The 144179-nt window shown below is 43.9% G+C and overlaps 2 protein-coding genes across 3 annotated transcripts; one reads left to right on the top strand and one right to left on the bottom strand.

The window, feature by feature from the left end:
• Positions 1-51691: 51691 nt before the first annotated feature.
• rpap1 (RNA polymerase II associated protein 1) lies at positions 51692-97969 on the bottom strand. Of its 2 annotated transcripts, none has more exons than XM_036542002.1 (26): positions 97887-97969; positions 97266-97459; positions 97001-97161; positions 96799-96891; positions 96043-96238; positions 95271-95435; positions 94449-94664; positions 92948-93063; positions 92671-92769; positions 92452-92553; positions 91441-91608; positions 85557-85736; positions 85010-85144; positions 83079-83249; positions 81705-81862; positions 81118-81288; positions 80601-80796; positions 78545-78654; positions 78218-78413; positions 76648-76794; positions 75692-75834; positions 58564-59335; positions 57391-57567; positions 57144-57200; positions 52709-52909; positions 51692-52390 (listed from the first exon to the last, which is right to left on the bottom strand). In XM_036542002.1, exons 2-25 carry the CDS (start codon positions 97453-97455, stop codon positions 52760-52762), a joined length of 4269 nt encoding a protein of 1422 aa, XP_036397895.1. In that variant the 5' UTR covers positions 97456-97459; positions 97887-97969; the 3' UTR covers positions 51692-52390; positions 52709-52759. The 2 variants fall into 2 exon arrangements, with proteins under 2 accessions (XP_036397895.1, XP_036397896.1); XM_036542003.1 differs by having other exon boundaries at positions 97001-97146.
• A 2045-nt stretch (positions 97970-100014) lies between these two features.
• Positions 100015-129348, top strand: LOC118787240 (transmembrane protein 151B). The gene is made up of 2 exons (XM_036542730.1): positions 100015-100481; positions 127710-129348. Exons 1-2 carry the CDS (start codon positions 100377-100379, stop codon positions 129270-129272), a joined length of 1668 nt encoding a protein of 555 aa, XP_036398623.1. The 5' UTR covers positions 100015-100376; the 3' UTR covers positions 129273-129348.
• The last annotated feature ends 14831 nt before the right edge of the window (positions 129349-144179 follow it).

Genomic DNA, 144179 nt, shown 5'->3' with positions numbered 1-144179 from the left:
AATTATCAACACCTTAAAGAACTTACTGTCAAAGATGCATATTCCCTTCCGAGGATAGAAGACACTTTAGATGCTCTGGGATCTGCCAAATGGTTTCCTACACTGGATTTAGCCAGCGGATATTGGCAGGTTGAGATAGACCCCCACCACCATGAGAAAACTGCTTTTGTTACTAAGTAGGGTTTCTGGGAATGCTTCCCTATGGGCTTACAAATGCTCCTAGTACATTTCAGTGACTTATGGAGCTGGTTCTTGCTGACTTGCAGTGGATAACATGTCTTGTCTACCTCGACAATATTATAGTGTTTGGGAGAACTTTTGAGGAGCACATTTTGCGTTTAGGTGAGGTATTGGGGCGTTTGAGATCTGCCCAGTTAAAGATCAACCCTGCCAAGTGCAATCTGTTCTCACGAAAAGTGATGTATCTCGGCCATGTAATTTCTGCGGCGGGCATTCCTATCCTGCTTTTTAGGACTGGCTTCCTATTATAGGCATTTCGTGGCCAATTTTGTATCTATAGCGCAACCTCTCCATAAATTGACTTAGAAAAAGGTCCCCTTTAATTGGACTAGCGAGTGTCAGCAGGCTTTTGAGATTCTGAAACAGAAACTGACCACGGCCCCAGTTTTAGTATATATATATCCAACTAAGTCATTTATTTTGGATACAGATGCCTGTGATCGTGGCATCGGGGCCATGTTGTCTCAAATACACAATGGCCAGGAAAGAGTCGTTGCCTATGGCAGCCGGGTTTTGTCTAAAACTGAGCAGCAGGTTATTTCTCCCAAAGAAAAGGAGGGTGCGGGCGTGGCAGATGAATGGCTGGATTGTCCCCGGTTAAGGCCTTATGTAACAGTTTGGGATAGGCTGCATTTACATGAGGGCATTCTAGTGTTCCAGGAGGAGGGGAACAGTGGGGGAGGCCGCGTAGTTATACCTGAGTCTATGGTCCCCTTACTCCTGTGTAGTTTGCACAACAGCAAAACAGGTGGTCACTTGGGTCCCCTTCCACCACTGGCCTTGTTCCGGCCAACAAGGGGCCCGTGTTCAGCTATGGATATGCTGGACATCCAACCAGCAGAGCAGGGACTGCTGACGGAACAATTTCGTGTAACTGGAGTACCCTCTGCAATGGAGGATCACCAGTTGCGGTCACAGTCAGCTGTTGGAGTGGGGGTGGACCCCCCCACCGATGAAGTTGCCGGATGTCAACAGCAGACTGAGCCGGTACAAGGGACCGGAGAATCTGAGGCGCCAACAGAGGGTCCAATTTTGTTGGCCCCTGAACTATCCCAACCTCAGTGACAATGGAAATGTCCGCGGTGGCTTCAGGATTTTGACGTGGATGTCAATAACATCGGATGCGGGGACACTATCCTCTCCAGAGGAGGGGGTAGTGTAGTGAACGCTGTTTACTGGCCACATCAACCATGCCCCCCGGTGACCTAAGATTGTTCCAAGCCGCAGGTTGGTGGCACACCTGTGCAGTGGCAGCAGGTAAGCTGGAAACAGGGGAAGCCAGAACACTGCATTTAAATCTGTCATTACTTTCAACCTGTTCCTTCGTATCCTCCTTGATTAACAATAAAACTAATAATTCACAGAATATTAGAATATTCATAGAATGATTATGCTTGCGAAACACCTCAGATTGTCTGTAGTTTGTGTGCCATTACAAAAGCTACAGCATGAGATTGTTTAATTAACAAGGATGGCAATTTGAATAATTAGGTGGCAAGTAATCCCAAAGCTTTCTCTTAAATGTTTCACATTATAGCTTTCTTGTGTTACAATATTCAAATTAGAAAACAGAGCTAAATTTAGTTAAATGGATTTAAAATGCTGAACTTTTAGGTTAGATTGAGTGCAACGTTTAGAACACAGACCTCACAAAAGCTGTGATGTGTCATGAGCATTTAACGTAATTTAAATTGATGAATGCCATCCTTGTTAATTAAACTCACGTTGTAGCTTTCGCAAGCACACAAACTACAGACAATCCGAGGTGTTTCGCGAGCATAATCATTTATTCTAAATAAGCCATTGGTGTCAGTTATTCTGTGAATTGTTTTATTGTTAATCAAGGAGGATAAGGGGGAACAGGTTGAAAGTAATGATAGATTTAAAGGTAGTGTTCTGGCTTCCCCTGTTTCCAGCTCACCCACTGCCACTGTACCTGTGGCTTATTGAAATTGGTTACATGTTTAATTGCTGGTGGGGTGAGAAGGATGGTATTAAAAGGGCAGAGATTTGGAAATGAACGAAAGCCTTGGAACTGTGGATTAATCACTGTCGGACTCTGTTCTGTTCTGTTCTGTTCTGTTCTGTTCTGTTCTGTTCTGTTCTGTTCCGTTCTGTTCCGTTCCGTTCCTTTCCGTCCTGTCCTGTTCTGTTTCAGAGGAAAATTTAGAGATGCTGACGGACTGAACCAGTACTCCCTTTTTGAGCCGATGTTAGTGAGTAAGGGTGTAGTATGCCATTTTGGCCTGGACATTTAAGGGATTAGCCACACTGAGTAGACTAGGGTGAGTTAGCCCCTGGCTGGGGTCAATGGCCAGTCCCTTCCCCTAGAATAAAGCAGCCATAGAGAGGAATAGATTAGGCTGGGTTTAGCATGGGTGTGGGCGTTTTGCATGCGGGTTGGTGATACTGTGGCTATTAGGTTTGTGTTGAATCTGTATGTATTTTTTTTAGGTTATGTGAATAAACTCTTGTGTGCGTACATGGAGAGCTATTATGAGAAATTGAATGAAAGAATTGTCACCAATCACACAACCAGGTGCGAGTACATATTTAAATACATCACTAGCCTACTCCACGATGTTCACTTCCATACTGATTAGGACTCCAAGGCTGACATATAACCAGAATACAACATTTTTCATTTTAAACAAAACTCCCATTTTTCAGTTCAATAGTATGAGTGGAGCATTAAACTCCAGGCTCTAAGAAAGTCATATCCAAAGCACCAGAAGACAGCATACCCCAGTTACCACATATTATTCAATTTCCTAAAATTTTAATTAACACTTATCAATGGCCTCATTCACCTTTTTATTTTATACATACGAATTTCATGTTGCTGTATGGCATGTTTCCTTGCAGTTATGACCTGCACATCCAATAGCACATTCAAATTCACATTTTGTCACTGGACAGACACTCTTATCCATAGCCACATACAAAAGATATAACTGAATTTAACAGTACATAGGGCGCTATGTGTAATATGGAACTACTTCTGAGCCTTGTATGGATGCAGGGCTTCACAGCCACAATCTCTGTAAAGCATAATCTGCACAATAAGACACCACACTGTATCCATTGAGAGCCTGAAATTTGAGGCACTGTGCTCCCCCACAGGAAGCTTGACTTGACAAGGGCAAGGCAAAAATGATCAATAACCCCTCAATACTGCCTTGAAGGGGTACTTTAAATGAACAGCATGCATTGCTGGATTGATTAAACATTCAATAGAATTCTCTCCTATTCAGTCATTGAATACTGCAAGTATGTTACTAAAACCCACTAAACTGTGAAAAAGAAAAAAGATGCTCAGACTTGTTGTGGTCCAAATTATGCAGGGATTAATACAGAGCCAGCACTCATGCACCACGTCAGAAAACTGAGTCATTTTATTTTTGGGGCTTATCCAGATTTAAAAGATCTGTTGAACTCAATCCATCTTTATTACCTTACTCTGTTATATATTCACTCCCAGCAAAAACAGAACCTATATATGGAGGACTATGTTGTGGTTGTAGAACTGTAGACAGCAGATGAATTGGTTCAGCCAGGACAACAATTTGTTGAACTGGGGTTTCTGGTAGAACAAAACTGCTTTGACTGGATTGATTTCAATTTTGCCAGCTCTAGAAAGAGCTGTGCTTGTTTGGAACAATATGTGTAACAACCAGCTTGGACATGGCCATAGTTTCTACTGGGACTTAGATACCTTTACTCCTGACTCAAGTATGTATATAAAGGTGCTTGCGGTGGGTGGGAGGCCTTAGATTAAATTGATAAATTTTCAATCCTGGCAAAAAACTTGCAAGATTTAGTTTCACCCAAGCAGGACAGCACCCATCTTTGTTTAAGTATTACCTGAAGCAAATGCACAGGAATGTTGTACTGTATTCCAGACAGCTATCTCTCAGCTGATGTCTAGCTCAGAGCTGAATCTCATAAGAAAGCAAAATGATCTTGGGAGGATGAAGTCCCACTGATATTACTAATGGCCATGGGATGAAATTGAAGCCTCCACACAAATTCCATTGATTGTTGGCTGACCTGGTCTGTGAACACTTTGCTCTTTTTTACACTCAGTGGCCTTATTGGCTTGCATGTGGAAAGGAACTGGAGATGGTGGCGTGAGCAAGAGCTTGAAAGTAGTTGGGACACTCACTGAAGTATAAGGGGGTACACAAAGGGAGCATGTTATTTGCGCATTTGGGACACAGTCCACCTTCATCATTCCACCACTGTGGCTTGTAACTGAGTGACTCAAAAAATTTGAAATCTACATGAAACCATAGAAATGACAGAAGCAGTGACATCTGAAACAATATTGATAAACATTAAATACTACTCTGAACATGGGTTTTAACATTACACAATTATGTAAAATCCTGTACTCTCCCTCACAGATCTTTCCCATTATTTGCAAGCACAAACTGAGGGATACTTTGCACATAGGCAGATGTGTTAGAAAGTATGGTGCAAAATAGCAATATAGGCAAATGTGCAAAACATTATTTTACTGTGAGAGTCTTACTCTAACCTCCAAATGTTACATTGTATCCAATCTAAATTGTATTGGAGGGCAGGCACTTATAAATACAGTTTTATTGAAAAAAAGGCTAGCAATTGGTACAAAACTTTTTGTGTTTCTACACTATTGACACTTGCTGCTTAACAACCAGACACGTATCATGTTGATTCAGATTAGTCAGAAACTTTTCATACATCAGCCTTGTTGCAAAGTTGTTTATCACAGTTTCTGTTAACTTCTAATCACTGGAATTATTTGGTTCAATGTTACCATGGTTTCCTGTGTGTCAGAAAGAAATCTGAAATAATATATTCAGAATATATAAGTTCATGTTACTTTCTCACATTCTCTCATGTGTCATTCAGTTTGAGGCTTGAGTCAACACACAACTCTCCAATGACAGCGCATATGGTGCAGCTCCATGCACTTAGTAGATCACCCCAACATCTTTAGGGCAACCAAGACAGCTAGGGTACGTGAGCCCAACAGATTTACAGATGAAGAAAATCACTTCAGCACCTGGCACCAAAGCACTTCGGTATTCTTTCTGCTGAAATTCAAGGGTGCATTAGTGCAGATGACATTAGTGCACCAATTAAAATAGCAGTGCTACTCACACTTCAGATCAACACCTCAGATAAGGCAGGTCTCAGAAACTTCTTACCTTTAAGTGATTGTCCTGATCTGATTTATTGGGGTCAGAAAGAAGTGTGCTCTTCAATCAATGATCCTCCAAAGGCAACAGCCACCAGCAGGGTCAGGAGGGGCTTCAGATCACCTGTACCACGCACTGTGCTGTTGAGATCATCACATTCAACATTCTGTTATTGTAAAAGCCATGCACAAGCCTCAACTACCCCCTCAGCCACTCCCCTGGCAAAACTCCAAAATGAACACATTCATAAGCACACAAACACATGATCCAGGAACAGTCTGTCACTATAAATTTGTACCAGGGATAAAAAAAAAACTTTCACACAGAAGCCCTGCAACCCAACCTCAATACAACAGGACCCAATGAAACACATTGTGCTTGTGCTAGTTCAGGTCTAAAAAGGTGTTATAGCATATACTATATCTGTTCAAGGTTGGCTCAACATCTCTGCATGCCTAAAATCTTTACTCAAATCACATTTTGAAAGAATGGCATACACATTAACATTTTAAGGCTACTGAACATATCAATTGCTAATAAAGGATTAATATACACTGGGGAACTAAGGGAACACTCAATCATCACAGTATAATAATTAAATATCGACCTGTCCAGTTAGGAAGAGTAACTGATTGTGAATCAAATTCACCTGCAAATGAAAGCGACAACAGGTGGAGAGGAGAGACAACAGCAACACAACCCCCCAAAAGGGAATAGTTTTTCAGGTGGTGGCCACAGACCTTTTCTCTCTCCTGATCCTTCCTGACTGATTTTTCTCAAGTTTTGCATTTTGCTAGTGCTCTTGTCACTCCTGGTAGCATGAGGCGGTACCTGCAGCCCATTCAGGTTGCACAAGTAGTCCAGCTCTTCCAGGATGGCACATCCATACGTTCCGTCACAAGATGGTTTGCTGTATCTCCCAGCACAGTCCCCAGAGTGTGGAGGAGATACCAGGAGATGGGCCATTACACGAGGAGAGCTGGACAGGGCCGTAGAAGGGCAACAACCCAGCAACAGGACCGGTATCTGCTCCTTTGTGCGAGAAGGAACAGGAGGACCACTGCCAGAGCCCTACAAAATGACCTCCAGCGGGCTACTCATGTGCATGTTTCTGACCAAACTGTCAGAAACAGACTCCATGAGGGCCCGATGTCCTGTAGTGGGACCTGTGCTCACAGCCCAGCACCCAGCATTTGCCAGAGAACACCAGAACTGGCAGCTTCATCATTGGCACCCTGTTCTCTTCACAGATGAGAGCAGGTTCACACTGAGCACATGTGACAGATGTGAAAGAGCCTGGAGACGCCGTGGCGAACGTTATGCTGCCTGCAACATCATCCAGCATGACCGGTTTGGTGGTGGGTCAGTTATGGTCTGGGGAGGCATATCCTTGGAGGGTCGAAGACACCTCCATGTGCTATTCAACGGTACCCTGACTGCTGTTAGGTACCAGGATGAAATTCTCAGACCCATTGTCAGACCTTATGCTGGTGCAGTGGGCCCTGGGTTCCTCCTGGTGCAGGACAATGCCCGGCCTCATGTGGCCAGAGTGTGTAGGCAGTTCCTGGATGATGAAGGCATTGATTACATTGACTTGCCCTCACATTCCGCAGACCTGAATCCAATTGAGAACCTCTGGGACGTTATGTATCAGCGCATCTGACGGATCAGCCTGTGATTTTGATTTTTCACTTTGATTTTCGGTGTGATTTCGAATCCAGCCCTCAATGGGTTGATGAGTTTGGTTTCCATTGACCATTCTTACGTCATTTTGTTCTCAATGAATTACACAATGTATATCAATGATTTTCCACTTGAATATTTCGTTCATCGAGATCCACTGTGTGATTTAAGTGTTCCCTTCATTTTTTTGAGCAGTGTAGTTACTTACTTAAAAGCTTAATGCCTAATACCTATATGCTCTCCATTTGCCCAAAAGGAGTTCTGGTTTTGATAAATTGTTGAGCTTAATCTTCTCATTTTTATTAGTTTATTTGCATAGACTTTATTCACTGTATAATTTGTAGTTTTCCTGAAAAGGACAGACTATATTGTGTTTGTTTGTTAAGCTGCTAAACATACTGAAGGACTTATTTATTTTTGTATGGACCATTATTCACTAAGTGAAATGTTTTACCTAACAGGAGAGGTTTTGGTAAGATACTTTTGATATGTGTGAGCTTATTTGGATTTGGATTTTCATTCAATGGCCAGTTTGGAAAATATTAACATTTCTGCACAAATGAAACCCCCAGGTATCATCTTTGGGAGGGGTTCAATTGGGGTATTAAAGTGTGCAGGTGGGATGTGGTCAAGCCCAGCTTTCAGTTACAGGTGCAAATTTTTATTCAACTTTGCAGCAATGAAAAAGGGGGGTATGAGTAAAGTCATTTGGCTAATTAAAAAAAATGCTCAGACTGTCAGACTGTATCAATGTGATTGAAGGGTACAGAAAGCACTTGCCATTAACTGCTTTTGGGAGGTAGCTATGGTTCCCCTGGTAGACCAGAATCAGATATTTCGAGGTCACAGGGAGGAGGAGCTATAAACAGGTCGTGACATGCCAGACACATTCCTGGAGCATCTAACTCTCTGAATAAACATGAGGAAAATGCAATGCTTTAGAATCAAAACAAAAGTAGAACCAAGACCACAAGTCAGAAATAATATAATGGTGTGCACACTGTGCCATAACATGTCCATTTCAAATGCGGTGAAATGAACATGATAGACCACTTTGTTCTGTTCATGGCTGTTGTATCAGGTGTCAGTTAGATATGACCCCAGATGAACCGTCATTCAATCTGAAAGGAGAGCAGCCATGTAAAAAAACAAGCCATGCCAAGTCAACAGATTGTGTTTTTGTGCATGTGGAGAGCTCAGCCTCCCTTGTCCCATCTTCCACTGATAGGTGGATATTGAAACAAGGGAGGAGCTGTGGTGTCTGTCATGAAGGACCAGATCCTGGTCACACCTACAATCCATTAATGCCATTACTTTCACATGAACTTGCTAGTTTAATCACACAATATACAACAATCCAATATGGCACAAGCATGGGCACAAACCACATTCCTTCACCCAAATATGGCCATGAATGCCATAGGCAGTAATGAAGTACATTTTTAAGTAAACATACTCTACTCTAGAAAAATGAAATGTTCATGTCTGATTGATTTCTCATTAGATGTTTCCAGATACAGGGGCCAATTCAGACATAAGGACGATGAGTGTTTTTGGGCGCAATTCTTTTCAATTTTTGGGACGTAATTTACACATATCTCTGGAAATGGGTGGTTCAAAATTGCTTGTGGTGAATAAATTTCCCACACTGCCCTGCCCAGAGTCTCATAGCCAATACATTCCCTCACAGAGGTACTTGTTACTGAAAGCTGAGGGGACACTTCACATAGATTTTTTAGACTTGTGTTGTACTCCTTTCAACATAGCACACCCACGACAAATACAGCACTCCACACTAGCTTTCAAACCCATAAAATAAAGCTCTTCTACTTCACACCAGCCCCAAGGGAAGCCCCCTTCACTATAGCCCCCAGTTACAAAAAGCAGAGCCTCAGACAGCACAGACTAAGACACAACGCATAAAAAAGGGATGGTGTCTCACCCTGGGCAGCCACTGGCCTTGACAAGAACACCAACAAAAAATAAAAAAAAACGCAGGCCAGTCACAGGGTGGCTGTCACACCCTGCATTTCCACTGTCACTCCCTCCTCACTCCCCCTCTCTGTCTCACTTTCAGAGGATGATCTGCCTGTACTGTAGGCCTGCAGACAGATAAGTACACTGAGCTGCTGCACTGACACCTCGCTCCTCACATGCACACAAAATAGGCACAGGTTTAAAGTCTTTCCTTATCTGGATGGATAGCTAGCCTGTAAATGCGCAGCTTCACCATCCTACTTGTTCAAATCTGCTGGTCTTGGTGGTAAAGAGCCAGGATTTTTTTTGTTTTTGTTTTGCCTGTCCATGTGCTTTTGTTTTTCCCTGTGTTCCTGCCCTGCCTTGCTCTCCGCCCTGTCTCCGCCCACCTGGTCACCTGACTGGCTCCACCCGCCTACCTGCACACCTGAACCCCATCTTGTCATCTGCCTTGCCCTATATATTCCCCGTTTGTTTCATGTCTCATTGCTAGTTCGTCTGTGTTGCTACAAGCCATTTGCCCTGCCCTGCCCTGCCCTGCCCTGCCCTGCCCTGCCCTGCCCTGCCCTGCCCTGCCCTGCCCTGGCCTGGCCTGGCCTGCCCTGGCCTGCTTGCCTGATCTTTTGCCTGTTTTCTGGACCACGTTTTTGGATCCAATTTTTTGGTATTGTTTGCTGTGCTTTCCTGGTTTTCTGACATCGCCTGTTTTTTGGATTCCCGATTTGGCTTATTAAACAACACGCTTTGTGCACCGTGTCTCGCTGTCTGCGCCTGAGTCCCTGCCTGAGCCCTGACAGAGAACTGCTCTGCAGATGTTGCAAGCCTCTCACCATGGTACTTTTTTTTCCCCTGTCATTTTGCCAGTAGGTCCAGTCTTCTTAAATATAAGGATTCTGTCATCTCAATCCCTATTCACACAGGTGTAGCATGTAATTTCCTCCAGCTCCACCTACCTGCACTTCCTCCCCACTGTCCTGCACCACAGTTGCTGCCATTTATGCTTCTTGCAGTCAGTGCAGCAATAACTGTCTCATAAGCAAAATGACATAATTGCAACCATAAAAGCTTTTCACATAGGGAGTGGAACTGCCCGTCATGCACCTCCTAGAACTTGAACAAAAATGTGAGGGGCCACATGCAAATTTGAAGCATAAATCAGCACTAACACCATACCACCTAAACGGGGCTGGGAATTCATTCCTCCCTCACTCTCATATTCTGTGAACCACACCTTGAATGTTTCCACTGCCTTTGCCATTGCCAGAGACAAGCAAGTTGTACCTTTGTTCTCTTGAGCTCTAGCTAGCTATGTCAAAGCAGCAGTCAAAGTTGTTGGATAGGGCAAGCCATTTTAACATTTAATTGCCATTGTCATTTGTTAGACTAACTTAGTTAACAAGGTACAATTTTGCTGCCATCTCAGTAGCAATACAGATCCATTTCAACCTTGCTGTAGTGAAGGTGCCATAAAAAGGGGAGTCCACCTCAAACTATATGCCTTCTTACATTAATCCAGAGACTCTTGTGCAGTAAGTTAGTTCTCCCTGCGTGTTACAAATCCACCACTTTGGTGAGGTTGCCATTCAGCTCATGAGGATTAACGTAGCATCTCTCGTGCATTTTTTCTTAAGGTTGAATACAAATTCCAATTTAAAAGTCAATATATCTGTCATCTAGTGCATTGCTTCTGTCCTTAGCTAGCTGTTGTGTAAACTAGTTGTGTAATGTATGACGTTAAGGGTCATGTCTAGGTCAAGGGAGTGACGTAGGAGAGATACGTGAGATCCATGTAAAGAACATGAGAGTTCAGTAAACATACCAGCATAATGTGGTGTCGGAGTTGTGTGCAACACCACGCAAGTGAGTGCAGCCATCGGGAGTGTTTCTTGCTGGAGAGAGTGAACGTGAGACGGGCAGTTTTCAAAGTGTGACCTGCTAACACACAGCTAGCCAGCTAGTCCCAAGCGCTAAAATGAGCACAGCAGGGAGAGAAACTGAGCAAGGCAATGAGCGGGCACCTGCAGCACCACAGCCTCAACCCAACATACCACCAACCGCTGCTTTCGCTATCCAACCACCTGAACCGTTTAACATGGTGGCTAATGCCTTTTGTTGTATTTGTCCACTTGTTCCCTGATTTTTCTTTTGACAGACACACCCCCTTTTTTTGGACTGTCCAGTATGTTGCTTTTTGTTCAAGTTTTCATTCTTGCCAAAAAGGTTAAATGTTATTTCTGAGAAATTCTCCATTTTAAGTGGCAAATGTCACGCTGTGTTGGCGATGTCACTTTGTTGATGCTCTAGCTATGTTGTTGCTGTTAACTGTAACGTTATCTAATGTTATTACAATGGTGCTGTTATGTTCGTTGTAAATGGAATCTTCAGTAAAGTTGAGTGAGCTTGCGTATAAATGTCGAACGGTAATAAGGCCACTTTCACTGGAACTACTTCATAGCCGTGCATTATTACCATGCATTTACTGGGAAATAGTGCACACCCCTCCAGCCTATCAGAAACGAGTCTTTAACCAAGCCGTGGTATAAGTCACAGTAATAACGACCAATTTGACCCAATGTTCTCAGAACATTCAGCAATTTTATTTGCTAACGTTTCAACTTACTTGTGTTTTGTACTTGTGTGTGGACATTCAATCTGTTTAAATAAAGCCATTTGAACCTGTAATTGTTTGTCCCGTCTCTAACAGACAAGTTCGCAAAATCTAACATTAGAGGGCTAAAAATGATTTCAGAAAATAATAATAATATTAATTAACTAATTAATTAGCACCCCTAAAAAGAGTCTAAAATCGCCAATGCCTTGCAGAACTCAGAGAACAGCTCAAAGCCAACAGCACCTGCTCACAAGTCATGACTATGTGCCAAACTGGATGGCCTGATTACAGCACTTTGAGTGGAGTTCTCAGACATTACTGGTGAGAGAGAGCAGTACTTCCAGTGCAGGATGGACTCCTACTCAAAGGCTCCAGACTGGTCATACCCTCAGCAATGCGAAACAGTGTCTTGAAAAAAGTGCACAAGTGACAAATGGGAGTAGCGAAATGTAGACAGCATGCCAGAGAAATGGTTTGGTGGCCAGGGTTGAGTGGACAGTTGAATGAGCTTGTTCTGCACTGCAGAACCTGTATCAAAGAACGAACCAATCCTGCACAGCCACTCATGCCTTGTGAGTTGCCATTAGACCATGGAAAAAACTTGGTGCTGACATTTCCACATTAGACCATACTAACTATCTGCTAGTTGTAGACCACTACTCTCGGTTTGTGGACAAAACTCAACCCCACATGATCTGAAGATGTAGCGGTGCACCTCAAATCAATTTTCGCCAGATATGGCATCCCAGAAATCCTTGTTTTGGATAACAGACCTCAGTTTTCATCAAGTAGCTTTGCTCAGTTTGCAGAGGACTACGGGTCTGAGCATGTCACCAGTAGCCCTAAATATCCTCAAAATAATGGTGAGGCTGAGCATCAGGTCCAAACGGTGAAAAATATGCTGAAGAAAGCAAAAGATCCTTACCTGTCACTGCTTGCCTATAGAGCAACACCACTAGCTAATGGCTACAGCCCTGCACAGCTACTGATGGGATGTAGACTCAGGACAACAGTCCCTCAGCTTCCTTCAATACTGCTTCCAGAGCTCCCCAAAGAGGAGCAATAGCTTCAAAGGGAAAGGGAAAGGAAACAAAAGGCAGTGTTCAACAAAAGACACCACGTGCGTGACCTGAGCCCACTCCCACCAGGAACGGACGTGTGGATAGCTGATGCAAAAGCAGAAGGGACTGCTCTGTTCTGTTCTGCCCATGCTGCTCCAAGGTCTTATTTAGCGGAAGGACCACATGGAATAGTGCGTAGGAACAGAAAACACCTCATACGTATGCAAAATAATGGAGACAACACGACAACAGTCAGCCAGACAGGAGAAACTTCAGAGGTTCCTGTGCAACAACACCCACCTCCACAGCAGGCTCCTCCGAAGCTACACTTGTCGCCTGATCATCATTCACTGTCTGCCACCAGAACCAGGAGTGGCAGAGCAGTAGTCAAACCTCAGAGACTGGATTTATAGAGCTGAAAGAGGAGCTTAACAGTTGTAGTGTAATAGTCAGAAATATGGTTTAGTGAACAGAAACTGAAAGAGTAATGTTGACTTGTATGGGTTTCCTGAGTTGTACATGTAGGTTACAATATTTAGTTAATGATATCTTTCAGATATTTCTGACGAAGGGGGATGTTGTGTAATCTAGGTGTGTGATGTATGATGTTAAGGGTCTTGTCTGGGTCAAGGGAGTGACATTGGAGAAATATGTGAGATCCATGTAAAGGACATAGAATTCAGTAAAGTGCACAAACTTTATTAATCTTTGTAGCCCCGTTACCATTCCCTCACCGACATAACACTAGCTAATTCCCATTAGCTTGTTAGCACCTGTTATCCAATTTAACTGATCCACTATGTTTACAATGCATCAGCGGATGTAGCACAGGTTGGAAACTCCTTAGCCATTGTGCCAACTGCACAACACCAAACACCCAGCACTGGGAACCAGAGTGCAAAGGCTTTAATTGACACCACCCTGTGCACTCACAGCTAACCCTCACGTGGGACTCATTATGTACTTTAACATGCCTGCTGAGGGACAAGTATAATTGGCTCAGACAAGCCTTTCAGACACAACCAGAAAGCAGCTCATGTGCCTCCCAGTAACCCAGGTAATGTATTTAGCATGATTCACAGGAGATTCTCAATTCTGGTCAGCATTCAAGTCAAACTAAATAGAATCTTTGGCATTCATTCCCTCACTAATCATAATTATGGAAAGGTGGGTTGTGAGGAGCTCATGCAGCTGGCCAAGGTCAGCAAGTTGAGCAAGGGCGATGGTACAGGGGACTTTATCAGGCTAAGCCCACATAATGTGATTGCAGTTATGGAACACACCAACCAGCTCATCAGCAACGCACTCAGCCGTGCTCAAGGGCTCAGATGAAGGGCGTCAGCACCATGGGTACTGTCCACAATATCAAAAGAGTACCGCTTTCCACGGGTTTTCCCAGGGTGTGCTCTGGCAGCATTGTCTCCCCTAGTGAGACAGAAATTTTCTTTCACAGGGGGTTCCTCTGGGAGTACTGCCCTCAAGCAGACTTTAGTGAAAATAGACACCTCCCTGATGATAGGGGAGCAGACTGGGAGGGCAGGTCAGCAAATATAACCTGGAACAGTTGTTGGAAAACCCAATACATCAAACTGCTGGAGCTGAGAGCTGTGCAGCTGGAACTATATGCTTTCTTCCACACCTATGGGACAGACATGTCCTAATATACTACAGACAACAGTACGCTCTGCTACCGAACGGCATCTGGTGGTCCCATCACATTGCAGCACAAAATCACTATCCAGAACTTTCTCTGCTGTTGTCCCCCAATGGTTGAATGACTTTCCATACTTCATCCATTCTGTCGAATCCCCCTGATTGTTTCACTTTGATCAGGCTCTTAAGAGTCACATCCATAATGTTTTTAAGAAAATGATCATGCAGGAGATGTATTATAACATGACAGCAAATAATCTCAATTTGTTGAGCAAACAGTTGAACTTGGCAGACAGTTTGGCTATCATGAATTACTCTGGAGAACCAAAGATCCTTGTTTACACTGAAGGAACTGTCATGCTAGGAGGACATCAAAGGATGCCTAACAATTTAACAATGTTTTATCTTGACTTGCATATAAAAGAGGCTATCTCCAGATAGCAATTGGGAATGATAGATGTGATGCCTGGAGGAGAGAGTGAAGCAAACAGAGGGTGCAAAAACATTACCTAAGAGTGTCTGTGTTGGAACACGAAGGGGCAGAAGCAGGGAAATATCCATTGCAGAGCTTTTCCCTCCTCATGTCCTGCAATGCTGTGACACATCATGAAACATGTACCTCTGCAGATAGCATCAAAGCAAGCATCAAAGCAATTAAAGCATCAAGCTGTTCCCTCCACTCCTATTGTTATCATGTTCCCAGGAAACTGCATTCTCGCTGCTGAGAATGTGCAGACAACATCCTAGAATAGGATTGATCTAATATCAACATCATGGTTTGTTTGGGAGGCAGCTGAGGGAGTCCAGGCTAAGGAAGACTGGAGTGCTGTCTGACATGCTCCATATTCTACTGGAGACAGCTCTTTAGTTTGAAGCACTGCTTCATTAAAAGAAATTGGACTGCTGCCTTCCTGGAGAAATTGTGGGGCACAAACTATTTAACCCACACCTTCATCTAACCATACCAACTGCAGTAGTAGAACTGTTCCCAGACAACAGCAAAATACTCAAAAGTCAATTATTTGATTTTTCATAGATATAACAATGTTTTCAAATTACAAAGCAAATTTTCAATACAACTGCTGTTGTCTGTGTTTGAAACATAAAAAATACACGCATTTGAAATTACATATTTATTATTATTGATTACTAAAGGCATCATGAAAATAGTTAAAAACATCATATTACTGATCACCAAACAAATTTGTTTTCCTAATTAAAATCTAGAAACACATGTACACTAAAAAACTTGGAGACATAACTACAGCAGAACATCACTGTCAAACATAAAAATGTATCTTATTATGAAATTACATTCAGCCAAATCGTTACCCTTCCAAAGTGACAGAAATTATTGGTGAACTCAATGCTTTGATGTATACCACTGATTCTTAATTCTACTCTTGGGGCTGCCCTGCTCTGCATGTTTTCCATCTTTCCCTGCTCTACCTACCTGACTGAACTCATCAGCGGCACATCTGATTAGCTGAGCACACCTGATTTAATCAAGAGCATGCACACTAATTTCAATCAGATGTGTTTGAAGCAAGGATGGGGAGGCTTCAGGAGTAGGATTGAGAAACACTAGTCTATACCATCTTCTTCCTGCACTTTGCCTCATTTCAGCCAGCAAAGGCTACTGGGTCAGCTCTGGCTTGTTAATGAGTTCACATAATTGATTGATTGTCTTTAATAGAACATTCAGGCAGCTCTGGTAAACTAACTGGGCTTAATGAACCAGCCCGTCAAGTATCAGACTGAGTAGCATGTAGCCATTAAGCTCCAAATTATCAACAGCTGAGAGATTTTAAGGGGAAAACAGGAAAGCAGTTGACATGCCTGTTGACTATGGACACCTGTGATGACATCACAAACTAGCAAAGGCAGAGGCATAACCTACTCAGTTCAGTAGACAGGGATTTGACAGCTGGAAACAAAAAAGTGCGCGTTTTTCAAAATGGAAGACAATACAATCACACCTTCAAACTATCGATGGAGCAAATACATGGATTCATTCACAAATTTTGTATATATGGCCTTCAGACAATATGAAAGTTGGTTCCCATAAATAAAGGCCCCATAAATACAACAAATGATAAATCAGACACATCTGAACTGCGATTGACTTAAGTTAAATCACAAGATTGGATATACAGTACATTGGATTGGTAGTGGATGAAAGAATGGACAAAAGTGCCTCTGCATTCACATTTAGAGTTCACAAGATTTTGTGCACTTTTGTACATCGCTTTGGATAAAAGCGTCTGCTAAATAAATAAATGTAAATGTAATGTAAGATAGAAAGAGACCACATTTTATAGATGGTGTTGAGCAAATAAAATGAATTAGGATTTTGACTAATCAAGACTGCGTATAGTGTTTGAAGATTTTAAGAACAGTGTGGCTGTAGACGTTAAACAGCTTTTGGATGACTATAAAATTGACACACCAAAGAAATCTGTGGTTGTCACAGATGATTACCATTTCACACTCCAGTTGAGTTTTGTGATGGTAAAGACACCTCCTAAATAGTGCAGTGAAACCTAAACCAGCTGAGCAGCAGGCTAAAACAGAGGCTGCTAATGCTATGGAGCTTTACAACCTTCCAAGAATGGCAAATGGTAACATGATCAATCTGATTTTCTAGAAGCCATTCAGTTCCTTTGACAACAAGAAAAAGCTGAACATAAAATCAGAAAAGACCAGCACTGGCCATGAGGAGGACTTCAAATGGGGAGGAAAAATTTGCCTTTCAATGTGCCATGGTATGAAAAATAGGGTTTACTGACTGGTGGCTTGCAGACTGGCTAAGCTTGTAGTGTAATCATTCAGCTGTTACTACTAAGGAGAGGTAGCATTAATATCACATAGCTTCTGTCATTCTTCCTACCTTCATCCATGTCAACTGCAGATAGACTGTAGAGTACATAGGTAGCCAGCTGATGTAGTTTTGTAGCTTCTCATCCACTATAAGTCTCTGAAACCTTTTTTTTCAAGTTCCAATTTCACTAGTAGCTAGATTTATCGCTAGTAATTTTCAAGAAAAAGTACCTGGTGTTGTCCCAAACTTCTGTAAACATAGTGACAAAGTAGCTACATTGGCAACACTGAAACATTTCACAGTTTTTACTGGCATGTCAGAACCAATCCAGAATGATTTAATTTCTGCTATTGCATCCTTGATGACGAGTAGGATCAAAACAGAAATGCCAGCATCATTACATGGTGGATGGACTAAATACACTGATATGTGGTGGAATTTCACATCAAGGGTTATCAATATGAAATGTGTTCCAAGTTGTTGCTAACAACTATGACAAGCTGCCATATATTGAAAATGAAGTAATTTATATTTGTTATCAATAAAAAAATCATAAAATGTGTGACATATTTTTCAATCTACTTTAAATAATTTTCATACTTTGTTTCCATCAACAGCAGGCAGTTTTCAGTGAGGGAACAGAATAGAGTATAAGAGAGATAGAATATGTAAGAGCATGACCCAGACTACTGCCCAATGTCCAGTGCAGGAAATATTCTGTAGATGGAGAAGTCCTCTGAACTGCAAGGTCATCAAATGCTAAGCATTTTCAGTTCTGATCACTTAATTTTCTCAGTGGTCCCAGGGGCCAAGGAATACAGATTTTGTCCAATATTTGACTTTTTCTGAATCCTTGAATCCTGTGTTAGGGTCTCCCTTTGCCTTTAGCAAAAGAGTTTTTGTACGAGTGCACAGAGCACGCTTTCAAGGAGGTCTAGGATTTAATGTTCTTCTGTACCACTAAGCATTTTGTTTTGTACTATTAAAAACTCATTTATTTTTATGAGCATAAAATGAGCATTTAGCTACCTATTTATTTTGATTTGGTTGCCTGACTCAACTATTGGATTAAGTAGCATCACAGCTCAGAGGTCACCAAAATTATCTTTTTCTGATGTTACTGAGTTATTTTACTGGACCCCTTGGCTGACCTTTTTTAGTATGGCTGGTCATTAGACAGAGACTACCCTATTCTCCATTACTGAGGCTCTTCAAACAGCCAACGCTTCCACCCACTTGATTCTTCTAGACCTTTCTGCAGCCTTTGACACAGTGGACCACGCTCTACTTCTATCTACCCTGGCTACGTTGGGGATTGCTGACACTGCCCTCCTTTGGGTTAAATCCTACCTCCCTGGACGCTCTTTCAGGGTGTCCTTGAACAGTGGGTTGTCCAGACCCCACAGCCTGTCTATGGGTGTCCCTCAAGGCTCCATATTCAGCCCCCTCCTCTTCCCTCGTTACATGCAATCTCTTGGCTCTGTCATCTCCTCCCACAGTTTTTCATATCATTTCTATGCCGACAACGTGCAACTCTTCTTGTTGTTTCCGCCATCTGACACACAAGTTTCTTCATGCATCTCAACTTGCCTGAAAGACATTTCACAGTGGATGGTGGACACCACCTGAGGCTGAACCTGGTTAGAACTGAGATGCTTTTCATCCCATCCAAGTCATCTCCATTTTAAGAGCTCTCCCTCAATCTAGACTCTATAAGCCTTACAACAACAGTAATAAAATGATCTCCCCACAAGAGGAGGACAGTAGAATCACTGGCAATCTTCTGACACAGACTGAAAACCCTCCTCAGACCCACCTCTTCAGACTGCATCTTGGTTCCACTTTTATCCCCACTCCCTAACACCTGCTACTTCTAGCATTTGATGTAAATTTTATGTGTAGTATTGTGATGTACTTTGATTCTAGGTTCCTGGGACTATTGTATCGTAGTATACTTCTGTCAGTAGTACTGCCTCTGTCAGAGTGCACAAGTTAACTTGTGGTAGGGCTTGAATAGTGTTATGCTCCCACTCACTGGTCTGGGAGTGTTGTTAGTCTGGTCTGACACTGTTGCTCCTTTAAATTGAATGGATACACTTATGTTCTATTGTGATGGAAGTCTCTCTGGATAAGAGCATCTGATAAATGCATGTAATGTAATGTTTACTGTCTCAGAGGTTTTTAGGAAGAGTTGAAATGACCTCTGCAGATAGTGCTATGGTATTCTAGTGTTTAGCATACATGCCTTCCTCTACTTTCAGTTGGTTTACATTGTAATCCTTTTTCTGAGCCAGTATTCTGTAGGTAAGGCTACAAAGAGTAGTGAAAAACCTAATTGCCTTTTGTGTCCCAACCTCTTGAAAGATACCATTAACCAATACTTGGCTATTCATTAAAATGAATGGGAAGGGAGTCCATCCAGCACAAAGTCAATCAAGAGGTGAAATAATATGATTCATTAATCAGTCCTTGGCATGGGAGGAATTATGTCCAGTAGTGAACTCTCCTCATGGTTTTGGCACGTTTGTCAACTGCTCATCCAGGTGCGTACAAATTGCAGAATCTCACAATGTGTTTCTTGCTCATAGAAAAAATCATAATGCAGCTACACAGTTTCCTCTCGCAGCTTTGTTCCCTAAGTTTGGCTTGCTTAGCCTGCCAGTGAGGGTCATACCACCATGTTCCTCACAGGGATTTCATCCCATTCTTTTATTCAGTTCTCATTCACTGTAATTACTTTTCTTCAAAGGCCTTGGGGGAATTAAGTTCAGAACCTTTTTGATTGTTTCAGCTTAAACTGTGTGCATTCCCTTTTTCCCCATAGGTGAAGGGCACTTAATACATATCACATGACTGAAGGGTTACACCACAGTGAGGTGGTGTGCTATGGAAACACAAAGAGTCCAACTGGATGTATGGCCTTGTGCATAGCATTGTGCTGCAGCAGACTGCCATGAAAGAGACAAAGCACTCCTCTTTAACTGCTGCAAGGTGTACCAGCTACCCAGACTGTCTTTTATAAAGCATGATCACTCATTGCCTCTAAACTATCTGACTATATCCTAAACCTCTTTTTATTCAGTGAAGTCTCTTTCATTCTACTCTTTTACAAAAACTCCCACCTAACCCCCACCACACCCTCCTAAAAGATGTACTTTCTGGCTGTTCCCCTACACCCTACAGTGTACTGTCATTGCAGGAAGAATGCCAGGCAGCCGACAATGGGAAGGTGATATTTTGATATTGTATCAGGATGCCTTTGATGCACAAATCTTGTAGTCACAATACCCAGTTTCTGTGACAGTGAAAATGTTGAAAGTCGCTGTTTTGTGAGAATGGTAACCGGAATACAACAAAACCAACACCAAAAATGGTAATGGTACATGAGACTAACAGAGGGGAAAATAGTTTGCATCTGTGACACTGAGTCAAGCATCTTGCTTTAATCTGCTCTGTTTAGACTATTGCAAAAGAAAGGATAAAATGAGAGGAATGCCAAACAAATTTTACCAGATTTATTTGAAATGACTGAGCAATGGTTTCACATTTTATGGAACTGTAAACAATTCTCAACTGGTTATTGGAAGGTTTGCACAATTTAATTTCTTTTGCACATCTCTCATGTACAGTTTTACAGTAATCGTTAAAGTCTGACTATGATGGCTTTAAGATCGGAAATTACTGAGTTGTTTTTCTAACTAACCATTTTGGGGAATGAAGGGATTCAGAAAAACACCTTGTGAAGATGCTGGCCAACACTGCACATGTACAAACCACAGTCAGGAGAAATAGATACAGAAACCAAATATTTTATCATAAAAAACGCGATGCAAAACACAGAAACCAGCCAAATCCGAGACACAGCACAGCTCTGTCAAAAAGTGACTCCCTAGCAGTAGCCACAAACCTGTGTTAAAGAGCACTTCAATTAGACATTTTCTCATGAGGGACAGCCTTCCATGTTTGAAGGGGTATTCTCTGGCAGCTCCACAGATGAGTCCATGCCTGCCTTCCACCAGCCCAGTTCATAGCTGAGTACTGTGAACTGTGTGCCAATATCTCAAGTTAGCTCAATTCTGTTGAATATTTGTATCCCTAAATAAAGTAAATTTGGTCAGTATTTTTAGTTTCCACTCAAGCGGAAATTTGGCACTTTTTTCACTTTACCTTTTAAGACATTTTGTTTGTGTTTATTTTCAGCAAGAGCAAGTGACTAGATTAAATAGTGTGTAACCATGAGGTGTGGGGCACAGGCAAAGCTCAACTACGCCACCTTGGGAATTTCGCCCAAGGAAATAGTTTAGGTATGTAAACCCCAAATATACACCTGCGCTACAAGAGAAGGGTTCCCTCCGGTTCTTCTGTAAGGATAAGACAGAGACATGATTCTGGGAAGCACAATACATTTATTAAAGTTAAGAAAAGTCAATTTATTTAAATACATTCCATCATTACACAGTTTAAATATGTAAAAATACTATGCTATTAAAATTGAGCTAAGAGCTGGTTGGGGGGGAAGTATACTCACCACTAGGGATACCCGCATGTGAAAAATACTCACCCAAGTGCTCTCTCATTCACTCTCAAACCGCAAACGCGTGCCTACGTGATAAAGTGCAGTTAGCATTAAGACACACAGTGAAGAGGAATACGAATATGCTAACCGCCCCACCAAACGGCTCCTTGCCCACTATACTAAAATCGTTATAAAACAAGCGGTTAAACCCACCTACGACCCGTTGGTTTGCGTTGGATTGCGGGTAGAAACACGCCGCCACACACATAAGACACTAAGAGTTCCCGCAGTCTAACCTAACCCTCTCCGCTGAGGCGGAACTATAGAGAGGCAAAACAGCAACTAGCGTTACAGGAGGGAAAAACCTCGGCTAAACACAGCAGGAGACACTACTCCCAAGAGCTCGCAGACAGAGGCAAACTATGGCTCCAGCACTGGCCGACTGATACTCTCAGTAGGCAAGCACAGGACACAGGACAGCTGACAGCGTGAGATCCAACACCACTGCACAGACAGGAAACGGGAGATGCACATATCCGGAAGCAGAAGCAAGGTCACTCAACAGGCAAGTATACGCAGCTTAAATAAGGAAAACTAAGTGGCTACGCGTAAGCTACCACACCACCCATTATCTACGCCACGTAAAGTAAGAGGACAGCCTACCCACGTTACAATCTACCCCCGGCTTTTGCATTGTCGGCCCGACGATGTAAAAAAAAAAAAAAAACTAATCCCAAGGTCTAAACACAGTAGAAATCATATTACAGCCCACAGGTTCCTGAGCATTCGTAGCCCCTTGTACCCTACTCCCGATTGCCCTTGGTAGATGGTGTACATTAGAATGCACTCCAGCATTAGCATGGGTGGTTCGTCGCAAGATTCCAGTAGAGGGACCTGGGCCTTCTTCAGCAGGCATAACCAAGGTGTAGTTGGGGGCATCCACCAGAACTGGAGAGATATTACCTGAACTGGAATGACTGCGGGGGCTCTGCTGTGCAGAGGGGCTAGATGGTCTTGGAGACTGTGGTTCCCTAAATGGAGGAGGAGGCACCAATGGTTGCGAGGGGGGTGCAGTGCTCGGCACTCGGAGGCATAGATCATCTTCCTGGAGGTCATCTTCTCTTTCATGTGCCAAGTTGCCTTCCTGTATAGAATCAACCTGAGGGGGAGGCTCAACGCCGGAGCTCCCTGGCCGAGCTTTTAACAGGGACCTATGCACATATCTCAACTGTTGTAGATCGGTGAGCGGGGCAATGGTGTACGTAGGGCCTCCATCTCTAGGAGCCTTCAGCACCTGGTAAACCACCGAACTCCACACATCTTGAATTTTATTGCGTCCCCTTATGGTATTGTTACGCAGGTAAACGAGCTGACCTTCTTGTAATGGGGCATCCCTCACCATCCGGTCATACCGCTCCTTGCGCCGCTCCGCAGCTGCCTGCAACCGATCTCTCGCCCCCTCAAAAGCCATCTGGAGACGAGTCTGGTGCTCTAAGATCCAGTCGTGGACCAGGCCAGGCCGAGGTTCTTGAACCCTACCCAACAAAAAATCCACAGGTAACTGGGGGTTCTGACCAAACATTAAAAAATGCGGAGACTCACCAGTTGATTGATGGGGGGTTGTGTTGTAAGAAAAGACCAGCTGAGGTAGATGAGCCGTCCAGTCCCGCTTCCTTGTCTGGGGCAGAGTGCGCAACAAGTTGTGCAGAGTGCGGTTTAATCGCTCACATTGACCATTACCTTCCGGGTGGTACGGGGTTGTATGGGTCTTCCGAATGCCATACAGCATGCACAACTGCTGGATAAGGGCACTCTCAAAACTCCCTCCCTGATCCGAGTGGATTCGACTAGGTACGCCGAATCTATAAAACCATTCATGGACTAGGGCCCTGGCCACCGTGGATGCCCGCTGATCCCTAGTGGGAATCGCCTGAGTAAACTTTGAAAATACATCGGTCATGACCAGGACGTTCTCTATGCCATTCTGTGAGGGGTCTAATACTGTAAAATCAATGGCTAGAATTTGATTGGGTTTGGAAGCGAGCAGATGGCCCATAAAGGCGTGGGCTTGGGGCAGTGCATCCTTGGATGCAGCGCACCGTTCACAATCGCGGCACCACTGCTGGACGTCTTGGGACATACCCGGCCAGAAGCACCTCTGCCTCACTAGCTCCAAGGTCCGGGGAATCCCCTGGTGTCCATGCTCTTGATGCAACTGCTGCAATACCTCCGCTTTCAGTGCGGCGGGAAGGAGCACCTGCAGCACCTCCTGACCCCCATCAGGGCGAAATATGCGACGATGGAGCACACCATCCTTCTCCACAATGCGGTCCCACTGCTGCAGCAGTCCCAGTACCGCCTTTGGAAGCTGACACCGTTGTTCCGCATTGGGACCCGCCTTCTTCTGCCAGAATCCCAGGAACTTGGAGATTGTGGGATCAGCTGCCTGCAAAGCGCACATATTGGAAGAAAGCAGTACAGGAAGAACGGATATGGATGCCTGGGTTCCCTGCATAAACTGTTGTGTGATGGGTGCTTCCCGCATCTCCAGGGGCACGGAAGTCCCGGGAGCCATTCCCACGAGGGCCATGGTAGCCGGATCTGGAGGGTACTGCCGAGACAGGGCATCTGCATTGCCATTGCTCCGACCCGGGCGGTACCTAATGGCAAAATCAAAGGCCGCCAGCTGGGCTGCCTAACGCTGTTCCGTAGCGCCTAGTTTTGCTGTATTTAAATGGCTTAGGGGATTGTTATCTGTATACACTATTCATTTTTGCCCAAGCAAGTACTCCCGGAACTTTTCGGTCATAGCCCACTTCAACGCAAGAAACTCCAGTTTCATGGAGCTATAGTTGGACATATTGCGCTCAGTGGGCTTGAGACCTCGACTGGCATAGGCTATGGGCTGTACCTTGCCATCCTGCTCCTGCGAGAGGACCGCCCCTAACCCATTGTGACTAGCGTCTACCTCCAGGATGAACGGTAAGGAAAAGTTTGCATAGGCCAGCACCGGCGTTGTCACCAACCTGTTCTTAAGCTCCTGGAAGCTCTGCTCGCATTCGTTGGTCCAGGCCTCCTCCAAGACTCTCCCTGATCCCTTCTTAGTCTTGGTACCTGCCAGCTCAGCGGCCAATCGATGTAGAGGGGCTGCCAGCTTCGCAAAGCCTTCCACAAAGCGTCGGTAATAGCTTGCAAAACCTAGAAAAGATCTAAGCTCGGCCACCTGTTTTGGACGCTGCCATTGGGCGACCACGTCTATTTTTGCAGGATCGGTGGCCACGCCAGCTCGGGAGATCACATGGCCAAGATAGTTAACTTCCTGTCGGAAAAAGGAACATTTCTCCAGCTTGGCCTTCAACCCCTCCTGTCGCAGCCGCCCAAGTACGGCACGTAGTCGCTCCACGTGCTCATCCACTGTACAGGAAAACACAATAACATCGTCCAGATACAGTAGCAGCGAATTACAATGTTGAGCCCCAAATATCCGCTCCATCAGCCTCTGAAATGTACTAGGCGCATTACAGAGGCCAAAGGCCATGCGGTTCCGTTCAAAAAGGCCAAAGGGGGAGCAGAAAGCAGTCTTGTGCTTGTCTTTTTCAGCTACAGGTACCTGATTGTACCCGCTCGCGAGGTCCATGGTAGTGAACCAGCGAGCCCCAGACAGTGCATCCAACGATTCCTCAATCCTAGGGAGTGGGAAGGTGTCTTTGCGGGTCTTACTATTCAGGAGCCGGTAGTCGACACACATTCGCAGACTACCATCCTTCTTTTTTACAAGGACAATGGGAGAGGCAAAGGGGCTACTACTCTCTCGGATCACCTTGGACTCTAAGAGCTGGCGGATATGGGCTTTTACAGCCTCATACTCGGAGGGGGGAATCCGCCTATACCGCTGTTGAACTGGCGTGTCATCAAGTAGAGGTATTTCATGAGCAATAAGCTGGGTGCAACCCAAGTCACCCTCATGAGCTGAAAAGACAGAGCTATATTGCTGCAACAGATACCTCACCTTATCTTGGTCGGATGCTGAAAGAGGAGACAGATCCACCGCGGCTATCTTCTCAGACAGTGTGCAAGCAGCAGTCTGTGATGAGACGGAAGCAGGGATCCCTGCTCTGGCTTCAGTGACCCCTACAGGCAGACTCACAATAGGGGCTGGAGTCAGCGTGCCTATAAAGGTGCGGGGGTAAATCAGGACGTCGGTGGCCCCTACGTTAACAACAGGTAAATAAGCAGTGCCACGAGTCACTGAAACTACCGCTACAGAGGCCAGCAAACCAGCAGGTAAACCGCTACTAGGGGGTTCAAAGACCACTGTGTCACTAGAAGACAACTGTTGGGAACATGTAGTGGCTATGGACACAGTGAGCCCTCCTACCCCTCACTCGTGCGCTGTAGCATCCCTCAACTGGTGGCCTGGCTTGAGCCTGGTGGCACTGCTGTAATGCCTGCTGCCAAGGGAGTGGTGCCTGCTTCACGCGATCTGCATCAAAGAGAGCAGAGCCGTACTGCACAAATAACTCATCATAACATTCTCTTATGACATTCATGCCAAACACACCAGGGACCTTCTGCTGAGACAAAGGGCTGGGGGAGTCCTTTACAACCAATACACCACGCCTTGGGATCAATTTACCAAAAACTTCTACATCAAGTTCTAAATAGCTCAAGTAAGGTATATCCAAACCATTGGCTGCCTTAAGCTGCAGCCAGTGGCAAGAATGCAATTTTACAGGGCCCCAAGGCTCAAAATTCTCTTTAAAGAAACACTCCGTGATGGTGGACACCATGGACCCTGTATCCAGCAAACAAGGAACCTTAACCCCTCCCATAGTCACTGTCACAGTAGGGCAGAGCCCCAACAAATTAGTGGTCATGTGTGGGTTCGCTTCCTTAGGGCTCCCTGAGCCAGAGAGGCCCCCATCTGAGATGTGGCTCAGCATCTCAGAGGGCACTAGTTTCTCGCCTGCTGACTAGAGCTTTGGGAGCCCCTCCCGCTGGAGCAAGGGGGATATGATGTGGGAGGCCTGGTCTGTGAAGTGACCCACTCATTATCACAATCACGAGCAAAATGGCCGGGTTGTTGGCATCGTCGGCAGAGAACAGACTGGTTCTGGTTTGGCCGGCTATATCTGGGGGCGTTCTGTAGGAGGGAAAAGCTCTGAGTAAGTTGATTAATCTGTTCCTGTTGCTTCCTTAACAAATCCCTTAATTCCCCCAGTTCAGACCCTGACGTAGTAATACCTAGGGGCACTCCCTGGACTGCATACTGGGTGCCAGAGACCGATGGAACAGAAAAACTTCTGGTTCTCCCACCCCCAGGCATACCCTCCCGCTCCCACCGTATGGCCTCAGCGCGGACATCCAATAAGGTATAACGTGGCTGGCGCCGTACTAACTGTTTCAGTTCCCTATGGAGAGCACAATCAAGAACATTCTCAACAAACTGATCACGCAGTAAAACAGCTGAATTCGGCAGGCCATTGGGGGCATTTCTCTCAACCTGGTCCATGAGGCACATCAAAGCATGCGAGAATTCCTGCAATGTTTCCCCCTCCTGCTGCTTCCTAGAAAAGAAACTCTCCTGTAAAGCAATGTAAGATTCTGAGCACCCATACAACTCCTGCAGGATAGCTAAAATTTTCGCTGGATCGTCCCTCTCTGCCCGGGACCTATACCGAATCTCATCTCTTGCCTCCCCTTCCAAGTGATCGTACATAAAAAAGGCTTGGTCAGCAGGGGACAAGTGGCGGGAACGCATGCAGGATTGCACTTCCTCTACCCACTCTGCTATACTTATACCGGCCCTCCCACGAAAAACAGGACATTTCCTTTCCCTAGGAACATAAACCAAACGTTCAGTTACAGGGATATTTGTATTTGAGGAGGACCTGTCCAACGGTGGGAGAACATTGCTAGACTGAGAACCCCAGACTGGAGTCCTAGGTGATGAGGCACCAGAGCCAGGTTGAACCCCAGCCCTTTCCCGCAGGAGGCGTTCATTGTCCGCTTTTAACTGCATCACCAATTCACGCAGTTGTTGCAGTTCATCTTCCATTGTGTCCACACTGCTGAGAACAGAAGATTAATGAAACCAGAAGACAGGAGCAAGGAGTGCCGCTCTTTTGCTTGAAGTTCACAAGTCCACGAAAGCCAGCTGCTGTTTTGCCTCAGTTTTAACCCCTTAAAATCAGCACTTTTAATATTTAACTACCCAAACCAACTGGGAACACAAAATCCCACAGAACACACGTCTCTGCTTTAACAAATCTTGCCGACTGCGCCACAATGTAACCATGAGGTGTGGGGCACAGGCAAAGCTCAACTACGCCACCTTGGGAATTTCGCCCAAGGAAATAGTTTAGGTATGTAAACCCCAAATATACACCTGCGCTACAAGAGAAGGGTTCCCTCCGGTTCTTCTATAAGGATGACAGAGACATGATTCTGGGAAGCACAATACATTTATTAAAGTTAAGAAAAGTCAATTTATTTAAATACATTCCATCATTACACAGTTTAAATATGTAAAAATACTATGCTATTAAAATTGGGCTAAGAGCTGGTTGGGGGGGAAGTATACTCACCACTAGGGATACCCGCATGTGAAAAATACTCACCCAAGTGCTCTCTCATTCACTCTCAAACCGCAAACGCGTGCCTACGTGATAAAGTGCAGTTAGCATTAAGACACACAGTGAAGAGGAATACGAATATGCTAACCGCCCCACCAAACGGCTCCTTGCCCACTATACTAAAATCGTTATAAAACAAGCGGTTAAACCCACCTACGACCCGTTGGTTTGCGTTGGATTGCGGGTAGAAACACACACATAAGACACTAAGAGTTCCCGCAGTCTAACCTAACCCTCTCCGCTGAGGCGGAACTATAGAGAGGCAAAACAGCAACTAGCGTTACAGGAGGGAAAAACCTCGGCTAAACACAGCAGGAGACACTACTCCCAAGAGCTCGCAGACAGAGGCAAACTATGGCTCCAGCACTCGCCGACTGATACTCTCAGTAGGCAAGCACAGGACACAGGACAGCTGACAGCGTGAGATCCAACACCACTGCACAGACAGGAAACGGGAGATGCAGATATCCGGAAGCAGAAGCAAGGTCACTCAACAGGCAGGTATACGCAGCTTAAATAAGGAAAACTAAGTGGCTACGCGTAAGCTACCACACCACCCATTATCTACGCCACGTAAAGTAAGAGGACAGCCTACCCACGTTACAATCGCATTACAATTATGTAATGCTATGGCGTATCTCCATTTAAAATTAAGCAGGGATGATCATTGATGACCTCATTCATTCTTTTATTATCACGCATGGTAATTTTTTCTTTTGTGCTGCTAGACATATCATTGCTGTGCATCATTCATCTGAAATGTGTTCTCTATAAACTCATTTTTTCCAGAGAACTATGTCAGATAAAATTTGATTGTTAGATTGATTGATTCTTACAGGAAATTCTGGGGGTTAAAATCTGAGGGTGGATAAACTGACTGAGTCAATCTTGGATTAATGTAATGTACTAGAAAAGTCATCATAGACAAAATCCCTAAATTAGGACTACTGAGCGTTTCCATCCACAATCTCTCTGCCTCTTACAAATATTCCTCATGACCCAGAGATACCCAGCTCCATCATCTCCACCAAATGCTATCAATAATGTTACAGAGACCTGAATTATCCTCTGCTTGACAGCTAAGAACTCAACAGACCCAGGGAGCTTTTGCATTGCTTGCTGCATTTTGATCTGCCTTTGTATCTGAAAACTATTTTTTCTCAAGGGATTTAAGACAATATTGTCCTGTTGTAACCATTTTAAGGTGCATTACAGCTTCAATATGATTATAATGTGTGTTAGGAATAACCTACAGTCTAATCAAGCTCAAGTACATCTGTGTGAAAAAAAATCAGATCTCTGTATAGTCTTTGCCTCCTGTGATTTTTGCTTGATTATGTATTTGTTCATTCACTTTTACCTCACTCTGGGTGTCAATCAAGTCTCCCATCACACAGAACTGAAGGAATATTTGTTATCGTAGATAGTCATCATGAAATGAAATTCATCAGCATCATGTCAATTCTGTCTGATTGCTCCTCTATTATTATACTGTAGGCGATAACTGTTTCCTTGCCAGACCATAAGCAGAAATAGCTGTCTCACATTCCCACCTGTTTTCTCTTGAGTGGAGTGACTTTCAGCCCATTCATCAACTTCAGCTCAGTACACTGTTCCCTTCCAAGCCAATAAGCCTGCCTTCTCCTCCCTCTCGCCACAGTCTGAGACGGGAAATACACATCACCTGACATGTCTTCCTTCAAATTATAAGAAAGACCAAGGGGACGCCTTCCTAATTTTAGAGATCTCACAGAGGACAAAATACATCTTGTTGGCAGAGTTGGAAGATGAAAGAACTAACATGGTTGACAGTTTTTAAGAGAGGTTTTTGTTTCTCCCACAGGCACCCCCTCCCATTCAATTGGCCTGAGGCTCTGGAAAATTGAGCTCTGGCTGCACAGTTATTTCATAGCTACTGGAACACCATTCCATTAACCCTTTCAAGTACTCCTGTAAAATGACTCTGCTGACATGTTTTATGACAATTTTGCAACATGTGCTGAAAAAATAAACAAACAGACACAATCAAAACAAGCATGCCTGTCAAGTAAACATCTTATTTTTAATTTCAAAGGGTGAGGTACTTTTACAAACAACATTTTTTGTTTATGTAAATTTAAAATGTAAAAATATTACAATGGCTACTGTGGTATGAGAACAACAAACTCAGTGCTAGACTGTTACTTTTTATGTGATGGTCTTTGTTTAATTTCCAGTCCTTCATAAAAAGTCTGTAATATATCATTTGTTTAATAATGGAACCAATATAACAATGAGGTATTTACTTAGTTTGAAGGTATGAGTGTTCTTGTATCTGTAATCTTCTGAAGTTTAACTGGCATTTTTGCTGACTCCATTCAGCAAGCATCACTGTTTTGGTATTGGTAAGGCTTTTTCTGTATTTGAATTGTAAAAATATATTTACTGCTGGATTTCATGCTGTCACCATAAATTCTATATTTAGTAATGCAATTAGTGAGCTAGATACTGTAACTAGACATTCTTCCAATAAAGTATTGTTTTGAATGCTTGCACAGCAGGTCATCATGTGGTCTAGCTTGAGTTGGAAAGGTAAGTCATGAATAATGCTGTCAGTAGAGTTATTAGCTTTGCTTTCTTTATAACCACATTTCAGCCCTCCCTCTTCAAGGTGCCAACAGATTGCACTTTGCAACTGACAGCTGAACAACTAGTTTTCAATAGATCATCATTTTAATAATTTTGCTTCAAGCAGGTGCCTTGTATTTGTTAATGTTATAAAAATGAGTGACCCAGTGCATATACTGAATGTGTAAAATCTGTAGGTATTTATAAAGCTTTAGAGAACAAACATCCTGCAAAGACATGTCCCCTAAGGCCACATTACAGCATTATATGACATTAGGCATTGTTTGTTAATTTTTGCACTCCTTTTACATTGACTGGAAATGCACTGTATTTGGTCAAAGGAAAATACTCTGCTTCCAGCATGTACAGCTCTACATTCAACTGCTGTCAGCAAACAAACATATTTTTGCTTTTTGTATGCAGTTGTAGCCCAATGTTATATTAAATAATTACCAGAATAATTTCTTTCCCACATGCAAATTACTGGAACAGCATTCTTGTAAATGCTTTCTTAAAGTTGTCTCTAAATCACAGCATCCTGCTTGAGCAGAGTTGGAACTTTTTTTCAGCTTTTCAGCTTCTGAAATATTATGCAACAAGACATTACAAGTGGTCATGTGCACATTGCATTTCTGCTGAATTCAGCTTCATTGTAAGCCTTAAACATGTGATTGGTATTGGCTTTGATAAAAGCAGGTTGCTTTGTAGAAATTCATTATATATGTTGACCCTTTTTCATATTTTGTTTGGCACAGGAAAAAAAACTGACTGAAATTTGCTTGGTACTGCAAATTGGATTCATGTTCTCCACACATAAATCTCATTGTAGACTATTCCTGTTCTAAAGGTGACCAGGCCGTGTGTGCTTCCAAACTGCTACCATATATACTTTGAAATGTTGGGCCAAACCCATATTGCCTCTCAACTGATATCAAACCTTGCCAACACGGCTGAAAGCATAGTGATCGTGGAGGATTTTAATATTCATATCAAACAATGTGCTGAAAATGGTGAAAATTGTGTCTACTCTGCAAGTCTGTTGGTTTTATTCAATGTGTAACTGAGCCAACACGTTATCGGAAACACATTAGGACATCATTATCACCCCTTATGTGGACTTAAAAGTCATATCCATTTTCCTGCATAATGTGGTTCTGTCTGGCTATTTTCTTATACCATTTGAAAAAAGCTATTAAAGAGCCTAAACACATATATAAAGGAGCTCCCAAATTTTCTTGTATAGTCTAACCCCACCAGATGACTTTATGGGTGTTGCAAGTCTGTTGCAATACACAGGACACAGAAATAGTCTGAACTGGCCTATTGGTATACAGGCATGCTTTCAAAAAAGCATGCTAGAAAATGGTATGTATGTGGCCATCAACAAATCTAGATGTATTTTTTCTGGCGTGGAAGGTCTTTGACAATTCAAATGTGCACTTTCATCAGGCCAATCAAGGCCATAATTGGGCTATACCATATAACCCCCTACAAATATTTCATTCATATGGTGCTCAATATCATGTTATTCCAAAACTGTAACCTGGAGAAGGAGGAAGCTCTGCAGGGTGGAGAATTTGCACCAGTGCATCCTCTCCTACCACTCATGTCTCAAATGTCTCTCACCCCATCCCTCCACACCTGCCCCTGAACACATCACTCTCCCTCTTCCCTGCCACAAGCCACAGCTTCCATCTGGTTGATGTATTTATTTACTTATACAGGAAAATATATTCAAAAAACAGTGCAGACTCAGTGTATGAGCATTAATACTAATAGTAATAATATATTTATTTGCATAGCACCTTTCTTACTTTCAGTACAAGGCACTTTGCACAGAAAGAGAAAAACAGGAAATGATCATCATAATGGGATTAAGAGGACATGCAGAAAAATGAAACAAAAAAAACTTGTAATATGAATAACACATGATAAACTAAAATGATTAACAATTTAAAATAAGTTTTAAAAAAATGAATTCAAGTATATACATAAAATAGGCAAAATAGATCTTGTCCGTTAAATACAATTAAAAAAAAACTTCACATTGCTTATTGACTCAGGACTTTTCACAATGCAGGAAGGGATTCAATGCTATTGTCCCAAGAGACATTTACAGTGCTATCAATTATGTTGAGTTACAACAGTTCTCAGAGATCAGATTAAGAAAATATTTTGCCCTTGCATCCATAACTGCATCATTAAACTTTATCATCAGGTCTTTGAAAGGCTATTTTCCATCTCATTCAGCATACCTTCACCCTTTATAGCACATATATGATCATTTATCCATGGAATTATTCTAGCAGTTGATTTATTCTTTAATTTGGATGGGGCTGAGCCAATGACAGCCAGACACATACTGTTAATACAATTAATTAATTCCTCTGCTTATTGCATTGAGCCAGGCACTAGACTGGGGAATGAGAAGAATATAAAAATTTACTGACAATAGAAGGATTGATGATGGAAGACATATGCTTGAGAATGTTGAGAAGGAAAGGAAGAACAGGACCTTAGCAGTAATCAGTAAGAGAGAGGAGACTGGAAGAATAACAATAATGGAGAATATCATGAGTGGACCAAGGAGAGAACTTAAGCAGAGAACATTATGGAGAAAGCATAGTTCCCCAGTCATGATGATTGTATTGCCGAAAGTAAAGGAACTTTGTGTATTTTCAGAGGTAAAGCTGAAGCACAGATCCTGCAGCAGCAGAGTAAAAGGGTGATGGTGATGATGGCGCATGGCTCAGGACCCCAGTGTTTAAATCCTCACTTTTTATTATTCCACCTTCCACAGGCTCTACTGCATGTCTCCATCGCTGCAGGTCTGTAAGGCCACAGGTTAAGCAGTCAGTTCAAAAACAAAAAAAATTACCTCAACAAAAAAAATCCTTTATTTGTGTCCAAAGATTCTTTCAGGCATTCATGTTACCAGCAAATTTGCATATGCCTCTTCTAAGACCTAGAAATGGCTTAGAGCAATAACACAAACAACATCTCCAGATGACAACTCCAGGACCCCCATCTCCATCTCAGAGGAAAGGAGGTCATTGTTGATTAACACAGACACTCTGGCCTTCCCACTGCCAGTTGGGGCAGCAGGGCTAATTTAGGTCCACGGCTTACTAATTCTAGAAGCATGATCTCTCTGCAGCAGCACTAATAAACATGAAAGGATGTTGGGGGATCGATGTCTGTTGCCTCGGGAGGCTGGGGCTGGCACAGAGCCTATCCTCTACAGTGCAGCTCTAAGTGCTATTTTCCCTTTCATTAGCCTTTATTATCTGCCTGCCTAGAGGCAGCGAGGAGAGAAAATTGTTGGGTGGGGGGGATGCACTACCATTTACAGCAGGTTTAAAATGATTATTGAATTAATAGGTTGTTATCCCAATGAGCTAAGCATCGACTGATTTAATGGCTTTATAAATATTGATACTCGAGCTGGAAAAAGGGATAGTAGGGGGTAGCTGCAGCTTTATGTCTGATGTATGCCACCCACATCTCACTTGGTTTTACTCATTTGCTCTCATCCCTGTTGGACTCTGAGATAGGGGATTGTAGGGGTGGGGCTGTGGGACATTTCTAACATTGGTAAAGACAGAGTTTACATGAAAACCAGGGTAACAAATCCCCAAAATTCCTATTTATGGTAACCCTTCAATCACAACAGTGCCTGACAGGGGGCACTGGGGAGAGCAATTAGTCAGTAGAGTTCCTGTTTATACATTGGGATAAACTGGCGCCCAATTGACTACATAACAGAACACCACAGCCGTTTTTAAGGAGGAGGTCAACGCCAACTCTTTCTACAAACCCCGTGTACTGAACATGGGCTGTTAGTAAGAGGAAATGGAGGAGCTTACTGTGGAAACCTGAGCAGAGAAACCTGCCTGCTGGCCAGACGTTTCTGCTGAGCCTGCAGCCTTGGGCTAGCCTGGACAGTACTGACTCAAAGGCCCTGCAGCGTGTTACGCTGTGAAGTAAAGCAGAGATTTTGCCATCAAAATTGCCTCCTGCATGATAGGTGCTGAATAGCATGAAATCAATACGTATGCAGGAATTTGGCCCAGATAGGATTCTTACCCACCATGAACCAGCACCAAGCTAATCTCTACAACTAAAGGTGGACAGCAGCCAAGATTTGAAATGACAATGAAGACATGTAAGAACTATACTACAGTTTATATGTATCCATTATTAGATAAAGAATGGGAGAAAAGTAAGAACCAAGTCATAACCAAAGGCTGAATTTCAGCTGAGTTAAAAAAACATTCACCTGACCTGCAGGTGACATAACAGTATATGACATGTGGTATCCAGTTTTGAAAGAGGTGTATTTTCACAAAGCATTTCCATAAAAATTCCTCTGAAAATTTCAACTGGTATTCAGATTTTTTCCGGTTGTTTTGTTATGCTCTAGTATCTGTTTGGAAAGTTGACATGCATTAATTTAAACCAGCTTTTCATGCAGAAACTTGCTTGTGGATGCTTGGGTAAATATGTTATGCCTTCAGTGTCAGCTTGAATTACAAAATGGACAGAAATGATCCATTGCCTCAGCCTGTGCTTTAAAATGCTTGTCCCTGTATAAGGAAAGGCAATAATGAAGCAGTAATGTCCAAACAACTGGAGATGAGGATATTGGCACCACTGAGGACTATGAGGTCAATGTGATAGTTAACTCAGGAGTTAATAGTGCAAAAAAATGCTCTTTTATCTCCTGTTTCATTTATCTCTGGGCTTTTCAAACTACAAATGTATCACTGGAGAGTGAACCAGGAGGAAGCAGAAGACAGCTGTTCAGAGTAAAGTGCATTGTGTGAAGACTGCCCAAGGGGATGGTAGGGGATCACAGGCAAAAGAAAATGGGCTAAACTTTTGATCCCAACAACAAACACATACCAAACCATGCAGAGAGAGATCAGCATCAATGAACCCGCAGCCAGCTCTCTAACTACCAATGTCTGAACATCTGGGACCATGCTACAGTTTAGACATCAGTTAGAGTCAACAGGGTTGGAGGCAGCACATTAGTTTGGTTAATAATACATAATTATATAATTACATTTGCAATTCCAACACTGTTTGCTGTTTATTTTATGTGTATTATTGCAATGTGTTTTGGATTCTTTGATCTAGTGTCTGATATGGCTGTCTAGTCAGGTTGCACAAGTACATTTAGGGTAGGGCTTGATTAGTGTTATTCTCACACTCACTAGTCTGGGAGTTTTGTTAGCCTGGTCTGACACTGTTGCTCATTCAGCTCGAATGGATACTCTTTTGTTCTACTGTGCAGGAAGTAGCTCTGGATTAGAGTGTCTGCTAAATGAATGGTAATGTAATATGGTGATTGAGTACATACGTGCAAACATGAGAAAGCATTAAAATGGACAGGGATGATCTGTGAGCACACTACTTCATATTGGTTGAGGAGCAAATTTGACATGCAGTGTGAATAGCACTTTGTATCCACTTGCCAGAGATTGCATTTCTGGTGCTAGAAATACAAGTGACCTTTACAAATGAAAATCTTATGAAAACACTTGCACTTCACACAAAATACCATATGCCATTGCTAATGTTAATTATAAACAAATGCACTAGCTATTACTTAGTCTGCAACTTTTTCTATGGATGTAATATGCAAAACTAGGGTGCTTACATGTTTTTGATTGCTTGTTGTGGTAAAAGTAGTCTGAAATTTAAAGTTGACCAACACTTATATGAAACGTGAAGTCTTCACATGTATGTAACCATAGAGAAGATTCAAACTGTTGATCGCATACATGTCTACATCAATTTAATGCTGGCTGGTTAGGGGCACTCAGAACGTTGCTAGATCTGAATAAGTAAACCCAACAATGGTTTTGAACCACAGCTACAAAACAAGCATCAAATATTATTTTTGAGCATCAAAACATGTATATAGGTATGCACTAACATAGCATTACTATGTTAGTATAATTTACTGCATATGGGAGAAAAACTTCTGTGCTCCAATATCATTTGTATAACTGCTGAATCAGGTGAATGCATCTATAATCTGGGTTGGAGAGTATGTGCCTTTTTGGTCTGCAGCCACATAAAGATTAATCTACCACATAAAGATTAATGTGCTCCATTGTGGCTCTCGCTTACATGTGGAGGATAACTTTGCACTGTGTGTGGGAAACACTTGGATCCCATCACTTAATTACTTCCTGACTCTCCTTCTGCTCTGCCCAAAGAAATCTTCATCTTCTTCAGTCAGATCAAGCTGGTCAGGGTCCCCCCAGCTCTCTTTATGTGACCCTGTAGAAAATTTAGTGTGCTTGTTAGCAGAATGCAGGCTGATAAATAATGAGCATGCCCTGAACATGCCATTACTGAGGGAGAGACAGGGGTAACTCATTTGTGATTGAAACACCCACCTTCCTGTTTGCATTAAGATTCTGGAAGCTTCCTGCTTTTTGTGCTTGCATTGAGGTAAGCGTGTCCCGAGGGACATTTTCAGCATCCACAGTCATGTGGAGTGTTGAGTACAATGATGGCCTATGCAGGCAAATCTGGTTCCCATTAAGCATATGTATCTTTTACTGATAGGGCAGGGAGTGTACATTTGCACAGAAGCATTTAGACCTTGGTAATCACAACCTTCATAGTTTAATTTTAATGTACCTGACAGAGGTATAACAGCTTATTTGACACGCTTGAACATGATTTCATTGAACATGCAGAAATGGAAATTTCACAAAGTGACCACCCCACAGCTGGACAACCTCGAGGTGACCCAGGTGGGCTGCTCCTGGGAAGCAGAGCAGCCAGCCTGTAATTAGTGAGAGGGTTACACTGTGTGAGGTTCCATTCATATGGGTTATGTCTCATTCAAATTTCATTCTCTGCCTGCACCACTACAACACTGCATTAAATCAATAAGCACTTCATCTTCCCTCAAAAATAACTGGTGGAATATAGAAGCACTTCTCATCAATTATCTGGAGAGCTCAGGGGCTCTTCTTAGAACAGCTGTATGAGTGGGTTGGCCCAAGCTTGATCCTCTGTTTTGGATTTTTTGGAACTGTGAAGTGTTGACTTGTTTGGCATTTGATGACTGCATTCTCAGTGGGAATGTTTTTTTCTCCTCTAAATGTCATATTCTTGCTTTCATTTAATATGTGGTCTTTAAGGGCATTCTTGAAATAATTATGATTATTTCCATGTTTTCTCATTTACACTCATGTTTATTCACTGAAGTTCTGATGTACTGGAAGAAAGTCTTTTATTTTGTCCCTTTATCAATCCATGATATCCCTCAAACATAATATATAATACATCTCTACAAGCCATTGGCACAGATCTCAGCAGTGATTGGTGAGGAGAGGAAAGCTTTTCTACATTTGCATCCCTTGAGAGTGCTGAGGAACTCTAGTTTCCACACTCATAATTCCTTCCTGAGGGTAAGGATTTGAAAAGCAAATAAATCAATACAACTGGAAGCGCCGGCGATACCTGTCAGCTGGGTGTCGTTGCTTCAGACTCTGCGACAGATTCAGAGGCATGTAATTCAATTTAAAAGCCCAAAATGAAGATGAGGAATGCATAAGCATGAACCAGAGCAGTGACCAGTAGGGGCCAATCTGGGCCAAAAGTGGCAAGCTTTCTATGATTTGTCATCTCTGTGAGTAAAACTCATTACTTGTGTGTGTACTAGCTCTGCACTTTTGTAATATGGGGTCATATTCCATGACTCATGCTGGGTGAAATCCCAGGATCTAACAGGTATAGAATTTCAAAATGGCACTTATTTAAACTAACGTTTCCATGTGCAATTAATTTAGGCTTCCTTAATTGCTGCACCCAGAGATACAATCATCCTTTGGAGCAGACAGTGGTTATTAGGACTCATCCATTACAATAAGGAAAAGAAAACAAAAACAACTTTAAGTGCAAAAGTGCAAGCATCTCCTGGAGACTGCATCTATGTATGCTTTGAAATGTGAGGCCATTTGAGACATAAGTTATGAATACTGATCTCATGAATGCATTTTCAATTCCCTGCAGATGACGAAGACAACGGAGTGGACAGCTGTCATAATAGTTAAGTCAAACAAAACACATCAAAGTAATGTGCTTCATTTTTGCATACAGAACTATATATTTACTAAGCTACCTGAGGTTAAGTACAGCTGTGTCCCACCTTGAAATGAAACCTGCAAACCCCTTTGTTAACACCTGCTTACTGCAACACTGCACTCACGCAGTGCATGTCTATACTGTCCTTGTGTCTGTGATACTGTGCAAGGGATGGCCTTCTGGACTTTTAACATGAAGCAGCAGCAGTGGAGTAAAGGTTTGGAAATTCCCAGATCTTCACTCCAGTTTTTCTGGAGTTTTTGCTGTGCAGTCCACTCCTGACACAGTCAGAAGGGGCCATTAAACTGCCACTTCCTCAGTTGCGTGACCAGACAGATCAGTCTCAGACACTAATTCAATCACAGGGCTTGTGATGCTCACTTTCATTACCCTAAAGGGTGATCTTCCTGCACCCCCACCCAACCAATAGTACATCAGACCTACCTGGACCCATTTTCATTTTCACTGAAACCAACCTAAAATTTGTGCAGGCATGCACTGTGAGGAAATGTCTATTTCAGATTTGTGTCCAATACATAAATTTCTATCCCTAATAAAGGCAAGGCATGGATCACGTTAAATTACAAAGCATTCTACGGGACTGTACAGTGAAAATACATGCACATATCCACTTGCTATTTTAGGATCAATGTATTTTTGAAATATACATTCCTAGCACACAGGCCCTGTTCACACCTGGTATTACGTCTTGGGTGATCCGATCACAAGTGAATAGCACTAAGTACAGGTGTGAACGCACCAAAGACGCATTTAGCACGCACTGAGATCCGATCGCTCAGACCACATACGGAGGTGGTCTGGGCCGCATATGGCCACATTCTTGTAGCAGTGTAAACGCAAATGCGTCCTGGGCCACAGTGAAGGACCGCCTACTCAACTGACGTCCTCTGCTTAAGCAGAAGTACATACTCATTCGTGCGCCAACGGCGTTCACACCAGTGTGATTAGCTGTTTAGCGCGTAAGCGAAAATGAAAAATGGTATTATGAATAATACGTGAAGTGACGTTGTTCTACAAATAAATGTTAAGACTATTGTGGGAGTCAAGATTTACGAAATTATGAATATCAAGGGGACATTCTAAAACGCTTAACGTGGCTTAATGTTCCAAAGCTGCAAAATCCTAGGAGCAGGGGCGGAGCCTATGGCTCATTGCAGAGGGGGTGAGGACTTGTAGTGGGCCCTTATACAGAGGTTATGTGCGTGATGTCACAGTGGGCGGAGTCACTGCGGGTTACACCACTGAGTGGCAGAAAGACTAATGGAGAGGAAAGCGCTTAACGTGATTTCAGGATTTTGATTTTTTGACAGGAGGAAGTGTTTCTGACATGAGATGTCCAAGAGAAATCTGGTGATCATTGATCGCAGTTTTGGAACATTATGCCACGTTAAGCATTTTAGAATGTCCCGGCTTTTGTATGCCTTCAGGCTTTGCTTTGTGTATTTCCCCGGCGTCAAAATCAGGTAGCCTACATATAAGTGTCAGGAATCCCGTCAGTGCATAACCTCTATTATAGGCTGTATGGAGATGCAAGACAGATCCAAGGGGAAACTTACGGAGAGGGAAGGGCGGAACGGAGAGAAATGCGGATTACAATGAGGTGTGCTATTTCTCGTGGACCATTCTGAAATACCGCGGCTCCGTCAGCAGTGACAGCAATGGGAATAAAACAAGACAGCCGGCGATCGCTTAGTTCCTACTTTGGGACTCGAACAGAAAGCAGAATTTTTCTGTTTGTACACCCTACACAAGGATACTGGACAGCACATAAAGTTTTCTGTAACTTTATTGTGTCTCTGCTCATTCAAAATAAATATCGCGGTGAGAAACTTAGCTAGAGGTCAGTCGAAACCATTGCGCCCTCAGTCTGACTTTTTATTTTTTCTGCGGCAATCAAGACACTCAAACAAACTTTATTCAAAATATTAAACTAAACAACAAAAATGCATGTTCAGTCGATCGGGCCCAAGGTGGGCCCCTTTGTTACTGGGCAGAGCCCTCTGCCTGCCCCAACCCCCCCTCCCCCGCGCTCCGCTACTGCCTAGGAGTATGGTAGTTATCTCACTAATGTTTTCCTCTCCATTGACGTCCATTAGCCTATAAGGAAAAAGCTTAATGTCCCAAAACAGCGATCAATGATCACCAAATTTGTCTGACATCTCACATATCATAAACACTATCTCCTATCAAAAAAGCGTCCATACTCATAGGATGTCGGTTTTGATTTTTTGACAGGTGGAATTGTTTATGACAAGAGATGTCTTAGAGAAATCTGGTGATAGTTGATCGCCGTTTTGGAACATTAAGCCACATTAAGCCCTTTCACGTTAAGCGTTTTAGAATGTCCCTTCTTCCATAACAAGCGTGCTTCAGTTTTAGAAAAGTAATTCATAGATGTATTCACAACAACAGCAAACCAGCAAACACCCTTTGATATTAAACTACATTATGAAACATTTTCATTGCAGTGAATAACATAAGAAACTTTGGAAACATAATATCTTGCTTAGCCTATTTAATTCAACCATACTGGCAAGGTGTCAAACAAGTACGGTGAAGTTCAAAATGTTCAAATCTAGTGTTTATGCTTTTTCCAACGTTAAACAGAATTTAACAAAAGATCAGCTACGGCTATTTAATTTAGGGCATTTAATGTCAGTGATGAACGGAATCTAGCTTCCTAGTCAACTAAGTTTTCATTTACAGTTACAACCCATTATTTCATAGTGACAGTCATAACAAGATTCATTCAAGCAGACTTTTCAATGATGCATAAACTTACATTTGCAAATGGAAATGATGTACGTGTTTATTTGCATATAGAGCGGGGAAGTGAGATTCAATCACAAGTGGTCACTTGAGACGCATGTGGGGACCCATTTAATGTCAGGTGTGAACAGACGTATTTAGAGCTATCCACTTGCGATCAGATCACCCAAGACGCATGTTAATACCAGGTGTGAACAGGGACACATACACAATACAGAGAAATCGCACAGAGACAAACATTACGGAGGCATGTTGACCAAAATGTCATTTATGCTGAGCAGTACAGAAAGCCACCACCTGACTGTTCCTTATGAGGCAGGTGCCACTAAATGAAGCCCTGATGGTAGAAAAAAGGAGGAAACTTGAAAGGGCCATGTGATCTGTCAAAAATATAAAAATATGACAAGTCCAGCTGCATCCGCATTTTTTTTTTGGCCCAAGCGCAGCAAAATGACACATCTCCCCCCTGCCCCGGTTGTTTTTCAGTTGGCCGTTGGGACGGCCTGGACTCAATGTGGGCATTGTTAGGAGATCCAGCCCTCTCCAGAGCACTATGTCCTCAAACTAATAGAATCAGTCCCTCTGGATTATTCCCCTGGGTAATGACATTAGGACCTGGTGACACTAATTTTGCCCACTTAGGCAGTGTGTGTGTGTGGGGGGGGGGGCACATCAGTCCATGCATTCCAGCCTGAATTGGTCCAGTGTGCAACCCGCCATGAGGCGGTTTGCGCTTCCATGGGAGTGCTGCTGGTATACTGCCCCCTGCTGGGCAGGCAGAGCTACAGATGCCATCTGCTGTGTCCAGAACACTGTAGCAGCATTCCGAGAACCCATTTCAAACTTCTTTTGGTATGGCTGACACAAGGATCAGCATAGTTTAGCTAATCCACAATTGTGGCCCGGGAAGGGGTCAAGAGTCTCCATGAGTTTCAGCACAAAGTTATGACCAATCTTGTTCATTGAAGTAGGATCAGGAGTGCTAATAGGATTGAAAAACAAGTGAAGCAGAATGAGAGTTAAAGCACAGAGGGATGGGGGCGGGGCACAGTGATGCATTTGTAATTCCTTAGTATCTTTCATAGAATGGGCTTTAGGCCTACTATTGCCCCAACAGCAGGATGAATTCTGCCTGAGTAAGCAGGCCACTGAGGACCTGTTCATTCAGCAGGGTCCATGGGAGATGACATTACAACCCCTGACCATCATTCAAACAATCAGACCATCTTGTCCCTACATCACCAGCACCAGGGTTCAAGACAGGAGCTTCCCTGTGTGACACACGTCCTGGGTACTGAAAACTAACAGGCATCCCATTGACTGCAGCTCTGAATCTCCTTTCAGCTGCTGCTCAGTGCCAGGCCACAGAGCTCTCTGTTCTCTCTCTCCTTTCTATACTTTAAGAGCACACTGACAGGAAGCGCAAGTAACTCAATTTTCTTCGGTATGATGACAAGATAGTAAACACATTCACAAAGCTATCCAGCTGAACAGAAAAATTAAAGAGAACAAGGAGATAAATGTGGGTTTTCAGTTCTTTGACAGCAACTGCATGCTTTTGTATAAAGTACCGCATCGTGTGTTAAGCAATCATCTCGTCAAGACTAGAGAGACAGAAAGAGGATAAATGTTATTTCTGCCATTTCTGAAGTTCTGTAGTTCAAACTATATGACATTCTGTGACGCTCAAGGTTAGTGTCACTAAATTTGAATACTGGCTTTACTGTGGAGTAAATGCAAGTATCTAGTGAAAGGAAAATGAGGTATAACTGGGTGTGGTTCTTCTTTGTGATCCTTTACTATGCAGCATTTTTTCCTTAGCAAATGATCACCAACTTATTGGATGAGAGTCACAGAAAGCAAAAGCTGTTTACTGGTACAGCTACACCCCTTGTGTTCTTTTCCCCAAACCCAATCAGCCGTGCTGGAACACAGACAAACAAACCGGAACACACTACTGTGTGCTTCTGGAGGGGGGCATTCTCAACATGTCACTGCAACAGTGAAGAAAATTTGGAGATAAATGCAAAAGGCCACAAGAAGCAGCTGTACTGCTCAGGACAGAAAACAGGGATCTCAACTCTGTTCGACACTGGCCTTATTCTTCGTTTCAGCTCCCAAAGCAGCCTTTTTCTCCACTCCTAAGGGTCTATAAAATAACAAAGCTGCAACCACATCACTTGCCAAAGAAGGGAAAAAATATGTAAAAATTATACAGATGTCTGCTTGTGGAGTAAGTGACAGTAAACATGTCACAAGCTCTGAGTGTCTCCCACCGGATCCCCAGTGTGAAGGTTGCCATGGATTAAGACTCAGCACGCTGTGCTCAGTGTGAATCAGGCATGCTTCAAGCCAGAAGGAATGAGAGCCAAAGCCTACGCGGCAAACAGCAGTGCGTGTAAGTTGGAATTTTCATCCAAAACAAATGCAGGGAAAACATCGCAGTCATTTTATGGGAAGGGGCGGGCATATTTTATCCAATTATGGTCGCAAAACTACATTTGAAACCCCCTCTTCCCTTACCCCCACCCACCCTGACCCCAGTTTTCTATGCGTATCTTTGTATTTTCTATACTGTGTTTTTTTACCAGATCCCACAGCTGCTCCATGTTAGCAGGATCTAGTGTAGATTACTGAGGAATAAACATTTAAATAAAATTTCACAACAAAACAATCTTGCCCTTTGCTCCAGCTCCATGTAAGAAACATAGTTTGTTATTAAGTTAACAAAAGTCTTGGCAGTTCAGTACAAAGGACCTGGTTTTAATTTGGCTGGAAAAAATAATTTCGGGATTTTTATCAAAATGAAACTGCCACCCTTGCTTAATCATTACCAGAGCAACTTTTAAAAAACCTGTGTGTCTGCCACAGCCTGGCACATGTGCATAGGTTTATAGCTATGTCATTCCTTTTAAATATAATTACACATTGAAGATATGCAGTGGCCAGGACCTCAGTTGGGGGAGGGGGGGCTTCCTCACATGTTTTCCACAGTCTCTGCATGCTCTCCTCTGAGGTGTGACCCCATGTCCAGAATGGAGTGTTGCAAATAACAGGAAGTCCTCTGGGGATGAGCAATTTAACTGGAGCTGTAGCCTGAAGGTGACCTTTTTTGTAAAATTGAGGTAGAGTTAACTGGAAGAGACACATCACAGTTAGAATGCCATTGCACTTTTTGGTAATCCTGCTCTCAGTGTGGGAATGTCTCTTCATCTGGTCTTTCAGGGGAAGGCTGGACTTGTCAACATTCATGGCTGTTACATGGAGATGTAAAACTGTGCATGCCTTTCGCATGAGATGCTTTTGGGAAAAAACTCAAGGTGCAATTACAAGGCACCAGTCAAAAAATATATCACTAAATCAAGGGGTTGCAGAACCTCAATCTGCACCACTTCTCTGTGCAGTTCTCAAACCTACAATTTATTTCATCACAAAAACATTTATGTACTTAACATATAAAAGCCCATGTTGAATAAAAACTCAAAGGCTCTACAAAGGCTGTGGAGATATGACTTTCTTAGTATTAAATACCAGAAACAGCATAAATGCAAAAGTACCCTACCATAATTAAGAGGGGCTCCTGCGGGGCTGATGCATAAAAATATCCTCAAAGGGCTTCTCAGAGTTGTGTGATGGCATGTCTGCCAGGGGTTTAAAAACCCAGATCTTTGGGAAAATCCAAGCACCAGCAAACGCATTATCAGGAGGTGGCGGTGCTTTCAGCTCACAGACTGTGCCAGAGAGCACAGGCCCTGTCCATTACCACTGCTCCCATGCCATCGGTGACAGTGTCAGGACACCAGCACCAAGCATGCATGGCACACACAGCAGTGTCTCCTCTCCAGAGAGTCTGCCAGGAACCAAGTCCAGCCTTGCCCATGCATAGATGCAGACCAGATGTGGGGGCAGACCACATGTCCGTTTAAGGACGTGCCCACAAAGCAGTCCAACCTTCTTCCCCCCAGGTGCTCGCCAAAACCACATTCCTGACAAGCCAATGGAGAGGATCCATGGTCAACCTGGAATGCCAGGTGGGGGGGGGGATCTGGGAGACAGCCATACATAAAAAGCTGGGGGATGTGGGAGGTAGAAATTTGGAGCCATTAGATTTTGGCTGCCAGCCAACATTACCCATGAGCCCACTGCCCAAAAAACTAAACTGCAAACATTCACTGCTAAATGATAATGCAGGAACAGACAGGACAAAGCAAGTGGGGAATCTCATAGATTCTTTGTGACCAGGGACAAAATATACACCAAAGCCTGGATACTGGGTCCATGCGGGAGGACAACACAGCACAGCCACACTTGCAGGGATGACAGAGACTAAAACAGTGGGGTTGTCTCCTGCTTATACAATCGGTCCATTCGATTTGCCATCTGCTGAAGTGGTGCAGGCAGCACAAACATCCGCCTACTGCCCATGGGCATTTTCCAAATTGGTGTTTAGATTAGATTTTGTGCAGGTGCTGGCTAAGCCACTTCAGTGGAACATTGCTGGGGCCATGCTGGTGAAACTTAGCAGGAAATCTTTTAGTGAGTTTCACTCAGAGCTGCTCCACTGTGGGAAGGGAACACTTCCAGTGACCCATCCAGCCTCCTCCAGTTTACCCAGTCACCTTCAGCAATGAACAAAGTTCCAAGAAAACATTTTAGTGTGCCTGAAGCATGTTCCTCAGTACAGAAAGGGCTGCAATGAGGAAATAACATGGGCAAATATGTCTCCCAGAAACAATGCTTCTATAGTCACTTTGCAATCCTGTCGCCATTCCCTTTTCCACACTCTTTAAACACAGATTGTTGCATAAACATAAATAAAAGCAATGGTGGCAGAACTAGGGGCTGAAATGGGGTCTGTTCCAATATCAGTACTGGAAACATTTGTGCTGTTGAAACTCAGTTTCTTCATTTCTGTAATTTGGTACACAAATCAGGACTGAATTATTTGCAAAGACATTATTTTACTTATCAACACTAATGACACCAGGCATAATATTTGCATAACCTGTCATGTTCTGTAATCTAACACTTGTTACGTCCCCGGTCTAGGGGTGATAGGGCGCAACATAAATAGTGAATTCTGGTGACCAACAACTGATTACCAGACTAGTTCAGGGAAACATTTGAGGTTTTATTCCCATAAACCAAAAAAAAAAAAAAAAAAAAAAGACAGGAGGAAAAGCTTGGGGGTGCGCCCAGGCCTAAATAATAAACAAAATGAAACTATCTAGGAAACCCGTAATAGCTATCCTAGGCAAACAAAAGACAACAAAAAAAGACAAAGGCTTACCCTGACTCCCTAGCTACTCAAAAAAACAGGAGAAAAAGATAACCAAAACAACAACAACAAAAGAAAGGCAGCTCACCCTTACTACTATGTATGTATGGTGTATGTACAAATAGTGAAAATATATACAGAATATATATATACCGAACAGTGACAAACACAACCACACCAAACAATCGGACTGTCATGAAAACATGAACACTAAACACACAGACTACCACAAAATGAAACTACAAGATAACAAGGTTACAGAGGTGCGCTCTCTTCTCTATTGCTGGGTCTCTCCCCTTCGTCACCGCAGGTCGGCTCTCTTGAAACTCCCGCCGCCCCCAGGAGCCAATGGACAGAGGTGAGCTTCCGGCCAATCCCGTCGCTGCACATTTGTAATGGTCAAAGAGGCACACCCCCGCAACGAAACACAACCACAAAAACACTTACAAGAAACATGACGACCCAAGGGTCGTAACATGCCCCTCCTTAAAAAAGAAAAATCATATAATGCACCCCTGTACAAATTGATTTTTCTAGGGACAGGCTATACTTCCCTGGACAAAATGTCAACAATTGCATTTTCCAACCCCTTCTTATGGCGTATATCCAATGAAAAATCTATTAGTAACAGCGACCAACGCATCAGTCGTTGATTCACATTTTTCATTTGTGACAGAAATATGAGTGGGTTGTGATCGGTGAACACGATAAGGGGTAGTGAGCTGGAACCAACGTATACTTCAAAGTGTTGGAGTGCGAGCAAAAGGGCCAAGGCTTCTTTTTTGATTGTGCTGTAATGTTTTCTTGGAGAAATAACAGATCGGATGATCTATGCCCTGAGAATCCTGTTGTCCTGTAATCCATACAAAATCTAAATGTACCGTCTGGTTTTGGGACAAGGAGACACGGTGAACTCCAGGGACTGGAACTACATCTTGCGAGACCATTTTCTAAGAGATACTGAACCTCTTTATGCATGATGGATAAAGTGGGTTTCATCCGGTATGGATGTTATATAATTGGGCTATGGTCATTTACATCGATATCGTGTTTGATGACAGTGGTTTGCGGTGGATGATTGGAGAACAAAGGCAAGTGAATTAACTGCACAATATCTTTACGGGCGGAAACATTTCAATGAGACAAATGAGACTCTAGAGTCTCCAACATCTCAGAATTTTGCAGATGTGCGCAGGGCAACAAACCCTCCGATAACCGAAGACCATCCTCCTCAGGACTGTATGGAGGAACCACTGACACCAAAACGACAGGGACATCAGCAGACTTAATGGACGGCGAAGTTTCAGCCGTGTCTCTAGACACATAGGCCTTCAGCATATTAATGTGACAAACGTGAGTTTCCCTCCTTTGGTCAGGAGTACGAATTACATAATCAGTGTCACTAAGCTTAAGGTCTATGACATATGGGCCAGAAAATTTTGCTTGCAACGCAGAACCGGCAACAGGAAGTAAAGCTGAAGCTTTATCACTGGGTTTAAAATCTCGAGACACCGCATTTTTGTCAAAATGTCAGATGGTATGGATTACCGGATTTGGTCTTCGGCAACGGGCCGACACAGTCTAGGATGATGTGTTCAAAAAGCTCACCTATGATGGGTATGGGCTTTAAGGGAGTGGGCAGAACAACTTGGTTTGGCTTGCCTACCATTTGACATGTGTTACAAAATCAGCAGTATTTAACAACGTCGGCTTTCAAACCCGGCCAAAAGAAATGTTGTAGAATATAATTGTAAGTTTCTGTTATGCCCAAGTGACCAGCAAAAGAGGGGTCATGGGCTAAACTTAAAACATGCACACAGTATTGTATAGGAACCACAATCTGGTATGTTGAGTTCCAATCAAACTCCCTAGAGTGTGGTGCGGAGCATTTCCGCATCAGGATACCATCATCCATGAAATAAGCAACTGCTTGCTAGGTGATGGCTTCTTTCGCTACAGCAGAGGCCCTACATGTAGCAACCAAAGGGTCACTTTTCTGCTCAGCTATGAGTTGATCTGTACTAAGGCTGGGAGAGGTATCGAAGTAGTAGTTTTGACCAGTCAAACACTCTTAGTCGACAGACCGGACTGTTTGGACTGCGATTTCATCTGCAGAACAGGACAGACTGCGATAAGATGCCCAATCTCATGGCACCAAAAACACTCCCGAGTGCCTTTTGTAGGCGAAGGGTTCACATTCAGTTTTCGAGGATCTAAAGCTTCTATCCGGATTTCGTGGCTGAGTGGCTTCATGGCGTGGGGGTACAGAAAACAGTCTTATGTGTCAAAACATATTCATCAGCAAGAACGGCAGCTTGCGCCACAGACGTTACTTTCTGTTCGTTCAAATACACAACAATTCTTTCTGGCAGACAATTTTTGAACTCTTCTAACAACAACAGCTCTTTAAGATGATGGAAATCTGAAACTTTACAAGCATGCAACCATTTATTAAACAGACTGGCCTTTTCATGGGCAAACTCCACAAATGTCTGGTTGGTAGTTTTTACATGGTTCGGGGACAAACTCATATGCTCTCAATACAGTGGCCTTTACAACATCATAATCCAGACTCTCTTCAATAGACATCGCTGCACAAACCTCTCGCACTTTACCCACCAATTTGCACTGTAGCAATAGAGACCACAAATCCCTAGGCCAGTGCAGGGTAGCTGCAATGCGCTCAAACGCATTGAAATAGGAGTCTACCTCAGTTTCTCTGAAAGGTCGTACCAACCGAATGTGCTTGCTCACATCGAAATCAGGAGTTGCGTCACAGGAACACGAGCTGGCAAGCATACGTGTAGGAGAAACAGCCTGCGACTCACCTCACGTTCACTGATCTCTCGTAGCCTCAGCTTCAAGTACACGGAGCCGCAGGAACTGGGTTTCATGCTCCTGGCGTTTGATCTCCAGGTCTAACTCCTTGAGCTGCACAGACAGTAGCAATTCTCCAGTCTTCCGAGACTCAGGTTCTATGCCAGTAGGCAGCGCTTCTGTAGCAGCCTCCGCTCCTGACAGCATAGCGGGCCTATCTGTGGCAACACCTGACCCTGTTGACTCGGGTTCTGACAGGACCCCAAGCAAAACCAATTTATGGTATAACACATCTTTGACCACCTTCTTCGTAGCTGACTGTATCTCAATATGGAAAAAATCTGCAAGTATGTATAAATCCGCTTTCCTACAGCATTCAAACTGCTCTAAAGTTGGACGGACAGCAAATTCCTCCAGTTGAAATACCTCCATGTCCCCCACACGCAAAGTAAAAACTACCAACCACAACAAAACAGGCCAAAAGGACAAACACCTCAAAGAAATCCTAGCGGACGAGCCCCCATTTTATGTTATGTCCCCAGTCTAGGGGCGATAGGGCGCAACATAAGCCGTTTTCACATATGAACTCTGGACAATGTCCGCAGAATCAGGTCCGGACATTGTCCGGAGTTGCCCTTTCACACATGTAGCACACAATAGGAGATTGTCCATGTCAGACACGTTCTCACCTACTGGAAATACTGGTGACACGCTAAGGTCAAAAGCTTTGTCAATTTGATGTACGAAAGCCCCAAGTTATTTACATTTACATTTATTCATTTGGCAGACGCTTTTATCCAAAGCGACTTACATAGGTTACAGTTCTTTACAATGTTATCCATTTATACAACTGGATATTTACTGAGGCAAGTGTGGGTTAAGTACCTTGCCCAAGGGTACAGCAGCAGTGTACCAGCGAGGATTGAACCGGCAAACTTTCGGTTACGAGTCCTGCTCCTTAACCACTATGCTACACTGCCGCCCAAGTTATGGTAATGTAATATAGATGTCCCACAACGATATTAGAAGGGCAAGCTTAGGACAGATGCTTGGCACTCACAGTACAAACTGCTTCAAAATGGCACCAACCTGGTGGTGAGTGCAAGGAAGGTAAATCAACAATAATGCAATAAGCATGTCCTATGCTGAATACTGATCCACTTGCTGTCCCACCTCCTCTGTGGCAAAGTCAACATCACCTGACAGGTAGCTGCAGAGAGGGGATCCACAGTGCTCCACTCTGTCCTGCAGTCACCTTCAAAGCTGCAGGGGGTCTGAGATACAGAACACACCTGCATGCAGGCCCTGCAGCAGGGAGAGGAGAGGACACAGGAGCCCACCGAAAGAAAGACCACAGCGCTGATCGATGATTGGTGTGTGTGTGTATAGTTCCAGTCAAAAGATTGGACACACCTACTCATAAAAGGGTTTTTCTTAATTTTTACTATTTTCCCCATTTTTGTAATAGTAAAGACATCAAAATTATGAAATAACACAAATGGAATTATGCAGTGACCAAAAAATAAATCAAAACTATCTTATATTTTAGATTCTTCAAAGTAGCCAAAAATATTTTTAAAATTAAAGAAATTCATACATAGGCATCAGCTTCACTATTTATATTTGTTTAAGAAATACATTTCAAGAATTTAAGCAAAAGTCTTTAGATAAAAATGTCTTTGAATGCATTTTTCCCATTATCCTAATCAGGTGTGTACCTCGACTGGTACTGTGTGCGCGCCCTGGGAAGTTTGGCACAGGCAGACAGGCACACAGCAGGACATAAGGCCAAAGAGACACAGAGCTGTAAGTCTCAGTTCACCTGTCTTCCCCTCTTCTTGTTCAATGTGGGGTTCTGAAGGCTGAATGTTGAGTACCACCTGCCGCAGATGTACCGTATTGGATAAATGACTGTTATGCTGGGGTCTCCCCTCCTTGGTATTACATTGTTTTCATACTGCCTCGTGAAACACAGCTGCTATTACACAGTTAGCTTTGGTGTTCTAGCTGTAAGGGCAATGACTCTGGTATAAGCACTGAGGCAAATGGTCTTTTGCTCACTCACACAACAACTTTCCCTCTCAAAAGCTCTCAGTTGCATTATATGCAATCTCAATTAAATACCAGAAACCCGTAAAGATATGCTACAGTACATTTCTATTAAAATATAAAGTAACATGGTGCTTTGCATGTGGAAGTGGCATGCGCTTTTTTGCAATTTCCTCATCCATAAAGATCTATTTACTCTTTTCAGTCATTTTCAGCCAATCATACTGAAGGGAATCCTTAGGTACAGTTTCACAGCCTGTGTCTGTGCTCTGTCAGAGAATCCTGTGAAAGCTACTGTAGACACCTGTCTGGGCGGGCCGCTGCTGACACACCACTGAGGGCCTGGGTTTGCTGGAAGGAGACAGACATGCAGCCAGGCTGTCAGTTTGGTTTGGCTGACCTTCAGCAATATCACTGCAGCAGGGTGTGGAGGACTGCTTTGAAAAGTGATTTTACCCTCATTTGTTCTAATTGCCTCCATTTGTCAGATGTGCATTCAATTAAGAAAAACAGTGAAGAATGAGTTAGACATGAAGACAGAGAAAAATCATAGACTCCCAGGTTTCCTCACAAGAAGGTGAATGTACAAAATTATATTTCTTAAAGGTTAGACAGCAGTGATACTTCAGGGCCAAACAGGACTTCTAAGGAGCACAAACCCAAGCCCACCTGATAAGTGCCCTTCCAAACCACAATGCTTTACATCTCCCTCTTAAATCTTCAGTCTCTTGCCACCTTGTTGCCCTCCTCTGCTCCTACCACAGCCTCGAGTCTCTGGGCCCTGATAGGAGGCAGGTGATCATATGTCTCAAACCCAAGCTCACTCTTCTGCTGGGGCAGCTTGAACAGAAGGAGGTGGCCCTTCAGCACCTAGAGGCAAAGGACAGATGTCAGACAGGGCTGTTAATGTGTGTGTCTCTGTGTGTACATGAGTGTGCATGTGTATGTGTGAGTGTCTGCATGAGTGTGCATGTTAATGTGTGTGTCTACTTGAATGTGCATATGTATGCGTGAGTGCATGAATATGCGCATGTATGCGTGAATGTCTGCATGAGTATGCGTGTGTATGTGTGTCTTCATGAGTGTGCATGTTTATGTATGAGTGTGCATGTCTGCGTGTGAGTGTCTGCAAGAGTTTGCATGTGAGTATGTGGGAGTATCCGTATGTATGAGTGTCTTTGTGACTGTGCATGTGAGTGTGTGTCTACTTGTGTGTGTGCATGTACTGTATATGTTTGACTGTCTGCATGAGATGAAGTTCTGTCTATACAGTATATAATCAGAATCAGACTTTATTGGCCAGGTATGCTTATGCATACAAGGAATTTGACTCTGGTTCCAATGTCACTCATAGTGCTTTCATACAATGTCAAGGTGACAAGAACAAATGCCATCCAACAGTAGTGGTACAACAAACAACAACAGTAGTGCAGGACACATACATGGAATGGAGCACGGATGGAATGAATGAGATATATAAAAATAAATATGACCAATACTGTACAATAAGTTGAAGTGTATGAATAGAGGCTGTGGGTCCGTACAACGATTAGTTATAGACAACTATTGCGCTGTGATATATACAGCTTTTGCACAATGAGCAGAGATAAAGTGTATCTGAGTGCAGGCTATGGATATGTACATCTATAGTTGTACAACTATTGCACTGTGAGCATGCAGAACAGAGACGTGGTTGCAATGTCGCTAGTTCAAGAGTGTGATGGCTGGTTGGAAGAAGCTATTCCAGTGTTGGCTTGTTTTTGTGGCTGGTGATCTGAAACACGAAGGAGATCAAATATGATTTTGCCTGCTCGTTTCCTGGCTCTGGTATGGAAAAAATCGAAGTATTGACAGGTTAACTGTAATGATTTTTTTTGCGGGTAGTGGATGTGAGTTTCTCCAGCTTCACTTGCTGCTTCCTGTCTGTGAGGAAGTTGGTAATCCACTTACAGGTGGGGGCAGGCACAGTGAGTTGGGCAAGTTTGGAGTGTACAAACAAGATTCTTGCATAGGTCCCTCGGCAGTCAAGGTGTTGGAGAATGGGGCTCCACTGGCTCCCTGTAGCTGCCCGCATCATGTTTAAAGCCTTGACGCTTGCGTACAGAGTGGCCAACAAAACTGCACCTACCTACCTGAACTCACTGCTGCAACCCTCCTGACCGCTATGCTCTGCTGCCGAATGGCATCTGGTGGTCCCATCGCATTGCAATGTAAAATCACTATCTAGGACTTTCTCAACCATTGCCCCCCAATGGTGGAATAAACTTCCACACGTCATCTGTTCTGCTGAGTCCCTCTCTGTCTTCAAGAAACATCAGAAGACACAGCTCTTCCGCTCTCACCTGAGCACCTGAAACACTACCCCCTAAAGGAACTTCTCACATCTCAAACTGTCTCCTACTAAACTATAAATAAAATTGTAAAAAAATGTAATCTAATGGTTTAACATACTCGTTAGCTCTACTTGCTAGTTTGTACCTTGCCTGGCCAACCATTGAAACCTGGTCATGCAGTGCTTCTACTATTGTTGACTCTGTATGGTTTTTCACTTGTGTTGTATTGTACAACACAAGTTGTACAACACAGGGCATCAGGTGCCAGTCGGCTGCAACATGGGATTGACTGGCACCTGACTAGCTGTAGACCACTTGCGTTCAGGTTGGGGGCCCATGTAGCCCTTTTTATATTGCTACGGGCCTTTTAGGGTCTCTCAAGGGTCAACCCTGGAGCAGCAGGGCTTACTTGTTGCAGGTTTTTAGGGCACCTGTGACCTCTGGGCCCCTGAGCCTGTGCCCGATAGGCCCGTGCGGTAATCCTGGCCTGCCTGTAAGCACACATACATCTCCATAGACGTCTATGCGATGTATGCCGAGAGATCTGGAAGAGGTATTTAAAAGAGCGTTTTCTCATCTGGAAGACGTCTCTGAATCATCAAATTTAACAACAAATTACGGGTAAAAGTAAAACATCCGGAACATTTTAAACATTAAAAATCCCGAGACGGCAATGTTTTTCGTGAACCCACGTTCTATGGGCTCTTTTCCTCCTTCAGCAAACTATCATAACAATTGCCAGGGCTTTTTTCTGTTTGTTGAAATACATGTTCAGCAAAGTTGTTGAGATAGTAAGTACTTGAGCTTCTGTCTGTGCCTTATTTCTGCCGCTCTCTACTTTTTAAAATACCACTGATTACATATCTAGGACACTTGTCACGTTGGAGGACTGAGCGGCACGTCAAGCCTATGCTGAGCGTTGCATTGACGCCCCAAAGCTAGTCATGTATAAGCAGCTTAATTGTTCTGACTTTGGTAGTAGCTTCGAATTCTATGAAAGAAAGCAGTAACTATGCTGCATTGATAGCTACTAGACTCAAGATTCAGCACACATAACTGGACCACATAATTTGCTGCGCAACATGCAGCAAAGTTGTCCTCGCTAAATATAAGAAAGATTAAGTGCTCTGACAAACAGTGCCATCTTTGTACACACTAAAGAGTGTTTTACTCTTAATTTTTTTACTTTGTCTTATTCTTCCCATGTGGGTAGATGGAAGGGAGGGTTGGGGGGTTAGATCTGTGAAATATCTGAAATTAATAGAAATATTCATATATTCATATATCAATAAATCAAAACATTATGTTAAAGGTCACACGTATTTGTTGTTTGTCACATGTAGTAGGCCATTTTTGTGCCGGCAGGTAATGCTGTCCCTTTCCGCCAGCTACCACCACAAGTATATTTCAGACATGTGGGAAACACTGTTGTTGTATGGGCAGGGTGAGAATTGGTACATGTGAGGGCATAATTGTTGGTGCCAGGTGTGAAATGGAGTGGGTCAGGGGTGTGGCCATTGTCTCTTTGAACCAGCAGAACACATTTAGTTCTTCAGACAGTTGATGATTCTCCATGGTGTGGGGGGATGACTTCCTGTAGCTGGTGATGTCCTGCAGTCCTTTCCACACTGATGATGGGTGATTGGCTGAAAACCTATTTTCAAGCTTTTCAGAGTAGACCCTTTTCACTGCCCTGATTTCCTTTGTCACTGTGTTCCCTGCCTGGTCATACAGGGTCCTGTCTGCACACCTGTAGGCCTCCTCCTTGGACCGACAAAGCTTTTTGGTGGTGAATCAAGGTTTGTCATTGTTGAATATGATATGAGTCCTTTTGGGGATGCAGATGTTCTTGCAGAAACTGGTATACGATGTCTGTAACCTTGTCCAGATCAGTGGCCGCCAGTTCAAAGACGCTCCAGTCAAAGCAAGACTATGTTTCCCATGTTAACTACAGGTTTAGCAGATTTTAGTTTCTTCCTATATAAGGATAAGATGAACCAGGCAGCAATCAGAGTCCCAGAGTTGCGTGCAGGACAGAGCGATAGGCATCCTTTAATATTGTGTAGTATGTTGCTGTCCCTGGTGGGACACTTAATGTGTTGTCTGTATTTTGGCAGTTCTTGGCTGAGGTTTGCTCTCTTAAAATATGGTCGGTTAATTGCCGTTGTACCTCACTCACGCAGGCTTGCTGTGGAATGTAACCACTGACCAGTATTATTCCTGCAGTGAATATAATGGTTTGCAGTCTATGAACAAAGTTTCCACATCTGGACAGCATGACTTATTTAACACTGTGACATCAGTACACCAACCTTCATTAACGTATAGGCAGATTCCACCACTTCTCGATTTCCCCGACAGCACTGCGACGCAATCCGCTCTGTGTATGTGAAACCCAGGGAGACATACTGCACAGTCCAGCGTAGAATCACCAAGCCAAGTTTCCATGAAGCACAGGGCAGTGAAGTGAAAGAAATCCTTGTTAGATCCACTGAGGAGTAATGGCTCAACCATCTTGTTCCACAGGGAGCGGAGATGTGCCAGGTGGATGCTACGTAGCAGAGTCCGGAAACCTTGTTGTCGGAGCCTGACCCTCTGCATCTCCTGTATCTCGCGTAGAGAGCCGCTGCTCCGCTAGCTAGAATGTCCAAATAATCCGCTGAATGCGAGTTTGTCTCTGCTGTAACCAGTACCTCATACTTTGTTTTTGCATATATGTTCCGATACAGCATATGTAAGAAAGTGTGTGTGTGTGTGTGTGTGAGACTTACATCGTCTGTCAGGTAATAGGCCTTCCTCAGCAGCCTCCGGCGCGCTGTGTCTACGTCCTGTCCGGACACAGGGGCAGGACAGGAAAGGGAAAAAATGAGAGGAAGACTGAGACAGTTTGAGAGAATGACAGAGGAAGGTAGACAGAGATTCCACTTTGAAGTGCATGGTTTTTCAATATTAGTTTTTAGGTCTGAGCACACACCATGTCCGGTCTGGCTGGGACTGCTCTAGAGGGCGGGCAGGTACCTGAGGCACTGCATCCTGGGAGAAGATGAAACTGTTGAGGTGGGCCAGTGCCACCACATATAGCACGGGGCACCAGACCCGGCGAAGAGCCCCCGTCACCAGGGAGCGAAAGTAGAGTCTCAGCAGGGGGAGGCAGTCCTCTGGGGGGGAGGTGAAGTTCTCCAGAGGGACAGGCAACTAGGACACAAAAAGTGGGAGCTGTTACTAGTGGAGCACATGACCTTTTCACATACTGTATTACCTCTGCACATTGTGTGATATTAAAACCTGGAGGCTAGCTAGTCTGGCTCATTTCATGCATGACAAGTGTAGTCATGGTAAGCACACATCAACAAGTATCCCCACATTATAGCTCCTCTTGTTTATAACTTGATGAGCTTAGTTCTGCAATTACAGTGGTACAGCTGGTAAGATAACTGACTGTAAAATATAATTTCAGAATCAGAAAGTAAAGGTCAAGTCTACAAAACTGGGCAAGGCATTCCATTGGAATATCATTTTACTCAACATTACTCTTGAAAATAAACTGCAGAGCATAATGTAATCTAAACCTAGCAAATTAAAACACATCCCATGTACAGTATGTGGTTGAAGAAAAGACTCTTACACTAGGAATAGTAGAGTATGTATAGAGTATAGAATGTAATTCAAAAAACCATTACAGATTTATGCAGTGGTGCAGCAGGGTTATGACTGAAGCTGCATTCACGGAGGAGTTACACTGACATATTCTTGCGTTTAGTTGCAGTATTGCAGGATGTGCCAGCTGACTATCTGCCTTAGAGCGGACTGCTAAAATTCCCATGCTGGATTGTGAAACCAGCCGGTAACTGGCATGCAATGTTACACTGGAGAAGCTGTAAATGAACCTCAAGGCCCAGCATTAATTAGATTTGTCTGGAAACAGAAATGTAGTGTGGATGTCTTGTACCCTGCCTGTGGGGATTATTTACACAACAGTTGTTAAAATCTGATGCATCACAGTTTCCATCCTTTACACATTTCAAAATAAGCTCATCAATTTGTATCAAAAAATGGAAAAATGTGCAAAAGGACAGTGAATGATGCTGTACTGAAGACGGCCAGAGAGTGAGAGATGGAGAGTTAGAGCATGGAACAGTTCTAATGTCAGAACAGCAGAATGAGGGCTAGGGGCCTCGCCTACAGCCTTACCTGATATAGGGGGACCCTGAGGGAGCGAAGCAGCCCCACATGCTCACCAAATACAGCCAGCCTCATGGTGGCACTAAAGCGCCGCTGCAGGGGGAGCAGCAGGAAGCAACCAAAGAGGGGGTCCCCAAAGGACACAGCCTCAAACTGGCTCAGCATTGCCAAGTACAGGTCCTGAAAGGAGGCCAGGCCAGGCAGGGGCACATCCAGGTCCAGCACAGCCAGCTGCGAGGGGCGCATGAGGGTTCGGAGGAGGGCCCATCCAAGCTGCTGCACGGGCCGCTCCAAGAAGAGGTCACTGGAGCACAGGAAAAGGCAGGACAGGTGTGCCAGTTTGGCTGCGGGTGGCACGGTCCTCAGGGAACCCTCCCGCCAGCTCTCCAGCAGCAGCAGCCACTGCAGGCAGTGCATGGCCAACTGTACTGAGGCCGGGGGTAGGGACTCTACCAGCAGACTGCCTCTGTCCGCCGCACCCATGCGCTCGTACAGGCTGACAAGCGGCAGGTACGGCCAATTGGATGGCAGCACGGGCCCAGAGAGCTCTGGGAGGAGCCAAGAGCGGATGTAAGGGGTACGGCCAAGGTAGGCATCCCTGGATCTAGTAACTGCAGGTTCCAAGTGTGCCAGGTGAGTAAGATAGCATGCCCGCAAAGAGGGGAGCTGGGCGCAAGCAGAGTGAAGCAAGGGGCCCAGAGAAGAGATGGCAGAGGAGCTTGAATCCTGGAGCTGCAGCTGTGACAGCTGGGCTGCTTCTGGTCCCCCGCAGCAGCCTTCCCTGTAGAAACAAGACCGGAAACACAGCACCCAGCAAAACATCATTACACAACGGCAATATGCACTAAGCTACAAAGCAACCTCAAAGTAACGTACAGTGAAGAGTATCACAAGATGCCTTTCAATTCATATTCTCAGTTGTCAAATAATTGACAATGCATATATATTAGACACACTGACATGAGAGCACTGTCAGGACAGTATGAAGTTTGTGCACACAATCTAATCACACTTGGCTCTCTGGCACCACCTGGTGATGACTGGATTACATTACCAATTATTGGCCTTTAGCAGGTGCTCTTGTGCAGAGTGGCTTACATAGGTTACATTTTTTTTACAGTGTTGTCAATTTATACAGCTGGACATTTACTGAGGCAGCTGTGGCATCAAATCGGGCAACCGGCAACCTTTTGATTATGAGTCCTACTCCTTAACCACTATGCTACACTGCCACCCTGGATTAAACCCGTGGAACCCCAATGAAAATGTCACATGCCATGTCAAGCAGAAGAGACTTTTGTTTTTTACAGCGGCTGCATTCATACTCAATTAAGATGAGAGGGCTGATAAGTGGCTGCAGGGCCCCGTAAAGGTGGGTCTCTGCATACTCCACACAGCCAGTTGCAGCGCTGCACACTGTGCAGCTGCTGCTGCTAATAATGGCAAGCCACAGACTCCAAGCATGGCCAGGCCCCCCCCCTCTGTGTGGCAGAACACTTTGGGGACTCAAATCAAAGATCTGGGGGAAAAAAACTGAATTGCAGATCCCTGAAATTGGGCTGAAACTCAAAAACACCAAAAAATGGGACAATGGAAAAACAGAGTCAGGAACTGCTAGCATGCATTTTTCTGATTACAGATGAAGAATCTGAGGCTGATGCAGACCAGACAGCATGACAATCTGCAAGATGCCTCCAGCACCCAAACCTAGCAGACCATCCTTCAACCCCAAGAATGCCACTGTGTGTGGTACGTTAAAGCCTTTTAAAGCATGCAACAGGCTGACAGTACACTGAGGACAGAAATGGCCAGAATGATGGATAGTTTGATGAAAGACAGTTCCCTACTCCACTCTATCATTTTATTAAATATTTAAACAAGTCTGGTACTGCTCATTTCAGATTCAGATTTCCTTTATTGTCATTTTATCACGCACTTGCGTACAATCAAGAATGACATAACGTTTCTCCTGTACCAACAGTGTACATAAATTAAGAAAGAGAATAAGAACAAGATATATCTATATACATTAAACACTGTACAAACAAGGAGTGTACTGTAAATTGTCTGAGTTTTACAGCAGCATGTATTTACAGTATATTTGGAGGGGGATAGCAGCATGTATTCTGCCAATAAATTATCTTTATAGTCTGTATAAAAAGTGCCAGGTGCAGGGTGAAAGGGATTGCACTGGTGTAGAGAAATGAACCATTAACCCCTATGGAAGGGTTAATGATTCAGTGAGGGGGTTGGGGGGGGGGGGGGGGGGGGCAAGAGTGTTCATGATCCTCACAGCCTAGGGTATAAAACTGTTTAGAAGCCTGGTGGTCCTGGTACGGATGCTTCTGTATCTCCTCCCCGATGGCAGGAGGGAAAACAGGCTGTGGGAGGGGTGGTTGGGGTCCTTCGTGATTCAGGAGGCTCTGTGGGTGCAGCGCTGATTGAAGATCTCCAGCAGGGATGGGTGAGGCGCACCAATGATCTTCCCCGCTGTTCTCACTATCCTGTTCATCTGTTTCTGTTCATAAGTTGTGCAGTTTCCGAACCAGACAGTGGTACAGTAGGTCAGAACACTTTCAGTGGTACCCCTGTAGAAGGTGGTGAGGGCCGGAATGGGTACGCTGGCCTGCTTGAGCCTCCGGAGGGGATGGAGTCGCTGTTGGGCCTTCTTGATGATGGTCATGGTGTTAGTGGTCGAGGACAGATCGTCCGCCAGGTGCACTCCCAGGAACTTGATGCTACTGATCCTCTCCACGGCCACGCCATCTATGGTCAGCAGGGGGTGGTGCACTGTGCAAGCCTTCCTGAAGTCGATGACCATTTCCTTGGTCTTATCAACATTCAGGGAGAGATTGTGTCTGTTGCACCACGCTGTCAGCTGCTCCACCTCCATCCTGCATGCTGACTCATCACCTTTGCTGATGAGACCCACAACTGTAGTATCATCAGCGAACTTGATGATGTGGTTGTTGCTGAATCGGGCAGTACAGTCGTGGGTCAGCAGGGTGAACAGCAGGAGGCTCAGGACGCAGCCCTGGGGTGAGCCTGTGCTCACTGAGATGGTGCATGATGTGTGGCTGCCAATTCTGACTGACTGCTGCCTTTGTGCCAGGAAGTCCAAGATCTAGTTACAGGTGCCAGTATCCTCCAGCGACCTCAGCTTTTCCACCAGTTGCTGTGGTATGTTGGTGTTGAAGGCTGACCTGAAGTTGATGAAGAGGAGTCTGGCGTAGGCATCCCGGTTTTCCAGATGGGACAGGCAGGCTTGGGGAGTAACGGAATACATGTAACGGTGTTACGTAATTAGGATACAAAAAAAAGGTAACTGTATTCCGTTACAGTTACAGAAAAAAAAAGATGTAATGAGATTACGGATACATTTAAAAAATAAAAAAACGGGATTAGCAGAATTACAATTTTAAAATACATTTTAAAATAAACAACAATATACTACCATGCACACGCACACACATTACAACACTTAACGAGTCTCACAACACCACTCTGGTCTCAAGAGAAACCACAGGCAATCTTACAGTTGCCAAATCATTATCATGGCCTCTAGTGAAAAAATGCTCATTGGGTGGAAATTTCGCCATTAGTTTGTCTTTAAAGCAGAAAAGGGGAACAACATCACAGTATAGTGCAAGTTATGCCTTACAGCTGTGAAAATGCTGTCATCATCCAAGGACTCGATATATTATTTTAAGAAACAAATACAGGTAAGACCAACTGCTAATGTTAACTACACAGAAATCTAGTTAGCTAAAGGTAACGTTAACATTTGATAGTAAAGTGCTTGAAAGCTAAATTAGGTAGCTAGCTACTTGCACATTCAACTGAAAAGTACAAATACCACCTTACAAAGACAAATCTAGCTAGCTAGCTACAATATAAACAAAACAATAAACATAACTAGCCAGCTACTATCACATTCCGCTGACAAATACAAATATCACCTTGCAAACAAACACACAGCTAGCTTAGCTACAATAAAAAACAACGTAGAAAGCTAGATAGCTTGCTAGCTAATTTGGCTTTCACGCACTTTCCTCAACTGTCATATTACTAATAGGTATCTCGCTAGCTATCAAACTAATACAGCCTCATCACGTCTCTTCTGACCAAATAGTTAATTTTACCACAGACACTGCAAGCAACCTATTCTGACAACTTTAGTACTGTTAGCTAGCTAGTTAGCTAGCTACCAAATTAACATTATAGTTAGTAAATTCGCATAGTTACCGCCAGTGTGCGAAATACCTGGTGGCAATCGGGAGTTCCCTACCCATACCTGCTGACATTTAGGTTTCAAAATACGGGAGGATTTTTCAGCGGGGGGCGTTGGATAGTAATTAATTGTATGTAGTGTGTAGACTGTGTTTCATAGACGATCTGGCAACTTGGGTAACGTCAGACAAACATGCAAAACTTATGGATCCGTGTATGCCGATTAAGCATAATAAAGTTTGCCATGCAAATTACGGGAGTTTCCCGGGAGCAACAACAAAACGGGAGGGCGCTGGGACATGGCTTTTGACTCATTGCAATGAAAAGCAAATATATTATTTTGTGTTTACATCCCACTTTGTACAAAAAATGTCAGCCCTATGTTGGAGACAATGCAGAAATTTGCTGTGATTTCAAAACCGGATTACTCGACAACACACAGTCACAAAGAGAAATAGTATCATCGGAAAGGGTAAATTCTGCTGTTTATGTTGATATGCGGTACGTTGTGAAGCGATAGGGACTTCGTGACTTATTCAACCGAGAAGCAGGAGTGTGAAAATGGGTGAAGAAATTAGTAAAGATATTACTTTGCAGAAGTTTTATCTGTCTTCATAACGTGATTACTTAGGTATGTACAAATATGTGACTAGCATCATTACAAAGCTCGGGTTCTGCCCTTTCTTGTGATATGTGTTCCATATCTATGCAATGACGAGTCCATGAGTAGGCTAATTCAAACAAGAGTAATGGGTGTGGAGATGGACGCAGAGCTGTATATAGATTGTAAGTATGATTAATTTTGATGTAAATTCAAAATTATTTTTCTCGCCAACACTTCGTCGCATAGACAAGCAACTAGTATCGTTAGCGAGGAATACTTCATGAGCAATTCAACCGAGAAGAAGGGATGTGAATTTGGACGCAGGCTGCATCTGTCGGGCTTTAAGAGTTAAAAGACATTTTTAGTGACAATCGCAAGTGACAAATAATTTTTTAAAGATTTTTCCAGAGTCCCCGAATTTTTGCTGTTGAGGCTTTCAGGGGGTCTTAAGTGTGAATCAAGGGGTCTCGGGCCCCCGGGACCCCCGTATTTCGCACCCTGGTTACTGCTATTAATCTAAACGCGCATTTGCGCATAGCAAAGGAAGGAATACCTGGACAAACAATTATTAAACCTAACAAGGAACATAAAACATTGTATTAGGCTAAACAATTTCACTAGCACATCCAATCCAATCCAAAAGTAATGGAAAGTAATCAAGTTACGTTACTTTAATACTGTGATACTTGGATTAGGTTACTGATTACATTTTTTAACAGGTAATTAGTAATTGTATCGGAATACATTTTTAAAGTAACCCTCCCAACCCTGGGGACAGGGTGAGGTGGAGCGTGGTGAATATTGCATCGTCTGTGGACCGGTTGGTTCTATAAGCAAACTGTAGGGGGTCCAGATTTGTAGGGAGGTGGGCCTTAATGTGCCGCAAGACCAGTCACTCGAAACACTTCATTGCTATCAGAGCGAGAGCCACGGGATGGAAGTCGTTCATGCAGACTGGGTTGGGTTTGTTGGGCACAGGTATGACGGTTGCGCTCTTGAGGCAGGTGGGCACTACTGCTTGGCTGAGGGAGATGTTAAAGATGTCTGTGAAGACATCCTTCAGCTGTTCTGCACAGTCCTTGAGAACGCAGGTATGTTATCTGGACCAGCAGCCTTTTGGGGATTAACATTAGAGAAGGCTCTCTTCACCCTGGCTGGAGACAGTTGTAATACCTGTTCGCTGCATGCTGGTATCAATTTCTGTGCTGTGGTGTTTAGAGGCCTCAAAACACATGTAAAAGTTATTGAGTCTGTCTGGAAGGGAGGGGTCACTGTGGCATGTTTGAGCGGCTGGCTTGTATTCTGTTATGGTCCGGAAACCCTGCCACAAGCGGCGTGAGTCCTTATTGTCTGTAAAGTGACTGTTAAGATTCTGCCCATACTTCCTCTTTGCCTCTCTGATACCCTGGGACAGATTATTTTTGGCCAGTCTGTACGCTGCAGTGTCTCCGGATCTGAAAGCAGCATTTCATTTCTTCAACAGTGAGTGGACTTCCCCAGTCAGCCAGGGTTTCTGGTTGGCGCGTGTCTTGATGGTTTTTACAGCAGTCACATCCTCAATACACTTGTTAATGTAACCAATGACAGACTCTCTGTATTCTTCCAAGTCAATGCTGTTGTCATATGGGGCAGCCTCTTTGAACACGTCCCACTGAGTGATTTCAAAACAGTTACAAAACAGTGTGGGGATGGCACTCTGTGGAGACACTCTGACTTCCCTAAGAACCGGTTTTGCCTGTTTCACCCGTGGTTTGTAAGCAGGCTTTAACATAACAGTTAGGTGGTCAGAATTGCCTATGTGGGGGAGGGGTGTTGCTTTGTAGGAGTGCTTTATGTTAGTGTAAATTAAATGCAGTGCATTATTTTCCCTTGTTGCAAAATTCACGTGCTGGTAGAACATTGGTAAGACAGACTTGAGACTTGCCTGGTTAAAATCTCCAGCAACGATGAAGAATGCGTCGGGGTGGGCCGTCTGTTGCTCACTGATTGCATTGTAGAGCTCGCACATAGCCTCCTTCACGTCAGCGCTCGGGGGTACATAGACTGCCGTTAAAACAACTGCTGTCAATTCCCGTGGCAAGTAGAAGGGTCGACATTTCACAGTCATGAACTCAACACGTGGTGAGCAGAGCTGGAAAACTACCTGAGCGTACTGGCACCACGATTTATTTAAGAACACAGCCAGACCGCCTCCCCATAGCTTACCAGATAGCGAGGCTACTCTGTCCACTCTGTGTAGTGTTATTCCGTCCAGCTGGATCGCAGTGTCCGTGATGTTTCCATTCAGCCACATCTTGGTAAACACATAAACACAGCAATCTCTCACACTACGCAGTGAGGCTCTCAAAAGTCTGATGTGGTCCCATTTATTGTCCAGCGAGCGAACATTGGGTAGCATTACTGTTGGAACTGCCGGCTTGTTCGGGTTAGCTGCTAGCCTAGCCTGCACTCCTCCACGCTTGCGCTGCTTCCGCGTCCTGTCACACCGCTTTCGATGCTTCCTTGCCGGCATGGTTCCTTGCAAGACCGTGGTGTCCTTGGGGCCTGTCAGGTGTAGCAGACCAAGTTCGGCGAGTACACTCAAGCTCTCCCAGCCAGCGTTTCTCATAGCAATGGTTCTTATTGCTGATGTCCAGGAGAAACTGACGGTCATACATGTATTTCCCATGCATACGGGGGTTAATTCCACACGAAAACGAGGACATAGACGTAGACATAGCCGAGTAAAACAAAGGCACTGTTATTTCGGTACTAGGAGAGGCCGCCGCAAGCGTCGGTTGCGCTGCCATCTTCTATCTCAGTGTTCCTCAAATAGGGGTACGCGTACCCCTAGGGGTACTTGGGGGTACTGCAGTGAGAGAAAATGGAAACTGACATTTAAGAATAAATCATTAAAATAGGCTATTGCACTTTTTAAATAAAATTAGGACTACAAACAGATAAATTAAAAATGAATTTCAATATATTAAATAGAGTTATTACACAGCTTTGTTGAATACTCGATTCTGATTGGTCAATTACGGCATTCTGTTATTTCTGAATAGCAGACCGCTGCTATGAATAACAGACCGTTGCTACGGAAGCAGTTCTGATCATACACTGGAGCAGTGTTTCTCAAATAGGGGTACGCGTAGATGTAGCTACAGCAGAACATACTTTCTGTTGCATGGATATGTGCATACATTTTAGATTCTTACAAAATGTGGGAAATTGTATTTTTATCTTTTAACATGCAGTTTTCCAGCCTACCGGTGTAGTTAGCCGGCTAAGTAGCCACCGCTGAGTTCATGATATGTGACTGGTAATGCTACTTTGTTGCGGTCCAGGATGCTGAGAAGCTTTGCATGGTAACACTAGCTAAAAAACCCACGGTCCTTGGATGGTGAAGCTATGAGCCATGTTAATCCATTTAGCTAGTCTAGTAGCCAGATAATAAGGAAGCACGGTTCATAAAATGCAAAGTGTGTCAATTGCAAAGCCCCAGCAAGAAGGAAACATAGAGATGAATGAGGACAGAAACATCAACATCAGTATTCCCAAAGACGTCCCATTCACCTTGTCTCACTTCACCATCATTGGAATTGTTCAGTTTAACGTGAATTATAACGTTAAGTAGGCTAATCTTAAGAAGGCTACTGAGTTTACGTTGCTATGGACGCAGGTTCCAACCGTAGAATCTAACAGACTAATTTTTTAGTGGAAGCAATAAAATCATTTTTAAATCAATTGTGTCAAATTATTGATTTATTTAGTAAGTAGCCGTGTAATAAGCAGGATAATGTACAGCGAGCCGGTCATTATTGCAAAATAAACCCCGACAGGGTGATGCAGGACCCCGTCGCAAGCCGGTAATTACTGACATAAAACTGGACTTGCATAAAGCTACATACTGAAATATTTGTGCTGGTAGTTGTAACAAATAAATCTGCTCAGGAGGCATCAAAAAAAAATAACTGTCTTACTGTTATTCTTATTCAGGACTCAAATCAGTGACCCTCTGGCTGCTAGACTGCATCTCCAGCCTCTGGGCTAGGCTACCTACAATTTCATAGTATTTTAAAGCAAAATGTTGTAGTCTGGTCAAGGGGTACTTGGTTTAAAAATCATGAAAAGGGGGTACGTAAGCCAAAAAAGGTTGAGAATCACTGTTCTATCTTATTTAATATATGCTGTAAAGTCAGACAACATACATGTAAAGCTAGTCTGGGTTGGGCTCAATGTTCCAGAGTATAAGGTTTTGAATGCAATGCTGTCTAAAATGTGGACAAAAATCTTAATTCTGAATGAACAGGAATCAGTGCTGTGACCACTCATTCTCTCTCTACACCAGAACTGTTCATTTCCTTCCCTCCTGAGACGGACATGACTCTTCAAATATCAGCATGTCTCACTGAGTTGGACGAACAAGCAACAGCTCAAACTGAACTTAGACTATCTCAGTCTTGTCAACCTCCCAGCAAATATGTCTCCTCCAAGGAACCTCTCAATCTGCGTTGACAATGCAAAGGTAATGGCAACCACAGCTCCCAAAAACCTTGGGGTAACCTTGGACAGCAATCTGTCTTTGAAGGAGCATACAGGCCCATCACGAATCCTCCATTCCTCTCAAAAATCCTGGAAAAAGCAGTATCAAAGCAACTCTGCATTTTTACACTCTAACAACATTTTGGAAGTCTTTCAGTCTGGGTTTAGACCTCATCAGAGTACAGAAACTGCTCTTCTGAAAGTGCTCAACAATCTTATACTCTCCTGTGACAATGGCCATGTGTGATCATCGATCATTGTATCCTCCTTGACAGCCTCGAAAATCTGGTTAGCATAAGTGGACAGGCTCTATCTTGGTTTAGGTCCTTCCTATCAGAACGATATCAGTTTGTCTCCATTAACAATGAACCTTCCGCTCGTTCTAGAGTAAGATCTGTGCTTGGGCCTCTGCTCTTCTCGTTATACATGTTGCCTCTTGGCGATATCATCCGTAAACATGACATTAATTTCCACTGTTACGCGGATGACACTCAGTTATACATATCAGTCAAACCCGATGTCCCTCTGAATATTTCAAACATGGAGGCCTGCCTAACAGATGTAAAGAATTGGATGGCCCGAAACTTTCTCCTCCTTAACCCGGACAAAACCGAAATATTGGTCATAGGCCAAAATTCAATCAGGAGCAAACTCACTCATTTTACACTGGACCTTGATGGTGTCTCCCTTGCCCCGAGTGCAGCCATCAAAGACCTTGGTGTTGTTATTGATCCCGAGCTCTCCTTTGAAACTCACATAACTAACACCTCTAGGACTGCCTTCTTCCATCTGAGAAATATTGCTAAAATCAGGAAAATCGTATCAATTAACGACGCTGAAAAACTAATCCATGCCTTTGTAACATCCAGATTAGACTACTGTAATGCCCTCTTGTCAGGATGTGCAAACGTCTCATTAAAACCCCTTCAGCTGGTGCAAAATGCAGCTGCTCGAATCTTAACTAAAACTAAACGCTTTGAGCACATCACCCCAGTTCTGGCTTCTCTCCATTGGCTACCTATTAAATACCGGATCATTTTTAAAATACTCTTACTCACATTTAAGGCTTTAAATGGGCTTGCCCCCCCTATCTTAAGGACCTTCTTCATCCATATCTTCCGCAGAGAGCCCTTCGCTCCCAAAATGCCGGGCTTCTCACCATTCCAAGAGTGGGCAAAACTACTGTAGGTGGTAGAGCCTTTTCCTATCAAGCCCCTCTCCTGTGGAACAGTTTACCCTCTGAGATTCGGGGAACAGACTCTCTCTCCACCTTTAAGTCTAGGCTCAAAACATATCTATATAGTAAATCCTTCAGCTGAGGGACATGGCCTGGTGCTGGCGTGGATCATAGAGTCTCTGGTGGACTAAGTGGTCATTGCTTTCATGGACCCTGTGCCGTGATCTGGTGTTGACTGTCTTAGGGTCGCTCTCATGACTATGCCGGTCCCTTGCCTCCCGTCCCCTAGGTATGCTGCCATAATGTTAGCTTGCCAGAGTCTTTCCTTGTTGCACACCTTTTTCTCTGCCCCCTCACCTTTTTCACTGCCCCTCCTCTCCTGCCTCTCTGTTCTACATCCCTGCCATTCTTATCATCCACTAACCACTGTTTTCTGTTTGCTTCCTATCCCTGCTCCGGGCTCCTGTCCGGAGCTGTACCCCAAGCGTCTCATCCCGTTTCCCAGTCCTGCTACCTCGCTGCCCTGCCCATCAAAGCCAACTGCGTTCCAAGAACCGGACATCCTAGGAGACATTCTTATAATCACTCTACTGTTAACTACTATTGTCTGTCAATCGTAAATGTCTTAGAGACAAATTATGCAATGTACTTTAACTCTATCTGCCCAGTGCCGGCCAGAAGCAGATGGGTCCCCCCATGAGCCCGGTTCTGCTCAAGGTTTCTTCCTGATAGGGAGTTTTTCCTTGCCACTGTTGCCTTAGGCTTGCTCTCAGGGGGTCTCAGGCCTGGGAACAATGTAAAGCTGCTTTGTGACAACTTGTGTTGTAAAAAGCGCTATACAAATAAAAATGAATTGAATTGAATTGAATTAAAACCCCTTCAGCTGGTACAAAATACAGCTGCTCGTATCTTAACTAGAACAAAACGCTTTGAGGACATTACCGCAGTTCTAGCTTCTCTCCATTGGCTACCCTTTAAATACCAGATTGATTTTAAAATACTCTTACTCACATTTCAGGTTTTAAATGGGCTTGCCTGTCCCTACCTTCTTCACCCATACCTTCCACAAAGAGCCCTTCGTTCCCAAAATGCCCGGCTTCTCATCGTTCCAAGAGTGGACAAAACTACTATAGGCAGTAGAGCCTTTTTCCATCGAGCCCCTCTTTTGTGGAACAGCTTACCCATTGAGGATCGGGGAACAGACTCTCTCTCCACCTTTAAATCTAGGCTCAAAACATATCTATACAGTAAATCCTTCAGCTGAGGGACATGGCCTGGTGCTGGCATGGATCATAGAGTCTCTGGTGGACTAAGTGGTCATTGCTGTCACTTTATCATGGCATAGACTCTGTGCCGTGATCTGGTGTTGACTGCCTTCGGGTCGCCCTCATGGTTATGCCAATCCCTTGCCTCCTGTCCCCTAGGTATGCTGCCAGAATCTTAGTCTACCGGGGTTTTTCCTTGTTGCACACTGGCATCTTTTTCCCTGCCCCTCCTCTCCTGGCTCTCTGCTGTACATTCCTGCCATTCTTATCATCCACTAATCAATGTTTTTCAATTTTGTTTTCCTCACCCGGCTCCGGGCTCCTGCCAGGAGCTGTAACTCAAGCACCACTTCGGGACCCCCAGCTCAGCTTCCCCGCTGTCTTTCCTGTGGAGCCCTCCATGTACCAAGAACTGGACCCTCGAGGACTACATGCCATGCATATTCTGCTGTATAACTTTTAAAATTTAAGATTTACAAGACTCATTATGTTTTACACACCGTATATTGCTGTGTCCCACTACCTACATGTTTCACCATTCTTAAGTACTGTTAAGAACTTCTTAGGACATTCTTTCTATTCTATTTGTCCATCCAGTGCCAGCCAGAAGCACATGAGCTCCCCCTCTGACCCAGGCTCTGCTCAAGGTTTCTTCCAATTAGTCAGGGAGTTTTTCCTTGCCACTGTCGCCTTTGGCTTGCTCTGAGGGGGTATCAGGCCTGGAATACCGACGTAAAGCTGCTTTGTGACAACTCATGTTGTAAAAAGCGCTATATAAATAAACTGAATTGAAACTGAAATTGAATATTGCAGCCACAACCAGGATCTGCAGATTCCTTTTGTTCAACATGAGGAAGATCAGACCATACCTCTCCAAATACACACTCCAGGCTCTCATCCTGTCACATCTGGACTACTGCAACTCGCTGCTTGCCAGCCTCCTGGCATATGACATCCGACCACTGCATCTTGTCCAGAACACAGCAGCCTGACTAATGTTCAACCTCCTCAAGCAGGCCCATGTGACACCTCTCTTTGAGTCCCTCCACTGGCTACTCGTTGCAGCAAGGATCAAGGGATCAGCCACCCGGTACATACAGGACATGATCAAGGCCTACAAGAGCGCTGTGATCTGCTCCCTCGGGTCACCCCTGAGTCCTGAAACACAACAGCTCACAACATCTCTCAGACCAGCCTCTTCTCAGTACTTGCTCCACACTGGTGGAATGAGATTCCTGCTGGGATTCGTACAACGGACTCCCTGGGTGCCTTCAAGAGAAAGCTGACAACTCATCTTTTCAAGCTTTATCTCTATGTATCCTATATAGCCCTATTTTGTATAAAAAATTGCATTAGTGATGCACTTATTTGGAAGTCCTCTCTGGGTAAGAGCACCTGTTGAATGATGTAATGTAATAACATTTACACAAAGGGTATTGATGTTTTTAAAGGCTACTGCAAATATGGAGCTTGAATAGAGGATTAATTTATTTAGACAAGAAACAGTTTTGGAAAGATAACTTTGACATATGTAAACTGCTGACCATGACTTTGATATGATATAAGTACGTCTTAGATGCATTTAGCCATTTTGGTAGTTACCAATGTATTAATGTGTCCACCGCCCCCCCAACCCCCACCCCCACCATCAGGTCATGTTCTGGTTGAGTTGAGTAAGACAAAGTTATGATTGTTGGGCTGGGTTCAGTTTCGGCATTAGGTTTCAGTTTCAGGCCTGTGAAGACCTTACTACGCTGCACTCTGGAAATATTGACAATGTTCACAGTGGCATCTAATTTTCATAGAGCGTGGTATGCACTATGGCACATGCTTTGGTATCCGCAGAAAGTTCCCATGTTCACATAAACAGATTTTTAGGTCAATTAAAGTCCACTGTGTACAGCACAACTTTATGCTCCTAGGAATGGGAAGCAGTAAAAATAGAAGGGGAAGTCTATTCATCCTTGGCCTTGTTTGTGCTCATTTAACAGTAATATTCAATTTATAGTTTGCATTAACAATGAGGTTTTCTCTGCACTTCAGTAGTGGCATTTCTTTTCCCAAAACTGAGATTTTTCTCTGCACTCAGTTAAGCCCTGAAACAGATGCAAGTTCATCTTGATGCGTCTTGGTGGCCAAACTGCCATTCTTACTGCTGTTTCGTAACGTTGGTTTTTTCTGGGAGGGAATATTCACATTAAAGCCTGATGCTTAGATTTGAAAGCTTTTAGTACTGTGTTTTGACTGAATCTCCTCCCCTCAGTTTCAACATTTTTGCTATATACTGTTCAGATCATGATTAGTTAGAATACAGCATTTTTCTGTAATTTCTGTTTTGTCTTTACCTTAAAGACAACTTTAAAGGGAGTATTGTTTTCTGAGTTTCATGCTTTCTAAACAGCAGAGCCAGACATTAGCCTTTTTAATGTGTTTGAACCACTCAAGTCAGGTTTCAGATGACTTCATAGCACTAAAAAGGCACTTAAAGTAATTGATTTACTAATCTCTTCCAAAATTAGTTCTGTGTGTATTCTTGTTCTCCTTGATTTAACTTCTGCCTTTGATCCAAAAAACTGTACTAAACAGAAAACCTTCTTGGTCTTTGTGGATAGGCTCTTTCTTGGTTTTGGTCATATCTATCAGACTGATATTAAATTTCTGCAGTTAGAGGCAGAACCATTTTATTAATCTGAGGTTAAATATGGTGTTCCATAAGGTTTGCTTTGGGAACCCTACTGTTCTCCTTATACAGGTCCTTCTCAAAAAATTAGCATATAGTGATAAAGTTCACTATTTTCCATAATGTAATGATAAAAATTAAACTTTCATATATTTTAGATTCATTGCACACCAACTGAAATATTTCAGGTGTTTTATTGTTTTAATACTGATGATTTTGGCATACAGCTCATGAAAACCCAAAATTCCTATCTCAGAAAATTAGCATATCATGAAAAGGTACTCTAAACACGCTATTAACCTAATCATCTCAATCAACGAATTAACTCTAAACACCTGCAAAAGATTCCTGAGGCTTTTAAAGACTCCCAGCCTGATTCATTACTCAAAACCGCAATCATGGGTAAGACTGCCGACCTGACTGCTGTCCAGAAGGCCATCATTGACACCCTCAAGCAAGAGGGTAAGACACAGAAAGAAATCTCTGATCGAATAGGCTGTTCCCAGAGTGCTGTATCAAGGCACCTCAGTGGGACGTCTGTGGGAAGGAAAAAGTGTGGCAGAAAACGCTGCACAACCAGAAGAGGTGACCGGACCCTGAGGAAGATTGTGGAGAAGGGCCGATTCCAGACCTTGGGGGAGCTGTGGAAGCAGTGGACTGAGTCTGGAGTAGAAACATCCAGAGCCACCGTGCACAGGCGTGTGCAGGAAATGGGCTACAGGTGCCGCATTCCCCAGGTCAAGCCACTTTTGAACCAGAAACAGCGGCAGAAGCGCCTGACCTGGGCTACAGAGAAGCAGCACTGGACTGTTGCTCAGTGGTCCAAAGTACTTTTTTCGGATGAAAGCAAATTTTGCATGTCATTCGGAAATCAAGGTGCCAGAGTCTGGAGGAAGACTGGTGAGAAGGAAATGCCAAAATGCCTGAAGTCCAGTGTCAAGTACCCACAGTCAGTGATGCTCTGGGGTGCCATGTCAGCTGCTGGTGTTGGTCCACTGTGTTTTATCAAGGGCAGGGTCAATGCAGCTAGTTATCAGGAGATTTTGGAGCACTTCATGCTTCCATCTGCTGAAAAGCTTTATGGAGATGAAGATTTCATTTTTCAGCACGACCTGGCACCTGCTCACAGTGCCAAAACCACTGGTAAATGGTTTACTGACCATGGTATTACTGTGCTCAACTGGCCTGCCAACTCTCCTGACCTGAACCCCATCGAGAATCTGTGGGATATTGTGAAGAGGAAGTTGAGAGACACCAGACCCAACACTGTGGATGAGCTTAAGGCCGCTATCGAAGCATCCTGGGCCTCCATAACACCTCAGCAGTGCCACCGGCTGATTGCCTCCATGCCACGCCGCATTGAAGCAGTCATTTCTGCAAAAGGATTCCCGACCAAGTATTGAGTGCATAACTGAACATAATTATTTGAAGGTTGACTTTTTTTGTATTAAAAACACTTTTTTTTTATTGGTCGGATGACATATGCTAATTTTTTGAGATAGGGATTTTTGGTTTTTCTTTACTTTTTTGCCAAAATCATCAATATTAAAACAATAAAAGGCTTGAACTACTTCAGTTGTGTGTAATGAATCTAAAATATATGAAAGTCTAATGTTTATCATTACATAACAGAAAATAGTGAACTTTATCACAATATGCTAATTTTTTGAGAAGGACCTGTATATATACTATACTGTGATGACATTATTCATAAGCATATAATGAACCTTCTTTGCTATGCTGAAGATACACAGGTATAATTGTCAATGAAGCCAACTGAACTGCTACATGCATGCATTACAGCTAATTTCTTACTCACTAAAACATCTGAAATATCCTGTCTGATCTGATCTGAACTTCTATCACTAAATGATGCAGAAAAACTGATCCATGATTTTGTCTCACTGAGGTTGGATTATTGAGACGCCCTATCACTTGGCTGCATTCTAACTACAACAAAAACATCTGAGTATATTTCTCTTGTGATTGTCTCTTCACTGGTTTATTTTCAAGTACTGGGTCGAAGGCACTTCTTTTAACCTTCTGGGTTCTGCATTTTCCCTTCTTATCTCACAGAACTGCTTCTTCCTCATGAACTGTTCTGTTCACATCATGCTGACTATCTGGTACTTCCTAACATCAAAAAGTTCAGCAGATGGTAGAGCCTGCTCCTACAGAGCCCCACTCTTATGGAATAATCTAGCCAAGCACATCAAGGAGTCAGACTTGGATTTAATATTTAAGTCTAGGCTAAAAACTCACCAATTTACTGTGTGCTGCAGGATACTGTTAACTGTAATCTAGACGAAGATATGGAGAGGGCTGTAGCCACAGAGCAATATGATGCCACAAAGCTTCCTTTCTGTCACTCTTCACTGTTTTTCTCTGTGGTTTTATTCCCTCTGGAAAACATCTGTACTGCGGTTTGTGACAACCTTGGTTGTAAAACGCACTATATTCAATAAATTTTGTTGTTGCTGTTGTTTAATGTTTGTAGTTTATTTGCAGCTCACTGACAGTGTTTTGATGACAGCCAGTGCCAGAGATTGTTTAGAGTCCTGCCCTAACAGCAATAGATCAGATTTGCTACTCCCTGGTATAGAACCAATGAGAGAATTAGCTCAGACCCCAAAGAGAAGCACCAAAGACAGACTCACGGAATGAAGTCCTGGTTAAAGACCACGGTGGCCAACAGGTCATAGGCCAGGTGTTCACTGCCAGGCAACAGCCATGACAGCATTACCACAGTAACCTCATGGTAGAGAGATGCCTGCTTGCCTACATCTGTGCTGATGGGTACCTGAAAAACAGTATGGAAATCACACAGCCTGTGGCGAAGGGTGAGAGCAGTCACCCCACCAGGCCTTCGAACCCAGGTCTACAGGGTACCAAACTGCAGCTTTGACCGCAACACCAAAGAGCCAGACTCATTGGTATGGCGGTCAGAGCGCATACTCAACCGTAGTGACAGCACTCTGTCACACTGCCCCATACAACATGAGAAAAAAATCACAAAAGTAATGCATTTTATGTTTTAGAATTCATTCATGATTCACAATAAAAATGTGGTGTGTTCATTTTAAAATAAAATTAAAAAGGTATGTAAATTCACCATTTCAAGGACAATTCTCAATTCTCTTCCACTCAACCAATTCTTCAAATGACAATTTAATGGTGACAGTCGGTGGATCCTCTGTCCGGGAAATTAGAGGTTCGCTAAAGAAAGCGGTGATCTCCGTTTCGGCATCTGATGTGGCTGTTTCTGAGCTGTTGCGGTACAGTTCGTCCCATGCGATGTTTCCAGAATTGTTTAGGGTCCTTGCCACCACAAGACAAATCAGCTTCACAAATTGTACATATGGCTCTACTTGAATTGCCTTCTTTTGACCTGAAATATTGCCACACAATACTTTTTTTGGTTGCGACTTCCATTTTCACTGTCCGGCTATACTACTGAAACGCCAAATGCAAACAGCTTCCCATCCTCACTTGCATCCACTCTCAAATGACAAGGCTTTCTGATTAAGCCTTGGGAACCAATTGGCTGCCTCTAACATGCTTGTGCCTCCTATAAAAAACTGAGGACCATGACTGGGGATGGGGCTATACCTACCAGTCTAATGAGCAGCTTCAGCAGCAGGTAGAGCAGGTGGTGCTCATGGCGCAGCAGCCAGGCGCTAGAGTGGGACAGGGTGGGCATTGCCTGGCAGCACGCCTGCAGGTAGCCTGACAGGGCATCTGAGACCAACAGCGGGGCAAACTGTGAAGAGAGATGAGAGTAGTCAGTCCCTGGCACCAGCCAATGTAAAGTGCAGCAGAGTAACAGAGTGGTTAGGAAAATGGGCTTATAAGACCATTATAAGGGACACTGCTCTTGTACCCCTGAGCCAGCGCACTGACTGACTAACATGCAACCAGGTATTTACCCTGATCTGATTCAGGAAAAATTGAGTGGTAAAGACACGGAATTTTCCACATATCAGGCAAGTCATACTGGATCACGAAATACTGCATTAATGAAAAAATAAACTCCATACCTCACTGCATTCTACTCAGAAGAGCCATATGGTATTCCATATCAATGATAATGTAATGGAAAAACTCATATCAGACTGCACAACGCTACATTTGTTTGCATCAACTGCTTCCACTAGATGGCAGTAGACATTTTAAATTGAATATGACCATTCACAAAATCGTCTAAAAATTAAAACGGGAAACAGAAGAATTTCCATAACAACATTCTAGATTACACAAGAAGAACCAATATGAAACAGGCCAAAAATCTGCTCAGTGTTAACTATCGGCTCACAAATACTCGTGACACACACAGCCTCTGTGGCCTGCTGGGACAGCCATGATAGCCACTGTCCATGCGGTGCTCAGGGTACCAGTGGTCCAGGAGGATGGCTTGTGAGGCAGATGAAAGCTGATCTCCTGTAATCCACATGTGTATGCGGTAAAAGGGTCCACTGGGGCCTGGGAGACAGCAACTCACAGCAGTGGCTCAAACACTCCTTTCCCCTCAGAAGTTTACTGTGGTATCTCAAATCTGAGAATTTGGGCGTATGCTATGCAATAGTGTTTGGGGTGTGACAATGCAAGTGGCCAGGGAGCAAGGGCGATGGGTGTGGTGAAAAACAGCAAGTTCAGGAACCTAGGGATTTTTTTTAACAATATATGATTTTAGAAACCCATCTGGTTCTTTCATTGAAAGGATTATATGTGGGACTACCACACTGGAACACAGACCTGTATTTTGCATTATAATTAACCAACAGCTTTATCCCACCAGAAACTGTATCACTGGCTCCCTCTTATGGAGTCAGAAAACATTTTTTTTGCTAACCATTGCCAAAGGTCTTCTCTATCTGATATAATAGCACATTTCTGTAGTTTTAAAAACCACTCTTTGAAAATAAAATCACCTTATATTGAAGGTCATGTTACATAGTATAAGTGATATATAAAAACAGTGAAAATAATAAAAAAAAAATTTCAAGAAAATCATTGCGTGTGAACAATAAAGTTGGCCAAGATATATACTGGACACTTTATTTTTTCAATAAAACAGTTCTGCATAGTTTAGTCATCCCTCTCTAAGCTAATGAATTTTTAAATGTTATCCATGGACTGCTGACTTGGAGAAGCAGCGCAGAGAGGTGTGGTAAGAGTTATGGCACCTTTTGGGCAAGCCCACGATGGATGCTGCTGGCAGTGTGAAGAAGGTAGCACAGTGCAGTGAGGAGGGGTAGTGGCGAGCCAGGGCCGGCAAGCCTGTGACTGGGGCTCCCTGAACCACATCCTCGCCCAGGAAGGCTGGACACTGTCTCTAGTCCCAGCTTGCAAAATTGTGGATTACAGAGTACTGAGCAGGACCTGGAGAACCACCACAGAAAAATTCACATTTTACACACATCTCAACACCACTATACCACCACTATATGGCTGAACGCTGCCACAGGAATCATCAACACACAGCTGAACACAGAACCTGAGCAGATACTCACTTGAGTCTGTCAATCATGCTACGCACAGCCTGATGAGACAGAAGTGGGATGAGCACCTCTGAGGTGAGACTCTCCAGCTCCTGGAGACACTCTACAGGCTGGAAACAACTCTGAGGGAGGAGAGCAAAAAGCACAGACTGCCATTATGCCTCCACGTCACCTCCTTTCATAAAGCACTAAGACCTACACATAAAGCCATGTCACACCACATCATACTGGAGCATGTCACACTATATCACACTTTTGTGACGCGCTGCAAAAAAAGTTCTATGTGCCATTACGTTTAGGAAATTTGCCATATTACCTTTAGCTATACTTTGGTGGATTTGACTGATCTGTTCTGATCAATTCTACAAGCCTGTTAATCTCTCATCAATCACAGCAGTTTATGACGTTTCTCTGGTTATACTGCACAGCTCTGATCAGTGCCAAAGTCTTTGTCATCATGAAAGGTTACATGGATTGCAAATGCATGCACTCCAAATGACATGTAAATGTAATGCTAATATTAAACCAGGCTTTCATTTGATTTTTACAAGGGATGCACCGAATCCAAGATTTGGTTTCGGATTCGGCCAAACCTTATACCATTTTATCGACCGAACCAAACCCTACGCACCTCGACATAATGAGAGTGGATGTAAGTGAGGATGGGAAGCTGTTTGCATTTGGCGGTTTAGTAGTATAGCCGGATCGTGAAAATGGAAGTCGCAACCAAAAAAAGTATTGTGTGGCAATATTTCAGGTCAAAAGAAGGCAATTCAAATAGAGCCATATGTACAATTTGTGAAGCTGATTTGTTTCATGGTGGCAAGGACCCTAAACAATTCTGGAAACATCGCATGGGACGAACTGTACCGCAACAGCTCAGAAACGGCCACATCAGATGCCGAAACAGCAGAGGTGGACACCTCGGCTTCAGAAAGTAAAAGTCCTACCATGTATTTGTTCTAGCCATTCACTAAACAAGGTGATTTCACTAATTAGCTCCTCTACCTGGCTGAAGAGTTGTACTAATTAAATTCAGCTGGTGTAGTGCATGGGTGGAACAAATATTTGGCAGGACTTTTACTTTCTGAAGCTGAGGTGTCCAATGCAATAGACATTTATCTGTGATTATTTATTCTATGGTTGTTCTTGGTGTTTACTGCATTTATGTGTGCGTAACTGAAATGAGTGGGATTTGGTATTCGGTTTCGGATTCGGCCGAACCCTAAAAATCAAGATTCGGTGCATCCCTAATTTTTACACAAACAGGGTGTCAAATGACCAGTCACTCAATCTACAGAGTTCTCTGAAAGAACAGATCTTACTGGTTATATCTCCACAAATTAATGTAGACTGTGAGCAGATAGTGTAAGGCATGTCTCACAAATGAACAGTGAAACCCTGTGTTATATTGTACATTACGTGCTTACACTGCATCATGTCATATGCATCAAATCAGACGATTTCATATATACAAGCTGACTAAACATGCTGATACCTGTTGCAGCAGCACAGCATTAAAACCAGGGGTGGCCAACCTGACCCAGAAAGGGCTTACAAGTATACTTGTCCAAATATACTGGCTAAGTACAAATATTTTCAAATTGTGAATACCTTTTAATGTATTGTAATAAGAACTTGTAAAATGTATTTTTATTACCCATCCATGCATTTATTTGTACTTGAAATCTGTGTTGCTCTACACTTGACATGAGGAGGGGAGATGTTTTCATAGATGTACACTGCAGTTCTGCTGGGTTCATACTTCTGGTGAGATGACAGGGGTAAACTGAGCACTCCCTGTTCAAGAATGCCCCCCTGTATTCTATTCTGTAATCACATTTTATCACAGTTCGATAGCACACAATAACATTTTTAATGACAGCATTAATCCTCTCTGAAATACTTGCATTTTTTCTCTTCACATTCAGCAACCACACATGAAGCTTTGGATGGTTACCTAAGCCCACAGGGCTGCATAAGGCCATAGGGCTTCACAAGGCCATGAGAGCTGCATGTTGCCTACCTGTTATTTAGGGTCTTCGTCTGTTTGACTGCTGAAACTGACCTGAGTGCTGAGCTGGGAGTAGAAGGCCCCCAGATAGAGTATCTGAGAAGAGACCAGCATCACCATGCTGTCACTGTGGGCTGGGTCTTCAAGTGTCTTCACACACCGCTTCAACCAGCCCACTATGGAGGGCTGCAGGTCAGTCACATGACACCACTTCACTGGGGGAGGGGGAGGACACTCAGAATCCTGGTAACTATGGTACACAAAGAGGTCACCGTCACTGCTGGGGACACACAAATCAGACAGCCTAAATGGATAATATATTTCCACACAAACAGGTTCTGACTTGCCACTAAAAGTCTCCAAATATATATATCATCCATTACACTCTCTTTTAAATTCAGGCTGGAAACACAAACTTACTGCATTTGAATATTGTCCTTTTCGACAGAAACATTTCATTTTACCACAGGCACTATTACTGTGCGACTTCAGGGTGAGAGTGGACATAGGAGCTACTTTACACTGGGTGTTACTCCTCAAAGGCTGGTGATAGGGACGGCATCAGCCTCACCTTTCAGGCCCTGTCTGCAGCTCTTGTTGGCAGCCAGCGGTGTGCGTGATGTAGGTGAGCACGGTAAGGAAGGCCAGTGCTCTGTGCAACTCCAAAGACCTCAGGGAGCCTCTGGGGGCCCCCTCTCCAGGAACGGACTGCAGCACCTTCACCAGGAATGGGTAGAGATCCCTGAGAGAGACAGAGGGCATGGCACTGCTGAAAGGGTCCCAGTCTCCTCTGATTCCCAGAGGACAGCTGAGCAGCATTCAGTGTAACTCCACGGCATGCTGTCCTTACTTTCATTCTGACGAACCAAATTTCCACAACTGTTGCATTTTGTTACCTTTTCCTTAGTTTGTACAAATATGTTCCATAAATGACAAACAGTCTCATGATGAGGTTCCAAAATGAGAAAAATATGAAACATCTGTTTAAATTCCTTATCCCCTTATTCCTATTCTATCAGACTTATTCCCTATCCTTATTCTGTCACTTCACTTCAGCAGCCGTGCCCCTTAGGTTACTTCGGGGGATTCTAAAGAGGAAGGATTACATGAATCCTGGTGAAAGCTAACCTATGACACCCTCCGCCCACCCAGTCTCACCTGTACAGGTCACTGGCTTGTCCGTACGCGGCCGCCACAGCCCACAGCCTCAGGGCTTCTGTGCTGATCCGCAGGGCTTGTCCTGTCTCCAGCAGCAGCTCCTGGGGCTCCAGGGCCAGCACACGGACCAGACGTTCCCTCACATCCATCCCGCTCAGCTGAACAGAACAGACCATTAGGGCAACATTCCGCACAGTCTCTTAGAGGCACATCTCTCTAAGTCCCTTGCCAACCTCAGGATTAAGTATAGCCTTCGGTTAGTGAATTCATGTTTGCTTCAATGTGGAAGGTTGGGTGGGGAGCACTGTCCCTCCTTGAGAGACAAACCAAAAGTCCTACGATATTCACATCAAAGTTAAGATAATCATGCTGACCTACAAAATAAAACACAGTTGCAGCATGATAAAGAACAAATACAACATAAAGAAGCATGGAACTGCGGATATGAACAACAGCCATGTTAAAACTGATGACACAGTAGTAACAAAGCTGCAAACACCACCACCAACACCAGCAATTCAAAATGCACTGAGCACTGGCACAACCTTCTGCCTGATGAGCCTACAAGTAATAACTAACAGCAAAAGACTAGCTGTCCCAGCTGACACCCATTGGCACCTGCTCTGGCTACCCTGTCACTTGCTCTACCTTAAGCAGGGCTGCTGCCTGCAGCTAACTCCCTGACCATGTCCGGAGTTACAGAGACATCAACACATTTTACAGGTTGAACATATCCATGTATACACCTGGATATTTTCTAAGACATTTCAGGAAAATTACATTACTGAGGCATTTCAGGTAAAGTGCACTCCAGAGTCGTGTCAGGTAGAATACCCTTCTAAGACATTTCAGGGAAAGCATCTTGCCCAAGCATACAGGAGAAGCAGCTCATCCAGAAATCAAACTGGCAACTCCTGTGATGCAATTACTGCTGTACCACAGTGCCACCCACTACACTACGTCACTTTTAACCTGTCAGAGACACATTAGTTTGTTTCCACACATGGTACAGATACCAGGGACTGGGAATTTAGCACACAGGTCGGAAAAAATTACATGTGTGTCAATCCAATGAAAATCCAGTCAGAAGACCGCTGTTGAAGAGACTTTATAATCCATAAATCCCAAGAAATCAAAATCCATGGCTGACAGACTTGTGATTGGCAAGGGATGACTACATATACTCACACATACACAGATAACTCTTCTGTGATCTTTGTGTGTATACATACTCACATTTATATAATAATTATGTAATTTTAGTGCATTTTCTTTGTAGTGTTAAACCAGTGGCAAAGGGCCCAGATGCTATTTATGTCATTTAACTGCATTTCCCATGTAGTATTACACCAGTAGCAGAGGGTCCAGGCCCACCAGTCTGGCACAGGCATGTCTCCCAGCAGAGGCCAGCACACGCAACAGCTTCACCGCCTCGGCTACAGGAAGCCCATGCAGGTGCTTAGGGGCAGTCATGGTGGGCGGGGTCCAGGTGCACGGCAGGAACTCTGTCAACACTGTCTCCACAAGGCGAGGGCAGTCCAGGACCTGGAGGAACACAAACAGCAACCACAGAAATAAGCAGTGCAATCCATCAGCAGTGCAGAGCAAGGGCTCAAACATTCGGGATTAAATATAAGGTGGTGGTGCTGTCCTCATTCTTTAAATAGCCCTTGCTTAGCGGAGCCGGATGTGAGAGAGAGCAAATTATTACATAAACAGACAAGCACTTCTTGCATGCAGTGTCCAGAACTACAAACGCACATAAACCTTCCTCAAAATCCAAGTACTGCATGGACATCAACAGAGAAATCTAGTAAGTTATTAGTTATTGAATAATAAATGTATGTGTGTTTTACTTGTGTAGCAATTTATGAACAGCAGAAGAAGCTATCTGAATCTAAAGCAAAAATGAGCCACCATTAACAGGTTATAAAAATAAAGCAAAATGACAACTTAGAATGAGGCATGACTTTTTGTTGTGGAGATGGACCACAAGAACATACCTGCATATCAACGAAAAACCATAATGTGACTATTCACCCTGAATTACACATTTGGACAAATTCTAGTAAGAAATTTGGTTCTTAAATATGATACTATGATCCTCAGGCATCTCAACATACATGTGGATACATGCGGAATATAAACTTTTCATTAAAGCAGAATTTCTGTTCATTTCTTGTTTCCATTTGCTTTGCCCAAAATGTAACAGGAGTCACACCACCTCCACAGTCACACAGTCATTACACACAGATTTGATGTTCAAAATACTTTCATCAATCCTGACAATCCAGCCCTTCCTGACCACTTTTTGATCACTTTGGTCCTGGTAGCCTGAACCACTGAGCTACTTGGGAGCCCATTCATTCTGCTTAATTGTGATAAAATGAAATTATTTTTTCTTGGTCTCTCTCAGCCACATCACAGTATGACAGAGTTTGTGCTAAACTCTCCCTGACCCCAAAATTAGAATCACAAACCTCGGAGTAAAATTTCACTCAAATGTCTTCTATGAGCATCATGTTAAAAGAACATCTAGGACTGCCTTTTTCCTTCTTAGAAACATGCTTTATTATCTGGCAGTCCAAATTACACTCCCCATACTGGCTGTTCCAACACGCAGTGGCAATGGCCCTACCAAAGGCCAGGAAATATGACCGTACAGCACCCTTTCCTGCCTCTCTATAAAATAACACATTAGCTACAATTTGTACATTAATTTGTACATGTCTATTCACTGTAGTTTTGCTACTGAGGTAAGTGAATTTGAAAGAGGAAGAGGGAGCACATATTTTGTTTTGCATAATACAGTAGAGGTAGTACAACCTGAAGTGGCACCAGCTAGTGTTTTTCTTCTGGTTACTTTATTACCTCTGGAAAATGGCCATTGGGAAGCACTGTATGACTTGTGGTTAAGGACAGTGGTTAAGGAGCAGGACTCGTGATCGAAAGGTTGCCGGTTCAATTCTCCGCTGGGGCACTGCTGTTGTACCTTTGGGCAAGGTACTTTACCCACAACTACTTCAGTAAATATCCAGCTGTGTAAATGGGTAAAATTGTAAAAAAAAAAAAAACAAAACAAAAAAAAAAAAAACAGTGTGACCTATGTAAGTCGCTCTGGATAAGAGCGTCTGCTGAATGTCAATAATTTAATGTAATGCTTGTGAATGGCACTATACAAACTTACTGACTTTTGAATTATCTACTGGGCACAGTAAGCCAGTATCACCTCTCCTGTTTGTTGAGGTGCCAGAGAGAAGAGGAGGACAGGGTGACTAGGAGATGGAGCAGGAATTAGGGGGTACCTGTGTGGCGGAGGCAGATGAGTGACGGGCAATTCGGGTCAGGACTTCCAGCAGATCCAGGACCACTCGGGGGGGTGGTCGCATCACCTCCAGAATGTACCGCACTCTGGGCAGCAGTTTCATCCTCAACAGCCCCTGGAAGGGTGCACCAGATGGTCACAAAGGTCACTTTACATTATATTCTACATCCTGTGTCACCGTTATTATTCATGTATTGTTTGCCAATATGATTACTTTACACACCTCCATAATGCAACCCTTTACTTCAATTATATAACTGAGGTAAACTGTCATACAAATGTATATTGTTGTGAATTGTCAGTTGCTCTAAATTTCAGAGCAAGACAAGTTGATCAAGAAGAGAAGCAGTCTCAGAGAGAGAATCAGGGAGGAGAGGAGGGTAGAGAGGGGGAGGAGAAAATGTCAAGCCAGTTGGCGGAAGCAGAGAAGGGGAGGGACAGAGGTGAGGTCACAGCATGTGCATCCGAGAGGAGTAAGAAAAAGAGAGGAACTACAGGGATTAGAACAAACACCCTGGTTGAAGCACCTTAATGACATCCTCACGTGCCACATAGTGATCTGACTTCCTCTCCTCCTTCTCCTTGGCTGTCTCCTTCATGGCCACGTCCAGACCCTCATCCTCCACATCATCTTCCTCCTGAGCAGTGGGTAGCAGGGGAAAGGTGGCCATCCCCAAGAACCAGGAGAAGGTGCTGTCCAGGGCTTCCTGGGAGAAACAGACAGCAGCAGATACAAGAAACCATGGCTTATTCTGGCAATAAAATACAGCAGAAGCACAGCAAACACCAGAGAAACCAAAATGGTTACATTTCAAAAATATAAAAAGCACATAACTAATTTAAATTGGTATGAGTCACTTTTACTCATGGGCACAATAACACATGAACTCACTATCCTAATTTAAATCATTAAATTACAGATCATTTTCAGTTCATCTCCTTGGCTATGTGATACAATATGCACACAAAAATCAGTTTAAATACTTGTGCTGACATCATTCAGTCTCAAAGCCTCACCACATGAGCCCCTCACAGGTACAGACACAGGCCCCGATAACAGCAATTCTCATCGATTCTCTTGGGAAATTCCTAGACCACCAGTGCCTCTTCCCTAAAAACCAGGTAGCTAGATTCTGGTTTCCAACAACAGAAAGTGAACTGCAGCTGCTGTGCAAATCAACCCTGCAAGACCCAGACAATATCATCATCCATACAGGGACCAATGACCTGCGCTCACAAGGGGACCGAGTACCAGATTCAATAAGGACGGTAGCAGAAAAAGCTGCTCACATGTTCCCAGAGCCAACATTGTGATCTCCACCCTACTGCCCAGTCAGCACATCCAGCATAACATCAGTAAGAAAATACACAATGCCATCACCGGGAACTGTGCTCACCTCCCAAATGTATGCCTGGCACACCACCCCACTGTGACTCAAGGACATTTGTACAACCATGTACATCTGGATCAAACAGATAACAGAGTCTTTGCCATGAAGCCATAAAACCATGAAGGACACTACTCAGGGTCAAAGCCCACCAGTAGCCCTCAGGTAAGGAGAAGACCCACCCATGACATCCAGCCACCACAACCTAGACACAGACAACAAACCCAGCATCCATCCAGAGCACCCCAGCCCAGCACAGGCCCACCCAGGAGCATCCACACCACTGGAGGCCAGCCTAGCAGAGCCCAACAAAACAGAACTCCACCCATCAGAGCCCTGCCCAGGAGCATCCAGACCAGCAGAGTCCAGCCCAAAGCAACATGGCAGCAGCCCCAGCAAAAGCAGAGCTATGCAGCTACTGCAGCAAAATCAAGGACCCTGGCCTGGTCTGAGATGGGGGATCATCAACAAAATAATGTGATAAGTTGTCACCAAAACAAAAGAATTGTTCTTGTGTAAGACTAAAATGATTCTGTTTTATATTTCTAGAAATGATACCTTGTTCTGTGAAATAACATTAACATTTTGTGCATTAGTAATTTTCAGTCACTAGTTGGAATATTAAGGGTCTGTGTTCCTCAGTATTTGGAATAAAGAGCACAGACTCTGAATTTATTACAAACATAAAAAACAAGGATACTATTATCCTACGGGAGACATGGTGCCATACAGCTGTGTCCACTCACTGTCCCTCAGGCTGTATAGAGATTATTCGACTTTCCCTGAAACACAGCATAATCCAGTGTGGCAAGGATAATGGGGACGTTATAATATGGTACAAGGAAGAGCTTGCAGGTTGCATTAGAGCAATCAAAAAATCAAATATGCATATTTGGCTAAAAATCAGTAATATAACATTTGTACAACCTGACATTCCTATGTGCAACATATATACCACCCTCTGACTCCACTTATGACACAGAGGATTTTTTCCCAAATCTCCATTTAGAGATCTGCCACTTCCAGGCTCAGGGGAAGGTGTTTCTGTGGGGAGATCTGAACTCTAGGACAGGAATACAACGTGAGTCCAATTGCACACAGAGAAACCACCACATTTTAGACTGACCACTTTGTACCATTAACCAAATATAGCCCCTAGAAACAACCATGACAGCGCAGTAAACAAAAATGGAAAAGAACCGCTGCATCTCTGTCCAGGCCTCGGTTTGTATACAATGAATGGGGGGGTCAGGGGAGATGCTTTCGGTAGACTATGGAAGACTCTTTTGTGGTAGACTATGCCATCACAGACATAGACCCCTCTTTTATAAATGCATTCACTGTTAGAACCCAAACACACTTGTCAGATCACAGTGCTCATATAAAGAGAGCACAGCAACCAATGAACACACATACACCGCCCAGTAGGTTGTACAAGCTCAATCACTGCAACAGACAGGCTCCAAACAGTGAACAATTATACAAAAATGCAATTAGCACCAATGAAATCAAAAGCCTAATAAATCATACCAAAACACATATTGACTTACAAAAACAGTTGCAAATGTGTCCATAAATGATATAAGCAAAATTTCTGAGAGAGAAGCCAGAGAATGCATTTGAGTGATGATGGAAATAATAAATTTAAAGAAATATTGTTTGATGAAGACTGTAAAACTATAAGAAAAAACTGAGACAATCATCTAACCAAAAACACAGAGATCCTGATAATCCAGATTTACACCTGAGATACTGTGAGACACTTAAACAGTACAAACACACATTCAAAAAAAAGACAAGAGCACACTAACGCACAATTCAATGAAATGTAAGAGTCAATAAACCAAAATCATTTTTGGAAAAACCGGAATAAACTAAATTCAACTAAAACTGAAGAATTAGCCATCCAAAATATAAACACTTGGAAAATATATTGAAAACCTTTATAAAGATATACAAAATAAAGAACAGAAAAAATGAAACTTCAAAAAAATCAAAAACTTGTATTTTCCTGTATGATCCTGTATTAAGGACAATCAGAACCTCCTAGACGAAACAATTACAACTGAAGAGCTACATGACAAATACAAAGCCCTCTATTCAGGCAAAGCTAGCATGCCTGAAAGCAGTAATTTAGAGATGTCAAAACACAGCAGTCCTGAGCTACAATTGGTCCTACTCAAGCTTCATTCAAGAGCTAATAACACCAATATATAAAAGTAGAGACAATTTTGACCCCAGCAACGACCAAGGCATCTGTGTGAACAGTAATCTGGGGAAGGTTTCCTGCAGTATAATTAATGCCCAGATACTGGCCTTCCTTTCTGAACACAATGTGTTGAATAAGAGTCAGATTTCTCCAAAACCACTGTATATCTGACCATATTTAGACCCCACTCACCATAATAAACAAATGTCTACCACACAAATAAAGGGAAAATATTTGCCTGCTTTGTACACTTTACAAGGGTATTTGATTCAATTTGGCAAAGAGGTCTCTTTCTGACAATTCTTCAAGATGGTGTAGGCAGTAATGTATATGACATCAATGTACTCATTAAATAAATGCAGTGTAAAATTTGGAAATAAACAAACACATTTCTTCACACAGTGGTGTGGAATGAGAAACACTACCCTAGAGCACACCTCCACCCTGGGACTGATTATCAGTGCCTCAGGGAAGTTTGATCTGGCAGTAAAGGAGACAGCATGCAGGGTATTTTATGCCATAAAGAAGAGGTTCTACAATTTAAGCCCACTACAATTTTGGAAAAATCTGAAGTGTCATTCAGCCAATTGCTCTTTATGGCAGTGGGATGTGGGGTCCCATCACAAAACAGGATCACACAAATATCCCCCCAAAACAATACTAGCAGCCCAGTTTGTGGCCACATGCCATAGTCTGAAGGACAATAATAATAAGTGCCTTGTGCTGCAGCACCAATAATAAATTTAAATGTATATATTCATATTTTATCATATTAATTAGTTAACTAGTGATCACTTTATAGTTTACTGCTGGATGTACTATGTAGGTTTGATTATTCTTTATTATGAATCAATTTAATCTGTATGTATATGTGTTTTCTTTTACTTTATAGTTACATTTGGTTAATTGCTGTATTGTTTGTTGTCTGTCCTGCCAATAAAGCACATTTTGGAAAAAATGAAAATTGAGAGGGCGAGAGAGAGAGAGGGACGCAAATATGCTGCCTATGATCACAACATAATTGCAAAGAGACAAAAAAATGATTATAGACTCTAAACCTACGTTCAGACCGGGAGCGGCAAGAGCGTCAAAGTGACCGGAAGTCATTCATTTTCTATGTGAGCTAGCGTCTCTAGGCAGCGAGCGGCAGCATGACCGTTGGCAGAGCATCTTGGGCGGTGTGGGCGTCAGAATAAAGTTGAAGTCCAGGCAACTTTATGGTAATGAGCTATGATGCAGTTCGGAGGCAACCAATCGGAATTTAGAAGTGCTCCGCTCTAGAGAATTCTAGAGAACACAACGGTGTAAACTTTTGTTCCGACCAAACATTAGTTTGCAAAGCATAATGGAGGAGATGTTGATAATTAATGTATGCTACAAACAAATTAACGTTAATGTTAATTAAAGACCAAGGCTAGTAAACGTGTCCTCTAAACTGCATATTGAAATTTGACTTCGCACTTAACATCAACACAAAAGTCACACCACACAAATGGCATTTACTTCATTTATTTCGTTAGTTTATTTTGTTACTAAACATGTAATTATAATTGCTCATTTTTTTCCTTCATCGATCGATTTCTTACCTTCACATTTAAAAGATTTCATGAGGTTAACTTATACCCTACTTGTGGTCAGTCGGCACAAAGATACCGGTCAACATTGCTTTGCAGCCCCTTTAAATAACGTTTGCAAAATCAAGCATACCAAACGAACTTGCAGCCACCTATTTCATCTATGTCAGTTCAGTTCAGAAGTTCAGAATGTCCACTTCTTCAACAGAGTTGTTGGCAGGGCAGCCAGAGCAAATTTTGACGCTATCGCTGCTCCCGGTGTGAACATATAGTAAGAGCGTGAATAAGAGGAGACTGACACGGTGCAAAGAAACAGTATGTTTCCAGGAAAGGCAGGGAAAAATAGCCACTGACACCAAAACACCTCAGGTTTCTCACAGGGAGCTTACTGCCCACCCAACTGACCAACAAGCTCCTCTCTGCGCCTAATCAATAAACCACTGCAACTCCTTTGTTAATACTCAAGGTGCTGCCTTTGTCAATTTCCAGTGCTTTCTGAGAGGCAGGTTAGGCCAGACTGCCACAGTAAGATCCCAGGAAGGGCACTTCTGCTGAGGCTTCTGGGAAAACTGCATCTGATCCACAGTGGGGAAAAGGGGGTCTCTGCAGGAGAAATCGACTGCCTGACTGCCACTGATCACCTGCTGGATCTAAACAGCATGATATGTTTAGCCCTGAAGGCCTTTTCCCTTATTAAACAGTAAAGAAAGGGCATCCACCTTACAGAGTGCTGAGGAGAGATTAATCTTTCTATGGAGCTTTAAGTAGAGGACTTTATAGGACTTTTCCAGGCTCGGTCTGTTACCTGACTGACAGACTGTCTTAAGATTTTAGAGGCTACCTCCCACATGCTGACTCGATTACAAATTGTTCTTGAACAAAGAACAAAGGTTCTTCTGGCTTGGTGCCTTTCAGTAGAGATCTCATTTTTTAAAAAGTGGCATATCATAACTTCAGGGGCAGTCAAATCCAACAGCAAAGGAAAGTTGTTTTTCATCTGTACAGGAATAGCACTACATTGGTGGAATCTGAAGGTAAGGACATGACACGCCCTAATGGGAGTGCTCTCACTGCAGCTGCCAACGGCCCCTGAGCTCACCTGGTGTAATCAACAAAGCTGAAAAACATTAAAGAACCACCGTAACTGATAGAACATCCAGCATCAAATAAAGTGATAACATTTAAGGCAAGAGTAAAAAGTTAAAAATATGCTGTAGCTAAACTACAGCATTTACCCAACCTCGTCACCAGGGCAGAAGAGCAAGGCATGGAGAGCATGCGTGGCAGCAGCCATCACGCCCTCCACACTGTCATCCAGAGAGAAGCGCAGCAGGAAGAGGAGGCCAGCGTCAAGCATAGAGGACACCACGCTGCCTCTCAAGGAGGAGGCCAGGTCACCAGCATGAGCCTAGGGGACAGGGGTGAAGACACAGCTCAACCAGTGTCAAACAGCCACAGGGAGACAGCTCAAACAATGGAAAAAGTCACAGTGTATAGTCAGGCTTGCCACAATCCAAATTTTCCATTTTTTTGTTTTGATTGTATAAAATTAACATTTACTTTTACACCATATATTTTGACATCTATGGATGCTGATTTTTAGGACAACGTCAAACAACCAGTCCTAGGAACATAACATTGAATACACTATCAATGTGCCCAAATTCGAACAACCATTTCAAATCACTAGGCACAGGAACATATCAATCTGTAGAAAACAGTAAAAAAAGGGCAGATCAACAAATGGTTAAATTTCTCTCTCAATAAAGGAATACAGTAAGCACTCTGCTCTGACAGAACAATGTAAATTAAAAGATGATTCATCCTTTGTTCCGTTTCTCTCACACTGCCATCAGCCTGATTCCATTTCAGTAGACTTTAATGACCATATACAAGAAAGATCATCAACCACATTCGGTCAGCTCCTGGCACCAAACCGGAGCTGCTCCCTTGTGAGAAATTACCAGACCTACAGTGAGTGAAATGGGGATCAATGCAGAGCCTGTAATTTCTTGCTTCGAATACACCAGGCCCTTCCGTGATTAAACTATTGTTTTCTTTCACTTCCCCAAATGTTCACCGGAACAGTAGGTAGCTAATACAGGCCTGGCCTGCAGGCTTAATTTTAAACAGCATAGTGTTTTTTTTTTTTTTTGCTGTAGAGACAGTGAGGGTCATCAGTGGTGCGTATCTGCTGGGCAGAGGGGGGCATTTACATAGTGCGGTAGGGCAAGCTGTGTGCTCTGGTTACCTTTGTGAGGATGCCAGCAAGAGTAGTGAGAGCCAGGCAGCGCTGCTGAATCACCTGACTGCGCGAGAGATGGAAGAGCTCCTGCAGGGAGTAACCTGCCCGCTGGGGGAAGAGACACAGAGACACAGAGATCATCCAATGCAGTCCACCCACACGTGCATGTACAACAGTCAGCTGCACCGTACAGCGACCCTCACTCTCTCAGGGCAGCCCACTGACCTCGGGCTCCTCTCCATGGTGGTGTAGGCCAAGATGGGTGGGAAGGTCCTCCATGGGAGGAATCAGGGCGCCAGTGAAATCAAAACGGGCCTGCATCGCCTGCCAGCACAGACAGAGTCACGCCTCCATCACAAACAGTTCTGGGCACTGATAAACAGTTCCTTCCCTGCTCTCCCACTCTCTCTAGCCCTCCGAGCCCCCCTCCCCCCTCACAGTGCACTAGGCCCGCCCTCCCTTATTATCTTGGTGTCCCCCCTCACCCCCTCCTCTCTCACACCTTCTTGGTTCCCTTCCTCCTGGGTGGCGGCAGGTCCCTTAGCCACTCCAGCTTCTCTGTCTCCAGGTTGTCCATGTGAAGCCACTCCTTTCGTGGCTTGACTGGCAGCTCCTGCTCTAGGGTGAGAGACAGAAATGACTCATCTTTAGGATAACCCATCATGCACAACCTGTCCCTGAAACATCCCATCTGCGTCACGTCCAGCAAATGTCCTGTGGCCAACAAACACAACACTGACCTTTAGCTGTAATACTGACAAAGGGGTCCAAGGGGGGCTACAGGGGGAAAGGGCTAGAAGTCTCTGCAGTAACACAATAAGGGACTTACTCCTTTGTTTGCCACAGATTCTTGTGTAACTTTTTGTGTACTGAATGGATCAACCAGAACTGCACCCAAAAACTGATACAAATATAATTTCAGGATTACATTTTAAAGTGTTCAGGATTGGACAGAAGCAAACTGACCCAAACAGATTTAACAGTTTAGTTAGCTGTGACAGATAAGGAATTGATCTAGATAAGGCAGACTCACTATGGTATGTGAACATGTGCTGACTGCTGTAGTGTTCCATAAGCTCCATTACCCTATGGAAACTGGGCTTGTTCTCAAAGGGGGCACGGCTAATCAGACTAATTGAAATCAGTGGGGGGGGGGGCAGGGGGGCAACAATTGCAGATAACGACGGTGGAGGGGGAGGAAGGGTTGTACCCCCAGTTTTGTCATTAGAAAAGACAGTATAAATTGATCTTTCCCATCTTAGTCTCCACAGAAGATACAGCTGCACTCATGATCTGGTGCCTCTGTAGCCTCGGTACAGCACAGAAAAGCATTCCACAATGCAGGACCTGGGTCCGTGGGTGTGTGGCTCAAAATCTTTTGGCAAGACATACGATTGTTCTTTGTATTCCTTTGGAGGAAAGGTGTTTGGATGAGTCCACCATCAGCCCATCTGGAACTACCTGGACAACAAAAACAACAGGATTCGCTGCCAGCTTGTGAGTGCGGTATTCTGCAGAGTGTCTTGGGTGGGAAGAGGAATGAATAGCAAGATCAATTAGCAAGGCATTCTTGTACAATCATCTTGCCATAATCCTCTCCATTACAGCAATAACAATGTAATGGACAGTAGAAAGTGAAAAAACACACAAACCATAAAATTTGTCATGGAAATCACTGACTGTGAATCAGTAAATACCACAGAAACACACTCAGGTACGGAGGTACACTCAGTACGTATGCGCGCGTGTGTTTGTGTGTGTGTGTGTGTGTGTGCATGTGTGTAGCCCAGCTCAGAACTCAAACACAATACTGCAGCGAGTCACAATCTGGCAAGTTGAAACCATTTTCTTACCCAGACAAGGAATGAACGTTTGGATTCAGAATACAATTTGTTTTTAATATATGTAAATGACCAAATCAAACTCACAAAATACACCACACTAGAAACATCAGCAATGCAATTGGGGTCGACTAGTCCATATTCATGGATCTTCACTTTTACCTGTGATTGGTGGTCGCGGCAGTGGCTCCGGTCCATCTTCCTCGGTCTCCATCAAAGGTGTCTCCTGATCTGGTTCCCACGGGTCTACCTCTGGCTCCACCCAGCCTGGTGTGCAGCAGTCCTGCTGCTCCTTGATCTGGCCACCCGAGGAGGGGACAACTGAGACTGGGGAGCCCTTTGCTTTATGAGACCTGATGAAGTCCACCAGCTGAGGATCTGAGAAGCAGAGAGACACACTGTGAAGGGGAGCTGGCAACCCGAATGAGTCCTAGAGCAATGTACCTTTCATAATCATGGATCTTTGGATAACTTTTCCCCCAGACACACCAGGGACACCAGAACATCAGGAGCCACCTGCAATAAACCTTCAGCTGGATGTTCAATTAGTGTTGAGCTGAAACCACCTGAGTCAGCCTCGAAGATATAGGTGCAGTGTCGGTTTAGCTGCAAACATTACACCTACAAGTTACACCATGAACACATGAAATCCAGATTTAAAGGCAGGCCTAAAATATCAAATTTTTCCAAGTCCCAAGCAGGGCCGGTGTTTTAGGGGTGCTTAGAGGTGCATTCCACCCCCAGACGGAACTCAGTGCACCCCCAGTTGTTTCCTTATATCCTGATGTCAACATGGTATTTATTACCAAGTGTGCCCCTTTGTATTTTCTCCGGGCACCAAGCCTGGTGCCAAGTCATACTTGACATGGCAGTTTAAGTCTGGAGGTACGTTTTCAGGAAACAAAAAAATAATCTTAAACACACAGCCTGGGCCTGAAATGGTTTTCGCATCCCCAGTGTGACCTGACCCACCAGTGAACCCACCTAAGTGAGCTAGCAGCCGCTTCTGCTCCTCCAGGATATCTGCTTGGGACATGCCCTCCAACCTCTCCTGATTCTCCTGGTGGATCTTCAAGGCCTCTGTGGCACTGTCAGGCTGACTCAGACCTTGGCCCGACACCAGCCTGGAGCCCTCTGTCCCAGCCCAGCCTGAACACATACGTAGATGTGGTGATAGCGATATTGCAGAAACATTCATACATACTACATGTACTCAGAAAAAACTCTGGCCCTTGAAGGAAGGATGTTGTGAGGATTAGAATTATGCTTTGAGGAGAATCTGACTACACCTGGAAGACAGGGAGAGCAGAGTTCCAATGCCAATATATCTCCAATGGAAAAATTAAAAGATCAGGGAACTAGAAGATGAGGGGACCGTGCAGCCATTGAGGACTGAAGCTGCCCGTGTCTAAAAGAAGTAACTGTTCACAGCCAGTTCCATCCATATGTCAATCACACTCTTCAGTGTGACCCTTTAGTATTAATAGCTACTGAACCAGGGAGTCCCACTGAGTTTAAAATTCCTTTTCAATTATCCCTGCTAGATCTGCATATAATCTCTCATAATAAAGAATATCTTGCCAATAACATTCAACAAACAGATCCAGGTCTGGTATAATTTTCACAATTCATTATGGACATCAAAAACCATGCACAGTTCTCAGAAATGCAACCATTCCTCAATATTTTTAAAATCCTGCAAGGGTATAAAGCCTGTGACACAGTCAAGTGTGATTCAGCAAGGGTCCCACACTACCCTCAGATCCAGACAGAGGCAGTCTTGTCTCCATGGTAACAACAGGTGAAGGTATTGCCCCATGTAATCCAGACTGCAGGTGAAGCTGGGCACATTGCATGCCACCGTTTGAAGACAACCCTGCTTCCCTGGCTCTCTGAGCTGCAATCTTCTGGGCAAAAATACTCCTCCTGGCACCTGGTACCAGACCCTGCCCCTACAGGGGAAGAACACCCATACAACAAGAGGTAAGCCATTAATCCTAAGGAAAGAGCATCATCTTCCAGGCTTTTCGCAAGGTCTGTTACAAACAACACATAAACTAAACTGTCCATTCAAAATTCAAGACTCGCACACAATAAACAGACTGCTTGATGAGTTTTGAGTTTCGTTTTCTGTAAGACAAACGACCACAAATATAATACTGATTTTTATAAGCTGCCATACTACAGGGGTCAGCTCAGAAACTGTGACCACATTTCCACCACAGTGACCAGCAATCTTAATTTACTTATTCATTTCTCTCCTAAGTAAATAAGATAGACACATAAATGCCAACATTCCAACCTATGCCCTTGTTCAATGGTTCCTTCAGCAAAATATCTCCACAGCAAATGACTCATAATTACCCATACCTAAGGAACGTAAATAGGTATAATTGAATACCAATGATAATTGTGCAAATTTAAGAATAAATAAGTGAAGGTAAGAGACTTCTGACTCTATGAATCAGGGACCTTTTCACCACCCCTTCAATGACTACTGAGCTGATCTTACCATATCCTCTATCTCTGACCGATGGAAGACTTTGGGGAAAGCTGCACCAGTGAATGCTGGGAGAGACACAGGGACAGTGCTGGTGTCCTTCTCCTGCACACAAGGAGACAAGAAGGAATGTCTCAGACACTATGGTAGGGACAACTGGGTACAAGCAGCTGCACTGATGGTGAAAGGCTGTAAGATGTGTGGTGACACTTACAACGATCCTGGACAGGACAGCGGTGATGTGCATGTCATGTCTGTCCAACTGTTCCTCAGGGTCATCATCCTCAAAGTACACACGGTCCTTGAAACGGGACTTCTTGGGTGGTGCAGGAGTCAGAGTGGGAATCTGATCTGAGAGATCTGTGCCACACAAACCTGAGGTCAGCCCAAAGACAACTACACATAAACATTCTCATTCCTTGCAGCACTCGAAATGGAGACATGAGGTAACAGGCATATAATACTAAATCAGTGTGTACCTGACATGGTAACCACATCTCTGCGACTGCTTTCAGCCTCTGGTTCTTGATTCTCCACACCCAACTTCCCTCTGCGCTTGTCCGGTCGGTGAACCACGCGAACAGCCGACTGCGCGCCCGAGGCCAAGAATTCCTCCTGGGCGCGTAAGAGGTCCGCCTCCGAGTCACCGGACTTGGGTCGCCTCAACATCTCCCTGTAAAAGCCATCAGAGGAAATATATATGACGCAACCATCGTGTCGCGACCATCTGCGCACAAACTGTCTAAAAACGATGTGATAAGTTTTGTTCATTTGTTTATGAAGCTCATTTTTGTTTGATGAAGCTGTACATGCACAAGTGCCCGTCACATTTACACTCTAAACCGCTTAGCTTGCTAGCTAGCTTGGTGCCGTTATCTAAAACAAATAACACTAAACACTGGGTAGCAAATGCAGTCACCCTATTTATAACATCGGTATCTAGCTAGGTAGTCCTTATGCTAGTGAACATGGGTCAACATGGCTATACATTTCGTTAGGGTTAAGACAGTCACCATGTCCACGTTTCCAATGTAGATTACTGTACCAAGCTATATAAAAGGCGAAATACTGAAGCGTACATATTACTGTAAAACACTCACCTTTATAGAACAAAATTAGTTTTCTAACACAGTGGAACACACACACTGCTTAATTCCGAAAAACAACAACGTGCTAGCGCTTATTTCCGCCACTCATGGAACTGCTTCCGGAGTCATTACGAAACAACATCCGCCCTGCATTTTGGTTTCGTTTCTATAGATAATAGTCAATAATGTGAAAATAGAATAGTTTGCAGGTAGTTTTTTGCAGTACAACACGGCTCGAAATGATCACCAATCAGCATACCATTTTTGTTGGGGCTTGCAACACTAAAAAAAGAATATTTAGGTTTAAGGACAATTTAATTCATGGATTAAATAAATGGTGCAATTTCTACTAAATTTAAGTTAACTATTTATATTCGAGTATAATTTAAATATTTGCACCATCCTTACTTTTAATTTAAGCTCTACTGTTTGCATGTTTCCTCTGAATTAAAATAACGGGGAGAGCATGTATAAAAAGAGATTGCTGTAGTGTTTAAGCCCTGAAAATACACCACACAAATTATTTGGTTAAAAACAATGGGAATTGGGTTAAGTGATTTGACACTCCTTCACTGAAGTAGCATTATGGGGTTTGCATTAATATACATTACATATAACACATTTAATATCCATATGTATTTGATAGGCTGTGCTTACAGAGAATACCTGCAGATTAAAATATAATACAGTCCAGAATTTGACACACCTTGAACCCATTAATTGTACAGCATGTCGTTTGACTGCTATTGCTTAGCATTCCAGGGGTTGGTTCTACAAGACAAAGCTGTCAAGAATGGAGTTGCAGTTTACTGTCTGGATTACAGGATGAGATGGTTGTAGATCTCAAATCCTGATGCCCACAAAAGCTGCAACTTAAATATCATTATTGCCCTGAAGCTATTGGTAGGCAGCCAAAATGGATAAGGCCATATTTGGAACCGACAACAAAATTAACCCAGTTAGCATGCATGCATGGATTTATATGCTCCCAAATGAAGAGGAGACGCTACTCTGTGGGGCCTTTTAATGTAATCACAGAGGGGGAACTTGTAATGATGTTAAATGTATTGCTAAGTTCTTCGGGGTTCTGTATGCCAGTAGAAGTAGAAGCAAATAGAAGCCAATGTCTCATTAAATAAATGTACCTGATAGATTTTATTGATTGTGTGGGTAATCAGACATCTTGAATGACTAAAAAATTACTTGGAAAGAATTGTTGTTTGTGGGTGATTATCAAGTGATTTCTCATTTCAGGTGGGTTGGTCGCTTTCATAAAGAGTGATCTATTGCTGATGTTTCCATTAGCTTTCATCTCTCAGTTCCTTCTTCACAATTTACTAACCAGACTGCATTGTTGATTGGCAATCAACTTTAGATATAAGAAAAGTCACCATTTTTTCTTTTTCTCTACAGATCATTCCCTTTAAAGGCTTGTATTGATGTCTCCCGGCCTGAAGAACTATGCAATTATAACCGATCTCAGCTGATATCCTGTCCCTCTTGGTGGAATAATTTCTTGCAAGTAATTGGATATATAAGTTTAGTGATATCAACATAAGTAGCCTACATCTTTTGTATGAGTATGTAACAACAGAAATATCACTTTTAATTATTTTTCAGAAATGTGTAGCAGTTTAAGCATACGTTAAAAGAGCAATGTGTTTTTCTCCATTATTTCTAATAAGAGATTAAACATTATTTCTATCGTTACGTAAATAAGACATTACATGCGCATTGATTGAGACCCAATTGCTCAATGAAAAAAGCTTCCTTCGGCTGTTACTCGAGCTGTAGTAGTGCAGTGCACTATCGCACAGACTGTGGCATACGTGAAACCAGCTCCCGGTGCAGTCTTGAACGAATGCGCTTTTCCTTGACAAGCGAGACTCAATGGCTACTGTTTTTTGCAAAATGTAGGCGCAACTGACAAGAGTGGGGACGCTTGCCAGACAGAACGTGGAGGACGCATCCTGCATTTTTGCTCAAGGACACCGGATCCTGAATTATGGGCTGCACTCTTAATATTTAGTTAGTGTGTTACTCAATTTTAAAGCACATTCTATTTAATATTCTTGTGCGTGCACGAAAACTAGAGCGAGATGCAATTATACATCGGTAGCTTGCCGACATTTGTGTCCACATTTAAGTTTGTGTATTTAAACAATCAGATATTGCTCTACTGAACGTTATTTCAGATTTATCCATTGTTTGGCGATGGCGTGTATATTTCGTTTGCTCTGGCTAGTGCACTACATACAATCTAAACCGTTTGTGGGATTTCCCTTTTCACCGTCCTTGAACATGCCGGATAGCTTCTGCAGTCCCAGCCTCCCCGCCCCCCTGCTTGCTGCTATGGGAGCACTCTAAGCGGGATCCCCGACCTCCTTGGCTCCGGAAGGTGGCGGATTGGGACTGGGAAAGGAGCTGAGCTAGTACCGAAAAAACAAGGATTGTAAAAGGTCAGGCTTTAAAACCGCCCCTCTGCGATGTCAAGAGAACAGGATGCTGTCTCCCGAACTGGAAACTGATACTGCTGCGGAGGAGACAGCAGCCAGCACCCTGAATGGAGGCGAGGATACCCCAGCCAGCATCGAAGTCTTGGAAGAGGTGAGGTTCGGAAAGCTACGGATTGCATGACGTCTGGCTAGTTATGTGTTAGTGACATACCATTTTCGCTAAAGCATGCACAGTATACGCTAATCATGTGTTAACGCTTAAAACCTGTAGATTGCACTCAAACTGAAAAACGCGTTTGTAGTTTCCACCGACACATGTTAAAGGAGATAGAAAATAGCACACTGCCTAGCCGAATCAAGGCGAGTCGGAAAGAATGCAATTTTAAACAAAACTAGGGCAAGTCCTTTCCCATCTACATTACAAGCTGTAGACAGAATCGTCTGCCATATTTTGGGGGTGGAGGAGAGTGTCTAATAACAGTCCAATGAATAATGAGTAAAATTCTCCCCAAATGGGAGAAGACTTTGTCACTTGGTAGGATACAAGATCCTGCAGATGCTGTTGTAATTTATATACAACAACAAAAATATATCAAAAGCTTTGACCCTACTTTGATCATATTTTCTAGATAAAGATGGTTCACTTCCCATTGATTTTTCTTTTCGTTGTGCTTTTTCCATTTTATTCTTTGCTTGTGGTGAAGAGTGAATTCTACAGGAAACCAAAGTGTCGACTGTATACTTGCTGTTGGTGGGAGCATATTGCTGCCTCTGCAGACTAGCTCTTCTGGAGCTCTGGGTGTGAGACTCCACTGGTTCCTATCTTCCAGCCAGCAGCAAGGTCCAGCTGCTAAAGGATCCAGCTTTCACCCAGTCAAGTCAGGATGAACATCATCTCAGCATGACAGACACCATCCGTCCCAGCCTCCATCTTAAGCAGGCAACTTCATAACACATCTTTAATGCATCTTTGTCATGAAATGCCCTCATTGTTCATGGGCATCAGAGCTAAACAGATCCACTGTTGGGACTGGCTTGGCTGGTAGCAGATTCTGATGATTAAAGTTACACATCCATATAATATAAAGATCAGTGCATCTGCATAACACCTATCTAAACTGAACAAGCAAACTGACTGGCTTGTAGCACCAACATACTTTCTATAGCTCACTGAGAAAGGGTCACCCTGTCCTCTGGCAACACATCAGGAACCCTAAGCAGTGCTCAATGTACCACACTTCTGTCTGAAATAAAGTGACCCCTAGATTGGCATTTCTAGAATAGTTTCCTGATTAAAAGATAAGATATGTGTCATGCAGTCATATAGGAGTCAAATAAATTAGAACTGCATATGAGTCTGGGAGATCCTAAATATTAAATGCTCGAATAAACATTGCAAACATAGGTATCAAATTATTTTGTCAACTCACACACAACTCTTTTTGGGAATTTTACTCATTATTCATGGCATTTCTATTAATATTTTACAGTGTATAAACATATTAAGACAGAAGCAACAATGTCACTTCAACAATTTATGTGGACATCGGTTGTCTGTCACTGGGCTTCTGTAAACTTGAAGCTAGATACTGCTAGATGAGTGCTAGCCATGGGCACTCTCAGCTCAGCACAAACAGGATCTTCTTGAAGGCTCCTGGGTAACATCATTTAAAACACGCACACTCTGAGCGCTAAGGCCACGCTGAAGCCACAAATATTATAAATATCCACATTCTAAGAATATTTGTAAGTCTGTTACCGGTAACACAGAGTTACAAGAAAGACTACGTAGATGCTAAGTGTCTGCTTTGGAAAACTACTATTATTTAAATATTTCATTTATTATTTTATTTTGACATTTTGACATTAAGACTGTAGTCTTGAGATTACAATCATTTTTAATGTTAAAATGATAGTAGTATTCTACTGTTTAGTCTATTATTATAAAAGGTAGACATCCACTATTATTTTGGACCGACAGGGGACACAAGTTAAAAATAATTCTATATGCTAAAGCAGAATCCAGGGCCCTTCTGTTGTACAGTCTATGGAACATTGTCCTAAAACATAGCAGTGGTGTTACACTATAATAATACTATACTTAATATTAAAACAATAATTGATTATGTATTGATGATACTGAACAAATGCTAACTTTCTAATGTGGGTTAAGTTTCAGTGTTTGCAGGAGTCCCTAGTTTTAGCCATATGAAATCAAGTCAACTGAAATGCAGCTACACTGCTTAATCCACTATAGACAGAGGAGCTCAAGCCTTCCCTTTTTGCCAAGACTGGTATCTGGATTCAGGTATTGTCACAGCACTACATTAATTACCCACTTGCTCAGGATAACCAAATTTTCCCAATAAAGAGATTTTAACAACAGTTTTATGCTCCCTGGTAGCCCATTTCAACCAGTAATAAAATAATAAAACCTATAAACTATTTTTTTTTCCTCTTTGAATACAACTGTTTTCCCTCTCATTGCCTTGCAGTGGTGGCCTGCTTTTACTCTCACCATTGTAGAAAACCCAATAACCTACCTTCTCTTATCCTTCATAAAATGACAACATACAGGTATAGGCTATTTTCATCTGAAAAAGCTGTGGCATCTGTAACCACTTATGTATCCCACATGCAATATTCTTGTTGCAACTACTTGATCTGATAAGTTTGTCATTAATAGTGCTGCTGCCAATCAACATATGAATACTGTGATTGCAGTAGCTACCATATCTCTGATCCACCCGTCTCTGCACTGTGTATCAGTCTTGACACACATGGACTGAAATGAGATGCTACTCTGCTGAACAACTCACAGTTCTCATCTTTGTCACCAAGCAAACAAACTCCTTGCCAGTTACGCATTTTGTTTTTTCTGTATATCTTACCATATTGAATCTACTCCATTAGAAGAACAGTGTGCTACCATGTTGAGTGCTTTGCATTGATAGGCAGTATTGATAGGGAATTATTTAGCTAAGAAAATCAGGTTATTCAGATAATTAAAATGTGTTTGCCTCATCACAGCGCAGGCCAAAACACAAGACTAATTAATTCCCTATCAATGACTGTAAGTAGCATCTAATTTCAGTGCATGCTAGATAGATAAAGTTTTTGAACCTTGGAATAACCTTATGGCTACAATGGCTATCCCTAACTGAAAGTACCAAACTAGGTAAATCAGCTAACTGGTGAATAGCTAGCCAGCCAACTGCAGTGCCTTACTATATAGTTGTAAATGTTAACAGCAACAAAACAAACAAACCAAAAAGATATCACCACAATACGATCTCTTTAACTATATTATTTAATATCAGATATATTATTAGATATATGTTATATAACTTGATATTTTTATTTGTATTTAATCTTGGGGGTGCTTGTAGTTAACCCTGTCCTCTCACCCAGCCCTCTCTCTCATGTTATTTTATTTCCTGACAACTGGCATTACTGTAGGATAGGTTGTATTCTTATGCCCTAGAAATATTTGTGTTCTCAGTGTCACTAGGAACAGATCCCATTTCAGATTGGACCCTGAATGTTCTACAGGGCGATACTCTTCCCCCTTTTAAAGTCCTGATGGCTTCATAGGTATGTGTTACTTGGGGTTAGTCTCTGGAACCTGGATTATTGTCAGTTGGATGTCCATCCCATGGTGTATGATAGTGGTTTATTCACTAAGTTTCCATATTCATCATATGTTAAGCAGAGGACTGGTTTTGTACCTCTTTTAAGGTAGGGCTCCCTCTCTTCCAACTCCACAACCACTTCACTTTCTCCCCCTTCTTGAGTTTGTTTCCATACTGGGATCCTTGGACAGGAATCTGTCTTTCAAAGAGCATATTGCAGCCACAACCAGGATCTGCAGATTCCTGTTATTCAGCGTTAGAAAGATCAGACCTTCACTCTCCGAATACACAGCCCAAGTGGTTATCCACACTCTCATCCTGTCATGTCTGCACTACTGCAACTCGCTGCTTGCTGGCCTCCTGGTGTAAGTCATCCGACCACTGCAGCTTATCCAGAATGCAGCAGCCCAACTGGCGTTCAACCTCCCCAAGCAGGCCTATGTGACACCTCTCCTTGAGTCCCACCACTGGCTACTGGTTGCAGCGAGGATCAAGTTCAAGCCCTTGCTGCTAACCTTCAAGGGACTTAAAGGATCAGCCCCCCAATACATAAAGGACATGATCAAGACCTGCAAGCCAGCAAGAGTGCTGCACTCTGCTACCTCGGGTCACCCCTGTGTGCCGAAATACAAGGGCCATCCCTCAGACCCGCCTCTTCTCAGTACTGGCTCCACACTGGTGGAATGAGCTTCCTGCCAAGATTCAGACAACAGACTCCCTGAGGGTGCCTTAAATAAAAAACTTAAAAGTCATTTTTTCAAGCTGTTTCTCTAGTCTACATTCCTCTCCACCTGTCTCTATCTATCTTATCTATCCCTATTAAAAAAACACTCTGCACTAGCTTAGTACTTAACTTAGTATCTTACTGGCCTCTTGTTATACTTTGCAATAACTACTCTTAGCATAGTGATTCACTTATTTGGAAGTCGCTCTGGGTAAGAGTAAATGATGTAATGTAATATAATCTTTGAGGGGGGAGCTTTGAACTTTCCATTGGTCTTCCTCAGAAGGATCTTCCTGGTTCCTCTGGCTCAAGGTTGTTTACCTAAGCAGGCTGGTACAATGTAGTTATTGGCAGGTAGTAGACATCATAATTTTCAGACTCAGTAGAAACATCAGTCTGGTCCCCAATTGTCTGGGCTTCCTGCATACTCTAGAATTGACCACCACTTATGTCTCTGCGCCAGTCTGCTTGTTGTCTCTGTTTATCTTAATCCTTGGTTGTGATTTACGTTGTCAACTTTTGTCCTTTCTCTGAGATTGGTAGTCTCACCTGGTTTCCAACGGGCAGTAAGTGATCCTGATGAATGGTCTTTATCCCCATTCTTCTCTCACTTCACTTGGCACACTGGAACGTTAGTGAGTTGGCTCACCACTACATACAGGAGAGTATTCCATCTAGTCTCCAGATTATGTTTCCCTGTGACTCATAGATTCCTTTAACAGGACACAGTCTACTTCTAGGGTCTAGGCACATGTTAAAATCATAGCGCTTGGGGGGGGGGGCGCTAGTGCGCACGTATGGAGTAGACGTGGTTTCCGTGAGCTCCTGCCAAGTGCGAATCTAATTTTGACAAACAGCACAGTTTAGTGAATATTTGTTCAATTCAATTCAATTCATTTTTATTTGTATAGCGCTTTTTACAACACAAGTTGTCACAAAGCAGCTTTACATTGTTCCCAGGCCTGAGACCCCCTGAGAGCAAGCCTAAGGCAACAGTGGCAAGGAAAAACTCCCTAATTTACAGGAAGAAACCTTGAACAGAACCGGGCTCAGAGGGGGGGCCCCATCTGCTTCTGGCCTGCACTGAGCAGATAGAGTTAGAGACAAGTTATGCAATGTACTTTAAGGCATTTACGATTGACAGACAATAGTAGTTAACAGCAGAGTGATTATAAGAATGTCTCCTAGGATGTCCGGTTCTTGGAACGCAGTTGGCTTTGATGGGCAGGGCAGCGAGGTAGCAGGACTGGAAAACGGGATAAGACGCTTGGGCTACAGCTCCGGACAGGAGCCCGGAGCAGGGATAGGAAGCAAACAGAAAACAGTGGTTAGTGGATGATAAGAATGGCAGGGATGTAGAACACATGTATGAGTTTTCGTTTACGTTACATTTTTTATTATGTAAGAGGTCGTCTGTACAGTTCTTTGGCCGAAAATGACTGATCCTCAACCCAAACGAGAAACTTCAAAACCTACCTGGGCTAAGCAGGACCTTCCGTGGGAAAAAAGTATCCTTGAAGGTAACGCTGGTGGAAAGGCTAGCATGGAGGAGGATGGCCTGAGCGTTGCTAAATTTATGGATGCTTTGCAAGCCTTAAAAGCTGATATATGTGACAAAATTGACTCTAAAGTGGACTCTTTGGCCAATAACCTTCGATCAGAAATCACAGCCGTTAAAGAGGAGCTTAAAAACTTGCTGTCTGGATTGCAATCTACTGTGGATATGCACAGCATCTCTATTAAGGATCTAGAGTGCTTTGCTACAATACAGAGTGAAACTGTTGTTAGCATAGAGTCTAAACTCACCGAACTGTCCTCTGAAGCATGCGCACTGAAAACAAAATGCGAGGATCTCGAGGGCAGGCAGAGAAGGAACAACCTTCGTATGCTGGGTATACCAGAGGGACTTGAAGGGCCCCGTCTGATGGAGTTCATTGCTCAACTGCTTCAGGACATCCTAGACTTGGACGAGAAACCTCTGTTGGACAGGGCACACTATTCTCTACATCCGAAGCCAAAGGAAGGAAAACCACCGCAAGCATTCATTATCACAGTGCAGTATTATCACGTTCGCGACAAGATTCTCTGGCGAGCGGCTGAGGCAGCTCCGCTAACACACTTGGGCCATAAGCTGTCTATCTTCCCTCATTTTACAGTGGAGGTAGCAAAGAAACATGCAGCATTTGCGTCAGTGAAGAAAGCTCTACACGGTTTACATGGTCGCCTTGAAATCAAATTCGGTCTTTTCTTCCCGACTGAACTGCGAATTACCCTGCCAACTGGTGCAGTCCACAAATTCTCAGATCCTGCCACAGCCATGGCCCTTGTCAATACTGAACTGTGTGAAACAACGCAATAGGAACATTGGTAACCCATATGGTATATATCTCCTAGTTTTGTTCCAGTTTTCTTTCCGGATGCAGCCCTGAATAGATTGTCAATTGTTGCAGATAACATTAGTCTACATAAAGATCTATTATTATCAGTCTGACATTTAATAGTTTTTCTAAGTGGGCTCAGAGTACCCTTTTCCTTGAGTAGACCTCATTTCTTGTAGGGCTATGCATTTTTTTTCTATTACAGTGTTTCCTTCATGCGCTTTTTTTTGTTCTTCTTCTCTAGTGCTGTACTTTTTGCTAACTTTACATGCTGCATCTATAGCACTTGGCCCAGCGGGCTTATAGTGAGTTAATACCCATTGATATGTTCTTAGGGAGGTTGATGTTGTATCCCTTAGCGGGGGTTGGTGCGTGCGTCATGTTCAAGATGACGCTTCAGCAGTTGATGGTTTATCTCTTTGTTTGTTTGTCTTATCTGTTTAACTGTTTTGTTGTCCTCCGTGTTTGTATGGGCCTTCTGAACTTTTCTAAGGTAGCTTGTGATATTTCTAATATGGTGGGTTGCATATTCTAATTTCTAATATGGTGGGTTGCAGTCTATGCAGATTAAATGACACTTATATCCTTTTCCTCCCCTGATATATGACCTCACAAACTTGTTCTGCTCAGCAGTTTGGGGAACATTTGCTTAAATTCACTAGCTGGAATGTAAAGGACCAACCAGTTAAAAGAACCAAAGTTCTTCACCACCTTCAAAGCCTAGGGACGCACGTTGCTTTCCTACAGGAAACCCACTTGAAAACTATTCACCACTCTAGGCTGCGTAAAAGGTGGGTTGGTCAGTTGTATCACTCACACTATAGTTGTAGGGTGAGGGGAGCTGCAATCCTCATACATAAATCTGTGCCATTCACCCTGTCAAATGTCAAATCAGATCCTAGTGAACATTATAAACGTTAGCCAGTGATCTTAGCTAACGTTTATGCCCCAAAATGGGATTGTCAGGAACGGGGATCGGGACACAAACGCGGACCACCGGGTAAACGGAGCCAAGCGTTTAATAACAATCAGCGGGCAGTTCGTCGTACAGGGACAGGCAGGGTTAAAAAACACGGGGAAGCAGTCCGGGGGCAGATCAAGAATCGGAAGTCGGGGCGGGCAGAGTCGGTAACCAGGCGGGCGAAGAGTGTCAGACAGGTTGAAGTCGGCGGGCGAAGGACGAAGTCGGGAGACAGGCAGGATTCGGCAAACGGCAATCAGAATTCAGGTTAACTAGAGCGGGGACGAAACAGGAAGAAACTCACTGAAACGAACGAGCAATCAGACAGGGACATACAGGGGAGATATAGGGCAGAGGTAACGAGGCGATGGGATGCAGGTGAGCAGACAGGCAGCGGGGCGGGGCTGAAACAAAGGGGAAACATAGGTAAGGGGAAAAAAAAAACGAAAACACCGCGACTAAGGGGGCGGAGCTCTGACAGGGATGATGAAAAATTCATCCAGTCCTTCTTATCCTCCTTCCAAGATCCTTTGCAGTCTCATGTTGGGAGGTGACTTTAACTGCTGGCTTAACCTCTCTTTAGACCGCTCCTCTATGACTATGAAACCCCAAACTGAGTCTGCAAAAATTATAAAGTCTTTTTTAAAAGAGTTTGCTGTAACAAATGTCTGGCGATGTCTGAATCCAACAAGTAGAGCTTATTCCTTTTTCTCACATAAACACCACACTTTTACACGGATAGATTATTGCGGACAATCGATTACTCCATGCTCTACAGTCCTCCACATATAACCCAATTGTCATATCTGATCATGGGCCTGTGACATTGGAACTGAGCTGGAAAGGTCATACAAAGCCACGTTCAATACCCGGTTACTGTCTGACGAATATTTTGTGAATTTTCTGTCCAATCAGATTGATTTATTTATTGATATTAATAAAACTGAGGGCATCTCACCTTCCTCTCTATGGGAAACATTCAAAGTCTACATTAGAGGTCAAATAATCTCCTACTCAAGCTTTCAGAAAAGAATGAGGGACAAAAGATTAGCTGATTTAACAACTCAAATCTCACACCTTGATCAAAATTACGCATCGTCTCCTTCTTCAAGTACATACAAAAACAGACTTGTATTGCAAGCAGAATTCAATAACTTGTCAAGCATTCTGGCCAAGGACCTTTTATTTAAGTGTAGATATGCGCAGTATGAGCAAGGTGATAAGTCCAGCAAGTTGTTAGCTCATCAGCTACGCCAAAGATCCTCAGCTGTTAGCTAAAGTGCTGGCAATGTGGCTAGATTCAATCCTTCCTCTATTAATCTCTAACGATCAAACTGGATTCATTAAAAATAGACACTCCTTCTTCAATGTCAGACGTCTGTTTAACATTATATACACCTCCTCTTTATCCAAGAATCCAGAGGCTGTTATTTCTTTAGATGCAGAGAAGGCCTTTGACCGGGTGGAGTGGGAGTACCTTTTCTATACTTCAGAGAAGTTTGGATTTGGGCAAAATTTCATTTCATGGGTGAGGCTTCTATATTCCCTCCCTTCAGCTTCTGTTAGGACCAATAACATAAATTCGGAATACTTTCCTCTCCAGCGTGGTACCAGACAGGGCTGCCCTTTATCTCCTTGCTAACTCTTTGCTATTGCGATTGAGCCCCTCTCCATAGCCTTACGCTGCCACCCACAAATTTCAGGGGTCTTTAGAGGTAAAGCTGAACAAAAAGTATCTCTCTACACTGATGATCTGCTCCTTTTTATCTCAAACCTCAGCTTATCACTGCCACATGTATTATCCACACTGGAGACCTTTGGATTAATCTCAGGTTACAAACTCAATTATGAGGAAACAAACTCAATTATAAATTGAACAGTGAGCTGTTTCCTCTAAATGCGGCTGCTCGTAACTTCCCATTACACGAGGTACCATTTAAAATAGTCTCTGATAAATTCACATATCTTGGTGTCCAAGTTACAAATAACTTTGAGAATCTCTTTAGTGCAAACTCTGCTTACTAGAATCAAACAAGATCTAAAGCACTGGTCGCTACTCGCTTTATCTCTAGCTGGTTGTGCTAACTCAATTAAAATGAATATCCTCCCTAAATTTTCTTATCTCTTTCAATTTTTACCAGTTTACTTAACAAAATCCAAAAATGGAGTCTTGGTCACTCCATGCTCCCATTCAATACAACCATTCATTCCCTCCATCACTAATGGACGGGGCTTTCTCTGCTTGGGCACAAGCAGGTATCACAGTAATATGTACATTGATGGGACCTTTGCCTCGTTTCAGCAACTAGCAGAGACATTCTCTCTACGACATTACGTAAAAGTAATTTCTTTGAATATCTGCAAATCCGTAGCTTTGTCCGTGCCAACACTTTTAACTGTGAGTGAAAAGGGCATCATATCTTGTCTATATACTAGAATTTTCTCTGAATACAATCACACTTTATCTTCCATTAAGAATCTCTGGGAACAGGATCTTGGTGAGGTGCTGGATGAGGACATTTGGGAGAACATCCTGTATCGGGTACACTCCTCCTCTTTTTGTGCCAAACATGGCCTCTTACAGTTTAAAATTCTCCACCGTACTCATTGGAGAAAAATGAAGCTCTCCGAGATATACCCACACATAAGCCCCCTCTGTGACAGATGCCAGCAAGCTCCAGCCTCTCTAATTCATATGTTCTTGTCTTGTCTTGTCCCTCTCTTCACAATTATTATACTGACATCTTCAATATTCTATCTACTATATTACATGTACCGTCTGATCCTACTCCAATAACTATTTTGTTTAGAGTGCTACCCTCCACCCTTCTGATACCTAAATACAAGGCTGACTTCATAGCCTTTGTTACTCTATTAGCAAGGAGATAAATCTTACTGAGATGGAAAGCTCCCACTCCACCAACCATCTTTCACTGGTTAAGAGACCTGTTGTCCTATTCTAAGCTAGAGAAGATGAGGGCTACGTTGCATGGCTCCACCACAAAATTTTACAAGATATGGAATCATTTTCTTGAATTTCTGAAATCAATTCAGTTCCCTCCATGGCTCAGGCAAGGACTTTATTTGAGGAAGATGACAGCGTAGCGAAAACAATAACAGGCAGGGTCAAAAACCAGGCAGGCAGTCCGAGGGCAATTCTGGGGAAGGCGATCGTGGAGTCAGGCAGAGTCAGGAACCGGGCAAACAGGGCAAAAACAGCAGGCAGAGAACCAAGGTCGGGCGCAGACAGAATCGGAAACCAGAAAAACGAACAGGCAGGAAAAAACGGCGGGGACGAAACAGGAAAGACACGCTGTAGGTAATGAGGAAATCAGGTGGGTGGGGACCAGGCTGGGAGCGGGGTGGGGCTAGAACACAAGGAAAACAAAAGCACATGGACAAAGAAAACAAAAACACAACAGCTAAGGAGGCGGAGCACTGACAGTACCCCCCCCTCTATGGACGCCCCCAGGCGTCATCGCGGGTGCGCCAGGATGCCGGCGGTGGAAGTCCCTGATAAGGGCAGGATCCAGGATGTCCCTGGCAGGGACCCAACACCTCTCCTCGGGGCCGTAGCCCTCCCAGTCCACCAGGTACTGGAAACCCCGCCCCTGGCGCCGAACTCCCAGCAGACGATGGACAGTGTATGCCTTGGTCCCGTCAATCAGGCGAGGAGGCGGAGGAGCCCGCGGAGCCGGGCAGAAGGGGCTACGGACGACAGGCTTGACCCTGGAGACATGGAAGGTGGGGTGGATGCGGCGGAGCGAGAGCGGTAGCTTAAGGCGGATCGCCGCGGGACCAATCACTTTGGCAATAGGGAATGGCCCGATGAAGCGAGGAGTGAGCTTGCGGGAATCCGTCCTGAGGGGAAGATCTCTAGTGGAGAGCCACACCCGCTGACCCAGGCGATAGCGGGGGGCTTTGGAACGGCGCCGATCGGTGAGTCGCTTTACCTGAGCTGCAGAGCGAAGCAGGGCGAGCCGTGCACGTCTCCAGGTGCGGCGACATCGCCGGATGAAAGCAGCTGCCGAGGGGACGCCGACCTCCTCCTCCTGGGCTGGGAACAGGGGGGGCTGGTAACCTAGACAGCACTGAAAAGGGGACAGTCCCGACGACGACGAGGGCAGGGAGTTGATGGCATATTCAACCCAGGGCAGTTGCTGGCCGACGGCTCTTGGGAGGTGAGACACCGCAGCACAGTCCCCAGTTGCTGGTTCGCCCGCTCGGCCTGGCCGTTGGACTGGGGGTGGAACCCAGACGACAAACTGACCGTGGCGCCCAGCAGCCTGCATAAAGCCCTCCAGAAGTGAGAGGTGAACTGGGGGCCCCGGTCAGACACCATGTCTGTGGGCAGCCCGTGCAGCCAGAACACGTGGTGTACAAGCAGTTGGGCGGTTTCTCTGGCAGAGGGGAGTTTGGGGAGTGGGACGAAGTGGACGGACTTGGAAAACCGATCAACGATGGTGAGGATGGTGGTGTTACCGTCAGATGGGGGCAGACCGGTGACAAAATCCAGCGCGATGTGGGACCAGGGTCATCGGGGAACCGGCAGGGGTTGCAGCAGGCCAGCGGGCGGCTGGTTAGATGTCTTGTTCCGGGCACAGACTGAGCAGGCAGAAACGAAGCTGCGGACGTCCTCCTTAATGGTGGGCCACCAGAACCGCCAACTGATGAACACCGCCATATGTCGGGCGCCGGGATGGCAGGCGAGTCTGGACGAGTGTCCCCATTGCAGGACCTGGGAACGGACAGAATGAGGAACAAAGAGGCGATTAGGGGGACAGGAGCTAGGACCCGGTTCGGTCCGGAGAGCGGCGTGGACAATGGTTTCGACGTCCCATTGCGCCGCGGCGACCACACATCAGGCAGGCAAAATGGTGCTGGGTTCCTGGATCTCGTCTGCTGGCGCGAACTGGCGAGACAGGGCATCGGGTTTCCCATTCTTGGTTCCCGGTCGGTAGGACAGAGTGAAGTTGAACTGAGAAAACAGCAGGGACCAGCGAGCCTGTCGGGGGTTCAGACGCTTAGCCGACCTGATGTATTCCAAGTTCTTATGATCGGTCCACACCAGGAACGGCATCTTTGCCCCCTCCAGCCCATGCCTCCACTCCTCCAGCGCCAGTTTAACAGCGAGTAGCTCCCGGTCACCGATGTCGTAATTACGCTCAGTGGGTGAGAGACGGTGGGAGAAGTAAGCACATGGGCGGAGCTTGTTGTCAGAAGCAGGGCGTTGTGACAGGACTGCCCCCATCACACGTCCGAGGCGTCCACCTCCACGACGAACTGTCAGGCAGGATCGGGCTGGGTCAGAATGGGCGCTGAGGTGAAGCGGCCCCTCAGGTTGCGGAATGCCTCCTCGGCTCCCGGGGACCAGGTAAATGCCTTGTTGACAGATGTCAAAGCAGTGAGGGGAGCCGCTACCGTGCTGTAATTCCGAATGAAGCGGCGGTAGAAATTAGCAAAGCCGACGAAGTGCTGCAGCTCTCAACGGGAAGTGGGGCGAGACCACTCCTCTACTGCTCGCACTTTCTGCCTGTCCATTTGGATTTCTCCCGCTGTGATCACGAAACCCAGGAAAGAGATGGTCTTCCAATGGAATTCGCATTTCTCCGCTTTGACATACAGGTGATTCTCCAGCAGGCGCTGGAGAACCCGACGGACATGCTGAACATGTTCGGACAGAGAGCGGGAGAAGACGATTATGTTGTCCAGGTAAACGAACACAAACCGGTTCAGCATGTCCCGGAGGACATCGTTTACCAGAGACTGAAACACAGCTGGGGCATTCATTAACCCGAACGGCATGACCGAATATTCATAGTGCCCGGATGGAGTGTTGAAGGCCATCTTCCACTCGTCTCCCTCACGGATACGGACCAGGTGGTAGGCGTTGCGGAGGTCGAGTTTGGTGAAGACGGTGGCCTCTTGCAACAACTCCAAAGCAGTGGACAGGAGCGGTAGGGGGTAGCGATTCTTGACGGTGATGGCGTTGAGACCCCGGTAATCAATGCAGTGACGGAGAGAGCCGTCCTTCTTACCGACAAAGAAAAACCCGGCCCCGGCAGGCAAGGGCGGCTAGGGACTCCCGGATGTAGCGATCCATGGCATTCCTCTTCGGTGGAGACAGGGAGTACAGGCGCCCCCTCAGGGGTGAGGAGCCGGGCAGGAGATCAATCGCACAGTTGTAGGGGCGATGCGGAGGAAGCGAGGTGGCGCGGGACTTACTGAAGACCGGCTTCAAGTCCAGGTACTCTGGCGGCACTGCTGACAGATCCGGGAATTCCTCAGGTGCGGGGGCGTCCGGTGACACAGGAGTCAGAGCATCGCGAAGACAGTGGGAATGGCAGAACGGGCTCCAGCCCAGAATCTTGTTGCCCTGCCAGTCAATGTGAGGGTTGTGCAGAGCTAGCCAGGGATGTCCCAGGACCACGGAAGCTTGTGGGGTGTCTAACAAGTGCAAAACGATCTCCTCGTGATGGTTGCCGGAGATGAGGAAGCTCACGGGGGCTCACTCATCATGAGCATTCACATGGCAGTTTCAGGTTTCAGGTTCCGTGCGACTTTATATGAGGAAGATGACAGCGTAGCGAAAACAATAACAGGCAGGGTCAAAAACCAGGCAGGCAATTCCGGGGAAGGCGATCGTGGAGTCAGGCAGAGTCAGGAACCGGGCAAACAGGGCAAAAACAGCAGGCAGAGAACCAAGGTCGGGCGCAGACAGAATTGGAAACCAGAAAAACAAACAGGCAGGAAAAACCAGCGGGGACGAAACAGGAAAGACACGCTGTAACGAACTAGCAATGAGACATGAAACAAACATGTTAATATACATGGGAATATACATGGGTTAATATACATGGGAATATATAGGGCTGGGGTGAGGAGGAGATGGGATGCAGGTGAGCAGGCAGGCAGGTGAAGGTAATGAGGAAATCAGGTGGGCAGAGACCAGGCTGGGAGCGGGGTGGGACTAGAACACAAGGAAAACAAAAGCACATGGACAAGGAAAACAAAAACACAACAGCTAAGGAGGCGGAGAACTGATACTACTTCATATATCTACGTCTATATTTTTGTGTCACTGCATAGTCTGTGAGTATAATGAATAAGTATTGAAAACACTGTACAAATCCACTTCCTTTCTACCTTTATTTTACAAAGCTTCCTGTAAGAAGACCTTAATATCATACACAAGGGCCTTTTTTTTCCTTTTGCTTTGTCTTATTGTGTGTCTTTATTTTGTAATCTGTACTGTGTCGGGAGGTGTGTACGTTCTTATGTCTGACATGAGTGTACCACTTGAAAGCTGGCCCAAAGTTTACCTCAGTTCATGCTCCTTTGAGTCTTTCATTGCATTGCATTCTCATTACTTTGGCCAGGCGTCAGTCTTTTCCGTGTGTCAATCTTTCTGTGTACTGTCAATTGTAATATTGAAAAAACCCAGTAAACATAGTTGGCAAAAAAAAAGATCATAGTGCTTCATTTTCACAGGTGATTCTGGCTTGCAGCAGAACATCTGGTACTACCAGGATATTAGCTGTCCCTGTGCAATCAGGCTGTACTGATAAGAAGTCTATACATACCAGGTCCATGAGTCTGCTACTCGTTACTGTCTGTCAGTACTGTCTTTCACATTACACACTTTCCACAATATATGCTTCTTTAGCTAATGAATTAGGTTCTTAATGTGACTTTTCATCTACTCCCAGATGGCCTAAGTACAAGACAGCCTCTTTGCATTCCCTTAGCAGCACCAGCTGTTGAGTCTCTGCATTGTGTGTTATAGGTGATCATTCCAAATCCCTCACCCACTCATGAGACAGTAGTGTCACTTCATGGTGCTTGCTACTAGGCAGACAGCCACTAGAAAGGTGGATTTCTTCTCAGCCTATGCCTCTTTTCTGTCTCTCCTGACAAAAACACAAATTACCCCTGACTGCATCACCACATCTGCTGCCCTTCCCTCTACATGCACCTTCACTCATCTGCCCTGTCTTTCTGGACAGGGTGGTGGTTGGTTCTGCTTATCTTCTCTAATTTGAACTTCTCTGTAATCCCCCTCCCCCACCTCTCTATCTCTTCTTTTGAATTTTGTGCTGCTGCTGTCACCCAACCAATTGCATCATCGTTCCATACGGCCCACCAGGTCCTTTGGGATGCTTTCTGGATGCTTTCTGAGCTAGATGTCTTGCTCAGCTGCTTTGCTGCACCTATTCTTCTGGGAGACTTCAGCATCCAACTTGAGAACTCCCAGACATCTGGCTTTCTCTCCTCGCTCTTGTTGTTTAACATTTACCTCAGCAGTTGTTGGTCACTCGCAAGGCAGGCAACCAGCTTGACCTTGTTTTTCTGAGGGGCTCACCACCTCCTGTTTCACACTTCATCTTTATTCACTGTTTCACTATCACATCAATATTTCCTCCTCTATCTGCAAAAACCCTGTGAGCTGAACCCTGTCACTGTAACCTCTCACCCTTTTCCTCCATAATCACTTTTTCACTTCCATGTCTAGAATATTTCTCACTTATGTCAACTGACTCTGCTGCCTCTCTCTTGTCCTCCCTCTCATCTGCTCTTGATGCTCTTTGCCCTCTTGCTTCAAGATGGTTGCGACCACTTCCCTCCTGTCCCTGGCTGTCTGACACAATGTGCTGATAAATTACAGGCTGTGGAAAGGAAATGGAAATAATCTTGCAACCCAGCTAATTTCTTTGCCTACCAGACTGTACTCTCTGCCTTCTCTCTCATGCTGTCATCTGCTAAGGTATGTTACTTTCTTCCCTCCTTACGCTACTACTTCCCTTCTCTCACTGCTGATTACTGTGCCCTCTGCTCTGAGAGGAGGTTACCACCATGGGTGACTCCTTAAATCAACATACAACCCAGTCACTCTGCCACCTCATAGCTGCAGTGACTTCAGAACTCTTGATGTCTCATCACCCAGCTACCTGCTAACTGATTAGTGGCTGTGTCCCTTCTGTCTTCAAGCATGCTTGTGTCAACATACTGTCTGGCTACATGTACTCTACCTTCATGGAGATGAATGCCTTGAAGTAGTTGGGACAGAAAGAACTCTCTAAAATTTAAGAGGAGGATCTGTCCATTGGGAAGGTCAAACAAACTATTGTGGACATACAATTAAAGTCAATCATTACATTAAAAATTATTATTCATTTTTCATTCATTCATTTTTTTATTCATCATTTAGCAGACACACTTATCCAGAGGGACTTACATCGTCCACCTAATGAAGTGGCATGAAAATCTGCACAAATAGGATACTGCTAGGGTTGCCCACCGTCCCGTAAAATATGGAATCATCCCGTAATTGGAAACTAAAAGACGTGTTCTGTATTGAGAATCAATTCAGTGCAAATCTATGGGAGAGAAATATTACAGGTTAGACTATTAAGACAGAGTGATTTGTATGAGATAGAAGGAAACCCTGCTGCTTGCCCTCAGCCTGTCTGTCATGTTATGTTCCACTACCCAAACAGAGAATGTCATTCTCATTGTTCGTGAGTCATGACCGATGAGAAGCGCTGTCAGCCTGTATGCCTGACAGCGCTAATGATTGAAATTCTTTCATAATACCAGGTCTGTTTTATTTAAAAGAAGGGCTGGGTAACAATAACAACCTGGAGGTGAAAACAACTTGTTCAAAGGTTTTAATGGGAGAGACAAGTCTGTAGTTTTCTACTTGGGAGGGGCTAAGCGCAATTTTTATCGTACATTTTTTAAATTACCCGAGCTTGCTTAAACGTGATGGGGAAGGAGTCAGTAGTGAGTGATGTGTTGATGATGTGAGTGCAGGTAAGAGTGTGGGAAAGATAGCCTGTAGTCAGTGGGAGGGGATTAGGTCCATGGGGCGGGGTCAGTTAGAAAGTAGAAGCTTGTAGACATCAGCCTCAGAGATAGGGGAGAATGTGGACAGTAGTGTGTTGCATGTAGGTGGAGACTGACTGTGAATGTGTGGAGTGGAGCAATGACTGCTGATGGCTTCCACCTTTCCAGTGAAAAAAGTGGCAAAGTCATCAGCAGTCAGAGAGAGGTGGAGGGTGGAGGTGGCAGAGGGCAGAGAAGAGTGTTGAACGTCGTGAATAGTTTGCTTGTGTCTGAGGTGCTGTTGATTTTGTCCTGGTAGTAAGCGGCCTTAGCAGTAGAGATGTGTGAGGAGAAAGATGGGAGGAGAGATTGATACTTGGTCAGATCAGCGGTGTCAGGGCTCAGGCACGAACTCCGACGCAGACCACAAGTGCTCAGATTCCAAGCATTTATTAACTGAACCGTCGGACAAGAAGGCAGTGAAACAGGCAGGGTCAAAACCAGGCAGGCAGTCCAAGGGCAAAATAGGAACAGGCAGGGTCTAACTGTGAAGGCAGGCAGATCGGGCAATCAGGGCAGAACGGCAGGCAGAGACGAAGTCGAAGAACAGGCGAGGCAAAAACCAGAAAGTCCAAACAGAAACACAGGCGGGAACGAGACAGGCAAAAACACTGTAACGTACTAGCAAACAAGATAGAGACAAGCAGGGTAGATATAGGGCTGGGCTGATGAGGTGATGGGAAGCAGGTGCGCAGGCAGGCAGGTGGAGATGATCACGGTAATCAGGTGGGCGGAGACAGGGCGGAGAGCAGGGCAGGGCTGGAACACAAGGAAAAACAACAGACAAAAACACATGGACCACAATGACAGATGGGGAGAACATAAACACAACAGCTAGGGGGCCAGCGTACTGACAAGCGGGTTCTCTGGATTTGTGACACTTCCTCTCAGCTGCCCTGAGCCTGGTCTGATGGTCGTGGACAACCTCAGAAAGCCAGGGGTTGGGGGGTGTCATGCATGCAGGCCTGGAGGAGAGAGGGCAGATGCTATCGAGACAGGTGGTTAGGGTGGAGCAGAGAGTGTCAGTGGTGTCATTTACATCAAGTGAGGAGAAGTGGTTGGGAGAGGGGAGAGAGGCAGAGATCAGGGATGAAAAGTGAGTGGGTGAGAGGGAACAGAGGTTGCGGTGAAAGGAAACAGGAGGAGGAGAGAATGGTGGACATGGAGGGAGACACAATGTGAACTGAATGAGATAGTGATCAGATATGTGCAGCGGAATGACAAGGGGGTTGTCAGTATTACAGCTGTGTGTCAGGATGAGGTCCAGCTGGTGCTGCTTTGTGAGTCACTGGAGTGCAAACATGTTTCAGGTCAAATGAGGCGAAAAGAGTAAGGAAGTCTGCAGCTTGAGGTTGGTCGAGGTAGATGTTCGGGTCACCGAGGATCACAAGCAGGTTGCCCGTCTACAATGGAAGAAGACAGTAACATGACCAGCTCTTCGATGAAGTTGTCCAACTGACATGGAGGACAGTAAATGACAACGAAACAGACTTTGACAAGTTCAGTAACAGTGATTGCATGGTAAAGAGGTACTTGCATAAAGAAGAGAGAGGAGTGAATTTCCAGGTGTTGGAAATCAGAAAATCTGTTCCAACTCCCCACCCAGTTGAGTGAGGAGTGTGGGAGAACTGCAGGAGTTGCTTTGTTCTCTGGACTGATCCAGAGCCAGCCCTTGGAGAGAGGACTGGGTGGCAAAGGCAGGGATGAAGTCACCTTTGTTGACTGTGGACTGACAGTTCCAGAGGCCAGCTGAAAAGCAGAGGGGTGCACCTGAGGAGGCAGGGAGGGGCCTCAGGTTGTCCAGGTTGTGTTTCCTCCTATGAATGACACGTGAACTGTATTTGTTTAGAATAACAGGGATGTATTGAAAACATATATTTCTGTCTCATGGCAAAGCATAAATATGGGAAAGAAAGAAAAAGTGAACTTCTCTGTTTATAACGAGCCTTGTCAGTGGCCCTTGCTCAGTGGACTCGTGCAGGTCTTTACACGGATGGGTCTTTACATGAACACCTTCCTCTGATGTATTTAAATAGCTATGCGAGCTGTGTTCACAGCTGAGGATGCCAATTTAATTATCACAACAAAGTTCTGAGTGTGAAGTGTGAATCTCTTTCTTGTCACCGAGAAACTGTAACACTTAAGCTAGCAATTGTAGCACTCTAACACTTCTAAGCAAGGAGATTGATAAACAGGTAAACAAAACTAGCAATTTCTAGCAAAAGATCAACAAAACACAATGGTAATGCACTAACAAAACTAACAAACTCCTAGCTCGCAACAATACTGGTCTGACTACACTGAAAACAGTACACAGTACTTACAACTACTGCAGACTCCCACCAGGTAAGCTTCCATTAGGCAGACAGTCTGTAAAGTGTATAGCTTCCCTGACCTTGCGCACCTTTCCATTCTGGCTTGGAAAGGTGGATGTTACCAGTGCCATGAGCCACTCGTTCCTTGCGGCTTGGCTATCTTTCAACAACACTTACATCACCTTACTGTAGGTTGCAGCGATCCTCAACCCACTTGCGATGACTCTGCAGTGTCGGGAGGTACTCGTGTCTCCATCGGGTCCAGACCATGTTAGCAAGGGCTTGCACCTGTCTCTATTGGCTTCGATGGAGGTCCTTGTCAGGACCTCCTGGGAGAGGTAAATATGTTTTTGTAGCAGCATGGAGTCAAGCATTCGGCGAGCTACTCCAATCATTCACTCCCGGGAGCCTCCTATGTGTGAAGAATGAGGGGGGTTGAACTCCCAAGAGCAGCCCTGCTCATTCAGGTATCTCTGGATACTGGATCCTCGTTGCAGCTTGGTCAGTCCGAGCTCACTGCTGGCGCCCACAAAGTTTGTTCCACAATCTGATCTCAGTTGCTTTGCAGGTCTGTGGATTGCAAAGAACCACCTCAGAGTGTTGATACAACTAGAGGTGTCCATGGACTTGATTACCTCAATATGCACTACTCTAGTGCTCATGCAGGTGAACAATATTGCCCAAAGCTTGCTGTCAGCATGCCCACCTCTTGTTCGCCTTGCAGTGACTTTCCAAGGCCCAAAGACATCCAATCCCACGTAGGTGAATGGGGGAGATGTGCTGAGGCGTTCAGGTGGTCTGCTTATTGTCATTTTCAGTTCTTTGGAACACACTGGGCCATATGTATCAATCTTTGTGTACAACTTGCCGTAGGACCATGCGTACGCACAATCTCACGATTTGTGTACAGAGGTTTTTCGTTAGAGTTATCAAACACCATGTACACCTGATTATCTTAATAAATCTGAGCGTAAATCAAATCATCGTGACATTATGTGCACATGAACACGTTTAACGTCCACTCCCACAATTGTTCTTATATGGACCGAGACATGCCTTTAATTCATCTAATTAGCATATTAAAGATCCCAGGTAAATCTGAGTGAAATGCAGAGATTGATGTTGAAGATCAATGGCAGGACGTAAGAAAAGAAATTATTCGGACGCGGAGATAGAGGTGATGGTTGATGAGGTAGGAGGGAGAAAAAATGTCCTTTTTGGAGGCCAGACTAGCGACGTTTCAAATCGATGGAAAAATGCGGAGTAGCTCAAAGTGGTGACTGCTATGAATGCAGTTTCACCAGAGGTGTGTACGGTGGAGGAGAAGACAAAGAAGTAGTCGGATTTTCAACCTGAGTGTCCTCACACTATTTAGGGAATCAGGGCACTTGGAACGTAGGTATACAAGACGCAAAATAATAGAATTTATGAACAATTCTAACTACTGAGAAATGACTGCTACAATCAACAAAAAATAGCCAACAGTGTCAGGGTCATTAAGTGAAAAAAAAAAGAAAGATAATCAGAGCGTTTTGTCTGTCTTTCTGCTCATGCAGCTCTCTCTCTCTCTCTCTCGTTGACCGAAACTTTACTTCCCTGTGTTGTTTCCAACGAGTATTCCAACATTTCCAATATTTTTGTTGTTTGTGCTATTTTTCTATAGGGTATATAAAACTTAAACGGGGGGGGGGGGGGGGGGGGGGTGGGGGTGCCGGGTGTGGACATACTGGTCCTTTGTGCGCACCACCTCGTGGTGCCGGGTGTGGACATACTGGTCCTTTGTGCGCACCACCTCGTGGTGCCGGGTGTGGACATACTGGTCCTTTGTGCACTTATTCATTTGGCCTCTCTTTTAATACTGGCTTTACCACTGCTGTGAAACAAATGTATTATTTGATGTATTATTTGATTTTGAAACAGTAGTTTTGTGTTGTTGTTATTTAGCCTTTCAGCGCTAATTTCATGCAGCTATTGCATGGTTAAATCAATGAATTTCATTAAACCTATCACCAGACCAATTTTAGGTGGTGACCTGGCAATCTGCCTCAAATATTCCTATTTCGTATTATGGCCATTACGCACAAACACATGGAATTGGTAAGGACTTGTTCGCATCTAGTCAAAACGCCACTATATTGCCATCCACAGGATGAAAAAATGCAGAAATAGGCAATAGCAGCATGATAATCTACTGTTTTACTATATAAAAAGATTTGCCCCCTTGCCATTTTTAACTGCCCCCTCAGTCACTTCATCCTGGTGCAGGGACCTGGTGTGATAACACTCATCAATGATTGACACAAGACCCGTTTTCTTGCATCACCGTTAGTTCCTCTCGGTGTTGCTAATCTGCAAATTAGAAATTTTGTGCGTACGCCACCTCGAGACCATGCACAGAGGTATGCAAGTTTTCCCAGCAAGTATCTTTTCATAAATACCGTTTTATGTGCAGAAAAGTGCTCAGCACGATTTTAGTGCATACGCACCGTTGATACGTGGCCCACTGAGACTCAATTTCTGCCCTGTAACGCGCTCCAGGTTGGATTAGTGTGCTGATGATATTATCCCGTTGCTCCCCGCCATGACACTCTCTCTCTTTCAAGTCCATGAAGCTGTTGCAGGGTGTGAAGTAGGAAGGGCGTCCATTCTCTAACACGTGGGTCTTGAAGGTGCTCACGCTAGGCTTATGGCCATTCCCAAGGCATACTTCCCCAACCACAACCCAGGCCAAATCCAATTTCTGAGCGAAGGGGGAATTGTGTGGTCCGTTAACCTGCTGTCTCACCTTATGTACTCTCACAATGTCTCTCCCTAGAAAAGGAGGATTTGGGCATTTGGATCAAGCTCCGGGATGTGACTTGCCACAGATTTCAGATGAGGATGGAAGAGAGCTACCTTTGGAGTTGGTATTTCTGACCTGTTGGTGGGAATTTGATTGCACTCGATCATTGGTGGTAACGTGAGGGTAGCTCTTCCATTCACCGGCTCAATCTGGAAGCCTTCTGCCTTTCTGCCAGACATGTCGACAACTCCAGCACGTTCTTAACAAGTAAGGAGAGGAGTGGCTCGACATCAAATAGCTTGAAGAATTCTGGCCTTGCCAATGAGTGGTTGCTCTGGTCATTGAGTATGGCGTACACATTGATTGCCTTGTCACGCTGCCCCTGGGGAAACACTAAAATCAGACATATTTTAGAGCAGGACATTGCTGGCTGCCCTTCACCACAAATCTCAGTGCAGTGTGAGGTGACAGTAGGTACAGATGTAAGATCTCCCTCCTCACTGTGCTCTGGTGCTGGAGTTGGAACTTTAGGTGTCTGAGGTGCTGGACCAGGATGCATGGCTGTGACATGGCGATCACTCTCACACTCACTGCATTTCACAGAGACTTTACAGTCCTTGGCTAAATGGGAGACTGATGCACAACACCTGTAGCATATCCCATTTTCACAGAGGAAGGCCTTTCTTTCATCAAGGGGTTTTGCCCTGAATCCACGGCACTTTCTTAATGGGTGTGGTTTGTGATGTATTGGACAGTTTTTTCCTGGATTCTCAACTTGCTTCAGAGATGTTTGTGTCGTGTTCAATGTCTGGGGAGATGTCTGTCTTGTGGACTGATACTGGGATTCTCCCTGTCTGATATGCTGGTTTCATAGCAGATAAATGCAGCAAAGAAGGAGAATGGATGAAAGAGGCTGTTATGTTCATCTTTGAACCTGGAGCCTTTAGATATCCATTTCTCCTGTAGGGCATGTGGAAGTTTCTCTGCTATGGGACTGTTGCCACAAGCAGTGTCCAGGAAGGCCAACCCAGGTAGATATCCATCCTCCTTTGCAGACTGAAACTCCATAAGGAGGTCTCCCTAAGTTTGATATGGTCCTCACTGGAGATCCTAGGAAACATATCCAGTTTCTTGATAAGAGCATTTTAGATTACCTCAGGTGAAGCATAACACTTACTCAGTCTATCCCACGCTTTCCTCAGTGCTGCCTCAGGATTATTGACATGCGCCTGACGAATTCTCCTGACATAGTGGGATGATTCCTTGCCTAGCCACTTGGTCAAGAGGTCCAATTCTTCACTGGCTGAAAGGTTGAGACTTCTGATGGCATTGAGGAGGGAAGACTGCCATGCCCCAAACCTCTCAGGTCGGTCATCAAACTGGTTGAGCCCTGTAGTAACTAGCTCCAGACGTGCTAAGTACTTAACAAAGTCTGTCATCACAGGGTTCTTAACTGGGTCAGCTGATGTGGTGTGGTAATGAGGAGTATAGGGTTGAGCTGACAGGTTCATATTTTGGATATGTGGCTTAGTGTGTGGCCTATCTTCATCCTCAGCAATCCTTGGGATGATGCCTACGACAGGGGAGTAAGGGAACACAGACATTAGGGATGGTAAGATTCACCGATTTGCATCAGTGCGCCGGCATAAAAGTTCACGATGTGATTGCCCCGATTAAAAAAGTGTGCACCGGATACAATTTGGGATGAACCCGGGATGCATCATTTCTAACATCTTTGCATCGGTAAAATACGATTTATTGATATATAATTATTAATATAGGCCCTATGCCTTTATTTTTAAGACATGTGACCAATAATTTTATATTTAGATTATTTCCTCCTCTCTAAACTTTTTCTCAAGCGCGCTCTCTCATCATCACTGGCCAATTCTCGTCAAGTCTAACGGTCAAGTCTCGCGCGAGTTGGAGGCGTGTCTGGGCAAGTCACAGATTATCATCATGAAGGAGAAAGAGTCACACATTCCACCGAATTACTACAAATCAAATGTTTGGCGACACTTCGGATTTTTCAAGAGATACGGACAATTTGACAAGACACATGCAATTTGCAAAATATGCCATGCCGCTATAAAGTACACAGGCAGCACGACTAACTTTAGTAAAAAGAAACAGCATAAATGAGATGCTCACTGAGTTGCAGCACTAGAGAGACAAATATGTGCAGTAAAAATGGCACTTTTTTAGTTAATTTATTATTTGCTGTCTGCTTAAGAAGAACCAAAGAAATAAAATCAAACTATCTGTACCGTATTGAATTGCATAACATCATATTCTTTTGCATCGCATCATATCGCATTGAATTGCATTGTGTTGAATCAAATCGGGTGGAATCGCACTGCATCGCAATAGAGCGAATCGTATCATATGGCATTAGAAGTTGCTTGATATGTATTTTTAATGTATCGGATCATTGGCAATGCATCGAGATGTGTATCGCATCGGCTTCAGTGATAGAGATGCACATCCCTAACAGACATATGAGCTTGAGTTTACTTGGAAATATGGCAGAGGGAACCTGTAACGCTGAGGACGGAGAGGCTGTACCTTGACAAATACATGTGTTTAACTGAACTTGACACTTTTTTGTACTATGTGGAGTACTTTTTTTTGTTTTGTTTTTTGTTGCCAAATTGGTTTTGGAGCAGTGAGAGTAACGATCACCGGTTATTGTTTAATAAACAATTGAACTTAACATTTTTTTTTACCTGCGTATCTGTTTGACTGACAGTTACATTGATCACTGAGATAGCATTGACTTGGCATGAAGTTGGTTCAATTTTAAAAAAATAAATTAAAAAAGTAGCTTCTGATGTAGTAAACTACTTTTGCCGTGTTGGTGTAGCTTAGCTTGCTACATTTCTCTGGGGGTAGCTTCAGTGTAGTGAAGCTTCTTTTCATCTAGAGTAACTTGGTAGCTTAGGTCGCTACACTTTCCAAGTAGCTTGCCTAACACTGACTGTATGCCACCAAGGCATGATGTACTGAACACGTTGTGTAGTAAGGGCACCCATCAGCTAGTATCTAGCACTAATCTAATACAAACATTAAAACATCCCATTGATGACGAATATTCTTCAACACTGAAAGATAACCTTGCAAACAGTAAAGATTACTCACAGGCAATGCTTACGATGGGGCAAATCAAAGGATTACATCAGATGTTAGAACACTATGTTAATCTGCTGAGCTCTCCCTTCCAACTGAAAAATGTGGTCTACTTCCTGTTTCCTGTTCATACTACTGCAATACCACATTTAACCAGTAGGCAGTGCTAAGGCAAACCAAAATTTAATACCAACTGCCTGGAGGGCGGAATATTCCTCTTCCAGCTTTTTTAATAGATCTGTTTAATTGTTCATGTCTGCTAGTTTAAGGGCAAGTTCTGCAAATAATGAAACAAAATAGGTGTTTTTTTATTCCACCTGAACTCTAAACTACATACATGAATGAGAAACACACTGTTCTGCCTTGCAAGCTGCAGGTGCAAGCTCCTCTACAGTGGGTGTCACCTGCATGCTCCTGATGTGCCGCAGTGTTTCAGTCTCAGCACCTTTATACTTTCTCCCAGGCTCCAGTCTCCTCATCATCATGTTTGGGGGACAGAGGCCAGATGATTTGGGGATCTGTTTTTGTTTGCTCACAAGGATAGTGTACACTCCCCCAGGCAAGAGAGGCAGGGAAAACCAATTACTGTAATCTGGTGAACGCCATGCTGCATTTATTGATCCAGAACTGTGAAGTCATTATGAAAGTGAACCTAGAACAGCTCGGGAAAGATGCCTCTGAAGAGAAGTGATTTGTTTGCAGTGGGATCTGCAACTGTGTCCATTTTCAGAGTGTCCCAGCCTGGTCAGGGATGTTGTAGTGTGTGTGCAGATCTACTGAGGGAGATGAGAAAGAGGGAAGGGAACAGGGAAGAGGTCTTGGTCTGCACAGGGCTCTGGGATGGAGCTGATGTTTCTGAGTCATGGGTTGTAGTCTCAAATCCCCAGGTGGATACTGGGATAATTAAAATAAACAGACTGCCATGTGTTGCAATAGAAGGGGATACATTTGTGTGATTCGGTATTTTACCTTTATCCTGGGCAAATTTGTTTATTGTTTTTATTGTTATGTACAATTACTTTGACAGTTCTGGCAAAACTTACAAAAAAGTAGGCATTTGCAGTTAATTGTCTGAATTTGCTCATTGTGAGCTTAGTGAACACAGGCGTTTCCATTCATTCCAGGTTGTTCTTTGAGGCTAATTAATGGAGTGGGGAGTTAAGTAGGGGGTTTAGGCCTGGATATAAGTAATTAAACTGGAATTGAGAAACTGCTGTGCATATCTGGCCTCATCTACTGTACTACACTGTGTCTCTAGTACATTTCTCTCTGCTGCGCTGAGGTTTTATGTTCATTTAAGCTTTTTACAAGAGTGGGCATTAAAATGTTTTTCCAATACAGTTGGATAGTTTATCATGCAAACACACACACAAGCACACACACGTACATATATATATATAAATATATATATATATACACATTGCAGTGCTGTCTGTTTTACAGGGTTGATTAAACCAGTCCTGAATCCCCCATGTTGGTTTGTGTTAATGTCATCACTGGTTATTTGCAGAAATCAATTGGGAATTGCTTGGGCGCATGCCCTCTGAAACCCCCTACTCTTGCTCTGTGTCTGCAGCAGCGGCCGGTGAAGCAGTCCCTGAGTGCCTCCATGTGGCGTGAGTCCCACTGGCGCTGCCTGCTGCTTTCGCTGCTCATGTATGGCTGCCTCGGTGCTTTGGCCTGGTGCCAGCTGACCCGCGTCACCAAGCTGAGCTTCGACTCCTCTGCCACCTCCTCCCTTACAGCCTCCATCTCCTCCCTGCGGGGGGGCGGTGGGGACGGGCGCTCCATGATCTACCACGACAGCCCATGCTCGGACGGCTACGTCTACATCCCCCTGGCCTTCCTGCTCATGCTGTATGCTGTCTACCTGGTGGAGTGCTGGCACTGCCGTGCCCGCAGTGAGCTACAGTGCAAAGCCAACGTGGACAGCGTGTATGAGCGCGTGCTGCGCATGCGGCAGGCACGCCCCTGCGTCTGGTGGAAGGCCATCAGCTACCACTTTGTTCGCCGCACGCGGCAGGTCACGCGTTACCGCAATGGTGATGCTTACACCACCACGCAGGTCTACCATGAGCGTGTCAACACACACGTGGCCGAGGGGGAGTTTGACTATGGCCGCTGCGGCGTGCGGGATGTCTCGCGGGCCCTGCGGGGTCTGGAGGGCCACCCCGCTACTAGGCTGCGCTTCACTAAGTGCTTCAGCTTCGCTGGGGCGGGGCCAGAGAATGCCTACCTCAACCAACGTGCCCGCTTCTTCTCAGAGATCGAGGGGTTGGACGACTACATGGAGGCACGGGAGGGGATGCAGCTGAAAAACGTGGACTTCAAGGAGCACCTAATTGCCTATGTGGACCCCGACAGGCTGCCCTGGTATGCCTCCCAGGTGGCCTTCTGGCTGGCAGCTCTACTCATGCTGTCCTGGCCCTTGCGCGTGCTCATGGAGTACCGCACAGCCTACGTGCACTACCATGTGGAGAAGCTCTTTGGGCTGGATTACAGCAACAGCAGCCCCTCCCCCTCTGGGGATGACGCCCCCCTCCGGAGCGGTGCTTATGGCCTCCCAAGAGCAGAGACTGTGGACAGCACAGAGCTGGAGTGGCATATCCGCTCCAACCGCCAGCTGATCCCCAGCTACTCGGAGGCCATGCTGATGACCCTGGGTGGCTCGGGCTCAGGGGAGACTCGCTCGTCTGACGGTTTCCTGCAGAATGGCAGCAGGGAACGGAGCTATGGAGCGCTGGTCCAGGACTGTGAGCACTGCTGCCAGCTGCAGGACGGGCACGGCAGGGCAGCCACCAGCTCCAGCTGCTCCTCTATCTTCTCCCGGCATGCTTTCCACTCGCGGCTGTCGCTAGACACGTCTCACTTCTCGCTGTGCCGCATGTATGGCTCGCGGCACACTGTGGGGCTGTGGCGGAGCCAGAGCAGCACGCTGACGGAGCGCTGCTGCCTGGACGAGCCGTGCTGCCGCTCCTACTCCAGCCAGCTTGCCCTGAGCGACAGCCCGCCCACCTACCATGATGCCCGCTTCTTCCCTGTGCTGATTGTGCACCGGCCGGAGGGCTGCGGGGACTCCACAGAGGTGCGACGCTACTACATCCGACGGGGGTCCTGCTGTCTGGAGACATCACTCTGAACCCCCCCCACCCGCGCTCAGACTCTGTGCTTGGTCTGGGACAGCACTGTCAGGCCGGTCTACTAAGACGCCCAGAATCCACTCCAGTCGATTGTACCATTTGTTCATTCTTCATTTGAACACTGCTTATATCTGTGTGGTGGGCTCCTGTTCACAAGGGCTTCTACACAAGAGCAGCAACAACACATTCTCAAGCTCATTTCATTAGAAGGTGCTTTTGTCAGAAAGAAGAAAATTGTATAGAAAGCTGTGGCAAAAGAGATTGCTCTCCTGCCTAATGTCTCTGTCTGGGACCACACCCTCAATTTGTCAAATGTTACATTATAACAACTGTACAGAAGCCTTGATTTTCAGCCGTGGTATCCAACGAACCTCTTCAGACCTTGAGTGTAATTTCAGATGTAACAGAACTGTCAGATCCTGCCTAAAATTCCCAGATAGTGCTGCAAATCCAAAATACTACTATACTACAAAATTGGCCCAGTGTTTATCTGAGTTTTGTGGTCACTGCCTGGTCCTCTGGTCTTCTCATCCACCTCTTGGTAGACTGCTAGATATAGACAATAGGTGGTTCAGAGTGACTGTACAGTGACACCCCACCATTGGATGAATTTAGTAATGTCTGCTGTGGAGCTGGAAATAGATGGATGCCAATTCTCATATCTGCTGGCGTATTTGTTAGGAGAGTCAATTTGTCCCATACTGAATTATAATCACCTGAAATCTGCACACCATATAGATGGTAGTCATTGGGTTTGACAGAATTACTCATGTAGGGTTCAAGTAAAAATATTTGACTCTCAAAATTGTTATTTGTGAATCTTGTGAAAACTGTGAATTACATTAAAAAGGAAGCTTGACCTCAAGTTGAAGGTTTTATACGAGTTAAGACTCGTAGAAACCCAGCATGGACCTCCTATACCCCAGTTACAGCTCGAAGATGCTCAGATCATTTGCATTTGTTGTCGCAATCAGGAGAATATCCCACCCATGATGCAGTAAACTATGGAAGGGTGTTGTGTGTTTTACGAACAAACCTGTCAAACAGATTTTACATGAATCATGTACCACTTCTTTATGAAACATGAATCATGGGGGCTCTGTGAAAGATAAATTCATAAATGTGAGGGTATGTCCACTGCAGATGTTATGGGTAAAAAATATCTTTCCTTCTCTTTCAGTGTTTTATACTGAGTTCATCTTCAACTCTGATAAATGTGTTCTGAGACTGTAATACTCCCTAAGTACAATATGAACAAATATTTCTTTACAAACATACCAAAAGAGGAAAATCAAATAAGGGTCATTAAGTGAAGTTTTTTTGGTATATGTTTCTTTTTATGAGTAAAATGCCTTAAGAAATGTCAATTTCTGTTTTGCCTTTTTGTCAATGTTAAACAAATAGACTAGAATCGATACACTTAAACCAGAAGTGAGCAACAGATACATGTCTTTGTTCTAATTGTTATGTGTTCTAATTGTTTATGTATTTTGTAAGAGTCATATGTTTTAGTTCCTATCATGTGGCATGGCATTAAAGGGGATCATGGTGAGTCAGCTTCAAGGGGTCCCGTATCCCAACAGAATGCAAGACAATGCCTTATTCACTCATTATCAGATTTTATTTTTAAGATTCAAGAGACTGTTCATCTCTCAGTAAGGCTGTACCATAAGGGACATATTTAGACATTTTCTGTTTGTATTACTTTTATTTAGCATCTAACATTCTTCATTTTCTCCTTAAATCTTTACATTGGGACTAATTGGGACTGAGACGTGTATGTGCGCTAACACATCATAGCTGTGCTTCAGCAGCAGCCTGGATTTAAAAAACACATAATCCCTGCATCGCAGGGGCTGCAGTCAGTCAGGTCAACTGTATCTGTGACCCTCATATGAATCCTGCATCTTTTATATTCATTAGTTCTTCAGTGCAATAGATCGGTGAGGGGTTTCAGTCAATCTATGCAGACCATTTTGCCATCAGCACCAATCAATCAGAGCGGTTGTCCGCTGGTGGGTCCAAATGCTTGCTCCTGAAAAAAATGCCCTTAAAGCCCAGAATGCTTTGTATGCCAGATCGGTGCTTCAGATGTTTTTCTTTTTCTTTTTTTGTTTTTTAGCTGATCTATGCAGCACGGCTGTATTTAGGAAGCTCAGCAGCAGAATCCAGAGGACTGCTAGGACATGCTGACTCCTCTCCCAATCCTTCTGGGGACTGACGTGTCATCTGTGGGAGGTCACAGTCAGAGGTGTGCTCAAAATTTAGAATGCTGAGGAACTACACAGACATGCCACAGATAGGTGGTTATGGTTATGAAATCATATGGTTATGAAATGAAGAAAAGCAAGAAAGCAAGAAAATGAAGAAAGCAGCACACTCCAAACCTTTTCACCAATGTTAGCCTCATTATCAGTTCATCTGTATGTAAACTGCTTCCTCTCAATAGTTGAAGAAATACATTTTCATGGGAACTCCAGAATCCAACGTAGCAATCAAAGTCAGGCTGTGGTACATGGGAAGCAATGAGACACTGTTGGTAGTTAAAAAGTACCTGTGCGTGGGAGGGAGTAATGCCATGCTCTCTCTCTCTCTCTATAAACCACATTAATAGAACTGTCTATATGCCATAATAATTAGAAAGTCTTATCCATTAAATATCACTGAAAGAGATTAATCTGCATGCCCAAATAGGAGTATTGTACTCATTAACTATTTAAAAACCAGGCCAGTGATGATCTGTTCATAGTTATTTGATTTTACTCAGCATTTATAGTGACAATGGTACTTTGATTAAAAGAAGTTCCATTTGTGAGTTAACTAAACTCCCATCTTTCATTGTGACATTTTATCTCTGTGACATCCAATTTTGACTCAGCCACTAATGGTCTCTTTAATGTGGTTATGTCTTTTGGTGGATAGATACAGTTGTTTAACATGTCTAATATGCTATTTCCTTGTCATTTCTATTATCAGCTGTTGTGAATAGCAGAAGTCAATTATTTGTAAAGGTGTCTCAATGCTGTACTGGGAAATATGGGTAAATAGGAAGGAATTGAGGAAATGTTTTCATTGTAGGTAAATGAAGGACTGATTTACTTATCACAGTCATAACTCCACATTTCCTTTGTCCAGTCCTTAATTAACTGTCATTTAATCTGTTAAGGGATTTTTAATATAGAATGAGTATTTTGGTGCTAAAATTCAGTAACTTGTCCAATGCACTGTACAGTTCCCTTGTAATGCAGGCATGTGCTTATTACTGTTTTGAGACTTTGAGGTGAAGCATCTCTGAAGAATCAGACAAACAAATCAGCTCCCAGTCTGTGAAGCCGCACAGCACTGATGGGGAAGAAAATACTGCCCTCAACAGCACCATTTCCACAGAGGAAATGTTGACAATAGGCTTTGAAAATAATTCAGACATTAGTAATGCCTTTTTCCAATTTAAACTGCAAGAAATGCTCATGTGAAGCTTAGTCAAGGATGCTCATTTCCTAGTATATTGGAAGGTGCTGAAAAACAGCAGTGGGACAGCCCTCAGTTTTTGGGAAATCCTGCATTCTGTTGTTGTCCTTCAAAATTAGGCACGTTGAACGATTCATATTGCTTTTATTTGTAAGAGATTCACACAGATGTAGTATAAACACGCAAATACATAGCTAGCTGGCATAACCAATAAATCTGTGACGTTGGTGTATTTATTGGCCAGCCTTTTTTCCCAACAATTAGTCACTGCAAGAGTGAAGTTCAACTAGCATGCCTGAAAGTTTGTACTCGCCTCTAGTCTTCTGGGAGACATTGTTTAAACGTAAGGGGAAGACATAGGTGTGTCGCCAGGAAGGGTGGTCTGCTTCACCGAAACAGTAATTGTGCTGTTCAATAAATGGCAGTGACTGTTATAAAATGTATCAAATAAAATTTTATTTAAAGGTACGGTTAGGCTGTGTTTTGTCCTTTTTCTTATCTCATAGATTACCAAGAAACCTCTCAGGTAGCTCTTTTAAAGTGAATTTGTACTTTTCAGAATGATAGTGTTTTCAAATATTGTTTTCTCAACTCTTGGTGAGTCCACTAGATATTTAGAAAAGTAAAATCCTGCCACTATACATTAGTAGTCATTAACTTTAGTTTTTAGCATTCCCTTTTGGTATGATTTGCTTTGCAACATGTTCACTTGCATTTTTACAATACAGGCAACTGTACTGATTTCCTTTTAAGTTATGACACAATGACAGTGTGGGAGTTAATAAGAAATACAATAGATTGAAATGGTAATGTGAATAAAAATGCAACTAGCAAACCTCAATCCGAACACCAACAGTTGACAGCAAAGGCTGCCACAAGTGAGAATAATGCTGAGGAGGAGGCGCAGTGCTGTTGGCATGGCAACACCATCAACATTGAATCTTTCTCTGACTCCAGTTGAGAAACTTCGAACTTCAAACAAGGTCTGTCGGTATGAAATATTTTGTGAAAGAATAGGAAGTATGACTGACTAAAAATGCCTCACAATATCCATTACATACAATCATTTCTCTATGTCATTATAACATCAGCAATACTGTAGATCTTCATAGCTTCCTTGATTAGCAAGTTAACCTTTATAGCTACAAATTTAACCTGTTTGCATAACGCTCCTAATCTTAATGCATTTTAAACAGACTTCACTTCAACAGTCACCTTTGTATTCACAATGCCATGCAGTTTGTGCTCATGTCCAGATAATTGCAAGAAGCTCATTCTTATTATTCATATTTCTTTTTCATGTTTAACTTGATTCTCTGTAACAGAAACAAACAAAAATGTATCCTCTCCTCAGCCCAAACTTCTTGGTGAATTTTAACTGCCCTCAGAATCTGAGATGCAGTCGAGTGTTCTGTCAGCTTCTCCACAGCACCAACTGTGACCTCACTTTCTTCCAGGATGTGGTGTGGGAGAGGGGGCCTGAGAGCATCCCATACAGGCTGACTTTTGCTGGCTCTTCCATGACTTACAGTTACTAGCCCAAAGTAACAAGCCAAAAGGCTGGAGGACGGTTCCCTTTAGATGCCTCCCCGGTTACCCCCCTCCTCCTCACCACGCAGGGCCACAACATACCAAGGAACATGAACCTGCTCCCACTGTCCTGCCACACCATCCTGCTGACAGCCAAGGGCTCCCTTATACTAGTCTACCAACAGGGGGCACTCTGGGGGAAGGGGGGGCAAGAAGGACTGAAGTGGCTGTGGGGATGAGTTTGAGGTGAAGATGGCTGTGCCGCATTGGATTTTGAGTCAGGAGATACTCTGACCATGCCCAAGCAAATGCCAGCAGCAATCTGTATTTCAGCTATCCCAGCTAACTAGCACGGTAAAGCAAATTGAGCAATTAATGGAAGAGGATGCAAATGTCGACATTGTTAAAAATAAATTGTGTGTTGACTTTAATTGTTTGCATCAAGAATTTTCCGACCTAAATTCTGGTTTGCGACGATTTATGGCTGAGGACGAATTTTTGGATAATCAAAATAATTGGTTTGATCCTAAAAATAAATCAATAAATTATTTCTTCTGGAAATGCAAGGAATGGATGAAAGAGGACATTGAAATGCTCTGAGCAGGCTGATGAGTGTGATAGATGAGTAATGCCCACAGATAGTAGGTCCACATCATCAAAATCCTCCTCTAAAAGTAGACCCGGATCACAATGTGGAAGCACGTTGTCATCATCTTCCTCAATCAGAATAAAGGCAGAGATGGAACACACATCATTAAAGGCGAAGGCTGCAGCTTTAAGTCAGAATTTAGCCATAGAAGAGGAAGAAGCAGATTGGCATGCACAAAAAAATTCAGGGAGGCTCGAGAAAAACTGCGAGAGGTGGAGTTTGAGGTTGAGCAAAAAAGAATAGAAGCCGCAATAAAGGCTAGGAATGAGATGTATGCAATGCAGACTGCTCTTGCTGAGTCGGACACAAAAAATGGAAGTTTTCCAAAAATATGAATACACAGTGGACTTGAACATCGTTAAAGTTGAAGAACGGGTTGGTGAAACATAGGCCAATGCTACCTTTCAACCATTACCACAGCATACCTCACCTACACCCAGTGTTAAACACAACATTCAGCCAGCAATGCCTCCTAGAGCCTCGCCTGTGCCGAACATGGAATTCAGTGATGGACCAGTGCTTGACAGTCTATGCAAGGCCATCTCTCAGCAAGCCAACGTCTCCGAGTACCTTATGAAGAATCACAAAGCATCATTACTTCCTGATCTCACAATTTCAACATTCAAGGGTGACCCGCTTGAATCTGTTGCACATGGAGTTGAATACCGCACTAATGACAATCGTGATCGCCTGCAATTCTTGCTACAATATACAAGTGGACAGCCACATGAATTGGTTAAGAGCTGCATTCACACAGAACCTTCAGCAGGTTATGTTCAAGCAAAACAAATGCTAAAAGAGTTTTTTGGCGATGAGTACAAGATAGCAGAAGCCTACATAAAGGCGGCTTTGGATTAAGACAATCAAGCCAGAAGATGGCGCTACACTACAGTCCTTCACATTATTTCTCACAGGCTGCTCCAACACAATGACAGACATTAACTACATGGAAGACTTGGACAACACAGTTAACATAAAGGCACTGGCTAACAAGCTTCCATACAAACTCAAAGAAACTTGGAGAAAGTTTGCCTGCAACTTACAAGAGAAAACAAAGAAAAGAGCGAGGTTCAAGGACTTTGTCAATTTTGTCAACAAGCAAGTTCGGCATATATTACACCCAATCTATGGAAACATAAAAGAAACCACCACAAGCACAGGAGGCCCAGTCCAACAGAAAACAAAACCACAGTATGCAGAGACACTCAAACCAAAGAAAGTATTCACAACAGCTGTTGTTCCTCCTAGAACCGAAAACAAAGTCAAGGCAGAAAATGTCAAACAAGCAACACCAAAAACACAAACTGTCTCAGTGGATGCAACACCAAAAACACAAACTGTCTCAGTGGATGCAAACAGCAAGTTTATTGCAAAGGAGAGCAACACAGTTTGAAACACAGTCACATGAGTAGCAGCTACAAAGAGAAAGTTCAATGTCAAGAATGCTCTCAACTGCATCCCACACTGCTGCACCTGAACACTAAAGACTCGAGAGAAGAGACAGCAAAAGAAAGTTGTGAACAACAATCCGTATCAAGTGTCCTTGTACGAATGACGGAAACTTTCGGCATCACTGGGGCTGGTAAGGAAGATTGTGCTCTTTCAATCATTCCAGTGTGCGTCAAGGCACAAAAGGGAACCAAGGTAGTGACAACGTATGCATTTTTGGATCCAGGTAGCACAGCTACTTTCGCTACAGAGTCACTGATAAAGCAACTTAGCATGAATGGACGCAATACAAGCATCTTGTTGCAAACAATGGGAAATGAATCTGTTGTGAACACTTGCATTGTGACTGGACTGGAAATCAGTAGCCTGGACGGCAACCAGTTTATCAAGCTTCCAGAGGTGTTTTCACAGAAAACCATCCCTGTAACCAAAGATAATATCCCCCGCTAAGAGGATGCTAACAGTTGGCCTCACTTAAAGGAGGTGAGACTTCCCACTATCCAAGCAGAGTTTGGATTACTCATAGGAGCAAACATTCCTAAGGTGATGGAGCCACTGCAAGTGGTCAGCAGCATGGACAGTGGACCATACGCCATGAGCACAATGTTAGGCTGGACGTTAAATGGACCACTCAGAGGTGGAAGTGATATAATAGACACAAACAAATTGACAGAAGTCACTGCAAATAGAATCTCAGTAGCCAAGCTAGAAGAGCTATGGCAACTGCAGTTCAAGCAGGACTCTCCTGATACTGGACAAAATGAGGACATCGAAATGTCCAAGGATGATCACCAGTTTATTAACATGGTGTCCCAAACCTCAAAACTTGTGGATGGTCATTATAGTGTTTGCCTTCCGGTGAGGAACAAGTCATTGTGTATGCCAAACAACAGATCAGTCACCGAGCAACGTGCACTGAACTTATGAAAAAGATTCTCTAGAGATGTCAAGTTTATGCAGAATATGTTGCATTCATGGATGACATCCTCAAGAAAGGCTATGCGGTGAAGCTCGACAGTGCTGAACGCGAGGCAACTGAGAGACGAACATGGTATCTGCCTCACCACGGAGTCAGTCACCCAGTCAAGCAAAAGCTGCATGTTGTCTTTGACTGCGGAGCAAGCTTTCAAGGAATGTCGCTGAACCAACAGCTCCTGCAAGGACCAGACCTAACAAGCTCGCTAGTGGGGGTCCTTGTGAGGTTCCGACAAGAGACCGTGGTGGTTATGGCTGACGTGGAAGCCATGTTCCACCAGGTCAGAGTCAGCAATGAAGACACGGACCTCTTTAGGTTTCTCTGGTGGCCTGATGGGAACAAGCAGGAGCTTGTTGAACACAAGATGTTGGTCCACATTTTTGGGGCAACATCATTGCCAAGTGTTGCAACTTTTGTGCTTCAGAAATGTGCAACAGATGAGTTTGATCAAAAAGAATTTTTATGTAGACGGCTGTCTTACGTTAACTACTGATGAAGACACAGCAATCACCCTTTGTGCTGACTTGAGAAGCATGTCAGCAAAAGGTGAATTTCGACTAAAAAATGGTCAAGCAACAGCCGGAAGTTGCTCAACTCAATTTCCAAAGAGGAAAGGGCGCAAGGGTTTCAAGATCTGGACTTGGATGAAGGCAACTTGCCGATGGGGAGAGCATTGGGAATCCAGTGGTGTGCCGAATCAGATTCGTTCAAGTTCAAGATTAACCTCAAAGATCGACCACACACTAGGAGAAGTCTGTTTTCCCTCGTCAGTTCCATCTTTGACCCATTGGGCTTTCTTGCTCCAGTAGTACTGCCCGCCAAAAGAATCCTGCAAGATTTACGCCGGCAGAAGTATGGTTGGGAGGAAGACCTGCCAGACAATGTCGTTAAGAGCTGGAAAAGGTGGTCTCTCAGGTCTGCAACATCTTGAGAATTTTGTAGTTGACAGGTGCATCAAGACAAAGCAGTTTGATGCACCTGTGGTGGAGAATGTGAGGCCTTATGTGAGGCCTAAAGCACTAGTATGCACTAAAGCACTGTTATTAATGAAAGGCATTATATTAAGTACTATTACTTATTAAGCATTACATCATATTGTTGATTTACTACATAAGCACTACAATTAATAAGCATTTAATGATAGTATTGATTAAAGTGCCGCTATTGGAAAAGCATTAAGTACTGTTATTAATATGCTGTGATTCTGTGTGATTATGGGTTTGGGTGAGGTTGGGTAAGGTTATTCTAGGTTATAAGTATTTGAAAGCTATTGCAGGACAGTTGATGTCAGGATATGCAACCTTGAAGAAGGAACACTGCCTTCAGCATTGCCCCTCCTTGGATGTCACCCCAGAACCTTTGTGCGCTATGTTGTTGTTCCATAGTCATGCCATCCTCTCCTATTGGTTCCTAGTCTACGCTTATTGTATCTTCTCTCCCTTCACTTCTATTGGTTCATAGTCTACGCTTATTGTATCTTCTCTCCCTTCACTCCTATTGATTCATGGTCTATGATTATTGTATCTCCTCTCCCTTCACTTCTCCTATTGGTTCATAGTCTACGCTTATTGTATCTTCTCTCCCTTCACTTCTATTGGTTCATAGTCTACACTTATTGTATCTTCTCTCCCTTCACTTCTCCTATTGGTTCATAGTCTACGCTTATTGTATCCTTTTGTCTGGTTTCATAGTCATGCCACTTTCTCCTATTGTTTTACAGTCACGCTTATTGTATCTTCTTCCTCTGACTCATTGTATCTCCTCCCCCTGACATGCCCCTACAGCATGTCAGCCTGTTTTTGCCCCTTTTAACATATGCATCCCATTTTAGATTTATATTTTCTTTTATGAGTCATACAGCTAGAAAATAACATCTGATTGCCTGCATTGGCTTAGCTGACATCTACTAACAAATGCTTGCAAACTGTATGTGGATTTACTGCAATTTGTCATAGTTGCCCATCATAGTAGTGCTGAGCTAACGGTCCCCCTTCGCAGGGTTTAGTTCTTCTTTGTCTTGTTCCCGTGGCCCATCTCCTGGGCCGTGTCCAGACAGGGCCTAGTTCTTACATTAACCCTTTGTTTTAAGGCCTAACCTTGTAGCTTATGGCACATAGATATCTGTGTCCCTTCTTACAGTCTGCTGTCTGGCTAACTGAGTTATTTAACCTTTTCCAGGCCCACGTTTAAATAATAAAATGATGGTGATATTCCAGGCATATATGCTTAAAAATAAAATGAACTCTGTATTATTTAATTATGTTTAAAAATCATATAGGCATGGAGTGGGATTAATGGGAAATTTCAGAAGTGTTATGTTTAAAAATAATATACAATTGATGACTATGGTGTTTATGGGATTTTCTAGGCACAGTAAATGTAACAGCTTAAAAATTAAATAATGGTGTATTAAATGGAAGATGGGTGATCTTGAAGGAGGAGCCTGGGAGGAGTTGGAAGTTGGGGTCTGAGATAGGAGGAGTCAGAAAAAGGCATAAAGGATGGATGCAGGTTGAGGGGAGGGCAGAATGCTTGGGGATATGCTTGCGAATGCATTGTTATCTGTTGCTCCGCGGACCAACCCGGTTTGCTGTATTTGACTAATCACCATATGCAATAAACCAAAACCTTAATTACATCAGACTCTGTAAGAACTTTTATTTATTTTCAGAAGGCACCGAAGTGTGGAGGAAGGCCCTTGGTCCCTCTGGCCCAAACCCGGAGGATAGGCACCACACACCAGTCTTTGCATACCTACATCACTTCGCTGACGCGAGTGAAGACGCCTATGGAACAACAAGCTACCTACTGTTGCGCAATGCAATTGGTGAAGCTCAATCCACCCTGATGATGGCAAAGGCAAGGATCGCACCCTTGAAGTCTCCAACCATACCAAGAATGGAACTGACAGCGGCCACAGTTGCAATCAAGATGGACAAGCTTCTGAAGCTTGTCCATCTTGAAACCAGAATTTCAGAAACCAGGCAACAGCACGTTTTAGCTTTGTCCAAGATAAGTAGTGGATCATTAACCGGTCCGTTGCATCTTTGGGCTCTTGTGCGAATAACATGCGCTTGAGCTACTCTTTTGACCTCTGGGTCGTCGATGTGCAGCATTCCAGGATCTGGATTCTTGGGCCACTGGTCTTGTGCACAGAGCAAGAAACCTGGTCCTGAAAGCCAGCTTTCATATTGCAAGAATACTTCAACAGTCTGTCCTCTCGAGACATGATCAGCGGGATTCAGAGTGGTATTGACATATCTCCACTGTGAAGTCTAAGAGTGCTCCAAGCTTGTTGCGGTTCTATTAACAACGAAATTAGCAACGAAAGTCTTGAATCTTGTGCTTTCACTGTTCAAGTACTTTAGCACTGCTATCCGTCCAAAGATTGAGTCATGAAGTTCCAGTTCAAGCTCCAACACAGCTGATTCAAATGATTTGTTTGTTATTAAGCAGCTTCAGGAGTTCATAATGAGTTGATCATTTGAATCAGCTGTGTTGGAGCAGGGAGATATCTAAAACATGCAGGGCAGGGGGTCCTCCAGGAGAGGGTTTAGAAACACTGGTGTAGATAACAACAAAAGAGCCCTGTTTTGCTGTGAGTCCGTGTTTAGCGCAGTCCAGCAATACAGCTTGCAATCTCTCTCTCTGTTCAAAGATAAAACAAAAAATATGCGCAGTCAGCATCGTAAATGTCAGCTCCGTGTGCCCTCTGTGTTCATCAGAAGGGAATTAGTGAGCGGAAGTTTGCTGAACTGAAGAGCCAAGTGGCGCAATCAAAATAAAAGTGCCTGTGCGCCTACGCACGTAAAACAAAGTAAAACTTCAAAACAAATATATTAACCGCAATTTTGGTGAATATTCATTAGCTTATTTACCTCTGTTACACCATCACTGCTAGACTAAAATAGACAACTTTGGTGTTAGCTGTGGGATGTATGCTGAGATGTTGGATGTTAGGTAGGACAAAGCCAGCTTTAACTCAATCAAATTTTAAGTGGAATGCCCTCAGTAACATTGACATAGAATTTGCATCACAGAGCAATAGCAATTGCAAACTGATAACATGACAACTTAAAACAGATAAATTAATAATTACACCTACAGATGGAAACAGATGAGGTGATAGAGAGCAGAGGGAGGAAACAGTGAAATAATGAGATAAGACTAATGAGCTCTAACAAAACAATGAAGGGAAGCGAAACCCTACCCTATAAGGTCCTGTACACACTTGGCATTAGCATGCGTCTTGGGTGATCAGATCACAAGTGGACAGTACAGGTGTGAATGCACCTAATAGGCATTGAGATCCGATCGCTCGGAACACAATCGGAGATGGTCTGGGCTGCATACAGCCACATTCTTTTAGCAGTGTGAACGCGAATCTGTCCTGGGCCACAATGAAGGACCGCCTGATCAACTGATGTCCTCTGCCTAAGCAGAAGTACGTACTCATTCGCGCACCAACGGCGTTCACACCAGTGTGATTAGCTGTTTAGCGCGTCAGCTAAAACCGGTGCGATTAGAACACGAGATTGGAAAAATTCGAACTAATTTTAGCTCTGAGGAAACAGCGATTTAACATTAAAAAATATAGCAAATGCTATCTCTTGTCAGAAACACTTTCTCCAGTCAAAAAATCAAAACCGACATCCTGGGAGTATGGTCGCTATTTGGACGCTATTTTGGAACATTAAGCCAAGTTAAGCCTTTTCACGTTAAGCGTTTTAGAATGTCCCTTCTTCCATAACAAAAGTGCTTTGGTTTTATAAAAGTAGGCCTAATTAGTATGCTTGCAATGCGAAGCAATTAAACTAACTAACTATTGTTATCCAATAGTTTTATTCTTCTTCTTCTTCTTCTTCTTATTCCACCAAATTTTGTCCTGCTTCTCCTCCCACATTTTTCGAGATATCGACCCCAAACCAACTGTAACTCGTCCGGTCTGGTTGCTTGTATACAGCTAAGCCGTACCCCCACTCGTTCTCTGTTTTTTGTCGTTTTTTCATCCCTTTTTTCCCATAGACTCCCATTCGTTTTCAAAATCACCCCCTTCCCACTCGGTCACTTTTCATCCCATAACCCCCTGCATACCTCAGATGTTGCCTCGGGACAAATCACCCAACACTCATCCAAGACCGTCTTGACCCTCTCTCGTCTTTTTGTCATTTTTTAATCAGTTTTTTTACTCATTTATTCATCTCTCCATCCTGCCATTGACTTCAATTCATTTTTAAAAGCCCTATCACACGGTCAAACTTAGGCCGTCAGCAAAGCTACCTCATATGCTGCCTCAGGTCATGCCAGCAAACAATCATTGAAACACATACTGACCTGCACTCATCTTTTACTGGTTTATTCATCCCTCCATCCTCCCATTGACTTCAATTCATTTTTCAAAGTCTTACCGCTCGGTCACATTTGGCCCGACTGCCACCGTACCACATATGCTGCCTCAGGTCAAATCACCCAACACTCATTGAACGTCATACTGACCCGCATTCGTCTTTTTGTCATTCATTCATCCCTCCATCCTCTCAGTGACTTCAATTCATTTTCCAAAGTCTTACTGCGCGATCACCTTTTAGCCTACGGTCACAGTACCTCACATGCTGGCTCAGGTCATGCCACCCAACACTCATTGAAAGCCATACTGACCTGCACTTGTCTTTTTGTCGTTCACTCATCCCTTCATCCTCCCATTGACTTCAATCCATTTTTCAAAGTCTTACCGCTCGGTCACCTTACGGCCTATGGTCACAATACCTCATATGCTGCCCCAGGTCATGCTACTAAACACTCATTGAAACCCATACTGACCCGCACTCATCTTTTACTCATTTATTCTTCCTTCCATCCTCCCATTCACTTCAGTGAATTCCTGAAAAGCCTTACCACTCGGTCACCATTTTATCAATAGCCACGGGACCTGATTTGGTGCTTTGGGTCATGTGACCCAACACTCACCAAAGGTGGGTGTGTCCCTAGTAATCATACTGTTTACCCTAGCAACCGCCTAGCAACCACTTAGCAACAATTTGGCAACCACCCAGCAACGCCCTAGCAACGCCCAGCAACCATATTGTTTACCCTAGCAACCAGCAGAGGTGTAAAGAGTACTAAATTATTTTACTCAAGTAAAAGTACTGTTACTATGGTGAAATTGTACTAAAGTAAAAGTAAAATTACTTGTGTAAAAATCCACTCAAATAAAAGTAACTTATTTAAAATTTACTTTGAGTAAAAGTTACTTAGTTACTTTTTTTAACTGTGTGGTTGGCAAGGTGCAGATAGATTGTCCTCTAGGACCTTTCCCAGGGAATGCAGACAGGGCAAGAGCATGTATATAACATGTTATTTTTAATTTCAGATCACCTTTATAAAATAAAGTGCAGTATTGTCTCATAGACTGCCCTGTAAGCATCCCTCCATTTAAAAGACACAGAAAACCAATTATATGTCTCCCTCACAAGGTACTCCACACCTCTTGGTATGGTGTCATGTGATGCATGGCTGACAGCTAGCTGGAGAGAAGGGCACACACATCTAATGAGCACAAGACTAGACAGTCCTCACTCATCCCGAAGGACTTTGTAAACACCATTATTTATGCTAGTCATTACAGAGGCATTGTCTGTCCCAATGCCAATCAGATGTTCCTTTTTTAAACCACATTTGACCAGAAAATCCATTAGTGCAGTCAGAATAGCCCTAGCATCACCACCTGTTAGCTCAACCAAACCAAGATATGTGGAGTTGACCTGATTTTTATTCTCACTTAAGTCACTAAATGCTGCTTTGCAGGCTTCCCCCAAATGATCTATGGTTAGCAAC

Source organism: Megalops cyprinoides, chromosome 12, assembly GCF_013368585.1.
Source record: "Megalops cyprinoides isolate fMegCyp1 chromosome 12, fMegCyp1.pri, whole genome shotgun sequence".
Lineage (NCBI taxonomy): Eukaryota > Metazoa > Chordata > Actinopteri > Elopiformes > Megalopidae > Megalops > Megalops cyprinoides.
The sequence above is the reverse complement of the archived record's forward strand: the minus strand, read 5'-3'. Positions and strand labels throughout refer to the sequence as shown.

What these genes read in the sequence shown, in the direction of transcription:
- rpap1 (XM_036542002.1), bottom strand. Translation starts at nt 97,455, where the DNA reads ATGTTGAGGCGACCCAAGTCCGGTGACTCGGAGGCGGACCTCTTACGC. An exon ending in GGAGGAAGGGAACCAAGAAG is followed by an intron (nt 92,770 to 92,947) that starts GTGTGAGAGAGG and finishes CTGTGCTGGCAG; the next exon opens with GCGATGCAGGCCCGTTTTGA. An exon ending in CTGCAGACAGGGCCTGAAAG is followed by an intron (nt 80,797 to 81,117) that starts GTGAGGCTGATG and finishes TGTGTACCATAG; the next exon opens with TTACCAGGATTCTGAGTGTC.
- LOC118787240 (XM_036542730.1), top strand. Translation starts at nt 100,377, where the DNA reads ATGCTGTCTCCCGAACTGGAAACTGATACTGCTGCGGAGGAGACAGCA. An exon ending in GCATCGAAGTCTTGGAAGAG is followed by an intron (nt 100,482 to 127,709) that starts GTGAGGTTCGGA and finishes CTGTGTCTGCAG; the next exon opens with CAGCGGCCGGTGAAGCAGTC.